Below are 119,531 nucleotides of genomic sequence, written 5' to 3' on the forward strand. Positions count from 1 at the left end.
CTGCCTTTTGGACTGTGCAGCTGCTGGTTCTTCCAGCTCTCCAGCTGCAGATGGCTCTTCGGACTATCCAGCTTCTGCTGGTGTAAGCCAATCTAATAAATCCCCTTTTTATAATCATACTTCCTATAGATTCTGTTCCTGGGGAGAACCCTGATTAATGCAAGTTTTTACATAGCATTATGGTCTTTGTCTTCTCAGGTTTTAGAAGTTCCTTATGCTATTGTTATGAACACTTTTCAGAGGTACAAATTGGAAATCTCATTTCTGATTTTTGTTATGTAAAATTTACATTGCAATTTTCTATAGTCAAATTTATCAGTCTTTCCCTTACTGCTTCTAGATCTTTAATCACAGTTTTTCCCATTTTCAAGTTATAAAGAAAACTTCCCTCCTTCCTTTCTGACTTCCTTCCATCTCTGCCTTCCTTCCTTTCTATTAATACTTCTTTCATTTTTTACATATGAATCTCTGTTACATGTGAAATTGATCCCTTGTTAGTCAGCTTTCTGTTGCTGTAATAAAATACCTGAGGTAATCACCTTTTAAAGAAGAAAGGTTTATTTTGATTTATGGTTTTGAGGTTTCAGTCCATGAACAAGTGGCCCTAAGTTTTGGGGTTTTGGGCAAGGCAGCACTTCATCTCAGGGAGCATGTGGCAGAGCAAAGCTGCTTACCTCTTGGTGGATGGGAAGCAATCAAGAGAGGAAGAGGAAGAGGCAAGTGTCCCACAATTCCCTTTAGGACATGCCCTAATGACCTAAAACCTCCTAAGAACCCAGGACCTCTCATTAGGCCTAACCTCTTAAAAGTTCTACCACCTCCCAGTAGTGCCACTCTGGGGAGTGAGCCTTTAACACATGGGCCTTGGGAATCATTTTAGATTCAAACTACAGCAAGCTGGGTGTGTGCTGTGTAGGGTAGATCTAATTTTCTTTCTTCCCCTGCCCCCATGGCCCTCCTATTGTTCCAAAACCACTCATTAAAGAGTTCATTCAGGGGGTTGGGGATGGAGCTCAGTTGGCAGAGTGCTTGCCTCACAAGCACAAGGCCCTGGGTTCAATCTTCAGCACCACAAAAAAGTCCATTCAGCTGGGCACAGTGATGCACCCCTGTAATTCCAGCGGCTCAGGAGGCTGAGGCAGGAGGATCACAAGTCTGAGGCTGACCTCAGCAACTAAGCAAGGTCCTAAGCAACTTAGTGAGACCCTGTCTCAAAATGAAAAACAAAAAGGGCTGGCATGTAGCCCCTGGGTTGAATCTCCAATACCCAAAATTACAGAAGTCATTCATAAGGATAATGTTTCGGATTTATCTGCATTAAATCTGTGCATGCTCTGGAATCTGTTTTTGAATCTTATTTTTCTCCACTGCTCTGTTTTCTTACCCATACCGTTTTTAGGTATTATCAAGACTTCAGGTATTCATTCCTGCCAGGAGTAGTCCCTTGGTGTTCCTCTGTTTTCAAGTCTTCCTATTCTGTTCCGAGAGAGGCCATTATCATCTCCAGTTATTAAAGCAGCTGCTTATGTCTCCTTGCATTCATTTTAGTTTCTTTTCCTGGTTGTTGCTGTGTCTCTAGGCGGGTGGATATGAATGCTAGATTCCTCTTTAAGTTGTGGCACTGAGCACTACAGCAGCTCATTGTCTGCGTCCCCTCCCTCCGCCCTGTGCCTGAGCATGCTGGGCCAGGGCTCTGCACCACTCAGCTCTTGACCGCGTGTCCAGGGCTTGCCTATGTAGTCGTGGGAGGACCTGGCTTTCTTTTATTTGCATATGCCTACTTTATCTTTAACCATCATTTCATTTTCACCACGTTAATCTTTTATCTTATTTAATGTGTATTTATTTTTGAGATGGAGTCTTCTCACTATGTTGCCCAGGCTGGTCTCTGACTCCTGGGCTCAAGTGATCCATCTTCCCGTCTCATCTCCCAAGTAGCTGGGACCGCAGGCGCACACCACCACACTCAGATTCATCTTTGGATTGTAGGGTTGGATTTTTACTTTTTATCCAATCTGAAAGTTCTCCTTTTATGGAGTTATGCCCATTTTCACGTATTTAGACCATAGAAGTGCTGTGGTTCAGAGTGTCGCCAATCCTACAGTCTTTCCCTCAGAGACTATTTGTTCTCTCTCTTCTCCGTCTCATTTATTTTGGTTTGAAGGAAGATGTGCATTTTCTTCTAATAACTTTACATAATACCATCCAGTCTCACTGTATTTTGATAGTGTCCATTGTCTTCCTCCTGTGAACAGTGTTGACAATAACTAGTAACCTCTTCCCCTTTCCCTGGACCCTGTCACCTAATTTATTCTCATTTTATTTTCAGCTTTTAAAATGCACGATTTTCTCTTGATGTATAGTGTCTCCTTTCTCCCCATTATGGATGTTTGTGTTATATCTACAAGATCGAAACCTGTGAGAATTAAATACAGTTTTCTCAAGCTTTCTCTCATTGTTTAGCCTCAGTTCTGTGGCAAAATGCTCATCACGACTTAAGCTGAATTTCTCCTGGAAAATTCTGAGTGCTCTGAACTCTGTCTAGTGGATTCCTCAAGAAGGCTCTGAGAACGATGTTTCCTGAGTCCTCATATATTCACAGCTATCTATGGCTTTGAAACCTACACTTCAAAAGCAGCTAAGCCAAATCTTGAGCTTATATTTTCTTTTTTGAGCATCTCAAATATGTCATTCGATCACATTCTACATTGCAATTATGGGTCGCATCTCTTCTTTTCTCATGACTGCCTGGGTTTGCTTTCATTGTTTTGCCAAAATACTCTGTTTTTCCCCTTATAATTTAAAGTTCAAAGTCTTACCAAAATACATTTTGATGGTAACTTTTCTGACTTAATTTTTATAGTTAAAGGACATGTGTTTTTGATATATATATGTATATCTATATCTTCAAGTTGCTAGACATTTTAGAAAATTTTTCTTGAATTACTTTTTTAAAATAAATTCTTAATTTCAGATAATTATACTTTGATGGAAAATAATTATAATTTGATGGAAAATTCTGAAAGATAGTACAGAGAGGAGTTCCCATATGCCCTTCGCTCAATTTCTCTTCTGTCTTATTATCATATATAACCAAGGTTACACTTGTCAAAACTAAGACACTGACATTGATATGTTATTATTAACTAAAATCCAGATTTCATTTGGAGTTATTTTTATTATCTTCTGTTCCAGTCCATTTTTCACTGCTATAATGAAATAGATGAGGCAGACTGCTTAGGAAGAAAGGAGGTTTCTTTAGCTCATGGTTTTGAAGGCTGAAAGTCAAAAATCGCATGGTTCAGACTCTAGTGAGGGCCCCCTGTTCTCATCTGTGTCATCTCATGGCAGATAGCAATGGAGGATCCTGTGCCTGAAGAAGTGGTCACACCTTGAACAGAAAGCCAGACAGACACCCAGGGGTCAGGCTGAGGCTTTTATAACAACTCTCTGAGGGGAAATTCTTCAGCAGGCCACTATTCCCTTCTGCAGCAGCATCCCAGTGACCTGGGGGCCTCCCCAGATCCCACCTCTTAAGATTTCCATCTGACTCCCACACTACCACATGAGGTCCAAGGTCCCCACGTGGATGGTGGGGGACAAACCACATCCAAGCTGAAATCTTTTATTCCTTAGCTCTTTTTCTTCAGGTGTGGTATGGTTTGGATGCTTGCTTCCTCCAAAACTCGTACTGAAATTGATTGTCAGTAATGGGATTAGAGCCGGGACCATTAAGAGCAGAGCAGGCCAGGAGAGATTTGCCCGCATTGACAGGACTAACGTTCTTATAAAAGGAGAGTTCGGCTCCCTTTCTTTCCTTTTTGTTTTTCTGCCTTCTTCCACATGAAGAGGAGGCATTCTTCCCCTCCAGAGGGCTCAGCCTTCAAGGTGCCATCTTGGCCTCTGCTGGGAGTGAGCTGGGCCATTCACACGGACCGGATATACTTGTCTTTCCACAGTTCAGGATTTATTGAGTAACCATAGGTTCACAAGCTCCATCAGTTCCATTGGCTTTAATTTACCAGGTATTCATGGTTCACTAGGGGTTGTGACCATGGCGATCACAAGTTCTTGTATTCCATTTCAGTCTGCGTTATCTGTGACACCTGAGTCACATCACACTTTACACAGTGATATGTACTGATTACAGAAAGGCTAAGAGAGGATTAAGATGACCACAGAATTTTAAAAGATGTATATCTGAAAGCAAAGGCAGAGAGCTGATAGAGACGATGTCCTGAACCACGCTGGAGAAATTGATGGATGCTTGGAACCGGGTCAAGGCGCAGAGCTGTTCAGAGCAAGGCAAGGTGCCACGGACCGCTGCTGCTTGCCGATGGGGCTGCTTCAAGCGGCTCGCCGGGGCTTCTCTTACGGGAAGCCATGGCTTCTTTGCCCGGCTTGCTCCAAGCGGTTCAGCTCGACTTCTTGCTCTTTTCGCTTACCAAAAACCACCGCTTACGAAAAGCCGCTTCTCGTGATTTCGGCCCAACCAGCGGGACAGAAGACACGTACTCTTTAGAAGTTCATGAAGCAGCTTCCCCTTTATTCAAATAACACCCTCAATATATAAGCAGTCTCATGCATAAGCAAGTGTAACCAGATATGTCCATCCAATCCTGTTAAAGGTCAAGCAGTCACTCGCTGGAGCATACGTGTAAAGTATATCTGTCCACGTGCTAGGCAGCTGAACTGATTATCATACAGCCAATTGTAAACGCGTTCTGCCTTTCTCCATGCATATTCAGAATGCCGTTTGCTCTCTGCCATCGCCATCTTTGGATGCACATGGCATAATCCTGGGCCCCGGGTTCTGCCCGCCACAGCAAGGGTCCAGTTTTGAAGTGAGCCACATCAAGCAGGGAGATCAGGCTGAGCTGAAATCACCCGGACAGAGCTGGAAGTTCATCATCTGTCAGTCTCGCAAGGCATTCGCCAGGAGGTGATAAGATGACAGGTCGGAGTGTGAGGTCCTACCACATCTTAGGTGCCCCTGATCTTCTGTGTTCCAGATGAGGGGGTCACATTATTGGGCAGTCTGATGTGCTTAATAAACTCTCTGTCCTGGATTCCCTGATGTGGATTTGATATGCCCCTGCATCCACAGGCCTCTGACTTGATTCAGTAAGCTCACAGGTGGCCATTTTTGTTAGCACAATCAATTGATCAATCAGTTTGGGCAGCTGGGGGTTCTTCTCCTCTGTAAGTTTTGTACCCTCAACAGCTGGGAGCTGCCTTGACAAGTTACCAAGACATTCTGCCTCAGTACTTATCCTTAGAATGGAGTAGTTCATGACAAACTGTTACTTTCTGTTAATGGAATAACTCCGAGCTAGTAACATGACTCAGAGCAGGGCCCAGCCTGTTCTCCAGAGGAGCAGGATTGCCAAACCCGCCCACACCATGATCTTGGGCTTCCCAGCCTCCACAACTGTACGTCAATTTCTCGTCACCGAAAATTACCCAGTCTGTGGTGTTGTTATAGCAGCACAAACAGACTAAGACAGAAATTGGTACCAGAAGAGTAGGATGTTGCTAGAACACATGCCTGAAAATATGGTAGCAGCTTTGGAATTGGGTAAGGGTTAGAGGCTGGAATAGTTTTGAAGTATAGACTGGAAAAAACTGGATTGCTGTAAGTGGAGCATTAAGAGTGAGTCTGGCCTGGTGTGGGGGCACAGGCCTGTAATCCCAGGGACTCGGGAGGCTAAGACAGGAGGATCACAAGTTCAAAGTCAGCCTCAGCAACTTAGTGAGGCCCTGAGCAACTTAGTGAGAATTGTCTCAGAATTAAAAAAAAAAAAAAAAAAAAGTGGGGCAGGGGGAGCTGGGAATGTGGCTTAGTGGTTAAGCACCCCTGGGTTCAATCCCTGATGTTAATAAAAAAAAGATTCTGGTGAGGAAAAGTTATAAAGCCTGATTTTTTTTTTTTTTAAAGAGGTCACTTAAGTGGTCAAGATCAGATGTTGGTGGCAATGTGGACAGTAAGGCCCACTCTGATGAGAAATGAGAACTGTCTTACTGGAAACCACAGAAAGAGTCATCCCCGTTCCAAAATGACAAAGAACTTGGCTGAGTCATGCCTGTACCAAGGGCTTTCTGGAAGGAAGAATGTAAGAGCAATGAACTAGATATCCAGCTGAAGGAATCTTTAAGCAAAATATTGTGAGGGCTTTGTGGCTTCTCTCCATTGAATATAGTGAAATGAGAGGAGACGGAAATTTTTAGCATCATCATCATCATCATTATTATTATTGTTATTATTAGTTTTGTACCATGTTGGGGTCTTAAGCCCCCTTGCTCTTCTCGACCAGTGGCAAGGGAAGGGGACACTCCCCAACAAGGTCAGACCTGGATAGGTAAGGCCGACTGACCGCCCGCTCCCAGCCCTCCAGGCGGAGGACAATCAGACGTCAGGGAGACCAGTCACAGCAGGAACTCGTTTATTGAGGAAATCACACAGCTTTTATGTAGGGTGGGGGCTAGGCGGGAACCAATCAGCTTAAAGGTCAGCAAGGCATGGGGTATTCACGCAGGCAAGAGTCCCATAAGACTATATGGCAAGCACGTGCTGATCACGTTCGCGGAACTATTGTTAACCAATCCCTGACGGAACTATTGTTAACCAATCCCTGACGGTGGTCCGATTCATCATGATTAACTATTGAAACCGCCTTTGAGGCCTTGATCTTGCTCACTTGCCAGGGAGTAAGGAGTCAGCCTGAGTTAGTTAACATGTCATTAGTCCCAACAGTACCAGGGATTGAACCCAGGGGTACCCTACCACTGAGCCACATCCCCAGCCCTTTTTAATTTTTATTTTGAGACGGTCTTACCAAATTATTGAGGTTGGCCTTGAACTTGTGATCCTCCTGCCTCAGCCTCCTCATTAGGTAGTAACTAGTAATGAGCAGTGGAATGCATAACAGGGTCACAGGTATATTTTAAGTTACTCGAACTTTTCTTTAAGTTCCCACCAAGACAAATGAGTTATTAACTTGCAGCTGATAACCCGTAGGAAAACACCAGTACACAGACCTTAAAAGTAAGCAAACAGAAACCAAAGGAGCTAATTGGGGAAATGCATCAAGAAAGAATAATTAATGGGACTACCTCCTGACAGGGTTGAGATCAGGGTAAAGCTAGGAGTCATGGCCACAGGTGTTTCCATGTATTTCAGAAGGGAGGTTTCTTCAGTAACACAGTCTCACTGAGGTAAATTCTGACGGGTTGCTGACCCCAGCACCCGCATTAACATAGCTATGACTTGTGGGTAAGCCCCCCTGAATAGGGTGGCCACCATGACACTTCCAGAAAAGATCAATTAGGGTCAAAAACTCCACTGCCTAACATAAAGGACAAGTTGAACACCTGATTGGCAAATAGTGCAGAAGATGGTCCCCAGATCTCAAGACAAACAAACAGTAATAACGTCTTTTTTTTTTTTTTTTTTTTTTTTGGTACCAGGGATTGAACCCAGGGGTGCTTAACCACTGAGCCACATCACCAGCCCTTTTTATTTTTTGTTTTGAGACAAGGTTCTGCTAAGTTGCTTAGGATAGCTTTGAACTTGCAAGTCTTGGAATCCCTGGGATTACAGATATGTGCCATGCACCCCCGGTTTAAGCAGTAAAGAATTTGGAGACAGCATTGTTTCCTTTGTGGTCTCTGCTCAGAGGTGGCTGGCTGGCTCTCTCTCTCCCTTGGGAGTGCTCTCTGCTTGAACTTGACTCTCACCCTATTCTCATTTCACTTCTGCTTTACTGTCACTTAAAATAAAATTCTCTTACATGACTTTCATTGTCTGACTTAAAAATTCTTTTTTCTTTTAGTGGAACAAAAGGACTGAGGTTTGGAGCTTCAGTTCCCAGTTCTCCAATTGAAATGGAAAAGAACCGAAGTAATGCCATTTTGTTCTGATCTGACTCCATTGTGTGCTTGCTTGTCATGTTTTCTTTTCAGCCCCCTGAAGCTGCATCCATGTTGACAGTACAGTGAGATCTTCCTGCATCCCTGACTATGGCCCTGATATATAACAAAAATGACTCTGAAATGTGTAACCAAAACTATTCTCTCATGTAATCAAAATATCTGTCTCAGCAAGGTCTTTTCTGACCTACATGTGCCTCAATTGTCCTTGTGGCTTTTGTAAATGTTGCCTTTATAAATCTATATTTCTAAAATTCTATATTTCTGGAAGTTCTTGGAGGCGTTAGCCTGCTGCCAGCCACTGCTTGCCTGGCATGCTCATTAAAAAACACTTTTTTCCCTTTCAATTTGGCTCAATATGCGTGGTGGCTTGTAATTTTCCTGCACTCCATAACACAATGACATCCTGAGTTGCTGGGATTACAGGCATGTGTCACTGCGCCCGACTATAACAAGAAATGACTTAAGTACAGAATTTATAAGACCGATGTGGTCCTGTAATATGTATAATCAAAAAAATGACAGGTTACACTGTATGTATGTATAAATATTTACCAAAATGTAGAAATGCATTCTACCATCATGTACAACTAACTAGAACAAATAAAATTTAAAAAAAAAAACTAAAAAACAATTAATAAAAGAGGGAAACTGAATATAAAGGTGTGGAAAACGTTCAGTCTGGTTGTATAAGGCATAAAAAAACAAGCCAAGAGCGTGGCCAACTGACCCCATGATAAGGAGATCAGTGTGGCTCCAAGGAGGCCAGGTGCAGTGCCTCAGGACTGACCGAAGGCATTTCAGAGATCCTGAGAGATCTGGGCTGGCTCCATCACAGGACCTTGGAAGGAGAACTGTTTCAGGGAAAAGAGGGAGAGGCCCGGGCATCCCCGGGACCTCTGTGCTCACTGCCTAGGGCTGCCTCAATGTCTGCTCTCTGCATTCCACAGTCCGATGCAGCAGCCCTCAGCCACCCCACATAAAGCTCAAGAGGGACCAGAGGGGCTCCGGTCACCCTTCTGGAAGGCGTAAGACATAAACCTTGGCGGTGCCCATGCAGTGCCAACTCTTCAGGCCACAGAGCAGGCTGGCTTCTCCACCATCTCAAAAGATGCTGCAGAGATCTGCAGGAGTGAGACCTCCACAGTGTCCCCACTGAGCAGCGACTGTGGGGTTGTGCGAGGGGGGCCACCTCCAACCCAGGAGAGCTGCTGCATGAACTGAGCCCGGCAAAACTGTAGGGTGTGTCCGCTGAGGCCTTAGGGTTCAGCCCCCATCCCAGCGGGTCCAGAGGGAATCACAGCCTATTCTCAAGCTTTAGATACATTGTTGTTTCTCCGACTGGGTTTTGGACTCACTTGGGGCCTGTCGTCCTTTCTTCTTGCCTGTTTCTTCCTTTTGGAATAGGAATGTCTGACCCATGCCTGTCCCAACAGAGTATTTTGGAAGCATGTAACTAGTTTTGATTGCACAGGCTGCCCATACAGCTGGAGGGAGTTTGCTTCAGGATGAGTCACACCTTGAGTCTTACCCACATCCAATTTAGATGAGATTCTGGACTTTCTGGTTGGTTCTGAGCCACGTTAAGACTTCCGGGGCTATTGGGATGGAATGAATCTATTTTATATGTGAAAAAGATCAGAGTTTTGAGAAGTAAGCAACAAAATGCAATGGTTTGTATGTCTGTCCCCTCCCAAGCTCATATTAAGATTTAGTTGCCATTTCAACAGTATTAAGGGACAGGTTTTTTGAGAGATAATTAGGCCATGAAGACTCTGCTCTCACAGGCAGGATCAAAGACCATCATTATCAAGGACAAGTTTGGCCCCCTTTCTTTCTTTCTTTTCTTATTTATTTATTTACTTATTTTAGCCTACTGCCTTCTGCCAAATGAAGGTAAAACATTCATCACCCCAGCGGACTCAGCGTTCAAGGTGCCATCTTGAAATCAGAATTACCAATCATAGGCTGGGGATGTAGCTCAGTGGTAGAGCCCTTGCCAAGCATGCATGAGGCCTTGGGTTCAATATCCAGTGCTGCAACAATACAAAAAGAATTGCCAAATTCCTCCTCCTTTTCTTCTTCTCCTTCTCCTTCTTCTTCCTTGGTGCTGAGGATTGAACCCAGGGCCTCACACAGACTGAGCACATGCTCCAACACGAAGCTAGTCATTTTTTTCCTATCTTTTGTTTCCTCATTTAATCTTTATCTATTTATTTTTTTGTGGTGGTGGGTATTTGCTCTTGTGTTCCTAGTTTAGTTTCAATTCTGAAATAATTCTTAACTTCCATTTATACAACTCAATGAATTTTAAAGAATTCTGTATTCTACCATCACAATCATCACATAGAATGATTTTGCTCACCGGAAGAGCTTCCTCGTGTCTGTTTGTAGTTAGTCCCCTCCCTCATCCCAGGCCTGACCACCACCAACTTGCTTTCTGCCATACATTTCCCTTTTCTAGAATTTCAAAAAGATAGAACCAGACAATATGTCACTTTTGGGCTCTGACTTCTCCACTTAGTGTAGTGCTTTGAAATTCATCCCAGGAGCATGTAGCAACGATGCTGGACGTGGGAACTTTTGACTCATTGACAATAGAAATGAAATCTAACAGGCAAGGCTGTCACTGGGACTTCAGCTGAAGGGAGATAACTGATCAAGGAATCCTGCTCCTCTCCAAACACAGGGAGAAGCAAGCTTTCATTGATTTTCTGAGGTGGGCTAACATCTGCTCATTTCCCACTGTCCACAGGCACAGTTCCATAAGATGTTTCTTCTTGCATGAGACTCAGATCTCCAGGTGGTCAAGGTCAAGTGTGTTATTCTTGTAGCTGGGGCCACTGTGCAAACATCCTGGGCTCATAACTCAGCCTGGGCCTTATGATGAGGCTGAAGGACTTGGGATACTTGGGCCGCTGCAGCTGCTGAAAAAGTTTAAGGTGGGGTAGAAGGAAACACACACCATCTCCACCCGCAATCAGCGTGGCTACCTGCAGGGCCAAGTAGAACTAACCCAAGTTAAGGCAGCAGAGCGGGCAGACCCAACAGGAAGACAGAGACCCCACTACAGTCACCCACCAGACACTGCAGGCCCGATGAAGTCAGCAGTCTTAATCAAAAGTGGCCTTCAAGCCCTGAAAATGTCATCATCACAACCCACTTGTCACGTGTTATCCACAGCAAAGCTAGTGTGAAACTAGAACTGTGTCGCCCAGCTGCGTGACCTCCAAATGAGTGATTTTTAAGTTGACTGAGAATAAGTGAAGCTACAGGGTTTATTTAGGCCGTTCCTCAGTAACAGTTTTGTCTTGTACAAACATTCTGCTTTTGTGGTTTCACCAGAGTCTTGTGATTTTTATCAGAGCAGAAGGGTAATGGTAATAGCACCTCGTGCTCTGGGGTTTATTTCATTGTCCCAGTCTTTTGTCCCACCATGGTGCTCCCCGGTTCTCATCAACAGTTTGATTATTATTATTTTTTACTATGTAGTTTTTCCATTATATTGAAACACCAAAATTTTTTTAGCTGCCCCCCCCCCCCCCCCCCCCCGCAAGCAATTGTCTTGTTTCCAATTTTGGCTACTACAAACATTCACATGCAAGATATTATGTGGAAATCTATTTCCATTCCCTTGAGTCATTTCAGTTATTTATTGCTATGGAATAAATCACCCCAGAGTTTATAAGGCTTCAAACAACAAACATTTATCTCAGTTTCTGTAGGTCATAGACCTGGTGTGCCCTGACCAGTGCCTGTAGCTCAAGGTCTCTGAAGGGGCTGGGTCGAGCCCTTGGCAGGAGCTGTGGTTTCATGGAAAGGCTCAACCAGGTGAGGCTCTGCTTCCAAGCTCTCTCATATGAGGAAGTGGCAGGATTCAGCTTCTCGTGGGCATTCATTCGTTTGAGTCTCAGTTTCCCCCCTGGGGTATAGGTCAGATTTCCATTGCTGTGACAAAACACCTGAGAAAATCACCTTAAAGGAGGAACAGCTTATTTTGGCTCAGGGTTTCAGAGGTTTCAGTCTATGGCCAGCTGTCTCCATTGTTTCTGGGATAGGACATGGTAGAACCACACTTACTCGCCTCTTAGCAGCTGGGAAGAAGAGACAGAAAGAGAAGGGGATCCAGGGATATACCGTATCCTTCAAAGAATGCTCCAGTGACTTCTTCCAACTGGGCCCTACTTCCTAAGAGCCCATTGGGCTGTGAATGTATCAATGGATTGATCCATGGGTGAGGTTAGTGCCCTGGAGATTCAATCACTTCCCCAAAGTGAAAGCCCACCTCTGAACGTTGCTGCTCTGGGGACTGATCCTCCAATACATGAGCCTTTGGAGACATTCCAGAGCCAAGCCAGAGCAATGGGTGTTGACTGGAGGTCATCTTCTGTTCCTTGCCATATGACAGTCTCCATAGGGTACCTTACAACATGTCTTCTGGTTCTGACATGAGTCTGAGAACAGAGTGTGAGAAAATGACTAAAACAGAAGTCGCAGTCCATTTGTGTCCTAATCTGAGAAGTGACATCCCATCGTATTCTATTCATTGGAAGCAATTCAAAATTCAAAAGACTCAGCCCACACTCGAGGGAAGGGGATGACACAGGGCTTAAACACCAATACCAAGGGGCTACCCTTGAGACGACAGTGTGGTGACTACCTAGGAATGGGATTGTGTCACAGGATAAGTATATGTTTACATGAAACAGGAAATGCTTTTCCCAAGTGGCTATAGCATTTTGTTTTCCCATCAGTAATATGTAAGAGTTCCAGTTCTTCCTCAGCCTTGACACTATTGATATTTTGACCCAGGTAATTCTTTGTTCCGGGGGCTGTTCTTTGCTGTGTGAAAAGTTTAGCAGCGACCCTGGCCTCTGTCGATTAGATGCCAGTAGTTTCCTTCCAGTTGCGATGACCAAAAATGTCTCCAGGCATTGTCAAGTGTCCTTTGGGGCAAAATCACTCACTGCTGAGAACCATGAATTGTTCCATGTTTTCATCGACTTGGTATACCAGTCTTTTTAGTTTCAGCTGTTCTAGCACATAGTCAGTGCTTTCCTGTAGTAGTTCTAAATTGCATTTTCATATGACAAGTGATGTTGACTGTCTATTTATTTGACATGCGCATGCCTTCTTTGATGAAGCACCTCTGGAAATCTTTTGCCCATTTTTAATTGAATTGTTTGACTTCATAATATCGAATCATTATAGTTTTAATGTGTTTTGGATACAAGTACTTCTGTGATATAGGTTTCAGAAATCTATTCTCCCAGCCTTGGCTTGCGTTTTCATTTCTAGTTGTGTCTTTCATGAACAAAATATTTTAATATTGCCAAAGTCAAACTTACCAATGTTTCTTTTATGGTTTCTGTCTTTCATGTCTTGGCTTAGTTTATTCAGGATGCTATAACAAATTACCATAGATGGAGTAGCTTAGCAACAACTGAAATTTATTTCTCACAGTTCTTGAGGCCAGGAAGACCCACATCAGGCTGCTAGAAAATTTTGCATCTGAATTATAAAAAATACAAGCAATTATAAGTGTGGGTGAGATGTGGGGGAAAAGGTACACTCATACATTGTTGGTGGGATTGCAGATTGGTGCAACCACTCTGGAAAGCAGTGTGGAGATTCCTAAGAACACTTGAAATAGAACTACCATTTGACTCAGCTATCCCACTCCTCAGTTCATACCCAAAGGACGTTAAGTCAGCATATTACAGTGACACAGCCACGTCAATGTTTATAGCAGCTCAATTCATGATAGCGAAATTATGGAACCAACCTAGATGCCCTTCAACAGATGAATGGATAAAGAAAATGTGGTACATATATACAATGGAATATAATTCAGCCTTAAAGAACAATGAAATTATGGCATTTGCAGGTAAATGGATGGAACTGGAGAAGATCATACTAAGTGAAATAAGCCAATCCCATATAACCAAAGACGGAATGTTTTCTCTGATAAGTGGCTGCTGATCTATAGTGGGGGGGTCGGAGGGTAGGAAAGAATGGAGGAACTTTGGATTGTATAGAAGGACTGAGGGGAGGGTTGGGGTGGGTAGGGATGGGAAGTATGGTATATTGAGACAGACATTATTACCCTATATACATGTATGAAAAAAAAATTTTTTTAAATATTTATCGATGTCAAAAAAAAGTCAATGAAAAAAATAAATAAAAGTTAAAAAAAGAAAGATTCTGTATTTGGTAAGGGCTTACTCTCTAGTTCCTATTTGGGTTCTTACATGGTAGAAGGGGCAAGGCAGATCTCTGCAGCCTCTTTTATAAGGACACTAATCCCACTTGTGAGTATTCTGACCTTGTGATCTAATCATCTCCCAAGGCCCAGCACTCCCCCGCCTCAGAACATCTTAATTTAGACAGGGTCTTGCTATGTTGCCCAATTGGACCACAACTCCTGGCTCAAGTGATCTTCCCAGTTCAGCCTCCCAAGCAGCTGAGACCATAGGCCCTCTGCCACCATGGCTGGCTGGGCCCCGATCCTTAATACTATCACCTCGGCAGTCAGAATTTCAGTACATGAATTCTGGAAAGACACAAAATTTCAGATAACAGCATGTCTTATCTATGAAAACTCTGCATAAATGAAAGGTACACATATTTTCTCTTTTTCCCCCACAAGAGTTTTACAGTTTTATCTTGTTTGCCTTTCTGATCCATTTAGAACTAACTTACAAGTGTGGTAAGAGGTAAGAATCAAGGTTATTTTGCATACGTATATCCAATTATCCTATTTGTTTTAAAAGAGGATTTTTTCCCAATTATACTATTTTGCTATCTATGCTGAAAATCAATTAACTATATATGTGTGGATCGATTTCTTACATTTCTGTAATATTCCACTGATCTAATTGTCTATCCTTACACCAACATCACATTGTTTTGCTGTTGTATTTTTATAGTATGTTCTGAAATCAGGTAGTGTAAGTCCTGTACCTTTGTTCTTCTCTTTTAAAAATGTTTTGGCTTGGCTGATCCCAGCAACTTGGGAGGCTGAGGCAGGAGGATTGCAAGTTTAAGGCCAGCTTCAGCAATTTAGAAAGGCCCTATGCAACTTATTGAGACCCTGTCTCAAAATTAAAAAGATCAAATAAATAGATAAAATTTTTTTGGCTTTTCTCAGTTCTTTTCTTTTGCATATGAAAAAAAAAAAAGTTTCACAGTGCTGAGGATCAAATCTAGGGCCATTCACATGCTAGGCAAATATTCTCCCACTAAGCTACAATCCCAAACCCATTTTCCTATAAATTTTAAGATCAGTTTGTCCTTTTCCATTTGGAATTATGTTGGCCTTGGGTTTAGCATATACAGTTTTTAAAATGTTGAGGGATGTTCCTACTATCCCAAGTTTTTCTAGTGTTTTGAACATGAAGGGGTGCTGTATTTTGTCAAATGCTTTTTCTGATTATTGAGATGATCATATGATTCTTGTTTTTAAGTCTATTGATATGATGAATTATGTTCATTGATTTCCATATGCTGAACCAGCCCTGCATCCCTGGGATGAATCCCACTTGATCATGGTGCACTATCTTCTTAATACGTCTTCATATGCGATTTGCCAGAGTTTTATTGAGAATTTTTGCATCTATGTTCATCAGGGATATTGGTCTGAAGTTCTCTTTCCTTGATGTGTCTTTGTCTGGTTTTGGTATCAGGGTGATGTTAGCCTCATTGAATGAGTTTGGAAAGGTTCCCTCCTTTTCTATTTCATGGGATAATTTGAGGAGTATTGGTGTTAATTCTTCTTTGAAGGTCTTCTAGAACTCGGCTGAGAATTTGTCTAGTCCTAGGCTTTTCTTGATTGGTAGGCTTTTGACGGTGTCTTTCCATTTCATTACTTGAAATTGATTCATTTAAATCATGTATGTCCCCCTGATTCAGTTTGGGTAGGTCATATGTCTCTAGAAAATTGTTGGTGTTTTCAATATTTTCTATTTTATTGGAGTATAAATTTTCAAAATAGTTTCTAATTATCTTCTGTATTTCAGTCATGCCTGTTGTAATATTTCCTTTTTCATTGCATGTTTTAATAATTTGAGTTTTCTCTCTTTTTCTCTTCATTAAGTGTGGTTAAGGGTTTATCAATTTTATTGATTTTTTTTCAAAGAACCAACTTTTTATTTTGTCAATTTTTTGAATTGTTTCTTTTGTTTCAATTTCATTGATTTCAATTCTGATTTTAATTATTTCCTGTCTTCTACTGTTTTTGGTGTTGATTTGTTCTTCTTTTTCTAGGACTTTGAGACATAATATTAGGTCATTTATTCATTGACTTTTTATTCTTTTAATAAAAGAGCTCAATGGAACGAACATTCCTCTTAGCACTGCCTTCATAGTGTCCCAGAGAAGTTGGTATGTTGTATCAATATTCTCATTTACATCTAAGTATTTTTTATTTCATCCTTGATTTCTTCTACTATCTAGTCATCATTTGATAGTGTATTATTTAGTCTCCATATATTAGAGTAACTTCTATTTTTTATTTTATCATTGATTCCTAATTTCATCCCATTATGATTTGATAGAATGCAGGGTATTAGCTCCAATTTTTTTGTATTTACTAGGAGTTGCTTTGTGGCATATGGTCTATTTTAGAAAAGGATCTGCATGCTGCCAAGAAGAAAGTGTATTCGCTTGTTGATGGATGAATATATTATGTCTGTTAAGTCTAAATCATTGATTGTATTATTTAGTTCTGTAGTTTCTTTGTTTAGCTTTTGTTCGGAAGAACTATACAGTGGTGAGAGAGACGTGTTAAAGTCACCCAGTATTATTGTGTTGTGGTCTATTTGATTCTTGAAATTGAGAAGGATTTGTTTGATGTACATAGATGCTCCATTGTTTGGGGCATAACTATTTACAATTGTTATGTCTCTTTGATGTATGATTCCCTTAAGCAGTATAAAATGTCCTTCTTTGTCTCTTCTGATTAACTTTGACTTGAAGTCCACTTTATCTGATATGAGGACAGAAACCCCTGCTTGTTTACGCAGTCCATGTGAGTGATATGTTTTTCCCCATCCTTTCAAGGTATGGATGTCCTTGCCTATGAGGTGAGTCTCTTGAAGGCAGCATATTTTTGGGTCTTGATTTTTAATCCAATCTGCCAGTCTATGTCTTTTGAGTGATGAGTTTAGGTTGTTACCATTCAAGGTTATTATTGAGATATGATTTGTATTCTGGGTCATTTTGGTTTATTTCTAGTTTTTAATTTGATTTAGTTCCTCCTTCGATTGACTATTCCTTTAGTGTAGTTTCTCCCTTTGTTGGTTTTCACTTTTTTTCCCACTTGATCCTCATGGAATATTTTGCTGAGTCTTTCTAGTTGTAAATTCTTTTAACTTTTATTTATCATGAAACATTTTTATTTCATCTTCAAATCTGAAATTTTTTATTTTTTTATTTTTTTATTTTTTTTTTTTTTTGCGGTGCTGGGGATCGAACCCAGGGCCCTGTGCTTGCAAGGCAAGCACTTTACCAACTGAGCTATCTCCCCAGCCGGTTGAAACTTAATCTTGCAGGATATAAAATTTTCAGTTGGCATGCATTTTCTTTCAGAGCTTGAAATATATTATTCCTAGATTTGAGGGTCTGGGTTGAGAAATCACTTGAGATCTGAATTGGTTTCTCCCTGTATGTAATTTGATATTTTTCTCTCACAGCCTTTAAGATTTTATCCTTATTCTGTATTTTAGTTGTTTTCATTATGATATGCCTTGGTGTGGGTCTGCTGTAATTTTGTACATTTGGGGTTCTGTAAACCTCTTATATTTGATTTTTCATTTCATTCTTTAGGCTTGGGAAATTTTCTGATATATGTCATTGAAAAGATTATGCATTCCATTGGTTTGTGTCTCTGTACCTTCATCTATCCCAATAACTCTTAAATTTGGTCTTTTCATGTTATCCCATAATTCTTGGAAGTTCTGTTCATGGTTTTCTGCATGATCAAGATTATTTTCAAGAATATGTGTTTTTTCTTCATTGTCTGAGGTTCTGTCTTCCAAGTGGTCTAGTCTGTTGATAATGCTTTCCATTGAATTTATAATCTGGTTTATTGATTCCATCATTTTGAGGATTTCTGCTTTTTTTTTTTTTTTCAGAATCTCTCTTTATTGAAGTGATCTTTCACTTTCTGTATTTTCTCTTTGATTTTACTCCTTATATCATCCTTTACTTGGCAGATCAGTTTAACTATGTGAATTCTAAACTCCTTCTTGGACATTTCTTCCACTGTGTCGTCAGTGGATTCTGTTATTGGACCATCTTGGTTTTGTTTGGGGCACTTTTTTCCTTTGTTTTTTCATGTTGTTTGTGTGTTTTCCCATCTAGCAGTATGGATCTAGGGCAGTACTGTAAACTTATATCATCCCAGTACCTTGAAGTTTCCCAGTACCTTGTCTTTATGGAGGAGACCAATATCAACAGCACCCAGTGTAAAAAATATATAACCTTAAACCTAACAGCTACCACTGAGGTGTCTACTTGCTTTCCTGCAATAAACAGAAATGATGTGTTTAATCGCTGTTTACAATATAAACAAAATTAGCTAAAAGTGTTTACAATTTCAAATGGTGGACAAAGAGACAACAGAAGTAGTATAGGACAAGATGTTCATGTGGGAGGAAGAGAGAAGCTAGCAGTAAAAATCCACAGGAAGAGTGAAAGAGGAACTGACAGAGATTGGCTGTTAGCTGGAGAAAATGTAGAAAGAGAATCCAGGAAAACAGACAAATGAAAGGAAAAATACATGCAAAGACAAAAATAAAATACATACAAAGAAAAAAATAAAAATATAATACACAACAAAGCTGCAAAACATCACTCATGAATCAACATCCTCAACAAACTGATGCATGAGAAATACCTTAATTCAAATAGGGTAGAGATGTTAGAGAAGAAAAAAATAAAATAAATTTCAATGGAAAATTGAATGACTGTCTCTGTGGGTGTTTAAAAGTTTCTCAGCATTGTTCATAATAGGCAAGCAGGGGGAGTGACTCCAGTGTCCATTGAGGGACGAATGGGCAAAGAAATGGCATATTACTTAACCTTCAAAAAGGAGGAATCCTGTCATATTCTACAACATGGAAAAACCTTCAGGACATTATTTTAAGTGAAATAAACCAGTCATGACACAACAAAACAAAACAAGTACTATATATATTCTGCTTATACAAAATAATCAAACTCATAGAAAGAGCAGAATGATGGTTCCCTGCGACGCTTTTTTTGGTGCTGGGGATAGAATCCAGGGCCTCCTGGATACTAAGCTGACGCTCTACCACCGAGTTACATGCCTTTACCCAGGGTTTCGGGGTGTTTTGTTTTGTCTTTACACTAGTAGAGATGGAACCAGGGTCGCTCTACCGCGGAGCTCGTTCTTTTCACTCTTTATTTTGAGACAGGGTCTTGCTAAGTTGCTGAGGCTGGGCGGGAACTTGAGATCCTCTTGGCTCGTCCTCCCGAGTTCCTATGATCACAAGGTGTGCACCCCCGCACCTGGGCACACTTGCGGTTTTGCAAGTTGAAATGTGCTGGTTGCACAGCAATACTGTCAACACTACTGAACGGTACACTTAGGATGCCCACGAGGATAAATTCGTTATGTGTTTCCCACAACTTAAAAAACAAATTTAAGAAGAAAATAATAAAGAGGAAGCAGCCTCAAGCTATGCTCTTCCTCTTTGAATTTGTTTAAAGAAACAGAGCCTCGCCAGCTCTAAGGACAACGACAGTACCTCAAGACCCAACCTTGCTTTCCCCAAAGTGGGAACCTCCTCCTTGCGCTAGGTGTCACTCTCGCCCGGCGGCCCTCGCCCCGCCCCGCCCCGCCCCCGCGCAATTTCCTCCAATCGCAAGCTTGGCCACGCCCCCTTGGCTGTCTCCTCTTTCCTGCATCCGGGTTCTTTCCTGCATGCCGGCTGGGAAAGCATGGAGGTCCGCGGCCAGCTTCGTGCCAGCCCCAGCTCAAGCTGTTCGTCGTCCACCCAGAGCTGCTCGGGGGTCGCAGTGTCCAGCGAGCTGCTGACAGTGGGGAGCGATGTCCGAGGAGGTGAGGGGCCGGTGGCGGCGGCGGACGCGCGGCCCCTCACCCTGGACGGGAGCCCCCGGGACCGTGCGAGGCCGCGGCGGGGCTGGGGCGGATCGCGGGCGGTTCTGTTCCGCCAGGTACTGGGCGGCGGGGCTGCTCCGGTGCGTCCAAGCTGGGTCGCAAAGCGGAGCGAGGGCGGTGGGGCCGGCTGTCTGGGTCCGAGCCCTCGCTGGTAGGGGAGGCTGCTGATTATTGAGCTTAGCACTGCGCTCCTCCCCCTGCGTGCACACATCACTCCAGAGTGCAGCTGTCTCGTGGAGGGAGACGTGCACGGAATTTCAGACGCTAACGTAGAATTAAAGGATGGCTTCGAATCCAGGCTCCACAGTGGGCCTTCTAGGAGACTCGTTAACCTTCTCCAAATCTCCGCTTTTACTTTTTTACCAATAGAATTTCTGTGAGTAAGAGGAGAATGCATAAAAGGGCCTGGGACTGTTCTAAGTAGGTTGAAGGAAAGATTTTATTCTAGCTTGAAGAAAAGGTGAGAATCCAGAGCTTGCGAAGAAGTTAAAATAACAATGATAGCCAAAGCTTGTATAGTGCTTACTACGCCTCAGGAATGAACGATTTTAATCCTCACGATCCTGTGCAAAAGGTTCACTTGTTATCTCCATTTTATAGGTGAGGAAGTTGAGGCCTGGTGTGCATACAAATAAAAAGCCAAACAGATATTAAAGAATGTATCTGAAAGTCTTGCGGCTGGAAAGTAGCAAAGCTGGTGAGGTGGTTCCAAGCAGCCTGGTTGCAGACTCTGCTCTTAACTCTGATCCAATCACTAGTCCTTAAGTTGTAAATATTCAGTGGATGTTTCTTTAGCTCTCTCTGCTTTGAAGAAGAACAGGATTTTTGTACCAGAGAGTGAATAGATTTTCCAGGTATTAGAAATGGTGTACAAATCCAGTAGCTGGGGAGGCTGAGGCAGGAGGATCACAAGTTCAAGGCCAGCCTCAGCAACTTAGCAAGATCCTGTCTTAAAATATAAATGTCTGGGGATGTAGCTCAATGGTAGAGCACCCCCCCCCAGGGGTTCAGTCCCCAGGACCACAATAAAAAGAAAAGAGAGAGAGAAAGAAATGGTGCGCAGAGTCTTGAATTTTAAAAGTCCTGTTCTGAGAGCTCTCATGGGCTAGAGAGTCGAGTTGACTGGAGAAAAAGTGAGTGAGAAAAGCTGAAAAGGTGGAATGGGAGACAAAATTTCCCCCAGAGCTGCTTTGCCTAGGTTGGGCATCTCTGAAGAAGTAACCAGAAGTAACAGATGAAGAAACAAATGCTCCAAATGCTAGAAACGATTTCTGGCTTCATTTGACCGTTATTATACTCGGTACTGCGTCCTCTGTCATTACAGACTCCCATTTGTCCACTGATGCATTTCTGATCTAGAAAGGTGCAGTGTAATGTGCATTTATTACTCATAGGTGATATAATAGAGGTGAAGGAGACAGGCTAAAGAAAGGGGAGGTGGATATACACACAGAGTCCTAATATGCTGGAATTTGGAGTATTTTTTTCTTTTTTAACAGTGCTAGCGATTGAACCGAGGGCCTTGCATGTGCTAGGCGAGCACTCTTTCACTGAGCTACACCCCTAGACCTCATCCCTTATCATTTTTATTATGCTATAATAAATAAGTTTCTATGTGTTTCCAGGTATATGGGACAGGTTACTCATTAACTCCAAGCCTAACTCCAGAAAGACTTCCACTCTTCAGACAGTTCGGATAGAGAGGAGTCCGTGTAAGTACCTCATTCCCTGTCTTGTGATCTCTAATGCTGAATTTTGTTTAATTAAGATGTTATTTGATGGTGTCCCATGGTCTGTCTTCATGGTCAGACATCATGCCACAGAGTCCAGTGGAATAAGTCCTATTGAAAAGTCAATACACAAGGATAGAATTTCTTATGTTACCCCTGCTTCTTTAGAGGATGACTTTTCCTGAAAAACTACTCAAGGTGTGCATTTTTGGAAGCCAAAAACAATTATTGTTAATAGCTGGTGTGGTGATCTGCTCCTACAATCCTAGTACTTGGAGGCTGGGGCTAGGGAATCACTGGAGTCCAGCAGTTTGAGACCAACGTGGGCAGCATAGTGAGACCCACTCTCAAAAAAGAAACCAACAAAAACTATTGCTGGCACCATGTCATGTGTCTCTAATTCCAGCTATCTGGGAGGCTGAGGCAGGAGGATTGCACGTTAGAGCCCAGCTTGGATATATTAGCAAAACCCTGTTTAAAATACAATAAAATAAAAGATAGTTATAGCTTAGTAGAGGGAGAAATTGCCAGTGCTGCAAAAAAAAAACAAGAAACAATTATTGTTAATCTCTGTGGGGTTTTTTTTAGTAAGCCCTAAACTTAATATACGTATATAGAAAAGCACCACTACATCCCTCTGAATTGGACGCAGGTACGTAAATGATAAATGTTGCTTACGGTATGCTTACGGACATAACAAGGCCGGTCCTCTTTATTAATTATTCTATAATATTGTTGTCCTGCACATTGGGTAAATTTCTTCAGCACTCACTGTTCAAACAACTCTCATATACTAGTCAATATTTCTGTAATTCAGACTTAATGTCAAAAATGTAATGAAAACAAGGTAAATGATGCAGGAGGTTATCACATCTTTAAACTAAGAAATCATGAGTTTTCTAAAAATCATTCTGTGCACTGAATCTATAGTAGCTAAAATGACTACCTGGTAGCTTTTCGTTCAGATTTTGTGTGGACATAGGTTTGCATCTTGGGGAGGTACATACTTAGAAGTGAAATTGCCCAATTGCTTTTTCAAGTTCATCTGTCGTTTTGCATTCCTGAGAGTAAGGTATGGGCTTTAGTTGCTGCATATCCTCACTAACATGGACTGTGGTCTATTCTGTTGAGTGTATGCAGTGGTATTAGTTTGTGTTTTTTGTTTTTTAGGTTTTTTTTTTTGGTACTAGGAATTGAGTTCCGGGCACTGCTTTATCACTGAGCTACATCCCCAGCCCTTTTTATTTTCATTTTGAGATAGGGTCTTGCTAAGTTACTGAGACTGGCTTTGAGCTTACTGCCTCAGCCTACTAAGTGTCTGGGATTACAGACGTGTGCCACTGTAACTAGCAAGCATCTTTTCTTTTTTCTTTTTTTAAATGTTGCTTGTTCTTTACTTTCTAAATCATACTCATTTACACATTGACTCCTGAAATATACATAAACATTATTTTATGACAAGACAGAATATCTACATTATCTCAACTACACAAAAAGAAAACAGGTCCAAAATAATATTAAGGGACTTCCTTAGTTAAAACTACAAAACTAAGGATATATATATGCAAATATATATTTAAATCCCTGCTTTCCCATTCCTTTTATTTTTTAAAGCTAAATTTTATACAAATAATATCTGCTCTTATAATTTCCACTCAGATTAAAGGTATTGTACCCTGTCACTCAAGCCAAACCTCCTTCTCCTTTACCAGCCCCCCACCTCTAATAATCAAGTGTTAACAAGACATCGTCCTAAATTTCTCTGGAACAGATCTCTTCATTAGTTTCCTTTTGCAAGTCCATTTCTTCATAAGTCTGTTGTGTGAGATTTTAATTGCTCTATCTCAGTTTTCTCCTCTTCAGTCAGTGGTGACAGCTCCAGGTCTGTTTGCTTTTGTAGTTCTTGTATCATGGTCATAGTCTTATTCAAAGTGGCATAAATGTGGCTCTTTGTGTCTTTCTGCTCAACAGCAACTGATTCAGAATGTGCATATAAAGTTCGATAGCGAGACTTTATCGCAGACAAATCCTGTAAGACTGTAACTGGATTTTTCACAACAGTACTGGAAAGACAATGACTAGGAAGAGTCCTTTAGTCAGTCAGATGGTGCCATTGGACCACAATGATTGGTTGTTCTGGCCTGCTGGATCAGGATGTTTTCTCTTAAGTTCATATTCCAGTCTATACTCAATGTAATCCAGATCAGAGTTGGCTTTCTGGAACATCAGTTCGAGCTTATCGACCTCCGCCTCCATGTTGAATAGTTCAAGTGCCTTTTCATGTGTTACTGTTTGTGTGTTTTTGGTGAACTATCAGTTAAATCTTTGGTCTGTTTAAAATATATTACCTTCTTGATAAACACCATTTTTTATAGTGCAGGGCTGCTGGTGATGATGTCACTAGCCTTTGTGTTTTTTTTTTTTTTTTTTTTGGTTTAACTTATTTATTTATTTTATTTTATTTACAGTATTGGGGATTGAACCTAGGTGTGCTCTATCACTGAGTCACATCCCCTAGCTCTTTTTATGTTTTATTTTGAGACAAGGTCTCCCTAGGTTGCTTCAGGTCTCCCTAAATTGCTGAGGTTGAAATTGCTTCAACTTGAAATCCTCCCCCAAGTTGCTGGGATTACAGTCATGTGCCACCATGACTGGCTTCTCTGGCTGCTTTTAAGATTTTTCTTATTGTTCGTTTTCATCAACTTGATGATGTGCCCCATAGTTTTTCTTGTGATTTTGGAGCATGGGGATTCACTGACCTTATTGGATCTATGGGTTTTTGTTTTTTTATCAAATTTTGGGAAATTTTCAGTCGATTTTTTTTCTTTGAATACTTTTCTCTGACTCTCTTCCTCTCTTACCTTACCTGGAGGGAATCTGTTACACATTCTGCCAGTTGAAGTTGCCCCACGGTTCCTTGATATCTGTTAGTATTTTTTCAGTCTTACTTTTTGTTTTATTTTCAATAATTTCTATTGCTCTTCATTCAAGTTCACTCATCTTCTCTATTGACTAATTTGTTAATCCTGAATCAGAAATTATAATTTCCTTCTCTGCATGTTTAATTTGAGACCTTTTATCTTTTGTTTCCTCATTGTGCTTTGTTGAGTAGATGTAGTATATTTGTGTAGCTATTGTAACATTCTTATTGCTGATTATATCATCTGTATCATTGCTCCTTATTTACATGTTTGGAAATTGTGTGTGTGTGTGTGTGTGTGTGGCCTCACACATGCTGGGCCCGTGCTCTGCCTCTGAGCTAGGTATGTCCCTAGCCCATTTCAAAATTTTATTATATTCGGTTGGTAGAGTGTTTGCCTCACAAGCACAAGGCCCTGGGTTCAAATCCCCAGCACCGCAAAAAAAAAAAAAAAGTGGCATAGAGTTTATTATATTTTTGTTTAAGTTTATCATATTTTATATGTTGGTTGGTTGGTTTGTTTGTGGGGTTTTTAAGTTCCAGGGATTAAACCCTGAGCCTCCCATGTGGTGGGCAAGCATTCTACTGCTGAGGTACCTCAGCCCCCACTCCTTTTTCTTTCTTTCTTTTTTTTTTTTTTATTTAAATTTTTATTTTTACAGACTGCATTTTGATTCATTGTACACAAATAGAGCAAAACTTCTCATTTGTATGGTTGTACATGATATAGATTCATACCAGTCATGTAATCATACATACACATGGGGTAATACTGTGTCTCATTCTACTATTGTTCCTTCTCCCACCCCGTCCCGCCCCATTTTCCTCTACACCATCCGAAGTTCCTTCATTCTTCACCCCCTCACCCCCCTCATTATGTATCATCATCCACTTATCAGAGAAAACATTCGGCTTTTTGCTTTTTGGGCTTGGCCTGTTTCACTTAGCATGATATTTTCCAGCTTCATCCATTTACCAGCAAATGCCATAATTTTATTCTTCTGGCTGGCTGAGTAATATTCCATTATATATATATATATATAATGGAATATATATATTCCATTATATATATATATATATATAATATATATATATATATATCCCAGTTTCTTTATCCGTTCATCAATTGAAGGGCAACTTGTTTGGTTCCACAATCTAGCTATTGTGAATTGAGCTGCTGTGAATTTTGATGTCGCTGTGTCACTGAAGTATGCTGATTTTAAGTCCTTCGGGTATAAACCGAGCAGTGGGAGAGCTGGGTCAGATGGTGGGTTCATTTTAAGTTTTTTGAGGAATCTCCACACTGCTTTCCAGAGTGGCTGCACCAATTTGCAACTCCACCAGCAATTTATGAGTATGCCTTTTTCCCCACAGCCACACCAACACTTATTATTGCTTGAGTTCTTGATAATGGCCGTTCTAATTGGAGTTAGATGAAATCTTAGGGTAGTTTTAATTGGCATTTCTCTAATTACTAGGGATGATGAGCACTTTTTCATATATTTGTTGATCACCTGTATATCTTCTTCTGTGAAGTGTCTGCCCATTTCCTTAGCCCATTTATTGATTGGGTTCTTTGTATTTTTGGTGTAAAGTTTTTTAAGTTCTTTATGAATTTTGGAGATTAGTGCTCTGAAGTGAGTGTGGAAAAGATTTCCTCCCACTCTGTAGGCTCTCTTTTCACATTTTTTATTGTTTCCTTTTCTAAGAAAAAGCTTTTTAGTTTGAATATATCTCATTTATTGAGTCTTGCTTTTATTTCTTGTGTTACGGGGGTCTTGTTAAGGAAGTCTGGTCCTAAGCCAATGTGATGGAGATTCGGGCCTACTTTTTCTTCTGTTTGATGAAGGGCCTCAGGCCTAATTCCTAGATCCTTGATCCATTTTGAGTTGAGTTTTGTGCAGAGTGAGAGATAGGGGTTTAATTTCATTTTACTGCATATGGATTTCCGGTTTTGCCAGCACCATTTGTTGAAGAGGCTATCTTTTCTCCATTGTATGTTTTTGACAACTTTGCCTAGTATGAGATAACTGTACTTATGTGAGTTTGTCTCTGTGTCTTCTATCCTGTACCATTGGTCTACCAGTCTGTTTTGGTGCCAGTACCATGCTGTTTTTGTTACTCTTGCTGTATAGTAGAGTTTAAGTTCTGGTTTTGTGATACCTCCTACATCATCCTTCCTGACCAGGATTGCTTTGGCTATTTTGGGTCTTTTTTTCTTCCAGATGAATTTCATGATTGCTTTCTCTATTTCTATGAGAAATGTCACTGAAATTTTAATTGGAATTGCATTAAGTCTGTATAGCACCTTTGGAAGTATGGCTATTTTGATAATATTAATTCTGCCTATCCAAGAACACAGGAAATCTTTCCATCTTCTAAGGTCTTCTTCAAGTTCTTTCTTTAATGTTCTGTGGTTTTCATTGTAGAGATCATTCACCTCTTTTGTTAGATTGATTCCCAAGTATTGTATTTTTTTTGAGGCAATTGTGAAAGGAGTTGTTTTCCTCATTTCCCTTTCAGATGGTTCATCGCTTATGAATAAAAATGCTTTAGATTTATGCATGTTGATTTTATATCCTGCGGCTGTGCTGAATTCATTTATGAGTTCTAGAAGTTTTCTGGTAGAGTTTTTTGGATCCTCCAAATATGGAATCATGTCATCAGCAAATAGTGACAGCTTGAGTTCTTCTTTTCCTATTTGTAGTCCTTTAATTTCTTTGGTCTGTCTAACTGCTCTGGCTCTTTTTTTTTTTTGGACAAGTTCTTACTGAGTTGCCCTCTCTTTCCTGGAACTTGCATCCCTGTGCCTCATTTTTCCCAGTAGGTAGAATGACAGGCATATACTTCCATACCCAGCTGCATGTTTGGCAATTTTTTTATCGAATGCTGGGATTTTTAATTTTATTTATTGTATTCTGGCCTTTGTTTAATGTAGAAAAATTACAACTGGCCCAGTTTCAGGGCTTGTCACATACTCTCCTAGAATATGGCAGAAATAATTGGCTTCTGAGAATGACGATTCAGGCTGAGTATGTTGGTACTTGTTTTGCTTCACCGGATTCATTAGTTAAAATCAGCAGCTGAGCAGGGCATGGTGGCACACACTTGTAATCCCATCAGTCCCAGCTACTTGGGAGGCTGAGGCAGGAGGATTGCAAGTTCAAGGCTGACCTTGACTACTTAACAAGGCCCAACCAATTTAGTGAGACCCTCTTTCAAAATAAAAAATAGAAAGGGCTGGTGTTGTAGCTCAGTGGTAAAGTACCCCTGGGTTCAGTCCCTGGTACCCCAAAGCAGAAAGAGATCCTGCCTGTGTAATAGATTTGAGTCGTCAGACGCAGGAACACCTTGATGTTGGTCTGTGTGTCTGGATGGGGAGCAGATCTAACAGTTACTCTGTGCCAGGCTGTGGGTGTGTGATGGTCCTGAGCAGTCCTTCCAGCAGCCTTATTTTCCAGTTAAAGATCGTTCATTTGTCCCTTACCATCGTTTTCTTTCTTCCTTCTGTCCTCTGGATATTTTAGTCATCTGTGTGTCGCCCTAGTAGTGGCTTAATAAATTTTGAGAGTCCATTCTGTGCATAGTTTTGTGTGAGGCCTCTTGAGATAAAAGGAAGTTAAATACCCCGTGTTTGTTGACTCCTCTGTGTTCAGCATGGTGCCTGGTAGTTATCACCCCTCTGTCATAGAGGAGCACCCCAGGTATCGAGTGGTAAAATCATATTTATTGGTTAGTACCCTTGGTTGCAGAGAGGTGAAACGCGGCTCAGATTGTCTAAAGAAAAGAAAGAAAGTATGTTGGCTCATTTTAGTGGGTAAAAGGCCCAGCAGCAATTTCCAGCGCATCTGGATCCAGGTGCTCGGTGCCCTGAGAGGTCTGCAGCTCTGGATCTAGATCAGGCCCTCCCCATCTGTGGCAAGCTGGCTGGTCTCTCAGAAGGCCCAGCCTCGGATTCACTCAGAGGAGTTGTTTCTTGAAGTGCAAACCCCACAGATTGGTCGGGTATTAGCCCAGGCAGAGCATTCGTCTCTGTGTGCCATCGAACATGTTACATGGCCGAGGTGTGGGAGTTTCAGGCGTGTGGGATGAGAGCTGAGTGACTGACAGTAACACAGGCTTAAACGGAAGATGAGAAAGTGGGGGAACAGAGGTTGGGCAGCGCTGACAATCATTCCGTAATTAACTTGCTCAAGGTCAGTTGTGAGGTGGAGCGGAGAGTAATGACCTTGTCAGTCTGTCAGCCTCGAGCCTGGCATACTCAACTCACGTCAGATTGTCTCCTTATTCGGGTACTTGTTTTTGAATGCCAGGCTTTCAGCAGTTTGTAGTTCTGGGGTTGTGTGGGAAATATGAATAAAACATCTGAGCCAGGCACAGTGGTGCACGCCTGTGATCCCAGCTTCTCAGGAGACTGAGGCAGGAGAGTTGCGAGGTTGAGGCCGCCCTGGGCAGTCAGCAAGACCACGTCTCAAAACAGTCACCTAAGGGCTGGGGTCGTAGCTCAGTGGTAGAGTGCTTGCCGAGCATGTGGAGGGGCCTGGCTTCAGTCCCAAGACTGCAAAAGCAATTTTTCTTTTTAAAGAAATAATTAGGTGCTGAATTGTATCGTCCTGCTGCTTTAAGAACTCCCTGCCTTGGCGTGGAGACACTCACGTGTGAAGAGGATCATGAGATCAGCGCGAGCCTGGGCAGCTAAGACTCTGTCTCAAGAAGAAATTCAAAACAAGGGCTGGGGATGTAGGCCTCAGTGGCAACGTGCTTGCCGAGCATGTGAGGCTCTGGGTTCGATTCTCGGCACTGGGGAGAATGCAGAAGTGGGTAGAGGTCCTTCACACGGGACCTTGAAAGATCCGCCATCACTGCTGTTCAGTCCAGATGCGTTCTACGCAGAATCCTGGGTCTCGGATGTACTGACATGAAAGTCGCTGTGCCTTTTCTCTCTCCATAGTGTTAGACCGGGTTCAGGCCTTTCTCCCACAGATGGCCCGGGCAAATGAGAACCTGAGGAAGGAAATGGCAGTTGCTCCGCCTGGTCGCTTCGACATTGAGAATACAGACGGGACTCTTGGAAGAGTGATACAGATGGTAACTATGCTCTGCTTTCATTTCCTATGGTGAGATCAGCAATGCACCTCCTACCTGAAAGTCAGAGTGAGAACTCTCCCACTTAATCTTTCGTTTTTAGGGCGTGGGGGGTACTGGGGGTTGAACTCTGAGCCACATCCCCAGCCCCATTTTGTATTTTATTTAGAGACAGGTCTCACTGAGTTGCTTAGCACCTCACTTTTGCCGAGGCTGGCTTTGAACTTGTGATCCTCCTGCCTCAGCCTCCTAGGTCGCTGGGACTGCAGGCATGTGCCATGGCACCCAGCCCCACTTGATCTTTAAGTGTTGATTTTCCTCGCAAGAGTCTCGTCCACCACTGCAGAGGCATCTAGACGTCTCATGGTGCCTTGGCCAGTCTGTGAGCTTCTGTGGGTGGAGTTTGGGATTTCGTCATGTGGGGTCACAGGTGGGCTTTTTCAAGCCAGATACCACATTCGTTAACTTGAAGCATTGATTTGTCCTAGCTGAATTTTTTTCCCAAAAGAGGTAGTTATAATCTGATTCGCTGAGTGTGTGAAAGCGAGTGACGTGCTGATGAGAAATGATGGCTCCCGCGAGCTTCCGGTGAAACTGCTGGTCTGTGCTCCTTCTGTTGCCCCTGGAACTCCCTCCGTGACACTGGTGTCGGAACAGGCTGGCGGCGTGGCCAGCAGCACCCGTTCATCGGAACCCGGTGCCGTCTGCCTTCAGAACAGATCCCCAGCCCAGTCCTCCGCGTCACCTCCTTTGCTGCCTCTCTGTCCAAGTCATGGTTTCTCCTTTGAGCTCCTGCGGTGGTTTCCTGACGGGCCTCCTGCCGCTGCCCTCTTCTCCCAGCGTGTGGCCCGCAGCTTCGTCCCTGAGGCCCTCCCGTCACCTTCACAGTGACTGGCTTCACCGGCTCTGTGACCCGCCTCCTGCTCGCTCTCTCTGACCTTCTTTTCCTCACAGCCCCTTGTCTGCTGCCCTGGGCTCCAGTGGCCCTGCTCCAGGTCTCCGGGGTGGTTTTCCCGCCTATAGTGCGTTTGTCTGCATTTCCGCATCTTGACTCATCTCTTCTCAGCTGTCACCTCATCAAGAGGGCTTCCCTGGATCTTACCCTATTTTATTTTTCTCTGTTTTCACCCCCCCTACACTGTGCTTTATATGTATTTATTTTCCTTTCTTTCCCCCATAGAACAGGGATCAGTAAACGTTTTCTGTAAGCAACGGGATGGGTAAATACTTTGGGCTCTCTGGGCCATTCTTAGTTCATAGGCTGAGCAAAAGTGGGTGGTGGGTAGCAGGTAGCAGGTAGGGTTTGGCCTGCAGATTGTCATTTGCTGGTCCCTGCTGAAAATGAAGGCATGGGTTTTGTTTTGATTTTGTGTTGTTGAATCTCTAGAATCTGGTGAGCTGCCTGGCTCGTTTTAATATTTGAATGAAGGAAGTGTGTTCGCGATATATGTCCTATGAGGCTATAGGACACCTTTTAGACTTTAATGTCAGTCATCACTGTAGTGGATCTTTGGCAACTGAAAGCATGATAGTGTCATATTCTATTAAAAACATTTCTTTTTTATTCTTTTTTTTAACTAAAATCTTTTTTATTTTTACAGACTGCATTTTGATTCATTGTACACAAATGGGGTACAACTTTTCATTTCTTTGGTTGCATACAATTTAGAGTCACACCATTCATGTAATCTTACATATACATAGGGTAATACTGTTTCATTCTATGATCTTTCTGTCTCACACCCCCTTCTATCCCATTTTCCTCGACACCTTCCAAAGTGCCTTCATTTTTCTCTTCCCCCCCATTACCTCCCCTCGTTATATATTGTCATATATATTGTCATGCACTTATCAGAGAAAACATTCGGCCTTTGGTTTTTTGGGCTTGGCCTGTTTCACTTAGCAGGATATTTTTCAATATCCATTTACCAGCAAATGCCATAATTTTATTCTTCTTTATGACTGAATAATATTCCATTGTGTATGTATACCACAGTTTCTTTATCCGTTTGTCAATTGAAGGACATCTAGGTTGGCTCCACAATCTAGCTATTGTGAATTGAGCTGCTATGAGCATTGATGTGAATCACTGTAGTATGCTGATTTTAAGTCCTTTGGGTATAAACCGAGGAGTGGGATAGCTGGGTCAAAAGGTGGGTCTATTCCAAGTTTTTTGAGGAATCTCCACACTGCTTTCCAGAATGACTGCACCAATTTGCAACTTCACCAGCAATGTATGAGTGTACCTTTTCCCCACATCCACGCTAACGCTTATTATTGCTTGTGTTCTTGATAATAGCTATTCTAATTGGAGTTAGATGAAATCTTAGGGTGGTTTTGATTTGCATTTCTCTTATTACTAGAGATGATGAGCACTTTTTCATATATTTGTTGATCACCTATTTATCTTCTGTGAAGTTTCTTACCCTTTGTGTGTCTTTATGCTGAATATCGAGTACTTCCAAAAATTACAAGTTTTAGGGAATCTTCATGAAGTAGGTTTCTCACCTGATATTTTTTGCAGGATGTGGCCTTATTTGAGATGGATCACTCAGATTCAAAAGAAATGGACAGTTCAGAGGAGAGTTCACAAGAGAGCTCGGAGGACAGTCCCGAATCTGAGGATGAAGGTGACGGCATCTCTGAAGTCACCATCGACAACATTAAGCTTCCTAACTCAGAAGGTGGAAAAGGCAAGATTGAAGTTCTGGACAGTCCGGCAAGTAAAAAAAAGAAGCAGTGAAGAAATCGGTCTGCAAAGGAACAGGTGCTGCATGTCTGCTGATGCTGTGGGAAAGAATGTGGTTCATGGGCTGTTTTACATTTCTGAAACTGATAGTGCTCTTATGTGTTGAAAGAAAAACTTTAGACAAAGTCATTGGTTTATTTGAGCAAAGAACAGTTCATAAACTGGGTGGCACTCAAAATGGAAAGGAGGAGGTTCAGAGAACCCCAGTGTATGATGGCCAGCATAGAAATAAAGAACAGAAATAGCTCCATTGGTTACAGTGAGGCATTTATCTTATCTGGACATATTTAGAAGGAAAACTTTTGCTGGGTGTGGTGGCGCACGCCTGTAATCCCAGTGACTCTGGAGGCTGAGGCAGGAGGATCGAACGTTTAGGGCCAGCCTCAGCAACTCAGTGAGGCCCTAAGAAACTTTGTGAGACCCTGTCTTGAAGTAAATAAAAAGGGCTGGGGATGTAGCTCGGGGTAAAGCCCCTGGGTTCAATCCCCCATATCCTCCCCAAATAAAATAAAAGGAAAACTTTCAAATAAGTTTAATGGTTTATTTGAGCAAAGAACAATTCATGAATTGGGCAGCACTCATAGTGGAAAGGGGTTCAAAGAGGGCAGACATGGAAATAAAGTGCAGAAATAACTTGATTGGTTATAATGAAGCTTTTGCCTTATTTGGACAAGTTCTGATCAGTTGACCTGCGATTGGCTGTAGCTCAGCTATTTGTGTTTGGCTGAAACTGTTACTGGTTGAAAAAGCCCTTCTAAATTTAGGTTTTAGTTTGTTTCTGTACTGAGACAAGTCGTAGTTCCTTAGGTAGAATCTCAGAGTACTGGAGACAACCTCAGGGTAATGGCCTCCCGCTTATTTAATTTAGCATCTAAGATATCCAGTATGTTTTGTTTCTCAGCGAAACCAAAGCTGGCTATTGAAGATTTGTAATATATAGCATTCTGCATCTTCCAAGGCTCCCCTGAGCTTTGATCTTGTACTGAAGAGATTCAGTGTTTGGTTTGGAAAGCTTGACTTTGTGTATGGTGATGTGTGGGGTGATGTGCAGATTCATTGAAAATTCAGCATGAATTTTCAGAAATACCAGATTTATTTTAAAGTGAAAATATATTGTCAGTTTGTTTCTATTTTAAATTACCTCATGAATGAAACAACCCAGTTTTTCTGTAGGTCACTGTGGTCTTATAGCTGATGCTGCCGTTAAGTGGCACCAGTCTCCCTGTCCCAACTCATACTGAGGTCGCATGACAAAAAAAGATGAGCCTCTTTTTCTTGAGTGTCTCAGGGTCAGTCTTCCAGTGTTGAAGCTACAACCGCTCGAGAGTCGGCAAGCTGACATTGAGTTTCCTACCCGTAGAAAGAAGGAAGGGAGAGAGTACAGTGTCTTCACATGAGCAGGTGTCTCCGTCTCTGAGTGTCCCTTGGCTTGGAGACTAAGCTGGGCCTCCCCGCAAGGTCTCCCAAGGTAGGTCCTGACCGGTGGCCACTGACTGTCGCCTCTGTGCCTTGCTCGGGAATCTGGGGCTATGCAGCACCCAGCCCCAGTCTTCAGACTCTTCATCATTTCCCTTAATTTTGTCCCAGAAGATCTCACTGCTCGGCTGGCAAAGGGAGGGAACTTGTGCTGAATCCTACTGTAATGTTAGGACTAGCCTGCATACTCTTCCTTATGATGCTTGCAACTCTTAAATGTTTGTGGTCCATTTTCAACAAGAGACTCACGAGGGTTCAGGTCAGTCAGGTCCTCCTAAAGGAATCCCTTGTCCAAATTAATAAAAATGGGGGAAAGGTTGGGAGAAATCCTAGTTCTTGGCTGGCAGCAGTTAATGTCTCAAGCGTGTAAACTTGTAGGGAGGAGCGTTGGACTTCTCCTACCTCGGAAAGTAAACAACTGCCCCAAGTTGACCTGGTGTTACCAAGGGAACATATAGGAGCCTGGTGGTCTGATCCCCCTGGCACATTGTGATTGGGCAAGAAACCTATAAAATGTATAGCTGTTCCCGCAATAAACGAGTTTGCAGGATGCTCGCCACAAGCCTGCTTCCACCCAACTCCTGGGGTCTGGGGGTCTTGACTGTGCGCCTGAGCTAGCCTGGCACCTCTACAAACTTGGTCTTTCCTTTGTCTCACACAGTGCCAGTCAGGTACTCCCTGACCCACGGAATAATGTCTCCAAGTGGGGCAGAGGTAAAAAGTGGGCGGCTGAGATCAGGGCTGTCACCCCTGGGCACCTGGTGTCCGAGTAGCCTGACCTCAAACGGAGGAGGCCTAGATCTGTTCTCACTACCAAGGTCCAGGCCCCCAGATAACAGCAGGACGCACAGAGCTCCTGTAGGAAGGGGTTCATTTTCCCGCAGCCTGGAACCCTCCCCTCATAGCAGAGGTAGCCCAGGGAGGACCAGGGCCAGCTCCTTTCTGCCTCTCCAGTGCCCTTTGAAATAACTTGCAGGCGACCCTCTCCCGCAGGTCAGTGGCATCCAGACGGGGTGAAGGCTGCCCTGACCCAGGGCTCTAAAGACCTGTGGCTTGGGCTCCGTGGCTTGCTTTAACCTGATTTTGCCCTCCTCCTCCTCCCGTTCTGAGGCAGTCTGGTCATTCTGCTTTAGGATAAACTCCTCGTTTCTAACTCTCTACCGAAGGTATCCCTTGACCACATCTCGCTCTTTCTGCTCGCCGATTGCTTCCTTTCACGCCCCTGTGAGGTGCTCTCTGGAGCTGAGGACCTGGTGCACCCACCGCGTTCCTGTTCGCGTTCCTTGGCCCGCCCCTGGTCAGGCTGGCGGCCTTCTTCCTGGACACTGTCCCTGCCCTGCTCTCTCCGCCTCTCCTCCAGGTTGAGCCTGCCGCTCTGAGGTGCGTGGGGCTCTGGGTGGATCCGATCCAGGACTCACCTTGCTCCCTCCGGGGCTCAGCAGCTGGGCCCTGCCCTCCCCTGCGCTCCCCTGGAGCCGGGCCTGGGGGGTCCCAGCTTGGCGGGAAGGCGACCGTTTCTCATCCCCACAGAGGAGGCCTTCCTGGAGGGCCTGCGTTGGCGAGCCCCGTCTGTCGTGCCTTCAGACGGCCACTCTTCCTGACCCTGCTCTGGGTGGTGCGGAGAGCAGTCTTCTCTGTAGTCAGTGCCAGGCAGGCACCGGGGTGCCCAATAAAAGCCTTAAGAAAAGCTCAGAGAATCACACTCACGCCTCCGTTTCTGTCCCTTTGCCCGCTCCTCTGTGCCACACCCGTTTCCTTTCCGCTTTGCCCGGGGCCTGTTTGTGTGGCCTCAGCACCAGCGTGACCCCTTCTTTTCTGTCTGGCACCATAAGGCAGGGAGGGCGGGGAGCCCGGGAGGGCTCTGAGACCACCGTGCCCGTCAGCAGTCACCGCACCCGGTGGGCAGGTGTAGCCGTGGCCATTGGTTTATAAGGGCCAGTGACTGTGGTGATAGCTGTTGCCCAGGGCAAGATCCAATAGAGACTGGGTGCGGCGGTGTAGGCCTATAAATCCCAGCAGCTCGGGACTGAGGCCGGAGGATTGGGAGTTCAAAGCTAGCCTCAGCAACTTAGGCCCTAAGCAACTCGGTGAGACCCTGTCTCTAAAACATAAAAAGTTAAAAAATAAAAAGGGCTGAGGATGTGGCTCAGGGGTTAAGTGCCCCTGGTACTGAAATAAAAGGAGAGCCAATGGGGCACTGCCCAGGGAATGTTCAGGAAGGACCACAAATTGCTATGTCTGGGGAGGGGAAGAACAGAGTGGTAGAGGGGCCTGAGACCCCTTGCTGTAGCTCAAAGCAGGCAGGGGTGGGATGGACTCGGGGTCCCTCCTCCGCTGCCGGGAGCCCCCTTATTTCTCTCCCGTTTCTGTGGTCTTCTTCATTTCCATGCTGACCCTGGAGCTGGCCTTGAACTTGCCATTCTCCTGCCTTAGCCTCCTAAGTTGCTGCGGTCACGGGCCCTGGGGTCCATTCAAGGACAGAACATTGGCAGAAGAGACGAGAGAGGGCAGGACCCCAAATGGAAGGGAAAGGAAGAGACTGGCAGGTGCGACAGGGGACAGGCCGAGAGGAGCTGGCGTGTCTCTAAGCCAGCCACCTGCCGTCCACCGCTGGGCGGCTGAGCCACAGCACGAGCAGTCCGGCTACTGCGTGGTCTGCGCAGTTGTCGGTTCTGGGAGGTGCTTCAGATGGGACAGCCGCAAGGTGTTAGGTGAACAAGAATTCTGAAGAGGTGAAGTACACTCCCAAGACGGGAGAGAGGCCCTCGGAGCAGGAGCAGCCCCCGTCTTGGGGTCAGTCTGTCTTTGTCCCAGTCTTACCTGAGTTTAGTTCCCCCCTCTCCCTGTGTCACATGATTGGCAGATGTGATCAGAAGGCAGTGTGGTATAACTCCAGGCAAAGGGCCTGTGTGCTGTCCCAGCATCTCCAAGAAAGCCCACAAAGGGGGTCAAAACCACAATGGTAATGACATTGCAGTGAGGTGGTAATTTGCCACACTTTGCCTTCAGATATTGCAGCTGAATGTACTTGCCCAGGGGTCACAGGTTTGACTGAACCTGTGTGCTAGCTGCGACTGAGCATAGGCCTCCTTTCACTGGGTCTTGGGACCCCTCCTATTGGTCCATCCCATTTTCCCCTCCCACTTTCCGTGGCCTTGTTAATGTCTGTACTAATACTGAGGCTGGCCTTAAACTTGCCATCCTCCTGCCTCAGCCTCCACAGTAGCTCCAGAGTAGCTGGGATTATGAATTCATTCCTGATGTTATTACACTTTTGGGGATCTCATCTGGGATAGACTTGGCTCTTCTCAGAAAAGAGATCTGAGAATTTAAGACTGGTCTCTGAGCCTGTAGAGATAATAGAACTTTTCCATTAGAGTTTGCAGACTCCCTTTGAATCCTGTTCTTTCCTATTTTTCTCACTGGCCCAATGCGTCTTATAAATACTCCGTATATAATCTTCAAGATCATTTCTCAGTCTTTCCTATTCAAATTTGGAACCAGCTGTGCCTCACTATGCCTCACTAAGTGTGTGAAGGTCTAGAAACAAAATTTCTCAGCTGGAAAGGTAATGCCGCACTTTGTAGTTCTGTAACTGAACACAGCGTGTTCACCCCGTGGTGAACGCAAAGCCAGAAACACAACCAAGAGATAAAAGAGTTTACTTGCATCAAGAAAGGAGAGCAGCAGGGATAGTCCCACAGCAGTGTCTCTGTGAACTTCATTGGCAAGGGATTTTTACTGGGGAGACATGCACTGGAAATATAGTCCTCACCTGTAGAGGCAGCACATTCCTAAGCATGCTGTTTGGATCATGCTTTTTTAACACATTACCGGTATGATCAAAGATGATGCCTGTATTAACATGGTAGGCACTGTTAACAAATGAGTTAACACTGTTAGCAGGCGAGTCAGTGGGTGGTGTGCAGGGCAGTTTTAGTTGGGGTAGACTATTCTAGATAGGGCAGCTTGAAGTTGTGACTTCATACTTCAGCCTGAAATGTCCAAAGAGAAGTAGACTGAGTGACTAGGGAAGCGACTAGTCAGTATAAAAGTCAACACTCACATGTAAAATTTTAACATTTCTCTCCTGCTCTGGCTGTCTCCTGTAATACAACTGTGCCTTCTGTGCAGCTGAGAGAGGCAACTAAATGCAGGTCCTGTAGACATGCTTATGGAATGCTGGAGAAAAAAGAAAAACACAAAAATTTAATATGTGATAAGGATGTTATTTCAGTAAATATAAAATGGATGAATTATTCATAAAGATTGTCAGGATAAGCTATTTTAAAAAAGGTTTTATTCTAGCCTCGTGTGCCAAGATAAATTATATATGGATTAAATATTTAAATGTAAAAAAAATAAGAGCTCCATACCACATTTTCATATTTAATAATATAGTTGGGAAGGTTTTTTTTGTTTGTAGAACATAACCTCAAAAGCCTAAAGTCACAAAGAAGAAGAACAAAAAATTCATACGAATAAATATTAAAAACTAGTGAGTTCCAAAGAAATTTCAAAGGCAAGGATAAACTGGGGAAAGTGCTTGTACATGTGACAAAGAGTGAGTGTTATAAATGTATAATGGACTATTACAGATTGAGGAGGAAACCTAATATTTCAGTGGTGAAAAGTCTATAGGACACGAACAAGTAATTCACAGAAAAAGAGTTCAAGTCTGTCAATCACAAGTTGTGCCCATAAAGTCGAGTTTCTTGTTTTGTTTGGTTTTGGTTTTTCTGTCTAGTTCTAGGGATTGAACCCAGGGCCTGGTGTGTGCTAGGAAAGAGCTCTACCATAGCTCCATCTCAGCCAGGCTGTATTCTCCCCGTCACACTGGCAGGCTGTGCAGTAGCTGGTATCACGAGCCCACTATGTACTGGCCACCACTGCTAGTGCCTTACGTTTTAGGAGTTACCACTACTCACACAGAAGTAAAAATTCCTTGAAGTGTGTGTTTCACGTTTGTTGACCTCATTCTACGGAAGTGACGTAAAAAGTTGTTTTCATGGGCCATTTCCTCATAGGCTGTGGAAAGCAGCTCTCTTGTGCTTCGATTTGTCCAACCCGCAGCTTGCTCTGACTGATGCTTAGATAGGAGACGATGGCAGCCATTCCAATGGTTCTGTGCAAAGGCTTGTAAAGTATCTTGTTCACACTTATGAAGTGCCTACCTCCTTTCAGTGGTCCCCTGACAACCATAAATCAGGAAATTAGGCTTAATGGTCTTTGATGTGATGTTTTCATTCTAAATGAATCTCCTAAATAATATTTTAATTGTGTTTAAAATATGGTACTTACTTAAAAAAGCAAAACAAACTATGTTGCCAAGTACTGTGTGTTATTGTGTCCACTAGTATGGTAAGAATTTATGTATTTCCCTCTGCCTAGCCTGTGCCTTTCACTTGTTTGGAATATACAGTAAATGTACATTAAATGCTTTTTTCCTTCTCTTTATTTAAATAAAGTAATTCAGCTTAAACATGTGTTCACAGTCCTGATTCATAATCTTAAAGAAAAAAGACAATATGGACATATGATTCTTTTCCTATAAGTTTAATGTTGTCATCTTTGGATTCTCCAGCATCTAGTCATGGAGCACTCTGACCAGTTACTGCTTTGGGATGAGGATGTGATGTGAATCTTCCTGGTGAGGAGTGAGGAAAGGCTGAGAGTTTTGGGCAGAAGGTATTTCTCATTCCTAAAAAGGAAGCACTTAGACAGTTTCTCTCAAAGTTGTATTATGGGGGCTGGGGTTGTGGCTCAGTGGTAGAGTGCTTGCCTAGCACATGTGAAGCACTGGGTTCAAGCCTCAGCACAGCATAAAAATAAAAAAAATAAAGATACTGTGTCCATCTACAACTAGAAAAAGGCTGGGGTTGTGGCTCAGTGGTAGAATGCTTGCCTGGCATGTGTGAGGCCCAGGGTTCGATCCCTAGCACCACATATAAGTAAATAAATAAAATAAAAGATCCATTGACAACTAAAAAAAAATATTTAAAAAAAAACACAAAAATAAAAAGTTCTACTGTGATGGATATGTTTCCTGGAGCTCTTGTATCGTGGCCATGCGTGGAACCAGCTCTTGAGGGTAGAACCAGCAGGGAGAGCAGAGAAGCAAAGGCTGTCACTGCGTCTTTGCATCCAGTAGCCCTGTGTACTACTCAGACTTTTTAAAAAAATATTTTAATTGTAGATGGGCATACCTTTATTTTATTTATTTTATTTTTGCAGTGCTGGGGATTGAACCTAGGGCCTCGTGCTTGAGAGGCAAGCACTCTACCAACTGAGCTATGTCCCCAGCCCTCCTTTATTTTATTTATTTATTCTTATGTGGTGCTGGGGATAGAACCCAGTGCCTCACACATGCTGGGCAAGTGGTCTACCACTGAGCCCCAGCCCCAGCCTTCTGCTCAGACTTCTTTTGTGCCAGAGTAAATTTCTCTATTAAAAAAGAAAACAGCTCTCTCCTTACGAAAGATGATGTTTCTGTCCACTTCACAGATGAGAAAACAGCCTAGAGACGCTAAGCACCTTGCTAAGACCTCGCAACGTCAGGTTAGTGAGGGAGACGGGCTTTAAATTTGGTCAGTGGCAACTGTCCATCTCGGGCGCTCTGGCCCTGGGCCACACACGCACTCTGAAGCTGTCTGAGTCAGGTCCCAGCCCACCACCTATTTCAACTCTTCATCTGTAAAGTAGAGATAATGGGATCTCTTCAGTATGATAATCGGAACATATTATTAAGGAGTTGATACACATTGATGCACAGAGCAGTGCTCAGTAAGTGTGAGGTGTTAGGATGCTGTAAGAATACTACACCATGGTGACAAAGATTTGGGGAAACAGATTTGTAGACCACTGTGTATCCTTTGACTCAGGAATTCCACTTCTAGGAATTTATCCTAATTAAATAAGTATGACTTTAGTCACAGGTTTTATGTAAGACTCAGTGTGACATTTAAAATAGCAAAAAGCAAATTGAAATGTCCAAGAATGGAATTACAGCCATTGAAATAGGCAGAAATGTGTTTATTGACATAGATGTCTGTGATACATTAATTTAACAAGCAGGTAACAATGTTATGTACAATATACTAAAACAATTAAACTGTTCATTGCAAAAGTCTGGGACAATCTCAGATATCACCTGTGGGTTAACTGCTGCGTGAAGAGATGGTTGGTTCTTCCTGTTTTATGTAGTTTTTACATGTTAACCAATTTAAAAAATCCACTTAGGCATTATTTATACAATAGTAGTAATAATTATCCACCCATCATGTCTGATGTCTGTCCACCATCTTCCATTGCTTCCTTCTAGCCCGGGTTTCCCTTGGCTTTGTTTTCTTGGAGAGCCGGTGAGGAAAACCAAATTTGTTTCCTTACCCTGGCTCCACCCAAGTCTAAAAAATCTTCTGCAGACAATAGCCATTGTACTTATTATTATTTAGTTTGAGAAATATTTAGTATGTACCTAATTCCCTACCCAGGTCCTAATTTAGGCATTTGGGAATAAAAATTAGCTTCATTAAGACCACCAACTTCATTGCTGGAATACCCAATAGCTGTATGATTTGCACAGGTCACTAAACTCCATTTGAAAGCAAATATTTATTGAACTTCTCTGCATATTAGGAGATACAGTATTGAGCAAAACACAAAGCTTATACTCTAATGGAGACTTATCAACGGTAAATACGTGCCAGATAGTGATAAGTGCTATGGAAATGATACAGCATTAGAATAAGGGAGCTCTGAGTGCAGGGTCCTGCGCTACTTTAGAAAGCACTCAGGGAACGTGTCTGGGATAGGGTGATATTTGAGGAGAGACCTGAAAGAAGTCAAGGGCTGTGATGCTGGATGGAGGGTTTGAGGAAGAGGTAATGGTGTGGGGTGTCTGCTCAGTTGATCTCCTGGATCTCTTCCTGACTCCATGTTCAGAGAAGTCAGGCTGGTAGCTTGAAATCTGCCCTGAAGAGAGTATTTCCAGATATCTGCAAAGGCTGCAAATCAGGGTTCCTGCCCCCTGCCCAGAAAGCCATTTGTTAGATGGGAGAAGGGGACAGGAGAAGAAAGGCTCGAGGACCATCAGGAGAGCCAGCATGGCTAGAACAGAATGAGGGAAACTGGTCAGAGGTGGCCAGAAGCAAGACCAGCAGGCCGTGATAAATACGCTGGACTTTATTCTAAGCAAAACCAGGGCAGAGGACTGACACCAACTGACTTAATCTTTGGGAAGAGCAGCGGGGAGACTTTGGCAATGGTCTGGGAGTGAGATGGTGATGGCTTGATAGCCGTGGAGGTCGTGGGAAGAGCACCTCGGTTTCTTCACTTTTTCAGAGAGTGTGATGATTAAATAAGAGAACACTTTAAAAGTGCTCGGCATAGCGCCTGGCACACGCCAGGCCCTTGGCAGATGATAGCTGCTGTGTTACAATGCCAATGCTTGGGATGCCTTGCTTCTAGTGGGCAGGCACATAACTCCAGTACCAGGTGATAAGTGCTGAGTGTAAGTGGGAGCCTAAACGGGCGGCGGGGAGGAAAGGCCTAGAAGGGAGTCTGAGCCAAGAGAACCTCTTTCACAAGGCCTGAGGATGGGGATCAGAGGAAGGTAGACGAGCTTCGTGTCCACATGCCACAGTTCAGGAGTGAATCAGATCACAGCTTTATCCTCTGGCTTAGCAAGATAACTGGTGATTCGAAGGAACAGTGATGATTTAATTACCCAAAGTATTAATTAAACCACCCAGCACGCTGTGGATCGTCATGTTTAATTCAAATTCATTTAGTAATTTTATTGGAGACTTTGACTATGATAAGCAATCAGATATAAAAACTTAGACGCATAAGAACTTATAGAACTTGTTAAAGAGAAAGAAGCTCTTAATCTGGGGTCCTTTGTGGCCTTTGGGAGGTCTGTGAATCCCCTGAAAATACATGGATGTGTGCGCACATGAGTTTGGGGATACAAGTGGTCAGAGCAAGTCACAGCTTTGTCAGATTCTCATTGGGATGAATAACACTGCCACTGAGATTAATGCTAATTAGAGAATAAAATCCGTTCAGAAGAATAGGCATATTTTTTGTCCACCATTCTATTGTTAAAATAATTTGACAAAATGATCTTCCAGGTCACATGAAATCGGTTAAAACACTTCATTTAAAAGTGGTTACTTGCCAGGCATGGTGGAATCCTGAGTACTCAGGAGGCAGAGGCAAGAGGATCTCCAGTTCAAGGCCAGTCTGTGAAACTTAGTGAGTCCCTATCGCAGCCAAGGAAACAAGCAAAGACAACAAAGGTGGTTGCTTATCATTAACACCTTTGTCATTTATTCAAATATGCACTGCCATTTTGGGCCCAATGTTTATTCCAACGGAATATCTGATGGCAAATGAACTATAATTTTAAAGACTTACAGGCCACAATTGCTCTGTTGAAACCTGGTATTCTTCCCTTTGAAAGTGTTTTCTGCCTCTGTTTTGTTGTTTACTGATGCCTTACATTTCCTCCGTCTAGCCTCCTAAGTGATAAGTAATGGCTTCCTCAAAGCCAAAGACATAGGAATGTTCACTGAAATTGTACTTCAGAAGGAGAATTAGTAGGAGTTAATTGCTGGGTCATTTTCTGGAGACTTCTGTGATGCGGGAAATCCCCTTTGTCACATAAGGTGGTGATTCGCCACCTAACTACTTCTGGCTGAAATGGGAGCTCGAATGAGTACCCTGCGGGTCACAGCCACTGTTCCTTGAGCACCGAGGTCGCAGTGACTTGCCCAGTGCGTTGCAGATGTGATTGAACCCGTGCGATACCCAGTGGGATGGGATCTATCCCTTGTTTAGATACCAGGCCTAGACTGGGGGACGCTGGTACTGACTTTCTCGGGGTCACACAGCCAGCGAGCAGTAAAACTAGTAAGTAGGTAGAAAACTGGAGGAAGGTGTCCTGGGAGGAAAGTGACCCGACCTGGTGGCACTGCCATCGTTCTTTGTGTGGCACTTTTCAGCATCCTGCTGTATGAGGCACTTATTAGGATAATAGATGAGAACGATAGTCAGAGAATTGATGAATACCGGAAAGGCTGTGGGGAACTAATGAACCTAGTTAATTAACCTCTCGAGGTCATCCTAAGGAGTGATGGAGGGAAACAGCCGATGTTGGCATGTACCCTGAGCAACGCGCAACACCAGGTGCTTTTCTTTTTTCTGGACAGTGCTGGGGATCGAACCCAGGGCCTCACACATACTAGACCAGTGTTCTCCCACTGGCCGCATTTTAGGATTTGTGTGTGTGTGTGTGTGTGTGTGTGTGTGTGTGTGTGTGTGTGTGTGTGTGTGTATATGTGTGGTGGTGCCAGGAATTGAACCCAGGGCCTTGTGCATGCAAAGCAAGCACTCTACCAACTGAGCTATTCCCCAGCCCCGCCACTGGCTGCATTTTGAGACAGGGTTTCACTCAGTTGCTGAGGCTGGCCTTGAACTTGCAATGCTTCTGCCTCAGCCTCCCGAGCAGCTGCGTCAACAGGTGTGTTCCACCGAGCCCGGCTGTGCTTTTCTTATATTATTGCACAAATCCTCATGACAAGGGCCCTGAGGAAGACTTTGCTATTCCTGTTTTACCCATAAGGAAACTGAGGTGCAGAGAAGTTGTGTTAATTTCCTAGAGTCCCCTAGATAGTGAGATGGTGCCATGTGAACCAAGATCAGCCTTCAAAGCCTGTTTACTTTCCACTCTATCTTACTATAAAATTCACTTTGTAGTCTGTTCAGTAAAATTGAAGCTACGTGGGTCAAAGATCATGTTATTAAATTTCGTATATGCCTCAGAACATAATATAGTAGTACCATGACCTACCTACTAGGTAGCTAGATCCTCAGGGAATGTTTGTGGGTTGATCACCCTCACAGTGGGTTCAAAAAGAGCATCAAAGACACAAAAATGGATCTTACTCCAAATACGAAAGGAAAAAAAATTACCTTCACATTTTTCACAGGCTATACTGTTCCTTAAAAACAAAATTATAGAAAATCCTTTTAATAACCCATAGGTATGCTATAGGAGTTAAAACCTGCACACATATAAGATTCTAATAAATTCACCTTATATCATATAGCTGCTTGATATTGATGTTTTCAAGATGGACCAGCCAGGGATAGGTTAATTTTTTTTCCAACATCGAAAAGATGTGATTTAAAGTTTTTAACACATCAGACAAGAAATGGTTACACAGTTACAAACAGGTATTCACCAAAAAACAATTACAGCAGAGTTTGTTATTATAGTTCTTTCAGCATCAGACTGACCTAATGGGAAGGAAAAAGTAAGGTAGGATATTCTATGATCATAATCCAATAAAGATATATAATAAATATAATAAAAAGGCATTAGATTAATCTTGACAGGGAAAATGACCGTGGTATTTTAAAAATATGCATGATACATAAACATAGTCAAAACCCAACAATTGCCAATCATTTTAAGGTATGAAAGGTGTGTTAGGAAATACTCAGGCACATGTGTAAATGCTCAGACATGACCTGACCCTCCTCATGGTCCTGGAGTGCAGGTTTTGGCTGCTGGCTGGTCCCGCCTTCTTCAGCTCGCCAGGTTCTTCCGGAAGTTGAGCAGTGGCTTGGCCTGTCCCCCGTGTCCCGATGCTGGCGCTGTCCTAATACTCCAGGGTCACAGTTTTGGTTTTGAGGTATTCGTTTAGAGCTTCCTCACCTAGGAAAGAGAAAAGCAGTCAGTGGACCAAGTTCAGAGTTGGATGTGGTAACACTGGACTTCCCGACACGGGCACGGGTCACGAAGTAAAGGGACGGTGACCCAGGCCAGCGCTTCTCAAACTTTCCGGTTCATGTGCATCAGCTGAGGACTTTCATCCACGGCAGGTTCTGATTCAGCTACTTTTGGAGAAGGCTCTGAGGTTCTGCATCCCTCACTATCCCCCTCGATGCTGATGCTGAATAGCCACCAGGCCTGCCAGCCATCGGTGAGTGTCGGCTGGCCAGCCTCTCTCCTGTATCCCCCTGCCTGCTGATGAGGTCCGTCTTTATAGCCTTTGTTCATTTGAGCTACTCAGCAGTGACCAGGATACTGTGTTCTAGATTACATTAAGTGAAGCTCAGTGAAACACAGGAAAGAGAATTGGGAATCATTTGGTTTAATCTGATTTTAAGGGTAAGGAAAATGCAATTTATATCATACCAGAAACACAAAGGAGCACGTTTAAGCAAAAAATAGCTCGGCCTTCCTTTCTTCACCTGTTTCTGTTTTTGAGTGACAGTGGCTAAGGGCAGTGGGTACCATGGTAAAACTAATGAGTAGGTGAACCACTGAGCTCAGGGTTTTAAAATGTGGAGAGGAAGAAACAGGCAAACTGGAGCGCTTTATAGTAAAGCTGTCCATTATTCTATCAAAAGACAAGTGAAAAGAGTTGCTTCACTTTACAATAAAAATTTCCCAAGTGCTCTACTGTTTTGGTTCCAGGGATGAAAGCCAGATAGATATGGGGGAAGAGCCTTTGCCTTCACCCACTTTGATTGCTACAGATAACGTTGCCAAAAATCGTCAGGAAAGAGAAAATGTAAAAAATACCCCAAATGAACCAAACTTATTTTAGACAGTAATTTCAGTAAATCATAAGTATTTCATATTCTGAAACAGGTCTGACTGGAGAGTGAGAGGTGGAATCCACAGCCAGACTACCTGACTTTGAATTCTCTGTGCCAGTGCCAGGCTGCGTGACTTTTGACAACTCACTTACCCTCTCTGAGCCCTGTTTCCCTAAACTGTACAATGAAATAATAATAGAACCTATCTCCTAGACCTGTTGTGACAATTGCTTATACTCAAAGAGATAAAGTACTTAGAATAGGGCCTGTCACAAATGAAGCACCCAATCTACTGCTTGAAAGGTGAATTACATTTTAGGCTTCTTACCAACTCTAAATCTGAGTTCTTGTGTTGGGGGCTGTGCCATGCGGACGGCACCAGAATGGCGCCTGATCACACGGGCAGCGAGGAGGGTAATTGACATAAGCGCACATCTCGCGTCTCGCTTAATCTTTGCATAAGAGGTGTGGCCCTGCTCTCCGCCTCCTGGAGGTGATGTAAGCATAGGCGGAGCGAGACAGCAGAGCAGCAGCTAGCAGAAAGAAGCGCAGAGAAGCCATTAGCAGAAAGGAAGAAGAAGCGGCAAGCAGATAGAAGCAGCGAGTAGGGGCAGCAGTGGAAGGCAGATCGCAGAGCGCAGAACTGAGAACACACCTTTAGGTTGCAGATCACAGACAGGCAGATCGCAGTACGCGGGGCACATCACTAAAGCACCTTAGGTAGACCACCAGTAAGAAGCAGCAGACCTTAAGTGAGGCGTAGCAAGTCTCTTCCTCTAAGCTCTAAGCAAAGCCTGTCCTTCTCTCAAAGTCTCTCTCTTAAGCAAAGTCTCTCCTTCTCTCCGATAAGCAAAGCCTCGCTCTCTCTCCTCTCAGAGCAAGTAAGCCTCATTTCCTCTATCCTCTATAAACAAGCAAGCAAGGAAGCAGCCCAGAGATAGACGTGGCTCGGTTTCCAGTCCACCACCCATAAGACCCGTGCAAATTGTTGCTGCAGGAGGTGACAGATCTCCGCGGATTTGGTACTGCAAAGAGCCAGCGACAGTCTTGGACTTCCAACAAACCCCGCCGGTTGCAGTGTTGACTCTGAAAGTCTGCCAACGAGCCCGGAGAAAGGCTTTATTTTTGGAGCTAGCTAAGCTATTATCACACTCCACCCATTTTCCTTTCTTGGTTCCAGTGAATCCCACAAAAGCTCAGTCAAGTTCATGGTGAATATCAGATTTTTAAAAACTAACATATTTTAACTAAAATACATTTATTTGGGGAAAAAAAATCACCTTCCCTCACAGTTTGTTTCTTTTTTTATCTGTATGTGTGTTGTGTTCATAAAAGATGCTGAACGTTAAAACAAAAATCAGTACCCTTATGAACCCAGATCTAAGTGCCACGAGGGCTGCCCTTCAGAACAACACTGGAGAGTTCCAGGAAACCCAGAGCAGATTTTTCTGTGATGTAGCAACACAGGAACGTGTCATAAAAAAGTAAAGTCATGGGGGCTGGGGCTGGGGCTGAGTGGCAGAGCGCTTGCCTAGCACGTGTGAGGCCCTTGGGTTCGATCCTCAGCCCCACATTAAAGTAAATAAATAAAATGAAGGTATTGTGTCCATCTACAACTAAAAAAAAAAAGATTAAAAACACACACACACACACAAGTAAAGCCATACAGACCTAAGTCTTTCCCGAAGCCAGATTGTTTCACACCACCAAACGGGGCTGCCACGTCTGTCTTGTTGTAGGTGTTAATAAACACGGTTCCTGCTTCGAGTTTTTCGCTCACGTACATGGCTTTGTTTATGTCCCTGGTGAAAACCCCGGAGGCCAAGCCGTACTCCGTGTTATTGGCTCGCTGCAGCACCCCATCGATGTCCCTGCGAGGCGTTTTCAGGAAGACAAGAAAGCTCCATCACATGTAAAGCAAAACACTCTCCTTGGACATCCTAGAAGTTTTCCTCTCTCTGCTAGAAATGGGAAAGCTTCGCTGCCGCCTGCTTCCACTCTTATAAAGGAAATATTCCAAGCTCACGTGGAAGGAGAGCTCAAGGAAATATTCCAACCTAGTAGGAACTGGGTTTCACATGCACATCTAAAGTCCGACCCGAGGTCATCTTTTCGGTCTCTTTCAGCGGTATCATTCCTGACCCCCTCGGCCTCCCCTCGGCCTCCCCTCTCCCCTGAGCCCCAGGCCTAGATTTCTCCAAGCATCCCCTCTTCCCTTCCATCTCTTCAGAATCTACACACACAGCTCAAGCCCCTGTCGTGCCTCCCTGAGGCCTTTCCAGATCCCACAGAGGTGGCAGGGGGGTGGCTCGGTGGGCAGACTGTGTGGACCCTGCCTCAAAATAAAAAATAAAAAGGGCTGGGGATGTGGCTCAGTAGTTAAGTGCCCCTGGGTTTAATCCCCACTGAATTGCTTAGCGCCTTGCTAAGTTGCTGAGGCTGGCTTTGAACCTGTGATCCTGGGGCAGTGTGGCCCAATGCTCCACCTCCCTGTGCCTCCATTTACTCTTGTGAAACGCAGAAATAACGATGGGAGCAGTTGTCAAAGTGTCTTGGGAGGAAATGAGCTAACGGTGCCCAGAACACAGTCAATGGTCAATAAAAGCAGCAGCGGTAACAGGGGCTCGTGATCCTCCCAACTCGGCTGGTAGAACAAACATGGTGCTGGTTTAACTCTTGTGTTGATTGTTCTCCCTTTGGAAACCAGGAGATAGCAACTGCCCCAGGGCAAGGATAACTATGCCTGGTATTTCTTTAGACTCTGAGGTCAGTCACATCATCACATGAGAGAGAACCCTGCCCGGCAAGGTGACGCACACCTGTAATCCCAGCAGCTCGGGAGGCCGAGGCAGGAGGATGGGGAGTTCAAAGCCAGCCTCAGCAACTTAGTGAGACCCTGTCTCAAAATAAAAAATAAAAAGGGCTGGGGATGTGGCTCATTGGTTAAGTGCCCCTGGCTTTGATCCCCAGTGCCAAAAGGAAAAAAAAGAAAAAAGAAAAAAAAAAAAAACCCACCTCCATTGCACATGCTTATTTAGTAAAAGGAAAGTAAAGCAATCCCTTAAGAGATCTGGTGGTCCGGTTATTTCCTTTTCTTTTGGCTCAGTATAACACTGGATTTTGGTTTTCTGACGGGAATTGGTTTCAGGACCACTGTAGATACCCAAACTCATAGAAGCTCAAGTTCTTTATACAAAATACTGTAGTATTTGCATCTAACCCATGCACATCATTCCGTTCATCCCATACACTACATAACAGTTTGTGGGGTCTTTTTTGTTTGTCTATTTGTTTCATGGTGCCAGGGATTGAACTCAGGGCCTCAGACAGGTGCTTTGCCACTGACCTGTACCCTGAACCCCCTCCCATATACTTTGAATCATCTCTAGATTACTTATAATACCTAATATAACATAAATGCTATGGAAATGTCTGCTATACTATATTCTTCGTGGAATAATGAGAAAAGACTGTTCACGCTTGTTCCGGACACAAAATTTTTCGCCCCGCCGTAGGGCTAGGGATTAAGCCCTGGACCTTATTCATCCTAGGCAAGTGCTCTCCCACTGAGTTACATCCCCAGCACTTTTTAAAAATTTTATTTTGAGACAGGGTCTGATTAAGTTGCCCAGGCTGGCCTTGAACTTGTGATTTTCTTGACTCAGCCTCCCAAGTAGCTGGAAGTATAGGTACACCATTGCCTCCTTGTATACCATGCTCGGCCAGAAGCAATTTAAAAAAAATAAATTTTCAGTCTGAGGTTGTCTGAATTGCAGCTGTAGATCCGTTGCACACGGAGGGCCAACTGTGTGCACACTCCTGCGTAGGAGGAGACACAAGCCTGCTCTTCTCTCAGAGCCGGGTTCCAGGGTGCCTGCCGTGGTGTACCTCACCTTATTGAGAGTGGTCCTAATGCTTAAATATGCATGCATTGTCTACAGCGTGGCCAGTAGATGAAGCCAAGTACTTCATCTGGCGCTCCAGCAAAGAAACAGGATTTGTTCCAGAACCACAGGGAAAATTAGTTGTTTGCTACATTTATTGAGAGATAGCATAGGTTTCAACATAGTGCCTGAAAGAGGGATTTTAAAATTGTCTTGACTCTCTCCAATTTCAAACTTGCGCTGGAAGGGAGCTGAAACTCTCCTACAACTCCTGTACTCTACTTTGGGGGACTTGATAGAGAAAAGGGGAACACGTATCCTGGGATCCACATGCAAACAACCCCTCGCTACAGCCTAGTGTGCTCCAAAACCTCTCACGATGTGCCTGCTGACAACTAAGAAGTCTTCCTAAACTCTATATTTCTTTCTCCAATTTCTCATTGGTTGAGTGCACCTAAAGCCATTCTAGAGAATTCTGTGAAGTATACCGGAGACTCCCATCATATTAGGTATGAGTTTATGAGCTCAGTTACCACCTAGTCCTCTTTGATATACAGAACTTCTTGGAAAGTTTCATGTAGTATGAGGACCGGCATGTCATTTGCAGTTGAATATATGGTGACTGTGGGCATTGATATAAAGAGTTGAATATTTGGCTTCTTTCCCTAGGAATGCTGCCTTCCCCAGGAATGTAAATGTGAAAACTAGTTGTGATTTTTCAGGTGTCAACCTATTCCACAGAGATCTTGCATGTCAACCGCACAAAAAACAAATTTAATCAGCTAAAATCCCATCATGTCCACCATTAAAGTAAACTGAGAAGCAAACATAGATTACCCTCCACAGTGGTCAGCAAAAGCACATCCTTCTAATTATTTAGTGAGGTTGACTCTTCTTAGGGTAGAGAACTGCACACTCAGTGACGTCATGCTCAGCAAACAGTATAACAGCAGAGGGGGAAAAAGTTACCAAATCAAAACCTAAGTTAAATGGTGCCCGAAGAACATACCCATTTTGGAATTTAGAAATGACCATTATAGGCCCAAAGGATTCTTCTTTGGCAAGGAACATGTGGTCTTCCACATCCGTGAACACAGTTGGTTCCATAAAAAAACCTTTTTGGAAAAAAAGAAGAGAAGAATGTCAATTCTAGGTGATACCATTTTCAATGAATAGTTATCTCACTTAATTATAATTTCCCCTCTCTGCCTCAGTAAAACCAAAAGGAGTTCATATCTCTACCTGGTGTTGGTATTCCTAGGTTCTTATGTTTCAATGTTTTTATTATGAAAATTTCAAATATATGTGAACATAGAGAATATAATACGATGAACAGTAAAATACATATTCCTTTTTTTTTTTCTGTTTAATTTTTCCTTGCCGAAACATCTATTAAAGCAAGGATGTGACTTTAATTCCCAAGTACTTCATTAAAAATCAGTAAAAGATAAGGACATTTTTTAATGTAACCACAGCACAGTATCACACCTAACAAAATTAGGGATCATTCTTTATATGTAGTTTATATTTCACTTTCTCTCATTGTTTGGAAAGTAACTTTTTTATAATTTATTTGTTTGATTAAGGATTCAAGTAAGTTCTACACATAGCATTTGGCTGTTAGATTTCACAATGGTCTCTATCTCTTTTTTTTTTTTTTTTTTTTTTTTGGTACCAGGGATTGAACTTAGGGGCACTTAACCCCTGAGTCACATCCTCAGTCCCTTTTTTGTATTTTATTTAGAGACAGGGTCTCACTGAATTGCTTAGCGCCTTGCTAAGTTGCTGAGGCTGGCTTTGAACCTGTGATCCTCCTGCCTCAGCCTCCTGAGCTGCTGGGATTACAGGCGTGCGCCACTGTGCCCAGCTATTTTATTTTCTTATTTTTATGAGGTGCTGAGAATCGAACTCAGTGCCCCCCGTGTACGAGGCAAGCGCTCCACCACTGAGCACAGCACTGGCCCTCCAATGGTCTTTTTATCTCAATATTTCCGATGCTTTTGCCCTCTCCTTATGTTTTCATGCAATCGGCTTGTTGGGGATACTGGGTCAGTTGTTCTGTAGAATAGCGCACATTTTAAATTTGTCCTTCCTTCCTTGGAGGGAAATTTGCTTCTCTATTCCATGTTTTTTAAAAATTGTGATAAAATACATATAGCACAAAATTTACCATCTTAACCATTTTTAAGCACACGGTTCAGTGTTATTAAATACATTCATAGTGCTATGTGACCTTCACCACCATCCACCTGAAACCATTAAACAATGACTCCCGACCCCGCTCCCCAGTCCTTACAAATTGAAAGTTGGACTAATGGCACCCCTGTGTGTGGGTTAAGTTTTTAGAGCACTTCAGAGGTGACCCTGTGCATTACACATTGTATCCCGTCAGAAGACACAAAATGCCCACTTGTCCCTCTTTCAGTGATGCTCAGGTTGACCAGGGCCTTCGGATGGTGACAACCGGGTCCCTCCACTGTACGGTTGTGCTTTTTTCCCCATCAACCTTTTTCCTAACAACCTCGGCCTCCCCTGACTCATTTCCTGAATCGTTATCATCTATTAGAGAAATGCAAACCTGAATCGTTATCATCTATTAGAGAAATACAAACTGGCGATTTTTTTCTATTCTAACATTTTTCCTACATGAATTAGCAGGAATTCCACCATTAAATAAAAAAAAAAGTGTCTCTTTTATCAGCTACTCCATTACCTAGAAATTCAGTTCATAGAGGAAACCCAGGATATGTATTCAGTTTTTTTCTTGTAATTGCCAATGCTCAGAGTAAGGCACGGGTGTACAATCCACCTGTGACAGTGGAAGAGGAGGTTTTGTTATTTGCAATTTTTTTTTTAACTGGAGATTGAATTCAGGGGAATTCTGAGCTATTTCCCCTCCCCTTTTTATTAATTTTGTTCTGAGACAGGGTCTTGCTAAATTGTCCACTCTGGCCTTGAACTTGTGATCCTCCTGCCTCAGCCTCCAGAGTTGCAGGATTACTGGCATGGGCCACAGTGTCTGGTGAAAAGTGAGTTTTTGTAGTTGTTTGTTGGTCCCATCTTTCAAGTGTCATAACAGTGAGCCAATCACATATTTCAGTACCAGGTCTGCTTTAGGCAGAGGAACACATCCCTCCCAGGCTACGCTGGCTAAGATCAAATCTCAGTGCCAAGAATCAAGACCACTGGTTTCTGATAGCAGTTACTCATTACACTCATTTATAACAAAGATCTTCTCACATCCATTTTGTAATTTTCATAGCTTCGTAAACCAGGATGTACACATTTCATCTCATTTTGCATTGGAGGAAAATGAGGCTCAGAAAAATTGTGTTGTTGAACTGGGTACAGGGGCACCTGCCTGAAATCCAGTGGCTCAGGAGGCTGAGGCAGGAGGATTGCAAGTTCAAGGTCAGCCTCAGCAATTTAGTGAGGCCCTAAGCAACTTAGCAAGACCATGTCTCAAAAAAATAAAAAGGGCTGGAGATGCGGTTCAGTGGTAAAGTGCCCATGGGTTCCATCTCCAGTACCAATAAAAAAAAAATTAAAAAGAAGAAGAAAGAAAGAAAAAAGAAATTTGTGTTGTTGATGGGGTCACAGCAATTGCCCAGGCAGAGTGTAGAAATGAACTCTTCTGATCACATTACACGTGCAAGTGTCTGCTTTCGCAGTAAGATGGTGCTGAGATGAAAATTGTCACTATCCACTCCAATTTAAGAAGTCAGGCACCCCATAAGCCCCCTATGGAGGGGACCTTACCTGGCCTTTGGACTTGTCTTCCCCCATACACCAAGGTGGCCCCCTCCTTCACTCCAGCTTCACAGTATTGCAGCAGCTTTTCCAGATGGGCTTTATGATTTTGGGGCCCATGATCAGTAGATCTGTCAAGTGGATCACCAATTTTCATCTTTTTAATTTCTTCCACCTGCATAGTACCCAGTCCATAAAAGACAATTCACTGTTAATCATGGATACCCTTAATAGATGAATGGATAAAGAAAATGTGGTACATATACACAATGGAATATTACTCAGTCATAAAGAAGAATGAAAGTATGGCATTTGCCAGTAAATGGATGGAACTGGAAACTATCATGCTAAGTGAAATCAGCCAATCCCCCAAATCCCAAGGCCAAATGTTCTTTCTATTACGTGGATTCTGACTCACAATAGGTGGAGGTTCACCAGACTGGATAGCAAACTGACGTTCTGGAATTTTCATTAATATGGCATACCCATACTCTTCATGGCAAAAGAATTTCTAAATGACCACATGGTCCTGCTCAAATGTGGCAGACTGCCCTTGTGAAATCCTCATGGAGTAGCCAGAGGAATTGCTGGAATGTTCTGAGGACAACCACCTTCAAGGCAGCATGCTCAGTATTGGCATGTCTTTGGAACTGCTTCTTGTGCTGCGCGCTTGTCTTTGTCTCCTCCTGGGTTCTCTGACGCTGAGTCTAATTCTAGTAAGAAGAAACCATGGGAGAGATCGTGACCACCCAGGGCCAGGAGTTTGAAAATAGGCGAGGCAATCATCTTTCAGGGCCTCGCCCAGGCTCCTGTGCTGCGGAAGATGTTCTGGGTGGGCGGGGAACACATCCACCTTATTCAGCTTTGTGTTCCCAGAACCCAGCACAGCGTGGGGCATTAAGCAGGTGCTCAAGAAACAGCTGTTGAGTGAATACAAAAAGCTCGCGTGCAAACCACATTTGCTGATGTTTCAGCCTTGAAGTTTCTGGTCTCAGCATTTGAAATTTCATCAAGTTGTTGCTGAGCCCGAAAGCCCATGACTATTAGTACCGCACACTGCATTTTCGTGAGGCATAAACTGAATTGCGAAATTTAGGAGGCAGCCACTGCCCGCTGCCTGCCCACCTGCCTCTCTGACTTCGTGGAATCTGCGCTCAGGCAGAGGGTCCTTCGCTTGTGGTGCAGGATGGGACGTCGGAAATTGGTTCTTGGGAACGATAAAAAAGCTAGGTGCTGGTTTTGCAGATATAAGCAAGTTCATAATTAATATTACCTTCATAATAATACAACGTAGTATAATTTAGAGTTTATTTTACCCACAGAGTTCACCCTATAGTCCTATTAATGACTTTTAGTCCCACATCTGTGGATTCATGATCAGCCTACGGCAGCTATTTATGGAGCTAGTTATGCTAGTGGAAGAAATGATATCCTGTCCTGTTAACTGCGAGTTGGAGATTCGTAATGATCAAGTGATGCATCTCTCATAGTCAATTCAGGGATTTAAAAATTCCAGTTCAGCTCTCTGAAGTGTCAGGGATCAAGTGCAGGGCAAGGTATAGGTTCTGACAGCTCTCAAGTTTATTAAGATTTTTCCACAGACCTGTAATTTGTGACTATGAGAAATCATAAACACATAGAAAAGCAGACAGATCATATAATGAATCCACAGGTACCCACCACACAGCAGCAGAAACTACCAGCTCTGGCCAATTCCTTCCCCCCCCGCCCACTTCCTTTTTTTCTGAATTATTTCAAAGGAAATTCTAGACCTCATATACTTTTTTCTGTAAACATGTCAGTATGTAGCTATAAAAATAAAGGACCATTGTTCACATTATTATTTTATGAAAAATAAAGGACTGCGGGCCTGGGGATATAGCTCATGGGTCTTGCCTAGCGTGTGCAAGGACCTGGGTTTCATACCCAACAAGGCAAAAAAAAAAAAAAAAAAAAAAAAAAACCCTACAAAATAAACAACAACAACAACAAAAATGATTGAATCCAGAACCTGCTGCATGGTAAGCACATGCTCTGTCACTGAGTCACACCCCCAGCCAGGGCTGATTTTTTTGGGGGGGGACGGGAGGAGGTACTAGGGATTGAACTCAGTAGCACTCAACCCCTGAGCCACATCCCCAGCCCTATTTTGTATTTTATTAAGAGACAGGGTCTCACTGAGTTGCTTAGTGCCTCGCTCTTGCTGAGGCTGGCTTTGAACTGGCGATCCTCCTGCCTCAGCCTCCTGAGCTGAAGGGATTACAGGCGTGTACCACTGTGCATTCATGAATAAACCCAGAAGTAAAAGCAATTTCTATTTTGTGTGGTACCAGCGACTGAACCCAGGGCTCCATGCATGCTAGGTAAAGGCTCTACCACTGAGCTACACCCCCAACCCCCTTTTAAAATTTTATTTTGAGACAGAGTCTCATTAAGTTGCCCGCCTGGCCTTGAACTTGGGATTCTCCTGTTGGCCTCTCCAGCCGTGTGCACCACCATACTCGTCTGAAACAAAAGCAATTTCTGTGCAACTCAGAGCAACCCAGAGGTGCCTTACCACTCTGGTCACAAATTCGTCGTGGATGGATTCTTCCACAAACAGTCGCCCAGCGGCAATGCAGTTCTCTCCCTTGTTGAAGAACACCGCACCCATGCCCTGCAGCACGGAAGGCAAGACAGTGTCGGCATCCAGAAAGTCAAGGCTGCCGCGAAATCGTGCAGAGGGAGACCCGGGTCCCTGGGAGACAGCAGACCATCTGCACAGGGGAGTCTGGGACGGTGTTTCCGGTCTTGGACCAGAACCACTGGGAGATGCTTAGTCTTGACTTAGCTGCTTTTGGTCCATGAGTACATTTCAAAAATGGTTATAACGATGTCTATACCTCTAAGAACAAACTGTACGTTGCAAGAAAAATCTCGATTATTCTATACATTTAAATATCATATTTGTATGCTAAGTTTTGCTTTTAAAATCTCTGTAGCGGTTCATATAAATCACAAGTTTTAGAAAGCCTTCCTTACCATGTCCCTCCCTGAAAAGGTAAATCCATTTTGCAAGAAGTTCACAAAATATCTGAAATGAAGGCACTCAAAAAACTAGTGCTTGAGAAGACTCGTAGGGTGCGTGTGTGTGTGTGTGTGTGTGTGTGTGTGTGTGTGTGTGTGTTGCTGGGGATCAAACCCAGGGCCTTGGGCATGCAGGGCAAGCACTCTACCCCTAAGCCCTGATTCATAGGGTTTTGTTGTATCTTTTCTAAATTCAGGAGTTAATTCACCTCTTGGAACTTCCCTAAACTGGGTTAAAAAAAAAAAAAAAAAATACAATGGAGGGTTTTTTTTTTTTTTACAACAGAGGTTTTGAAATAGCATTCGTATTTCCTGCACTCGCAGGTTCTTGGATGTGGGAAGCAGAGCTCTATAAAGGCACATAAAGGCACATACTCCTGTCCTGTAGGAGTGAGTGGTGGCCAATACCAAACTACTCGAATAGTCGATGTAAGGAAAAGAGGAAGAATGGTCCTCTCTAACCATCACAGTGTGATTTTCTCCACGTGCAGTTATTTCACCCTTAGCAATCTTTGTTTGTTCTGTTAATTCCCATTATATGAACAAGAACGTGAGAAATCGAGTGAATTGATACTTTTAAAAATGTCACAGTAGGGTAAGAAAAAAGTCCCTCCTCCCTATTTCTATCCCCCAGCCTTTTCTCTGGAAAACTCTAGAAAGGCTCTCAGAAGCCTCGTATCCGGGGGGGGTCCTGCCCCTGATGTTGGTCTGCATATCCCCAGCCATTGCCAGCCACTGAACCGTCCGGAAGGGCCACCTCCTATGGTGACAGGGTCTCCTTCACTCCCAGATCACTCCTTCTCTTTGGGGCCCTTGCAGGATGAGGTTCAGCTGTGAGTGTTCGCTAAGATCACAGTGAGAAGGATGTGAAAGACTGCTCCGCGAACAGGCTGGGCGACGGCACAGAACAGCAAGACCACGACTTCCCCCAGAACGCCCCGGGGGCTTGCCACAACGTGCCCGTGGTGGCTCACTGTTGGCCTGTATCGCAGAAGTGAAGAATGAGGACTAGCCCGATGCTTTTTAACCTTTAAGTTGTACTTAAAATTAGGTTTTATACTTTGATGCAGCTTAAGAGTCAGTGGCATTGCAAAAACAGGAGGCCTGCGCACCCCCACCCAGCCTCCTCCCCAGTAATACCTTACCAGACACATCGCTAAAACCAGGAGAGCCATGTTGCCAATTCCTTCCTTTCTTCCTTCTTCCCTCCTTCCTTCCCTCCCTCCTTCCTTCCTTCCTTTCTTTCAGGGTCTTGTTATGTTGCCCAGGCTGGCTGAACTCCTGGGCTCAAGCTATCCTCCTGCCTCAGACTCCAGAGGATCTGAGACTACAGACGTGCCACTGTGCCTGGCTGCCAATTATGTTTTAATAGGGAACCTTTTATTGTGTCTTGATTTGTAAAACAGATAAAAGCAGTGACCGTGGAAGGGTGAGATGTTAGGGGAAAGGAGGCAAAAGCTAGAAGCAACGCAGAACATCTTTTGAACTTTCTCCATGTGATCACTGTGACTTATGTCCCATTTTTAAAGCATTTTAATGGGAGAAAATATACGAGTACTACTTTCTAAAAAAATTTAAGGGCTGGGGATATAGCTCAGTTCATAGAATGCTTGACTCACAAGCACAAGGCCCTGGGTTCAATTCCATGTACCACAAAAAGTTTTAAGTGCTCTTAATATAAAAAGGATGGCACCTATTTAGGACTAGATATAAACCAAATCTCTTTGAAGACTCGCTCTTACCATTCGCACGGCCTTGTCAAGTTCACAGTCATTGAAGATTATAAGTGGGGACTTGCCACCGAGCTCAAGTGACACTTTCTTCAGGTTGCTCACAGCACAGCTAGAGGAAAATAGACGGGAAATTAGCACTTTGTTAGTGTTCCCCCCGCCTTGCTTTTTAAATCGTAAGTTACCACTTGGCATGAAAAACACAGCTGAACCTCAGAAATAGTAAGAAACTCACTCAAAGACAAAATGTGGGTACAGAGCTGCGGCCTGGGTGCCGAGCACTTGGGATTCACTGTTTTTCTCTGCGCTTTGCATATTATCAGGAATTTTTCATGATAAAAAGTTTAAAATTATTTTTGTGGGTCAAATGATCAGAGATTCTCGCAGGTAATTCCCCTTCTCTAGGAATTTGAGTTACATAAACACCTGGCGAGAAGACCGAATCTCTGACTAGACTACCAGAACACCGGAACAGGCAGTGTCGATTTTTAGAAGCGTGCTGTTTGGCTCCACGTCTTACGTAAGCGTGCTTATTTAAGACATGCAGACAGAAATGCAGGCAGATGGAAAAAGAGTCACAAAATTCCATTTCATGGCTCCATGACCTTTGTTTTTACCATTTCGAGGTACTTATTTCTGATCTAGGTCCTGCCACAGCTGTTACCTTTTTAAACATAGTTAGGATCACCCAATGGGGATACAAATCTTATCCCCTGTTTTTCTCCCCAATTGTCTTTTTTAGTGGTAGTGATTTTTGTGGGGCAAGGGATGGAACTCAGCGTCTCAGGCGAAGCAAGTGCTGTATCATGGAGCTATATCCTCAGTCCTTTTTATTTTTGATTTTGCGACAGGGTCTCACTGAGTTTCCCGGACTGGCCTTGAACTATTGATTCTCCTGCCTCAGCCTCCCCATTAACTGGGATGGCAGGCTGCACCACAGTGCCTGGCTCCTAATTATCATTTTAGTACTATTTTTAAAAAAATATTTTTAGTTGTAGATGGACACAGTACCTTTTTAGTTTATTCATTTATTTTTATGTGGTGCTGAAGTCGAACCCAGTGCCTCACATGTATTAGGCAAGCACTCTACCACCCAGCCACCACCCCAGCTCCAACAATAATTTTCAATGTTATTAAAATTCTCCATGACCATGACTTATGTATTCTATTATGCAAACACATTTTACTACCTTATTTTGGGCATTTACATTATTAGCAGTTTTTTTTTTTTTTTAACAATATTACTACATTTTGAGAATCCGATTTCTAAGTAATCCAGATTTGTCATAAGGGATATATAAATCACAAACATCTTTGCAGTTTCCCACGCTCCCCAAACAATCTGGACCATAGTGTTAGTGCAGAATTTTTTTTTTTGTGCCGGGTTGTGCAAGTTACCAATAGGGGACAGAATTTTGATATAGCTCTGGTTTTATTTGCTGTGGACTTTGAAGCTTTGGAAAGTCTTTTATTCAAATATTTCAATATCCAGCAGTGATAAGGAGATTTCCACATCTGATGTGGTTTTTCTCATTCTAAAAGTGCTCTGTTTAAACAAAAACAGAACCTGGTTTCATGGAGCGTTAGCATTGACACAGGGAAATCCATACCTCTTCATGATCTGCTTGCCAATAGAAGTGGAGCCAGTGAACCCGAGTTTGCGGATATCGGGGTGTTCAGAAAGGCGTTGTCCTGCCACACCCCCTGCAGAATTAGGAGATAAAACACTAATTAAAACATTAGTCGGGCCTTGTGGCGAGAGAGGTTTGAATTCGTTGAAGCCGAATTTCTAAGCTGTCATAATATCCTCTAGGCAATTGCCACCCACCCCCAGTCCTGGTGGGTAAGCCTTGGTGGTTATCCTCCAGGCAGTCACTGAAGCATCAAAGTGGACCACCTCAGGGTCGGTTTACGATGGCGCACACCGCCCCCGACCTCCCTCTGCTCACCCACCACATTTCCACTTTAAGGTCTGCAGCATGTGGGCAGGTTTATTTATACTTGGTAAACTGTATTTGGTTTCACTATAACTCTGGGTAAGACTCCAGCGGGAAAACAGCCACTCGCTACCCCCATACCACTCATCGGTCATAGCAAAGTGGGTCCCCTGAGGGACCCCTGAGGGCTTACCCGAGCCTGGGATGATATTGATGACCCCCCTGGGAAAGCCTGCCTTCACGGAGAGCTCTGCAAACTTCAAAGCAGTCAAGGGCGTGACCTGACGGATGCAGACAGCAGTTACCTTCTCCACACTCTCCTGTCCTCTGCACCCGTACCTGGGTTTCCCTTGATGGTTATGAGACAGCTCATTTTATTTTACATTGTTCTATTATTATTTACTTTGACATAATTTCAGACTTACAGCAAAATTACCAAAGTGGTAGTACAAAGAATTCCATATATATCTATATCTATATCTATATCTATATCTATATCTATATATGGAATTATACACACACACACATATATATAAACATATATATATCTCCTTCACGCTCATCCCTCAAATGTTAACCTGTTACTATATTTGCTTTACCCTCTTTATGTATACATATATTTTCCCATCACACTACTTAAGAGGTAAGGTGTATAGTATGCAATGTTTGCCTCTAAATATTTAAAAAAAATTTTTTTTAGTTATTGTTGGACATTTATTTTATTTATATGTAGTGCTGAGGATCAAACCCAGGAACTCACACATGCCAGGCAAATGCTCTACCCTGAGCCACAACCCCAGCCCCTGCCTCTAGATATTTCTATATACATTTGCTAAAAGCGAGAAATCTTTTACATACAATTTTCAAAATCGTGAGAGTAACAACTGATGGAATATCTAATTTACAGATCTTATTTAGATCTAGCCAGTTGTTCCAATAATGTCTTTTATTGCAAAAGAAAACCCAAGGGTGTGGGTTGTTTTCGTTTGTTTTGTTTTGCATTTAGTTAGGCACATAGTCTCAGTTCATCTGGGAGAGTTTGAGTTTTCTTTTACATTTGATTCAACTGATATTTTTGAAGAATACAGGCCGGTTATTTCACGCACTGTCCCTTGACCTGAATTTGTCTGCTGTTTCCCCGTTTCGCACTTTTGGCGACGACACGCTGGAGTGACACTGAACGGTTCTCCTGTGTGTGCTCCTCGTCCCTCTGCTATGAGCACTTTCCCTTCTCTCTGATTGACCTTCCTGGGGACTCCTGGGTTCTTACTTCATTCAGCCGGTTGTCACATTCTACTGCTGCTATTGATCTTCATTCTCAAATCCTCCCAGATTCAGCTAACGGGAGCCTCTTTAGCATGGCTCCTGTGTCTTTCCAACGCGTCCTCTTCATTCTTTGAGCGTTTCCTTGCTTTTTAGACCCGAGATCTTCCACGTCCGTCTTGTATTTTCCCTGCTCCAGCCATTTCTCCAAGGAGCCCAGTACAGCTTCTGGAAACCAAGATCTGGACGGCATTGAAATGTGGTCGCCAGACTCGCGCAGCACACAGAGCTGGGGAGTACAGGTGCGTATGTTCACACCCCCCCACCCGTATGCGCGTATTAGCGTGCGTGTGCGCACGCGCATCTTCCCATCCATCTACCTATCCCCACAGGTCCTATACCCATTTCTTTACCTAGCTACCCAAATCCATTCGACCCCGAACTTACTCTTACAACTGTCCAATATTTTGGGATTGGCTCTCTCCTTCCCCCTTTTATGTCTGTGACTCTCTTCTGTAAGTGAGAAGCATGGTCCCCATGATCCAGAATATATTTACTTATGCGCTAATCCTAAAACATGTAGGAAGTCCTTTGGGAATCATTAAGGCACGTCGCTGTGAGAAAGAATCCACTAACTGCAGTTCAATATATTTATAGCATTTTCTGCCTTAAACCTGAAGGCAGGGGTTGTCAATCATTTGAAATGCTGCTTCATTAGTTCATTTTTTTGGGGGGTTCATAGTTATAGACTTATTTATTTTGGGTTTTTTCCCCCCCATCTGTATTGATTTTATTTCTTTTCTGTGTGTGTTGCTCTTGAGTATGTGAAATGTACTTCCAAAGGTCAGGACTACACAAAAGATCCCTCTGTCCTTCCTGCCGTGTCCCCTGTGTCCTGCAGATCATCAGTCTCCAGTTTATTCTTCCTGTGTCTTTTTGCTCAAGTGCACAAATACATATTTTCTTATTTTTCCTTCTTTCTTACACAAAGAGCATTGTCGTACGGATTCTGAACATCTGTGATGGCAATATGAATCTCAGAAGCAAGAGGAAAGTGGCAGATTCATACTCTTAAGTGATACTGTCGCACTGTTGCCCATAAACATGTAAAATTATGATGTGTCCATTAAAAATGAAAATATATTTTAAAACCCAGTGCTGATTAATTCGTAATTTTAGCTTAGTCTCTGAATGTGGAATATGCAAGATCCACTGAGGTGTGAAAAAAAAAAAAGTGGAAATTTTTAACTGAGAGAAATGAATTACACATGACTAATGTTTAGCTTGCAGCTGAACCCCGTGCTTTCTCTTGGTCTGAATGAAGGTCCAGGGGTCACAGAGGTGTATGCAATTCCAAGCAAAGAACAGGAGCTCACGAGGGCAAGTGGGTGGCCAAGGGGCATTTGCTCTTTGCTTTCTGAATATTGCCATGTGTTGAAGCTTACAGGCCTGGTCATGTGGATTCACAGACTATAAACAACTTTCACAGAACAGACCAGTGGCTGAAGAGGAATCTGCACCATAAATCACAATAGAGTGTGGCAAACACAACCACACGAGAAAAAGTTGGGGCTACTACTTTTCCTCTTCAGTAACAGGCCCATGGCGGGTACATTGTGTGGTTTAAAGAAGGGTCCCCTACGTAGGCCTCATGAGAAACTGGCCCAAAACGTCTGAAATCATCAAGAAGTTCCTTGAATGGTGAATCTATGCCATTATGTCCTATAGTTAACGAAGGTTTACCCCAAAGTGAGTATTTCTGCGCCTTGGTCTGCAGGTTTCATGTTAAAAACTCTCCCAAATCAGGCTGTGGCTGTGGCTCAGTGGTAGAGCGCTTGCCTAGCACGTGTGAGGCACTGGGTTCGATCCTCAGCACCACATAAAAATAAATAAAATAAAGGTTCATCAACAACTAAAAAAAATGTTTTTTAAAAAACTTCTGAATTAATGATAATTTTAAGTGAGAATAAAAAGGTTTTGTATTATTAATAAATAATATGAAACAAACGAACGACTTCTTTATTGCTTCCCTCGTCATTTCTACTGGTTTTCTTCCATGTGGTGTCCAGTGTCTCAGCAGGATCCTAGATTTACATGGTACGTGGGAAAGCATTTAGCATTATCCTGGGCAAGAGCAGGTCACTGCTAAATATTAGGTTAATAATGTCAAAACCTGTCAGACTTGGACCAGTCGCCCCAGGCCACAGGAACCTTGCCTCACACGTGCTTTGTGATGCCAGGAGGGAACCTAGACTACATATGACAGGAGCAGATGCCAGGTTAAAGAAGGAGCGCCATCTAAACTCAGTCCTGGTGTTCCGAAAGGGCCCTAATGCCATAACCGATCCCATATCATCATTGCATGATATTACCCAGTGAAACTTCAAGACCCCTCCAACCTAACAAGGCAACCCTGGGTCTTTGATTTTTAGCATGATCATTTAGTAAGCTGCCAGTTTTAAATTCCAACCAGACCAATTTCTATACGGGCAGAACTTTTGTGTGTCTGTGTAGCAGATTCTGTGCCGGACAACTTGTCTGCGCTCAGTAAATGTTTATAATTTCTGGACTTGTCAGTCTTGAATGGCACCCTTGCTGGATGCTATTTAGTGGTTCTCCACCCTGGGTGGATTTAGAAACAAATGTGAAGCTTTTAAGTCTTCCCGGTGCCTGGGCTTCAACCTAGACCAAGCAGTAAGTCAGAATCAGAATTTATATGGCACTTGGGATACAACTTGGTCGGCAAGTGCTCTATCACTGAGCGACAGCCCCGGTCCTATCAGGACCTTTTTAGAGAACTCGACTCGGTTTTTCACCTCCTCTCTTTACTCTGCTAGCTTCCTACATTCAGTGAGTGGTGCTGTTTGGGGGCAACAGGACCCTCTACAATGCTGGTGGACTGTACAACTCCCACGGAGGGTTTTGTCTCTGTCTCACAGGTACATGAATCTTTTAACCAGACAATTCTGCAACTAGGGACATGTCTTAAAAGCATACCTACACCTGAGGGCAATGCCACATCTGTAAGGTTATTAACTGCAATATAGCTTATAATAACAGAAGAATGGAAAATCTAAATGCCCATTAATGAATTTGTTAATAAAATGGCTTATCGGTTCTATGGGATATTATTTGTCTATATATGGAATGCTGTTAAATACAAAGGAAACTGTTTAAAAATAATTTTTTATGTAAGTATGTATAAAACATTACTTTGTGTGTGTTTAAATTTCATCTTACTTTGGTAAGAACACAACATTAGATCTGTTCCCTTAAATTTGTGAATATTTAATACCATATGCTCACTATAGGAACATGACTCTGTGCCCTTGCAAAACTGAAACTTTGTGTCCATTGATGGGCAATTTCCCATTTCCCCTCCCTCTCTTTGTGCTTGCTTGCTTGCTTTCTTCTTTTTCTTTTTCTTTTCTTTTTTTTTTTTTTTTTTTTTTTTTTTTTTGGGGATTAAATCCAGGGCTTCACGTATGCTGGACAAAAGCTCTACCACGAGCTATATCTGCTGCCCTTTTAAAATTTTATTTTGAGACATGACCTTACTAAGTTGCCCAGGCTGGCCTTGATCTTGCAATCCTCCTGCCTCTGCCTCCCATGGAGCTGGGATTATAGGCATGGTCACTGTGCCTGGCCCCTCTTCATATTTTTTAATGGGTGCTCTGGTTTAATAATGTCCTCCAAAAGTTCATTGCAAAGAACTTGGTCCCCAGTGTGACAGTGATGAAATGGTAGAATCTTCAAGCGGTGGGGCCCAGGGGAGGGTGCTTAGGTCAGGGCGCTGCCCGGATGGTGGTTAATGCTGGTGTCTTGAGTGAGCTGGTTCTTATGAGAGTGGGTTTTTTTTTTTTTTCTGATACTGGGTATTGAATTCAGGGGTGATTCACTGCTAAGCCACACTCCAGCCCTTTTTAATTTAATAAAGACAGGGTCTTGCTAAGCTGCCAGGCTGGCCTTCTGCTTTAGTTTCCCGTGTATATGGGATTACAGGGATGTGCCACTGCACCTGGTTGAGGGTAGACTGTTACAAAGCAAATGTACCCCACGTGCTTGGTCTCTTATGCAGGTGGCCAGTTTTCTTTCCACTTCTCCACTAATTTATAATGCAGCCATTGGTGTGTGTGTGTGTGTGTGTGTGTGTGTGTGTGTGTGTGTGTGTCCCTCTCCAGGATGCTGGCATTATGCTCTTTGGACCCTTCATGAAACAAATAAATCTCTTTTCTTTACAAGTTACCCAGTCTCAGGTATTCTGTTATAGCAACACAAAAAGGACTAAACCAATATGTTAAAATATATATATTTACACACTTAAATATATATGTTTAAATACACAAATTTGTGTTTTTTATGTATAGAAACTATCTCTGGAATACCCAGGAAACAAACAGCCATTAATAACACTGATTGCCACTAAAGAGGGAAACTGGTTCACAGGGGGAGAGTGATAGGAGGGAGAATTTTCGCTATTCTGTAACTTAATAATTTTGAAAACTTTAGACACATACCTAATTATTTTGGTGAAGATTTTTTAAAAGAGTAAAACAAAATGATTGTAGTTGCATTGCCATGTAGCTATGCCAAATGAGACTGTATTTTTTAAGTTCTGAAAGAAGAAATTAGTTGATAAGTAACTAATGATAAACTCTTCCAGAACAGACACAAAGTTTTCTCCCTGGCTTTTGTACCTTGGTTAGTACTACCTGGCTAGTAGCACTATTTGTATGTACTGTACTTAGTAATGCTCACTATGCTCACTGTTAAATTGGCTACTACGTTTTTCTTGAAGAGCTACTGTATGTAGCAGTCATGGACATATTTAAGAACTACCTGATCTTTTTTTTATGTGTGTACCAGGGATTGAACCCAGGGGTACTGTACCACTGAGCCACCTCCCCAGCCATTTTTATTTTCAGTTTTGATACAGGGTCTTGCTACGTTGCCCAGGCTGGTCTCAAATTTGTGATCCTCCTGCCTCAGCCTCCTGAGTCGCTGGGATTACAGGAATATGCCTGGTTTACCTGGTCTATTTTTTAAGTATCTCCTTCCTATCCACATGTCTATATTCTTATAAAGCTGCCACGATTATAGATTTTGTACATGCTTTTCTCTCATCTTTCCCATCTTTACAATATTTTGGATAATCGTGTTTGCAGGCCTACGTATTTTTATTTCGATGTCTCATAATCACTTGACATGATTCTCTACCGCTGGGCGCCTGGCCCCTGGCAGGTTTTGAACTGGCTCCTAAAAGACAATGGACTTGGCTGAGCTACACCACGCCTGCTTCCATGGTCTTGGAAGTTCTAAATCACGGAATCTCCCTATGAGGATGAGGCGACGATTAAAAATGAGCATTTTTTCATGAAAAGTCATCCCTGACACATGAAAAGATGTCGTGATACCCGATCTCGTTGGCTATTCAGGACGGCGTCTCCGTGCCCTCTGCCCCCGGCCCCTGGCACCTCACCTGCGCGGGCTTCAGCACCAGGGTGTTGCCCGCAGCCAGGCACGCGGCGCTCTTCCAGGCCAGCATCATCAGCGGGTAGTTCCAGGGGATGATGATGGCGCAGACCCTGTGGCGGGAGAGACGCGCACCCTCAGCTTCTCCAGCCACCCGCTCGGGTCACTGGAAGCCCTCTCCCAGCCTTACCCCAGCGGCTCCTTCCTGGTGAAGGTCAGGTTGCGACTCGGACGGGCCTGGTTGATGGGGATCGTTGAGCCCTGAAGAATAAAACGGGTGGCTGCTTCCTTCACCTATTTAAATGGGTGGATTTCAGCTCAAAGAATCCACCCTCCACCCTCCTCTCTTACTTTGCTTAGGTGACGTGGAAAGGCACTGTTGAACGAAAAGGAAATAGATCTCCACTGGAGAGGGAAGGGAGGTTCATTTCTCAAAAGAACTACGAAGTATAAGAGAGTAAACGATCCTAATACATTCACCTCCACTTCACCTCCCAAGCACGGCAGAGAATGTTAATGGCCTGCCCAATATTCACTCTCCTCTCTTTTCTTAGCAGCAGGACCTCCATTAACAATGGAGGCAGCACTGTGCCCAAAGTACTGTGCCTCTTAGTCTGCGGGAAATATAAGCCCAAAGCATTGGAAGGGGAGTGCTCTTTAAAGCAGGCTGAGTCAGGACAAGGACTCTTTTACCCTCCCCTCTACTCCCCCTTCCTCCTCCTTCCTGCTCAGAATGTTGCTGAAATGGCTGGCACTGCAGTGGTTATCCTGAGACCATGAGACAGCCTTGAGGGCAGAAGGTCTGGCAGAGACGGAAGGAGCCTGCATCTCACGTTCTGACTGCCTCCCTGCCTTTGGACTCCTCGAAAGTGAGAGAAAAATAACCTTCTTACTTGGGTTTTCTGTTAAACACAGCCAAACTTAATCCCAAGTTTACAGCAGTAGTCTTTAAGCAAAGCTATTCACTTGCTTTGTCAGAGAAGATCATTGCTCTCCCCGATGCCAGGCACAGTCTCTTACCTGAACCCCGAGCAGCCAGGTCTACTTCGGAATTCAAAATTTGGGGACTCTACAAACACAACAGTGCACAGGTCCTCTCTACTACCCACCATAGGGTCTGGGAAGCCCTCCCTGATCAAACACATTCATATTTACTCAGTAAAGCATAGGAATATTGACTCGAAGTTATACCAATAAAGATTATAAATAGACTGATCCTCATTTGGGTCAGTGTTTGGCACCCAGTGAGTCTGAACCAATCCAATCAATTTTTAGATCCCAGAGCTATTTGGATTTTGTGTTTGGGGGTAAGAGTACCTGAAGCACCTGTAAGTGCATGACTTTGTGGAACCATAATAAACACTTTATGTGTAAGACTTCCAATGTTTCAGGCTTGTCTTGTCCTGTACTTAGAAACACTTATTTCCTATCCCCATAAAATAATTTGAGATGATGTATTACTCAACCATTTCACAGATGAGGAAAGTAAGGTGCTGAGAGGTAAAATAACTGCTTTTTTAAGAACTGGGATTGAACCAGGAGTGCTCACCACTGAGCCACACCCCCAGCCGTTTTCATTTTTTATTTTGAGACAGGGTCTCATTGATTTGCACAGGCTGGACTTGGCCTTGGGATCCTCCTGCCTCAGCCTCCTAGCTGGGATAACAGGTGTGCGCCGTTGTAGCTGGTACTAAAATAGCTTTCACACCTGTCAGTGGCAAGGCTGAGCCTGGCCCCAGGCCTCTCTGACTCTATATTAATGGTGGCAGCAATGTGCCCAGATACGATGTTCCCCAGTCTCCTTAGCAGATAGAGGTGGCCCATGGGTGACAGAGCAGGAGGCACTGGGGCGGGGCTGGGGATGCTTTTTAAAGCCCCTTTATGCTTCCCCTGCCCTCTTCCTCTTGCTGCTAGGAGTGTGGTCACGACAGACTCCTGCAGAGGTTCTGGAGAGTCGGGAAGGGCATGTGTGCTGCCCTTGGCTATGGGCGCTACTTCTTCTTCTGTATGTAACCCCCGTGCCGAAGCCAAGCGCAGTTGACATTTATCATCAAAAAGGCCTTATTTCTTATCATAGAATAAAAACAAAATGAAACATTTATTATACCCTTATTTTTACCAAAATTTTTCTTAAACTCAATCTGCTTGAACCATCTACATTAGCTCTTTGGCCTCTGTAGACATTAGAATTTGCGGAACCCCTACATGATCCCAGGGTTCTTGCTGTACATCTAGAACACTGTTCCATGCTCTCAGGATGCATTATGGTAAAGTGCAAAGAACAGTGGTAGACTTTGGATTCAGAAAACCTCGGGGTGGACCTCTACATTTGACTTGCTATGGACTACAGGAAAGGCATTCATTTCTTCGAACCTCTGTTTCTTTGTCTGTAATAAGGGGATAACAGTTGTCCATGTACCTCACACAGCTGTTATAATCATTGCTATGGTCTGGCTGTGTCCCCCAGAATTCCTGTATTAGCAACTTAATCCCCAGTGCAAGTGTTGGGAGGCGGGGTCTAATGTGAGGCGTTTATGTCATGAGGACCTGTCCTCACTCAAGGATTACTGCTGCCAGAAAAAGGGCCTATGGCAGGGGATTCTCTCTCTTCTGCTCTTCTGCCATGTAAGGACAGTGTTCCACCTCTCCAAAGGATGCAGCTACAAGGTGCCGTCTTGGAACCAGAGACCAAGCCTGCTGGCACCCTGAACTTAGACTTCTCGGTCCCTAAAGTTATGAGAGAATAAATCTCTGTGCTTTATAAATGACCCAGTCTCAGGTAATCTGGTATAGCAACACAAAACTGACTAAGACAATTATGCCACTTTCGTAGTTAAGAAAACCTATGGAAAAAATGGATCTGACAGTACGTGGTACCAACTCATGGATGTTAGTCCCTCTTCCTTTCAGAACAAAGACCATCTGTGCTTACCTGAATTTTGTCACACCAGCCAGCAAAGTATCTGAACGTTTGCACAGACATTCCAATGTGAGTCTTCAGAGCCAAGGTGTAGACAGCACCTGAGTCAAGGGCTTCGATGGTTGCCAGCTCTTCTTGGTTTTCTTCCAGTAGGTCTGCAAGTCTGCATGGCCAGTGAAAAAATTCACTCAAGGAATATTGATTGAGCCCTTATTGCAAATATGGACTCAACCAGGATTTCTTTCTTTCCCTCTCAGCACTATTGAGGTAAAATTGAAGTACAATAAAATGCACATATCTGAAGTATGCAATTTGATCAGTTTTGATACGTATGTAACCAGTATAATCCATATAAAAAGCATTTCCATTACTTTTTTAAAATTTGAAATCATGCAGACTGTGTTTCCTGCATGATGCATTACATTAGAAATCAATCACCTTAAGATAGGTAGAACCCCACCCCCACAAGTCAACTATTTCAAAATTAAATGGCACACTTATAAATATCTCAGAGGTCAAGGAACAAAACACAAGAAAAGTAAATAAAAAGTGCTTTGAACTAACTGATAATAAAAATCTTAAAAAAAAAATCAGGATCTCTGGGATGAAAGAGAACTCAGATAAACATTTAAAACAAAGTATTTGTATGAGAAAGAAGCTAAAATAACAATCAAATTATTTTCAAATTATATAGTAGGAAGGAAAAGTAAAAGTAGGAGCAGAAATCTATGAAGTAGAGAAGAAATAATACAGCTAAAACTTGATAAAAAATCAAACATGTTTGATCAAGAAAAAAGCAAGAACACAAAAATTAATATCAATGGAAAGGGGGCTATCAAAATAACCCTACAGATGCTAAAAATGTATTAAAGCAATCTTACAATCTGAAGACTGAGATTTCTGAAGTGAACACAAGTGGACCAGGTCTCTGCCCGTAGGGAGATGGTGGTCCAGTAGGGAAGGCAGACATTAAGCGATTTCATCAGTGATTTGCTCCAAGAGTTACAAGCAGAGGTGGAGGGTGTTGGAAGTAAGCACACCTTGCCTGAGTGACTGAGCGCTGTAGCCCAAGGAGGAAGCTGGATGACAGGGTGGAGGCTCAAGGATGCAGAGGGAGAGGCCAGAGGGCAGCCCACCCGCCTTGAGACCCCACACTGCACCGCTCTGGCTGCTACAGACACATTTTCAGAACTAAATGAAGAAACACGGGGTGGACTACAAACGCCACGACGGAGTTCTGTCTGGTGTTTGGGTTCCTTGGGAAGGTAGGTGCAGGGTTCTCGCTCCCAGAGATCACTCAATCAAGGTCAAGTGTTTGGCTTAAGTGAGCAGAAAATGGAGTTAACGATAACACCCGATCACTCCTGGCCTGCTTAGTTCCTGATTTATAATATTCTCTCCAGACTAGTATTTTCTCCTTGCTCCTATTATCAAGTAGATTGAAATTTTATCCTTAAAAACAAGAGTGCTGGGTATTCTCCATCTGCTGCTGTCTGTCCATTCTGCTGCATGACCTCGGGGGATGACCTTTGTAGACTCCAGCACCTGGCTCCAGGGAGACACTTGCAGGAGGCTGGTGCACTGGAGGATGACCTGATTCAGCAGCTGCTTTGTTCCCCCCACCCCCCACCTAAGATCCCTGCATGTGGCCTCCCACAGAGACAGATCTTTCCAGAGCCTAGAAACAGCTCCCTCCTCTGTCTCTTCTGACCTTGGAAAAGTAGCAGCTTCCCCTGCTGCTACGGCTGCCTGGATGTGCCATTATTCTCTGTGGAATTCCCCTGAGCTGGCCCACATCTTTGTAAAAAGTCCTTCCTTTCCCGCTGGGACCCTGGCGGACACAAGCAATAATGCAAACGTCAGGAGCTCCCATATCCAGGTCTGACAGGATTCGAGGAACCGAAGACATAGTGTATAATAGGTGCCTACCAGATGGGTTGCCAGAATTTTTAATACCTGGGCATTGTTAGCCAATATCCAAAGGTGACAGACTCGCTTTTCTAAAGCACGCACCTGTACATCAGCCTTCCTCTCTCTCGGGCATTCATTCTTCCCCATTCACCATTTTCAAAGGCATCCTTCGCTGCCGCTACAGCTTTATCAACGTCCACCAAGGAGGCATAGGATACTTTGCATATTGTCTGTTTCCAGGAATAAAGATCAATATATCTATGTAAATATATATGTACGAGTTAATATTGTTACTAGAAAAAAACAGAGAATCACTTATAAAATTCAAATTGATGGAAAATTAATACCTCTCCTAATATGCTAAAGAAAAAGGAATAATTTGGACACGAGAACTGAGTCTGAAATGTGACACTTCTTGGGTGGCACCTCAGCATGGAGGAACACATTGAGAAATACTATATATTTCTTCTCGTGCCTTAGGGAAGCTGAATTTCTTGCCACGAGATTTCAAAGTCTGAAAAAAATCTCCCATATATAGCTGTATGCAGAGAGGTGCCTCCGATGTGCTATCTGTCTAAATTCATAACAAACATCCACCCTATTGAAAAGGTTACTGTCGTTAACAGCAGCCAGTACCAGAGCTGAAGAGGTGAAAGAAACGCATGAAGATTATGAAGGGCTTGGTAGGATAAAGTGACCTCTCAGGACTGTCTGTTCTGCAGCTCTGTGTGGACTAGATCCAGGGCTGCTGGTCCCTGCGCACACCGCGTGACTACTCACAGATCCATCTGTTGGGTTGATGGTGTCATAAGTCTTTCCATCATCTGCATCTGTGAACTGTCCATTTATGAAACACTGATACGGCATTTTTACTGTCATTTCATTGACCTCCTTTGTGACCTAAGAGAGAATGATATTAATAGAGTCAATGGATTTTGGTGCCTATTTTGATATTGAATGTCAATAAAGAAGGTAATTCACTAATGCAGAGGGAGAAGCTGTCAATGGGATTCCAGCCTCTACTGTCCAGAAGAGACAAAAATAGGTAAGATTTGGGCCTCAAGATGCTTGGAGTGGCCTGTGACTAGGGCTCTAGCAGGTTTATTTATAAAGAGCTCAAATGGTCCTGTACCGAGGGAAGGACGCAGGAGTGGACCCGCCTGCAGCAACACCGCCATCTAGTGGAGCATCCGTGGCGTGCAGCCAGTGCTTTCACCACCTCGCTGAAAACGCCTTTGTCTCAAGGTTTCGGTTTCCGCTGGTGCCACTGTAAATTCTATTTCCTAAGTTCCTCCCTGTACTCCCTAAACTGTACTCCCTGCCACGGCTGACAAGCGGATTGCGGTTACTCAGTTTTTTCAAGCATAAAATGGAGATAATGATAGCTGCTTTACATGGCAAAACTCTTTCAAAACTCAGGAGGCCGAGGCAGGAGGATCAAGAGTTCAAAGTCAGCCTCAGCAAAAGCGAGGTGTTAAGCAACTTAGTGAGACTCTGGCTCTAAATAAAATACCAAATAGGGCTGGGGATGTGGCTCAGTGGTCGAGTGCCCCTGAGTTCAATCCTGGTAGAAGAAGGAGAAGGAAAAGGGGGGGGGGGGAGGGGGGGAGAAATTACAATGTTTCCAAATGAAAAACAGAAAATTGCTGTCCCAAGGAGTCCTCCAGGCCAAAATGAAAAAACCCTGGATAGAAACTTGGATCCACATGAAGAAACAAAGATCACTGGTAAAGGTAACTACATGGGTAAATATAAACATCAGCATAAATTAATTATTATTTTTAAATCTTTTCTTATATCTGATTTAAAAGACACATAGGGCTGGGGTTGTGGCTCAGTGGTGGAGTGCTTGCCTAGCATGTGCGAGACCCTAGGTTCAATTCTCAGCACCACATATAAATAAATGAATAAAAGAAATCCATCAACAACTAAAAACAATTTTTTAAAAGACTGTTGTATAAAGCTATAATTATAAAACTGTGTTGGTGATCTTATAATGCATGAAGATGGAATCTGTATGCAAATAGCATCGGAGTGTAGAGGTGGGGAACAGCTGTACTGTGGCTGAGTTTTTCTATACTATTGGTATTACATTGGTACGAATCTGAACTGGATTGCTTTTAGCAAAAATGCTAAGTGTAATAATCTCAGAACAACCACTAAGAAAATAACTGAAAGATATAGTCAGAGAGACAATAGGGATTAAAATGGCATACAAGGCAAAATCTGTTTAGCACAAAAGAAGGCAGAAAAATAAGGAATAAGGGAATAAAAAAGGCATCAGAGGTGGCAAAAGAACATAGATAAATTAGATTTCATCAACATGGAAACCTGTGTGCATCAAAAGAGGCTGTCAAAGTAAAAAAGAAAATCCACAGAACGAGAAAAATATTTGCAAATCCATATCTGATGAGGATCTAGGATCAAAAATACACAGAGCACTCTTACAACCTAATAAAAAGATAATCCAATTTTAAAATGGACAAAGGATTCAAATACACGTATCCAATAAAATACACAAATGCCCAATAAGTACATGAAAAGATGCTCAAATTGTCAGCCATCCGGGAAGGCAAATCCAAATCGCAATGAGATGCCACTTCGCCCTCACTAGGACAGCTCCAGGAGAAGACAGGTAACAGCAAATGTGAGGATACCGAGAAGCTGGGATTCTTGTCTTTTGCTAGTGAGGTCATGAAGGGATGTAGTTGCTCAGGAAAACAGTTTGGCGGTTCCTCAAACAGTTAAATGTAGGATTATCACATTAGCACACTGATTCTACCAGAAGATTTGAAAACATGTTCACACAAAAACTTATACATTAATTTTTACAGCAGCATTATTCATAATAGCGAAAAGGGGAAGCAACACAAATGTACTCCAACTGGTAAACTGATAAACTGTGGTCTATTCAGGCAGTGGAATATTATTTGGTCAGCAAAAGGATGGAAGTAATGATACTTGCTACAGTGTGGATGGACTTTTAATACATTATGCTAAGTGAGAGAAGCCAGACACAAAGGCCACAAATGGTATGATTCTATTTGTATGAAATATTTTAAATAGGCAAATCCATAGAGACAGGAGATTAGTGGTTTCCTGGGCTAGAGGTAGGAAGTGAGGGGAGGGGGGTAGAATGATTGCCAATGGGTACAGTCTTTCTTTTTGGGGTGATGAAAATATTCCAAAATTAGATGTTGGTGAGGGTTGCACAATTCTGTGAATGTTCTTGAGAACACTGAAATGTATATTTCAAAAGGACAAATGTTATGGTATCTGCATTATATCTCAATAAAACTATTTTAAAGGTTATAAATAAAAAGCAAGTGGATGAAAGGCACAGCATCCTTTTGTAGTATGTGGATCTTAATGAGCCAGAGCGGAAACATGGAGGAAAAGCTTACATAATCTACTATCAGCTCCTCCTCTTGGTCTTCTCCTCTCAACTTCCTCACGACCTTTTGGATGAAGTCTTCAAACCTGGTGGCCATGTAGACATCTTCATTCTGTAACTGAAGGCCACCACATTTCTGTCTGATCTCTTCAACCAGCCTGCAAGTGAAGAACCAGCTCCTGTTAGTCACATTTCTACAAGGGTTTTGGGAAATATATTCCTCATATCTGGCAAGTTGTTTTTAATCTTTTTTTTTTTTTTTGGTGCTGGAGATTGAACCCGAGGGTATTTAACCACTGAGTCACATTCCCAGACCTTCTTATATTGTATTTTTTGAGACAGGGTCTTGCTGAGTTGCTCAGGGCCTCACTAAGTTGCTGAGCTGTCTTTGAACTTATGATCCTCCTGCCTCAAAGTTGTTGGCATTACAGGCCTGTCTCACCACACCTAGCCTGTCAAGTTGTTTTTAAGTGACACTTCTGTCACATGCCTACTTCTGTCTTCTGAGATCTTTTGTGATATAATCACAGAGGTTGATAAGACTAGGGGCAAGAAAATTAAAAATCTGTCTTGAGGGTTAGGGTTGTGGCTCAGTGGTAGAGCGCTAGCCTAGCACGTGTGAGGCACTGGGTTCGATCTTCAGCACCATGTGAAAATAAGTAAATAAAATAAAGGTCTACAAAATTTTTTTTTTTAAATCTGTCTTGAAGGACAGTGATAATTTTTTAAACTTTATCCATGACTGAAAATAAATGAAGGCAAAATATTTTGATTACTTAAAGGCAAGATAGTAAGGAGCACATAAAGTCAGTTCTTTTCCTTTCAAATGAATTCAAATAAGAAGAAAGGCAATTCCCCAACTACAATGATTATGAGAAATGAAAGCCATATTATAGAATATTTTCTCTAGAATATGCACAAGAGTAAAACAGACATTTGTTTATATGACATGTTTAACATAGGTACTAGCTTATAGTCACACGGTAGGTCAATATAATTTTGTTGAAGCCCTTTTCAATTCTTTGATTTCCTGCTCATTTGTTTGATTACAGCTGTCATTTAACATGTCTTGGAAGGGAATGGGGTACTGGGTTAAGTGTAGAAAGCCCAGCACAGCTTCTTCAATCATTGATTCTTTAAGAGATGAGTTTTCCTTGGTTACCAATATAATGATATCAAATGCATTATCAAGATAATAATATCAGATCATTCTGGCAAGTCAGGCTCTCAAACAGGAAATGAATAATTCCTGCAGGCATCTAGATAGCAAAAAATATAGTATTTAAAATATTGAAATCTTTATTAAGCTAGTTAGAAGTTTCTGGAAACTTATGAATCATAGCTGAGAAATCTATAATTTGAGGAACTCAAATTTGACTCTTGACTTTTGATAATGCTTTGTGCTCTTGAAATGATTGTTTTTGGTTGCAGGAATCAACACTCTATGAATGAAGGGACTGGGTCAAGTTCGTACTCATATTCCCAACTGTCTTGAAACATAGTTAAGTATTCGATCAATTTTGTTAAATTAATAAGGGAATAAATTAATAAATAGAATATTCAAGAATAATACGTTGGAGCTGGGTGCAGTGGGGCACACACCTGTAATCCTAGTGACTCGGGAGGCTGAGGCAGGAGGATTGCAAGTTCAAAGCCAGCCTCAGCAACTTAGGGAGACCCTGTCACAACAACAAAAAAGGGCAGGGCGGGGGGACTGGGGACATGCTCAGTGGTTAAGAGCCCTGGATTCAACCCCTGGTGCCAGAGCGGGGCAGGAAGGGGAGAATAATGCTTTGTTGGTATGAAGGACCCTCTCATGAGCAGGAACAATTCTTTACCTTGTTTAGTTAGTGAATGACCACAGTGTGGCCTCGGATCAAAATACCCTTAGCTTCTGTTCTCTGCTCCCACCATCAAGGACTGCACGGCCCCTGGTTAGTTCCCAGCTGTCTCATTATCCCAGTTACTCAAAAAAAAAAAAAAAAAAAAAAAAGAAGCCTCTGCACCATTAGGAGGCTGGCAGGCTGGCACTGTCGTGGCCATGCAGGAGGCTGTGCCTCTAGCCCTCACGCTGGTGCAGACCTCTGTGGAGACATTCTGACTAACGGGGGCTTACCCTCTTGTGAGAGCCTGATATCCCGCACTCTAGATCTCACTGAGTGATTGGGGGGAGGTGAGAAATACAATGTGGGGCCAGTGTAATCAGGGGGTCAGGTGTCCTTCTGGATCAGGCTGCATGGAAAAGTCCCATTTAGCTTTCTTACAGAGCTCAATTCCAATGTCATACTGGAGGAAAAACAGCTAAGAAATTCAGAGACAACTTTTCAGAAGTGGCAAACAATTAGAAGGATTGGTTGTCTAGGTACAAAAGAGGTTTGAAAATAACTCTGGCTAGCAACCAAGAGAAGGAAAGAGATAGATGCACGGGTCTGTCCGTGGAAACCACAAGAAAGATGGAGACACAGCAGGCAGATGGGAAAGAGCGAGACATCCAGAGCAAAGGGAAAAGTCAGAATCCCGAGCGAGACCTGTGTGTGGACCGCGTGGCTTTACCTCACGACATCCATTGATCTCGCTCCAGATTTAAAGAAATCCGTGGAGTTTTCAATGACAGGGATGTTGCTTAAAATTCCAGCCCAGATGACCTGCACAGAAAGGGAGTCCTTTACCAGGCGGCACCTGTAGGACCACGCGGCAGAGACAGGCCAGCTCTTCATCTTTGTTACCGCTGGACGACATTTCTCAGCATCCCTTCAGGGGGACGCAGCGAGGAGTGTGAGTGGAAGAGACCCGCACCCCCACCCGGGTCTTGGCCACGGAAAACCTCCTCCTGCAGGACTGTGTGCTTTATCCCCCTTCTGACTGCAGGAAATAGAAATGACCTTGGCTTCCTGGACTCCACTCCACCCCGTGCCCACCCCCACCCTCCAAGCCAACCTAAAACTGCCTTGGTTTACTTAGGTGAGAAATAAATCTGTATAGACTACGTTTGAGCATATTAATTATGGATTTGATTTCCTATTGCAACTTATATAAAAATAGGAAATATAGTTCCAACCCCACTACTTGGAGGACAGTGACACCGGTTATGAATATGCTTCATCTTTCCAAGCAGGAAAGAGGAAGGACAGCACGTGTGCACCTTGATGGTCTCCGCCACCTTCATCTCTTCAGCTGTAAGTTCCACCACTGACGCCTCACCCCTTGCAAAGTACTGCGAGGCAGGAATCATCTTTCCATCTTCAAACTGCAGGCTTGTCACCATCAGCTACAAAATAGCAACAAAATAGGCATAGAAATGGAGGCTCCAGATGGCCCTAAGTGAGCCTGGAGGAGGAGCCCAATATGTTATATGGTTGTAAAGACCAGCCTAGGGCTGGGGTTGGGGCTCAGTGGTAGAGCACTTGCCTAGCATGTGTGAGACACTGAGTTCGATTCTTAGCACCACATACAAATAAATTAATTAAAGGTCCACCGACAACTAGAAAAAGCATTAAAAAAAAAAAAAAAGACCAACCTATTTGGAAAAATACAAAATTACAGATAACAAGTACTTTCTACAATAGCCAGGCGCTGTGGTGCACGCCTGTAATCCCAGTGGTTTGAGAGGCTGAGGCAGGAGGATCGAGAATTCAAAGCCAGCCTCAGGCACTAAGCAACTCAGTGAGACCCTGTCTCTAAATAAAATACAACATAGGGCTGGAGATGTGGCTCAGTGGTAGAGTATCCCTGAGTTCAATCCCTGGTACTCTGCCCTTCCAAACACATACTCTCTACTGTGCAAAAGAATTGATAAGGCACTTTAATGGTTGTATGAAAAAGGATAAAGTCAAGTCTAGGGAAGCTACATCTCAAAATGGATAGGAAGACCAGGAAAAAATGGACATTTAACTGTAGGTATTGGACTGAAATGTACTATAGTGACAAGAGACACTGCCACTAACTACAAGTCTGTGCTCCCCTCATCTGAACCCTCGCTGTCTCATGCACGGTAGGTATGAGCTGAAATGTCTACTTAATCTCAGAAGTCCTGGTGGAGGCAGATGCCATTATTATGCCCATTTGCCTGGTGCAGAAATGGAGGCTCAATATGGTTATTTCATCTGCCCAGTGCCACCCAGGTAGCAAGTAACAGAGCTGAGACAGGACCTGGGACTAGCTGGAGGCCAAAGTCTACCACCTTGATGAGCGAGTTGTCCTCAGCCACTGGGGAACGTCTTTAAGCTACAAACCCCTTTCGCTGGGAAGCTGCCAAGAGTGCAGTGAGGCCCAGAGCCACACTTCTGAGCGCAGGCAGGTGGGTGGTGCCCGGCTAGGAGAGGGCCATGTACATCCTGATGGGCAGTGGCAGGCAGACAGGCGGTTCTCCTCTCTGCTTTGTAGAAGGAGAAGCTGAGTGGCAGAGGGGAGAACCATCTTGCCCAAGACCAGTGAGGGGTAGAACAAGAGCTCACATCCTGTCTCCTAAGTTCCAAGGACTTTCTACGGATGGCACAACAGACTGCTGGGTTCTGGGGCAGGTTCATCCTGAAGAGTCTGTCTTCACAGGGCCACAGAGAGGCAGCTCATCATCTAGGGAACGGTGCAGATATCCTGAGCCTCCCACACCCCAGCGCAAAGCCAGATGAGCCCATGGAAGCTGCTCCATTTATAGTTGGGGTTAAAGAAGGAAATGGATATTTCATAGGTGATCATGTTGAACACTCACGGCTTTTCCATCGTTACCAAAAAGAACAAGTCCATTTTTGGTAACAAGGCCAGGCTTCTTGGCACCTTTAATTTCCAGTGGTTCTCCAGCAGGCACGGAGCTACTCAGTAATGACGAGCCATAGAAAGTGACCATCTAAGAAAGAGATCCGAACCAGACTGTAAAATCAGGACGTAAAAGGCATTCACAGGGGTGCATACAAGCATTGCTCTTTGCAGAAATGCTGGCGTTCGAATGATCAGAAGTGAGACACAAGTTGATTATACATTTTGTATCTGTAATAAAATGTGAAAGACTATATAACTGGCACCAAGCAAGAAACAGTCTGCATAAATTAGGCTGTGGGGGCACACGCCTGTAATCCCAGAGACTTGGGAGGCAGAGGCAGGAGGATCATGAGTTCAAGGCCAGCCTCAGCAACTTAGAGAGGCCCTGTCTCAAAATAAAATAAAAAGGGCTGGGGATGTAGTCCAGTGGTAAAGCACACCTGCGTTGCATCCAGGTAACTAACACACGTGCGCGCGCACACACAGAGTCTGACAATGTGCAGTTGAACAGTTTAATAAATGGCCCATGTCCAGGCGACACAAGTATACATTCACCACATATTGAAACTGATACAAAGGTGAGCCTTTGTAGCCTGAAGGTAGGGGTTATGGGTGGGAGAGCTGGGGAGGGTGTCGTCGAGGGGACAGGCAGACTACCACAATGCAGGGCAAGAAGCCACGGGAAGTGCAGGGTGCTTTGTGGGTCAGTTCAGGGAAACGACTAGATCCAGATAGATCCAGACCGTAGCCAAGAGCACCTGACTCTAACCGATTCGTTATTATGAGTCTATGACTACTGGCTGGCATTTCCTGAGTTAAAACGACATCGGTTTAGTACTCTATACCAGGGACCAGTGCTCACACGAACCAGTGTGTACTGACTCTTTTGATCCTCACATTAACCCTGACCTATAAGGGAGGCAGTGTTATTCATCCCGTTTTACAGATCTTGCTGTTCACGGAGGCGGACTCCTCCACCTCTGGGACTTCACCTCCTTGCCTTGCTGTCTACCTGATGAACTCTGCTGGAAGCTAGCAAAGCAGTCAGCCTTTCTAGGAAGTGCCTCCCAGCACACTGGAGTCTGAGTCTCAACCACAGCATTTACCTGAGCATTGTCGGTGTGCCCACAATAAATGCCAACTAACGCTGAATAAAGAGGAGAAGGGAGATCCCGGACCGGCTCATGCCCAAGGGAAGAACCAGGGAAGCCTGGACTTCTTTGTCCCCAGAACATACCTGTCCATTTATCTCTGACCAGGCTCCAGGGACTTTATCATGACCTCGAATCCAGTTATGTAAAACTTCCGCGGACTGGTCCCAGGAAATCTAAGAGAGCACAAACACAGCCCCTGAGTCTCAGGGGCAGCGGAAACATTCCTTCCCATCAGTGGGGAGAATCGGGATGGGCTGGCTTCGAGATCTGCCTTTTTGCCAGGAAAGAGTACCCTGGGAACTTCTGAAGGGCGGGGGCCGTGGACTTTGGGACGCATTACGGAGTTGATCTAAATACCTCAGCGTTTTCCTTTTTCTGGATACCTTCGTAGGTTGCTCCCTCCTCTGGCTGAGGAACTCGAGGGGCTTTTCCATCTGCTATGAGTTGGACAGCTTCTACCTACAGCCAGAAACATCACCTGTGTTACAGTCCAGTGATCCACAATGGCATGGTCTGTTTCACTGACGTTTGTGCACAACAGAATCACTACATCTACATCTGTTCAGAGAGCCAGACTGCCAAGATAACTGCGGTTTCTTCAGGTCCATCCATGTACCAAGCACAGAAAGTGTGGTCGCTGCTTCATGTAAATTATCCCTTGCAAACATCACACACATTCCACAAAATGGATATTGTTTTTCCTGTTTTATGGATGAGAAAATTGTTGTCTAAGGCAGAGTTAAGTAACTACCTTAAGATCACAGAGATGGCGTACAGGTGTCAGGAGTGGGATTTGCATTCAGGTATGTCCATTGCCAATTATCAAGCCTCACTCAAAAATGACCCGTCTGGGGCTGCAGGTGTAACCAGTGGTACATCATGAGCTAGCACGTGGAAAGTCCTGGGTTCAATCCCCAGTTCTGCATGTGCACATGCACACACACACACACACACACACACACACACACACACACACACACGAAGATTCTCTCATTTGAACAAACTTGAACCCACTCCTTGGCTATTCAATGGTGATTTCAGGAACGTAATTATAGGATAAGTCACTGAGGGTTATTGTACTTGTCATGATGATTCTAAAAAAATGATACCTAATTGTAATTAACGAATTCAACCTGCTTTCTAGCTTACTACACCTGGAATTTAAAACATTAAAATCTATCCATGAGTTGAATTGCCTTTAGAATGTGTCTTGCATTCTTCCCTTGGAATGTTTATGTTTGCCTTGAGTCGAGAGCTCTCCCCTTCACTTGGATACCTATATATGCCCATGTTCTTATATCTCTCTCTAAGGACTCACAGCTGCTATCCAACATGCCCAAGAATGCATGGAGGAAGTCATCTGGGAACACAGCCAAGTTTACAGCTCATTCCATGCACCTCAGATATAGCATCTGGGCTTGTGCGGATGTCACCTGGACACACATAATACTATTTGATTGTAATTATCACTTCTCTATACCTGCTATGTGCCAGATACTTCACACAGTTAATGTTACTTAATTTTCACATCGATCCTATGAGTCAGGCAGTGTTATCCACATTTTATAAATGAGGGAACCAAGGCTAAAGAGGTTAAGTGACTTGCTTATTGTCACACAACAGTGTCATTCTACAAGTGTTAGAATAATGAATTTGAAAACAGGTCTTTCTGACACCAAAGCCCTACTCTCTAAATCATTAGGCGATACAAACAAAACATCGCTACACTTCCTCCTAAATCAGTGGCTACTACTTTATATAATCTTGCTACTTCTACTACCAAATTCTGGAAAAATTAAATGACACAGAAATTATTTGCTCCTTCTTTCAATGTTTTTGCAAGCTAATATTTTTTTTTTACATGAAATACAGGTATTGGGTTTTTACTCAGAGAACATCTAAACAAATAAAGCAACACTAAGTTTCACTAACTCAAAACACATTTAAAGGAGGTTGTTACATTTTGCATCCTAAAGGTCTCCCAAAGGCTCATGTGTTGAAAGCTCAGTCCCCAGCAGATGACACTATTGAGAGGTGATGGACATTTTTGGAGGCAGGTTTTAGTGGGAGGAAATAGGTAATTGGGGGTGTGTCCCTGTAGGATATATTGGGACACCATCCCTTCCTCTTTCTGCTTCCTGGCTGCCACGAGGTGAGCAGCTTTCTTCCACCAAGCTCCCCACCATGATGTTCTGCCAAACCACCATGAATTGAAACCTCTGAAACTGTGATTGAAAATAAATCTTTTTTTTCTTTTAAGTTGATTATCTCAGGTATTTTGTCACAGAAATGGAAAGCTGATGCAGAAATCCAAATTATATAGCACAAGTTTTAAGATTCTGTATACTTCTTTACAATTAGTCATTATAATCAGGATTGGAAATTCAAGTATTTGGCAAAATCAGTGGAGCAATTCACATGGCAAATTCTTAATATAAGAAAAAACATTCCCAAAAGTTTAAAGGTTTATTAAATTCTTCTTGATGGCACAGACATACTGACCATTGCCTTGATCCCTTCAGGAAAGAGGAATCGGTTGTAAAGTGCATCCACTGTGTCGTTGGGTTTGACATCACATGATCTCTGCAGAAGGATGGGTCCTGTATCTAATCCATCATCAGCCCAGAAAACAGAAAATCCAGCTTTCTTATCTCCCATAATTAGAGTCCTGTGAAAAGAAGAGTTTCAGCTTAAAATGCTGCTTAATTGTGACATTAAAGATTTAGTGATATAAAGGACAAGGTAGTTACAATGGAAAAGCAGATGGTGAATGAGTGACCTTAAGATATTAACAGTAGAGCTTGGAGATGTCAGAGCTTATAAAAAGTGATACTAATTGTACTGCTATTTTATGCATCCTTGCATCTGTGGTCTTTCTTGTCAACATATAGTAATGACTTAGAGTGAACTCAAAAGGCTTTTGAATTCATCATTACTACCACTCGTTGACTCCCAAATGTCAGCTTTCTACTTTAGGACTAAGTAACTTGTCCAATTCCAACATTGTACTTGACCTTGTACTAGAACAGGAATGGAAGGGAAAATAAAAGGATACTCAGTACAATGTGAAGAGGAATGCTAATTATTAATTTGGGTTCTATAATGGAGGTATAAACTTCACTTAGGATTAGAATTAGCTCTCTATTATCTACAGAAATTATAGTAAAGGTCAGTTTATTAGTCCTACTATTTGTATTTTGTGCTCTATAAAACTTACACTAAAAAGTAAAGTTTAGCTTGGCCCTAGAGGAGCTTATAATATTAAAAATAAGCTGGATATGTGGTCAAATACCTATAAATACATATCAGAGAATAGGACAACAGAGTATGAAGTAGTAGGTAAGCAATGCCTAGGATCTAAATCATTTTTACTTCTCTGATCTACTGGTCAAGCAAAACTTACACCTATAAATCATTCTTTTCAGAAATATTGAGGAATTAATTGGTATTGTTATCAAGATACTCATATGCCTTGACTCAATGATTCTGCATGTAGAAACACTGTGAAATGAAAAAATGCAAGCTTAAGTGCAAAGATATACATGACAGTATTATCTATAAGAGTAAAAAAGAAATCAATTCATACAATTAAACTTTAAATACAATGAAATTTTTTCATCACATTTAAACCAAGTGTAGATTTTCTATGTATTCAATAATTTGATACTCAGAGATATCAAGAAGATGTTCAGGCAAAGGAAAGAAGGTAATAAAAAGGCGGGAAAGGCCCATCAACTCACAGCACCATGGACCTGTGGTATTAGGTACTTAGAGTGTATCAGGCACTGTTCTTAAAATAGCCATAAAAATGTTAGACAAAGTCCTTCCTTCAAGAAGCTTAGAATCACACAGGCGAAGATGAATGTTATGTTTTGGATGTAAATTGTCCCCCAAAAGTTCATGTGTGAGACAGTGCAAGAAGGTTCAGAGGAGAAATGATTGGGCTGTGAGAGTCTTAACCCAATCAGTGAATTAATCCCCTGTTGGGATTAACTGAATGGAGGCAGGTAGGGTGTGGCTGGAGGAGGTGGGAATTGGGGCTTGGCTTTAGGGTATGTATTTGTACCTGGAGAGTGGAGACCCCTCTCTCTCCTCTCTCTCTCTCTCTCTCTCTCTCTCTCTCCCCTTCCTCATCATCATATGAGCTGGTTTCTGCCACACTCTTCTACCATGATGTTCTGCCTCACCTTGAGCCCCAGGGAATGGCGCCTGCTGTCTATGGATTGAGACCTCTGAAACCACGAGCCCCCAAATAAACTTTTCTTCCTCTACAGTAGTTCTGGTCCGATCTTTTAGTCACAGCAGTGAAATAGCTGACTAAAACAACGGGCAATGAAGAAGGTAATCTTAGGTAAGTCAGTATTTTCTGAAATGTGTTTGAGATTCTTCATCCAAAAAAACTCTGTGGTCAAATAAGTTTGGGAACACTGTACTCAGATTGCCTCTTGCAGATTATAATGCTCACATTGAAGTTCACAGTTGAAAACTCAAGGAAATCCTCTGTTAAAGAATTATAGCCTAAGGTTCAGAGATGTAGCTCAGTGGTAAAGCACTTGCCTAATGCGTGAGGACGTGGGTTCAATTCCCAGTACCACAAATGAAGAAGAAACAAAAAGAAACAGTCCAGCATAAACCAATCTGATCTGACCATAGAACTTCTGCATGCCTAGTTACCGTCACTGGAATACTTCCCATAGACTATTCTTGGGATCTGCTGTCCTGGTTCATCAGTATGTCATGATTTCATGGGGTTCATGTACGAGAAGCAACTGCTCAGGACCTCACAATTGTTCAAGCTTACCTGGTTTCTTGATCTCTCAGGTTAAAAAAATAAATAAAATAAAATAGTCCTTAGGCGATGGAAATATGCCCAGCATCTTTGTTTTATATAAAAATAAACTCACCAGTTGATAGCAGAAGCTCCTCTGTGTCTGGGTAGGATGGATGGGTGGTAAATGATGGAACCGTGCCTGGGGCCATCAATGACATCCATGGGGATGAACTGTGTGCAAAAGGGAAGCACGTTCAGCTCAGCACCCACGGATCTGTAGGCCTCTGCCACCTCCTTGATGGTCTTGCCCTTGACCCTCCATCTAGGAAACTTGAACACAGGGGTCCCATCTTTCTCTGCAGCCAAAGCTAAGCATGACAAAGAAGATATTTTCATTTTTTAAAAGTTAATCACATTTTATATTGCTCTCAACTCATACATTGCAATTTTACATTTCTTGAAGCATTTACAAATAGACCACGGTGAACAACCACGTAGATTTTGACCAGACTTTGACATACTCTCATTGCATCATCAATTTTTCTAGTGTGACATTTATCTGTCTATTGAAAGCATAATATGTTTGAACTTAAAAGCTTGTGGCTAGATATTATTTTGAGATTTTAATGGAAATTTGTTTTCTTTTTTGGACCAAAAGTTGTACACGATTAAGTGGCAGAAGTCTGCATTAATCCCCTGACTCCAGAACACATCTCATAGCATTAGATTTGGGACCATGTGCCAGTACTTCACCCCCAAATTAAACACACTCAGATTCTGGAACACTGGAAAACCTTGAGTCTCCCCCTCCCCCATAGAAGGCAAACTGTAGAGCCCAACACATTCTCCCAGATGAACAGGCCGACTCCAAAAGATGAAGGCTTAAAGCCAGGGAGCTGGCTAGTCTAGTTCCTTTTCCCGGGTTCACCAAACGGAAGAGTGAGTGGAGGAGAGAGGCTAAAAATGGAGAGGAGCCACTCAGCGCTCTGTAAGGATTTAGCCAGTCTGAAGAGATCAAGGTCTCCATCTAAGCACTGTCCATTCCCTGACAAACGACTCCACCCTAACTCCCTGTGGAATGGATTTGCCTTCCAAAGGACAGACAGTGCAAGCCTGTTTTTCCACAATAAAATGTTATTTTAACCATGTGTCATGTATCTTAAGGGTATATATTGCTTTAAGTATATATATTCATCTAAATATCTCAAATATTTTATATTAATACTATGATATACTAATAAATACATATTTATAAATATTTAACCTATGATGTACTAATATATTAATGTATTAATATATTATGGTATATTAATACACAACTACATATTTTTACACATACACATATTTGATGTATATTAACAGATAATATATATATTATGTATACTATTACATAGTCTATAATGGAGTGTGTATATATACATATATATATATATATATATATATATATATAGTGGTTCTAGATCTTTCCAGAAACCTAACTATATCTTTTTGCCTGAATTTTTGTGTGCCCTTTCCTTTTTTCCTCATCCAATCATTATAATTCATCGACTGGGGTAGATTGATGGGAGAAGAAGGTGACTCCAGCACAAAACCCAGTTCTAAAGCCTACGTATGTCCCGAGGGACTCTGGCCACTGCCCTGAGCCCCTGATCCATCCATCTGGGAGAGTCTGAGAGACCAGTACAATAGATTTGCAAACTGTGAACGTCCATAGAATGTTCAAGAAACATAATTCACATGTCAGATGACAGGAAAATGGAGAGACGGTGGTTACAAGTGTGATAATGGAAGAAAACTGTGGAAGATTATACAGAAAGAGAAATGGGGTAGAGGAGAGATGGTCTCTGTAGGTCTTCATGGTAAGTAACGTGCTTCAGAGATCAGCTTGAGGCACCGAAGTACTGGTCTCCTGGTTTGGTTTCTGGCTGTCCCAGATCTGGTTTTGGCTTCCCTAGTCAGCTATCCTGATGAGAATAGTTAGCTACTGCCATTATTGATTGCTCATTAGGGTCCTGATGTAGTGCTGAGCGTTTGATGTACATTACAACCCCTCAGCAGCCACCTGAGGTAGGTACCATTGAACTGAAGGTCAGGAAGACTCGCAACTTGCCCGAGGTCACACAGTAAGTGGTAGAGTTCTGACCCCAGAACACACGCTGTTAAAACACGGGCCGTACCATCTCCCAGGGTACCCTATAAAAGTCAGGTTGCTGTTTTTTCTTCTTCTGAATTGTGTGCTGAGTTCAAATGGTCATGGCCAATAGAAAAGGGCTAGTGACCCTGGGTCCAGTCACAGAGGAGAGTTCATTTCACAGGACTCATTCTAAAATGAGGTGTGAAAGTCACGTGCTTGCAGTTCTGAAACCCATGCACATGGCAGAGAGTGCTAGTTGTCCCCCATTCGTCGTTTATTTATTTATTTATTTAGGTACCAGGGATTGAACTCAGGGGCACTCAACCACTGAGTCACATCCCCAGGCTTATTTTGTATTTTATTTAGAGACAGGGTCTCACTGAGTTGCTTAGTGCCTCACTTTTGCTGAGGCTGGCTTCGAACTCCCCATCCTCCTGCCTCAGCCTCCAGAGCGGCAAAATTACTGGCATGCGCCACCGAGCCTGGCTCCTATTCATCTTTTAGCAATGGATTCCCTTAGCTGAGTTGAACAAATATCCACCCCTCAAGTAAAATCTGTTTCCCAGTCTCATCTGCAAATAGATTTAGGGCGTGAATAAGTCCTGGCCAATGGGACATGAGCGGAAGCAACGAGCCCATAATCAAGGTTTAGCCTCGACTTCCCCTCCGACCTCCCCTCTTCCCCTTCTCGCTGGCTGGAATGCAGACTTACTTGGGGCTGAGGCAGCTGAACCATGAGGTGGGGAGATGGAAGCCCTGCCATGGTCATGGCAAAATCATAAATAGAGGGCGTGTGCGCCAAGTGGAGAGGCTGTGCCCGCGCTGATAACGGGCCGGGATGGGAGAGGAGTCCTTGTCCCAAGCACCCCAAGAGCACTCACCCAGTGGATCCGCTTTGCCATCCTTGTCTGGAACTGTGAACACCCCCACTACTCGGTGGCCCTCTTTGCGGAGGTGGCTGTAGACTTCCTGTCCAAAAAGGCTCTGGCCGATAAGTGCCAACTTCAGCTTGTTTTTGAAAAAAACCTGTGAAGCAGATTCAGTGATGGTGCATGTAAACGTGGCTAGGAGACATTGAGTATTTGCAGTCTTACAAGATGACCTGGGAACTAGGAAAGGCCCCAGGGTCTGTGAAGAAAAATTGCTGTGGACGTAACACGTGCGCGAAAGTAAACCTACTTTCACGCCTAAGTCCTGCCCATTTTCCCTTGTTCTAATTCCCACGGTCATTCATTTTAACTATGGGATTGCATGTATTCTTTTTTTTTAAACATTTTTTTCCTTTATTTTATTTACTTATTTATATGTGGTGCGGAGAATCGAACCCAGGGCCTCACACATGCCAGGCAAGTGCTCTACCACTGAGCCACGATCCCAGCCTATGCATGTATTCTTAAAAGCAACCTCAGCTTCTCAGTGAAATGAACCCAGGTGTAAACAAATAAGTTTGTCATAGTTCAAAGGAGTTTAACTCTGGGGAAAACGTCCCTGAAATGTAGGAATAAGAACTGGACTCACCTCTGACCTCTCAAAGAGGTCAAGATCTAGTAGAACAGAGGGGTCAAAAGCATAGGCCCGAGAGCTAGGCTACTTGAGGTCAAAACTCGGTGCCACCCCTCAGTTGTGTGACCTTGTGCACATAACTACCTTTCTCCCCTTGTGTAATACTATCAACTTCATACAATCTTGATTGAAAGTAAATGACTTAATATGAAATAAACCTATTGCACTGTGTGATTCAGATTGCATAATGTTTAAGTTGGAAATTTCTAACTTTTTAAAGCCCTTGTTCTATTCCAGACTGTGTTCTATATTTTTTCTTATAGTTCAGAATTCAAAATTCCTTAGTAAGTGATACAAACTCATTTGGCCCTACAACCTGCTTTGATCTAATGCAATTCTCTTCATAGTCCTTACAGTTTTCTTCCAAGTTTCGCATAAACTCATTTGACTTCAAATCTGACCTGGATTGACATATGCCACTTATGGTCATTTATAACATTTATAAAGACTATAGGAATAGTCATATGTTTGCTGTGGGAAAAAAATTGATGTGTTTGGTTGCAGGTAACACCCCAGAGCCTGCTGGGAATTTTATGTAAGGTATGATCAATATATTAATTTTCCAAATATGAATAAACCTGAACTCTAAACACAGTTGGTCCCAAAGTTTTCAGATCAGGGACAGAGGCCTGTACATCATTTCATTTCATTTAATCTTCACATCTATGCTGTTTCATTATTCCTCATTTTGTACCACTTTATGGATGAAGAAACTGAAGCTTAGAAATGTTAGCGCAGGCTGGGCGTGGTAGCACACGCCTGTAATCCCAGTGACTGGGGGAGCTGAGGCAGGAGGATCACAAGTTCAAAGCCAGCCTCAGCAACTTAGCAAGACCCTAACAACTCAGGGAGACCCTGTCTCTAAATAAAATATAAAAAAAGGTTGGGGATGTGGTTCCATGGTTAAGTGCCCCTGGGTTCAATCTGCGGTACAAAAAGAAAAAGAAAAACAAATGTCAAGTACATGCCCATAGTCACACTGTTAGAGAGCAGGGAGACCACAGATTTGAATTAAGGTCTATCTGACTCCAAAGCACTTAAAAATAGAACTATTACAACGAACTATTGCTACCCCTCTCTTCCATGTTCTTTGTGACGAACACTGACACACACACAAATACAGTTGTTATCAAGAAGGATGCGGGCTGGGGATATAGCTCAGCTGGTAGAGTGCTTGCCTTGCTAGCACAAGTCCCTGGGTTCGATCCCCAGCACCGCCAAAAAAAAAAGAAGGATGCTCACCACATAGACAAGAGTGGCAAAGGAGGGTGGATTTGGAGGAATGCCTGTGAGCAATTATACCTTCTGAGATGTCACCCAAAGTGGGGCCTCTTCACTATGCTGAAGGTCACAGGTTGACCTGAGGACAGTCAAGGATCCAACGAGCAACCTCGGGTAGGTGCGGGGTCCTGGGTGTGGATCTAGTGATCAAGGTACCCTGACCTTCCGAGCGCTTCCCTTCTTGGCGCAGAACCTCCAGGACTCCACCTTACCTTCTTCCTTTTTGGAATATGAACATGGTCCCACACCAATCCTATTTGGATTCAGAATGTATTTTTTTGCCCTTTACATATAAACGGGGGCTGGGGTTATGGCTGAGTGGTAGAATGCATGCCTGGCATGTGTGAGGCCGTGGGTTTGATCCTCAGCACCACATAAAAAGAAATAAATAAAATAAAGCTATTGGAGCTGAAGAAATAGCTCCTCTTGGAGAGCACTCACCTAGCATGTGCAAGGACCATGGTTTAAATCCCTGGCCCCTCAGGCAGGGAAAAATAAAATAAAGGTATTGTGTCTGTCTCTAACTTAAAAAAAAAAAAAAAAATTAAAAAAAATCTAAATGGGTTTCTCTAATGATCTGGAAAGTCATCCTAAATTGATAATTCCTCACCGTGATAATCCAATTATGAAGAAACTTAATTGTCCCTTATTTCCCACTTTATTAAGGGCATGGATAACGACTCTTTTTAGGTGTGAACTTAAAATGATGCCAGATCATAACTTCTTTGTAACTGAACTGATAATTAAAAAATTATGGTTTTAGTTAAAAAAAAAATTCTTTTCCAGGGTCAACCAAAGTTTCCATCCCAAGTGAGTCTAATTAAGCTTCAGGGTCTAATAAATATTTGTAGACCAACAGATTAACTGTGTAGCAAAATCAAATTCGCCTACAGATAAAGCATGACTGAGCACTGAATTTTCTCTCTTCAAAAAATAAAAATGGGCCCCACAGTGGTGCATGTCTGTAATCCCAGCAACACAGGAGGCTGAGGCCAGAGGATCACAAGTTCGAGGCCAGCCTCAGCAATTTAGCAAGACCCTGTCTCAAAATAAGAAAACAAAAAGGGCCGGGAGTATAGCTGAGTGGGAAAGTGCCTCTGAGTTCAATCCCCAGTCTCCCGCCACCCAATCAAAATGTTCTATAATTATCTTACTTTCATATCCTATAATAAATGCTGATACTTGAAATATGATCTACGTGTTGGCCACCTTAACAAAATGTTTGGCTTTACTTCACACCATTACCATTGCCAGATATGTAAGACATGGAAAATACAACTTGCAAAACACACAGGAATCAAGAGACCGAGTGGAGATCCTAGGTTCCCTCCCCAGTACCCCCACACCCCACCCCAGAAGAAAAAGAAACTCACTTGGCTATTTGAAGTTCAGTTCCAAATTTGATTCTCTCTGAGAGAGTTTAAAGAAATCATGTCGGGATCTTTGAAAATGCTACATTCATTTAACTACTTTCTGAACTTAAAGCTGAAACTATAAAAGTGAGTTTCTTTTTCTTTTGGGGGGGGTGTGGGGCACTGGGGAGGGAACCTAGGATCTCACACGCATTAGGCAAGCACTCTACCACTGAGCTACATCCCCAGTTCAATAAAACCTTTCTGAATTAACGAAAAGGGCTCAGTACCTGCCTGGCTCATAGCACATTCCCAGGGCCTTGTACATGAAGCATGCATTCCACCACTGACTTATGTGCCTAGCCCCAGGTGGGTTTGTAACATGGGAAAATTTTCAGATTTTATGACTGTTAATTGTGTTTATAAGAAACTTGCAGGATGCTGAAAATCAGACTGGAACATTTCTTAGTCTTATTTCTCCAAGTATGATCTGAGCTTTGACTATCCACCTTGGTAGAATCAAGGGAGAAGATGTGTTTAAAATGTGAACCCTAGGCTCCCACCCCAGAGCTACAGGCCAGGGAAGCTGCATTTCAGAGAGCTCTCCAGTGACCCATGGGCACACTAGTCTGGCACCCTCTGCTCCAGTGTTTATCAAACAACAAAGATTCCACGCTGGAGGATGTGGAGCAGGAAGAAGCGAGGAAATAATGGCAAGCACTCTAATGAGACCCTAGTATGTGCCAGGTATTTAACACGTATCACTGCATGGGATTGCCCAGGGACTGCGGGAGATGGGCATCGTTCACTCACTTTTACAGATGAAGAAATTGAAGCGCAGAGGTGTTAAGACATAGCCAGAGTCAAGCAGCTACCAAGTGATAGGCCTGAGGGCCTCACTCTAGTTACGTCCAGTGTTCATTGGTTTCCCCCAACTCCTGCTGTGCACTCTCCAGTGGGGCCTCATTTTTCCTCGTTAATTAAAATCATAATAATAATAGTACCTATCTCTTCAGTGGGATAAAGTCTGCCATGTATTAGTGCAGCGTGTGGCACTAGTAGAGACTCAACAAGCATTACTATTGTTTTTGTCATAACGTCACAAATAACACCTAGGTAAAGAAGAATGATGAGATTTTATGACATTTTTCAGCAAATGGATGGATCTGGAGACTTTCATGCTAAGTGAAATATGCCCATCCCCCAAAGCCAAAGGTTGACCGTTTTCACTGCTAAACCACAATAAAGGGGGTGAGGGGAGAAGAGAAGCTCAGTAGATTAGACAAAGGGGAATCAAGGGAAGGGAGGGGGATAGGAATAGGAAAGACAGTGGAATGAATCTAACATAGTTTTCCTATGTACACATATGAAAAGACCTAAGTGAACCCCACCATCGTGCCCCCCCACAAGAATGGGGTCCTAATTAGAATAAGATAAATTCCTTGCTTGTATAATGTTATCAAAATGGCTTCTACTGTCATGTATAACTAAAAAGAACCAATAAAATAAAATTTAAAAAGATAAGGGAAGTTCAGTGGAGTGGGGGACAGAGGGAGGAGGAGGAGGGATGGGAAAGGGGAGGAAAAGTGGAAAGAATTTGACAAAATTATGCCGTGTATGTATAAATACACCACAATGAATTCCACCTTTATGTATATAAAGCACCAAGTAAAAATAAATGCATGTGTGGAAGGCAGATCAGTTCTTTAAAAAAAGGAAGAGGAAGGATTATAGTGGATAGCTCCACTGGGAATGTTCTATGAGCCAGGCACTGTATTGAACCTTTTTTGTTAATTCAGAAATATTTTATTGGGCTGAGGGTGTAGCTCAGTGGTAGAGTGCTCGCCTAGTGTGTGCAAGATCCTAGGTTCAATCCCCAGCACCATCAGCACCAAAAAAAAAAAAAAAAAAAAAAAAAAAAATCAACTGCTAATTATATGTCTTTAATGCTCAGAGTGACCCTTTTTACAAATGAAAAAGCATAGGACCTGGAGGAGTTTGGTAAACTGCTTCCGAACAGAGCTAATCATGAACAAGACAGAGTTTAAACTCAGACCTATTGTGCTTCAGTGAATGTGCTTCTGGGGCCTTCCCCTGTTGAGAGCTCACGCATCTTTTTCAAGAGACAGGTCCTGTCCGTGTTGCCCAGGCTGGCCTCCCACTCCTGAGCTCAAGTGGTCCTCCTGCCTCCTGTAGTAGTTGTGACTACAGGAACATGCCACCATGTCCAACCTGCCCTGTGTTTGCAAAAGGAAAACATGGCACAAGTTTGATAGGTCAGTTGTGGGAAACAGTTCTTCAGCCCTTCTAAGAGGGTACTGTGGTGGCCCTGACGTGGGACGTGGCACTATTCTTTAAGGGACTCTCGTGGTAGGTGCCTGCTGTATTAGTGAGAAAGAAGAAGGGGCATGAAATGACACACAGCATTTCTGCATCTAGGTGACAAGTCCTCGCGTCTTGGGGTTCTCTAGAGATGACATACGGCATTAGGATCCTGAGTCTTTTGCAGGGAATGGAAGTTCGACTTTAGAAACTATCAAATGTCGCCTTCCCAATCTCCTCTCTGGTGGAATAGCTCAGAAACAGGTGAATGTGGGCTCTGGCCAAAGATTAAAATGCCCGCCAATACCTAGTCTTCCGTTCAAAACTTAAGTGCGAAGAGTCTGCCCTGAAGAAGCCCTTTTGTGAAGCTGACGTCACTGTGCCAGAACCACTTGAGCAGAGTGCAAAATAAGGCTGGATCGATCCACATTAGGAATTGTGAGAACTGGTAGTTTTACCTGAAAGACCTTTACACAAAAGAATACAGCAAAGTGTGTTTTTCTGAGACAGCGAGATGCCTAACACTTAATGGAGCATTTAGTGTTCAGTGCCCCAAACTGGGACTGACTACGCATGGTTAGTCCAACAAACGTGTTTTGAGGATTTGCCATGCTCGGGCATGGGGCATGGTGGACACTGAACTTCAGGGGCTGGGGTGGGTGGAGGGAGGAGTGTTCTCTTTGCCTGCAAAGCACTTTTGAAGAACCCTAGGGTTTTAGGAGGTCTCACACCAGCAGGCTGAATTGGAGTTCTCTTGAAAAAGCAGGTTTGTTAACACTGGTTCCCATTCTCACAAAGCAACAGGAAGGTAGAGATGAGCGGTGATGGTCTCCTGGACCCTGGGCCTGGTCTTCCCCTACACCCAAAAGACCCTTTTGTCTTACCTGCTTGGCATCTGTGGGTATTTCTTTTTGGGACCCCTACACTAAGGGCACAAGGGAAGAGTGGCCTTTGTCCTCAGGAATTCTTCAGTTAGCAGGGAAGATGTCCAAGTAAAGGTATATTGATATCACGGGACTAGGATGGAGACCAGTGTGGTTAGAAGACATTTCCCAAGAAAGGCATTCCTTAGCAGAATCTCAGAGGATTCATCTTGGAGTTGGCTAAGAAAAGAGCAGGGATCACAGTGGGCAGAGGCAGGAGATCAAAAGTTCAAAGCCAGGCTCAGCAACCTAGAGGCCCTAAACAACTTAGTGAGGCCCTAAGCAACTTAGCGAGACTCTCTCAAAAGTGAAAGATTTTAAAAGCAGGGACTGGGGACATGGCTCAGTGGTTAAGTGCCCCTGGGTTCAATCCCTGGTACAAACTGAGAGAGAGAGAGAAAGAGAGAGAGAGAGAGAGAGAGAGAGAGAGAGAGAGAGAGAGAGAGAGAGAGAGAGAGAGAGGGAGGGAGAGGGAATATAACAGGACACCCTTGGGAAGTTCGAGGCAGGGGGAGCAGTCTTTACATAAGGGAATGAGGGGGTACAGCACGTCCAGTCCTGGGAGTCAGGGACGGCCACAGATGATACGCTGCAGAAAGGCCATATGGAGAGCTTCATCTATGTCAGATAAATTGGATCTTACTGTGAAGACCACGGGAGTCACTGAATGAGGAGAGCAACACTGTCTCACTGCCAGGTTAGCAGACCACTCAGGCAACCTATGAGGGCCTGAGCCAGCTTAGGGCAGGCAGCCTCTTGGGTTTGGGAAGTGAGCAGAGAGTGTGTAAATAAATGCTTAATAACCTTCAATATTCACAGGACAGAGTTGGAGTGGTGTAAAAGTCCATGCTACCTAGTGTAACAAACTCTCATACTAATAATCAGAAGCAACAGATTACACTTCACGTGGAACTAAATCTGTGCAAGATTCAACCCAGGCTCAGGATGCCACCATAAATGACAAACTCATGCAACTTGATTTTCCTATTGCATCATTACAGAAAGAAGGTTATCAATGACAACTGTCTTGGATATCTGGCCAACTTTTTTTCTTTTCTTTTTTGCTGTGCTAGGGATGAAACCTGAGGTTCTGTGCATGTTAGGCATACCCTCTACCACTGAGCTACACCCAAGCCCCAACATTTTTTTTTAATCATAAAATGATAAAAGATTTTATAATAGAGGGATGTTAATACAAGGGCCTATGATTAGCAGGTGAGGCCTGAAGGGGGCTGCTTGGCACCTGGAGACTAGAGAGAACTCCCAGGTGAGGCTGGTGACCAGGGAACATTTTAAAGACTTTGAAGAAGATGGGAGACAGTCCAAAGAGCTGGAGTCCAGAGATAGACTCCAGTCCCCACCAGAGAGGCAGGACATCAGTGCATAACATAATATAATATAATATATAATATAATATTTTAATGGCATAGCAATTTTTAAAATTAATTTTAATTATACATATAACATATACACATAATCTCCTTTTTTTAAAAAGAAGAGAAAAGATCACAGACTGGGCCCCCTTTGACCACCACTCCCAACTTGGGAAATTACTACTGTACACTTTGTTGAGCATTCTATTGACGTCTCTATGCAATAATGTACAAGGGGATACACATGTGAAGTAGTATATGTTGTGCTTTACAAATAACATAAATGAAATAATATTATGTGTAACATTCTATAGGTTTCTATCAGTACACATACTCATTCTTTAAGATTGCTGTACAATATTCCATAGCATAGCTATGTCTCAACTTATTTGTTCATTTTCTTATAGAAGGATATTTTGGCATTTAATATGTCATTGGCACAAATGTCATGGCAAAAAAATACACTGCACATCCTTCCTAGCCCATGTGGTAGCATTCTTTTCAAACACCTGGATCATTTTTAAACTTAAATATTAATGGAGAGTATCAAATTTGCTTCTAGAGTATTTGAGGAACTATTTTCTCACTGCTGTTAACACACAAAATTATCATGCTCTTTTTGCCAATCTGATGAATGAAAATTGATATCTTGCTTGTATTTCATGGTTGCTAGATCGGCTGAGTGTCTTTTCATATTTTTATTGTCCATTTACCTTTCCTAGTTGGTGTATTGGCTTATTTAGCATATTATGTAATATTATCCACTGCCAAAAAACACTAATCTATGAATTCTTTGAAAGCAGGAATTATTTCCTGTTCATTGTTTTATCCTTTTGTTGACTGTGAGACTGAAAAAGTTACTTAACCTCTCTGGGTCTCAGTTTCCTGATACATAAAATGGGTGTAATGATCATAAATACTTCAATGAAATGAGATAAAGGAGTATCTATCTAAAGTATTTAGAAGACTGCTTGGCAATACTAAGTGCAATACCAGTTCTGTCTATTAGTATCATATTTTCAGGATTTAGACAAACTGTTCAGTACATACCCAACAATTAAATATGGTTTGCAGTTGAATTTGGATGTTCTGAGAACAGACTAGACACCAGAAAGGTCAGGCAATGAGGAAACAAGTAAGGACACAGCAGCTGAAACTTCAAGATACAGCAGAGTTCAGGCCCCACCGCAAGATTTCCTTATGCTCACTGATAGTCACGTCGTCCCCCTGCCCTTAGCTCCTGAGAACCACTGATCCTATTTCTGTCCCTATAGTTTTACCCTTTCCAAAATGTCAGATAAATGAAATCATAAAATGCATAGCCTCCTGAGTCTGGCTTCTTAGACTTACTATACATATTTGAGTTTCATTCACATTATATCAGTAATGCGTCCCCCCTTTTAACGCACTGAGAATAATTCCATTCTATGTATGCATATACCAAGTTAGTTGATCCTGTCTCCGGTTGAGGACAATTAAAGTTCTTTCCAGTTTTGGGTGATTATGAATAAAGCTCCTATAAACATTTGTAATAGGTTTTGTGTGAATGTTAATTTTCATTCTCTTGGGTAAACCCATAAGAGTGTGATTGCTATGTAAGAAACCATAAAACGGTTTTCCAAAGTGTCTGTGTGATCTTATATTCACAGCCATGTATGTGTGTGATTTTAATTCTCACATCCAAATCACTGTCTACAGAATAAAATGTTTCCAATTTTTTTCTTATTAGATGTCCTTCTTTTGGCTATTGAGAAATCTGTCTTCTTGGCAGCCATATCTGTCACTGGTTTTCCTGGAGTACTACTGAGAAGAGTAGAACCCCGGGGAAGCCTGTGCTGCCCCACTTCCAGGTTCTTGCTTATGTCGTTTGCCACCGTGGATGTTCACCTTTTATTACTGAAAACTTAAACAGACTCCACTGTGGGAAACCTTTTCATTCTTCAAGACTCCCTCCTGCTCTCCAAAAAAAAAAAAAAAGGTCATTGAAAGGTGTTGACAAAAGAGGCCAATGACCCTGCGCTGGCACAAGCCCCTTGCTCTCTGCCATCCAGCCTGAACCCCCATATGCCACGTGGAGGAAGCAGCTAAGGAGTTGTCCAAAGCTCTGCTTAGGAGAATGGGCAAAAGCCCTACTGAGCAGGTCTTTTCCTTCCTGTTTTATAACATGCCGATATTCCCCAAAGTAACTAGAACTCATTTAGGAGTAAAATGAATTGCCATTATCAGGCTTATGGGAGGAGGACAGAAGTTTTACCATTTATGCGAATTTGGGACAGTTCTTAGTGCTACTCATCACTCTCTGCTCCAATGTTCTTACATCTGGATAAATATACATATGTACATATGGCTTTGGTAGCGAGACCAAGGAAAACCCCACATCTTTCATAACACAGCGTGCGTATATTTCTTATAAAAGAGAGAATATGCAGGGGATGGAGTTCTTTTTCTTCCCTGAACAGTCTAGAGTTTGTTTAAACTCGGGGAGACATCTCTCCCGAGTCCCCCGCCCAAGTGCTGAAGGCAGAGCCACATGCAACGTGTCGGCTCTCATTCCATTTCTGGAGGAGCTGATGCAATTCCAACCGCGGGGCTGGGCCAGGGCTCATTTCTTGAGTTACAATTTAATAATGTTCCAGCGTGGCTGTCTCTGCAGCGCCGGGTAATCCTCGAAATCTTGCCGCCTGCAGCCGGGTTCTGCAGTACTGAGCATGCAGCAATCAGTTCAAAGTGGCATTATCCGCTTGGGCCCCGCATGCAGCCCGGGGCGCTTACACTCAGGCGGCCCAAACTCACCCAACTGACTGGATACTACGGTCTCACTCGTATACCGCTCCATCTCTCGACCAGGAAAACTCACGATTGAAATGAAAAAAGGGAAGGAAACAGATTCTGTTTCCCTAACCAAGTGACTGTCCCCACCTTGTCATCTCAGCCAGATCTGACATGTTCGAAAACTGCATCTGCAGCTCCTTCCACGTCGAAGACAATAGCTCGTTTGACCATTCCCATCCAGGACCCTTCCGCGACCTTTCTCTGAAGTCTCCCGGTTTTAAAACGCTGCCTTACCTTTTAGCAAAGTCTAAGCATCGCCCACCCGCAGCCCCACCGCCCGGGCCCTTCCACCCTGGGGTCTGCCAAGCAGGACGAGGTGAGGGCGGGCCGCTCGCCGGTGCAGGACTCACCCGGCCGGTGGAGAAGCGTCGGAGCGTCTGGCTGCCCCGCCGCAGCATGCTGGACAGGAGCGCGCGGGGGCGCGGAAGGCAGGCGAGGGGCTCCGCGTGGGCGCGGCCTGCAGCCTGGGTGCACTGGACCTCCCAACTGCTGCGTGGACCTCCGCGGGTCGGGAACCAGACTCGCTGTCTCCGCTCACGGACCCGCCCCCTTGACAGGCCCCACCCCTCAGATGGCAGGGCCACGCCCCGAAGGGCTCTGACAGCCAATCCCGAGCAACCGGGCGGAGCGCCCGTTGGGTCTCCGGGACCTTGGGGCTTCGGGTTTGGAGCCGCGCGGGGCGGCTGCCCGGACCCTCCCTCTGTTCCAGCCGTGGCGGGAACGTGGAATCCAGAATACGGATGGCCGTGGAATCACCTACCAGTTACTAAGACCCTCTGAGGTACATAGCGCTCTGCCTTAGTGATGGCCAATCCGACACCCCAACTCACGTCCACAAGTCCTGAGAAGGCCTGTATGCGCCGAGCTATGAAACATAAGGGGTAGGTGCACCCTCGCTACTAGGGATCCTGATATCGCTCTCGTAGGATGATGGAAGGATCACTGAGAGACTGTCCAATGGGCCTGGTGCAGAGGTGCTACCCAATGGAAACTAGATACATGCCCTTCTCCCCCACCTCTCTGGAAGAAATGCTGAGAAAGGCTTTAGCCAAGTACTTGTCTGGAAGGAAGCTTAGCCTTGCATTCAAGGCCATCCGCAGTTTGCCTTTTCCTCTGAATTTTCGTTGCTCTTTTGCACGTGTAACAAGAAGCCTGACAGCAGCACTTGACATTCCTTCCTGGACAAGAATTCCTTCCTGGCACTTGTTACCATCTTGGCATGACCAAATTCCTTCTTTTCTTAAAGGTACAGCTCAAAGATTGCCTCCTGAAGACTTTTTTTTTTTTTTTTAACCTGATTCTTCCCTCTCTTAACCTCCTTATTCCCCACAAATATTTCATCCTCTAAGTTGAGAAGAATTTTCGTCTATGCATGTCTACGGACTTCTCAATCCGCCATTGATATTTGAGCCACCTGTTATCTTCTCTGTCTGAAGCTCCTTGCAGGCTGAGTCCATGTCAGCTTTATCTGGATTTATGGAATCTAGCACGAAGCAGAGCTTAACTACAAAACAAACAAACAAAAAACAACTTTGTAAAAAAGAAAAGGCTTATGAACGAATGATGGTGGCCCACACCTGTAATTCTAGCAGCTTGGGAGGTTGAGGCCAGTTTGAAGCCAGCTTCAACAAAAGCAAGGGGCTAATAAGCAAGTCAGTGAGACCCTGTCTCTAAAAAAAATACAAAATAGGGCTGGGGATGTGGCTCAGTGGTCAAGTGCTCCTGAATTCAATCCCTGGTACCCACCTGCCAAAGGAGAGACATTTGACATATTGTGTACAATGTGTCAGAATGCATTCAACTGTCAAGTATAACTAATTAGAACTAATTAAAAAAAAAGAAGTATGGAGAAAGAACCACTTTTAAAACTTAGACAATTGCAGCAAACATTCAGGGTTTAGTTTTGGGAACTAAACCTTGCCATTTCAACCCAATTTTCTGATTACATTTTGTGACTTCTTGCTTCTTTCAAACTTCCAAATATTGATGTTCATTTTGTTTGGATCTGTGTATCCTAAGAAAGGGATGAGCAAGGAATGTGGTCTTTCTCTGATTGAAGCACCACAGTTATATACTCTCTCTCCCAAATTCAGGTAATGTAGAGTTTATGTTTATGCAAATATAATGTAATACTCATGATGTCTAAGATTTTTTTTTCTGGAAAAACCCAAAATGTAGTTCCCTTGATAACTGGAGGTCAGCAATTAGAGAGTTTGACAAACAACACTTCTTCGATAATGAAGATGAAATAAGTTGCTTCAGAAAACAAAAGCTTAAGAGAATTTGTCATCATCAGGCACACAATAATGGAAATATTATAGAGCATCCTCCCAGCAGGAGAAAAATTATCCACATGGAAGTCTGGAAATGTAAGAAGACAAAAAAAAAAAAAAAAAAAATTAAAGATGTGAGCTAATTTCAGGGAATGCTCATTGTGTGAAAAATGGTAACAATAAGCTGGGCCTAGTGGCCATGCCTGTAATCTCAGTGGCTCAAGAGGCAGAAGCAGGAGAATCACAAGTTCAAAGTCAGCCTCAGCAACTTAGCAAGGCCCTAAGCAACTTAGCCAGACCCTGTCTCAAAATAAGAAACATAAAAGGCTGGGGGTGTGGTTCAGTGGTTGAACGCCCTGGGGTTCAATCCCTGTTTCAAAAAAAAAAGGACAGTAACAAAAAAATATTGTGGATTTATATGCACATATGTGAAATATACAAATAAGTATACAAACAAATATAGACATGGTTGGATAAATTTGCAGAGCTTGGAGAAATGGAATGTCCATTAGGTAGAAAGAAAATAATCCCACATAAAAGCTCAGAAATGAAGGAAATTAAGAGCAATGGCAGGTATAAATATGAGGGTAATTTAAATCAATATTAATTGTATAAACCAATAATTATAATGTTTTATGTAGTTCAAAATATATAGACTTAAAATACTTGACAACAATGGCATATGGTTTTCATAGAGAAAGAAAATGGAGTTAAAGTATTCCAAGGTTGCAGTATTGCCTTGGAAATAATATAAGTGTTAATTTACGGTGAGTTAAGGATGTATTTTATATAATAATTTCTAGTACAACTAGTAGAAGAACATTAATAGATTGCATACCACCAACTTAGTGGAATGCATAACTATCAAGATCATAGAATCATTTAAAAACTCAGTCCAAAAGAAAGAAAGGGGAGAAAAAGGAACACGGAACAGGTGGGAAGAGAAGGAGGAAAACAGCAAGATGTAGACTGAAGTTCAAATATACCAGTAATTTCATTACATAAAAATGGAATTGATCTTTCAAAGACAAAGATTGTCAGATTGTTTAAAAATAAAACTACTAAAGATTAAATTTTTAAATATTTATTAAAATAACCTCAGATTTTATAAAGTAAAACTGTATAACTTTAAAGAAGGATAGACAAACTTGAAATCATAAAGATTTTAACAGACTTTTTTCATTAAGGGATTGAAGCAGAAAATCAGCAATGATACAGAATATTTAAATAAGGCAATTAATGTATTAACTTAATTAGAAAATGTAGAAGTATCCAACTACCAAATAAATACATATATTTTAAAATTTATTTTTACTTTTTTATTTTTTTCCAGTCTGGGGATTGTACCTAGGGCCTCACTCACGCTAGGAAATCGCTTTACCACTGAGTCACACCCTGCCTCACATTCTCTTTAAATATATACAACATATTTTAAAGATTCACCAAATGCAAGGCAAAATTAAAATTGCAGGGTATGGTTTCTGACTACAATGGAATTAAACTAGAAATCCATACCACAAAGATAATTGGTGTAATTCTCACTTCTTTGGCAATGATGAGTTCTACTCCCCCACTTCCCCAGTACTTAGCTACATCCCCATCCTTTTTTGGGGGACAGGAGTACTGGGGATTCAACTCAGGGGCACTCACCACTCAGCCACATCCCCAGCACTATTTCTATTTTTTTTTTTTTTTTTTTTAATTTAGAGACAGGGTCTCACTGGGTTGCTTAGCACCTCACTTTTGTTGAGGCTGGCTTTGAACTCGAGATCCTCCTGCCTCAGCCTCCTGAAGCCAGTGGGATTATAGGCAGGTGCCACTGCACCTAGCCCCAACTCCTTTTAATTTTTATTTTGAGAAAAAAGTCTCACTAAATTAGTAAGGCTGGCCTCCAGCTTTTGTCCTCCTGCCTCAGCCTCCCCATTTTCTGGGATTACAGGCAAGCAACACCTTGCCAGGCAATGACAAACACTTCTAAATAAGGATAGAGGAAGTTCTGGAAAAGATAGCAAGGTTTTTGCTTTTTCTCAGCATTTAGTGTAGGAGGGAGGTTTGTGTCTGCACACATTCCCAAGACTTTGTTGCTGAGAAGGAAGAAATGAGAGAAAAAATAACTAGTTTAGAGAAACTTGCAGAAGCAAAATGGAAAACAAGTGACTCTTATCGGGATGAACTTTGGGGACTCAGATTTCTTGAGAAAATACTTGTTACAGGGCATTTGACACATTCTGGGCACTACAACACTGTGAGAGAGAAAGTGAAGATCAAGTAACCTCCCGCTGCTGCCTTGGAAGAGACAAAGGCGACCAGTGACCACATTCCCACTCAAATGGAGACCATCCCTGAGGCTAGCAAACTGGCAGGCTGAGTGAAAGAGCTGAACTGTGAACCTTCTCGTTTTTACCACTCCTTCTTAGAAGAAATTTTATTATTATCTCGGCTCTTTGTTTCCCTCCACACACTAAGTCACTGAGACTGGCAGCTTCGCAGGTGGCCAAGGTACGCGCTACTCTTCACTCTGATACATATACTTTTTCATTAAATAATGCATCAATGAAAAAGATGCCTTAGAGCAATACAAAGGGATTTACTAAAAATAAATGTATATATTTCCTATGTTCCAATGTAGTCCTAATTCTAGAAAGGATTAAGTTCTGATTTCAATATTTTTACTTTCTTCACTTAATTATAAGCATTTCTTATTTTTCATTTTATGTAATCTCTATTGTGTCACTTTTTTGTCTTTTCCGTTTTGGATTTTTAAAAAACAAGTTTAAGGTCACATACTGGTAGATTAAATAGTTCAGATAGATTAGTGGGGTTCTGAAAGATTTTTATCTCTATGGTTGAACTTGATTCACCTTAGACATGTTTCAATTTTTTATTTGGGATACACATGACAGTAGAGTGTATTTTGACATATTTTACACACATGGAGTGTAACTTATTCCACTTAAGATCCTATTCTGTGGTTGTTTGTGATGTGGAATTTCACTGGTCGTGTGTTCTGGGGCTACTTGTTCAGTGTAGCATGACTTGGTGGGACTCTAATACTTTCTTAAGAGCTGCTCATTGTTAGAATAGCTTTCGTTGTCTGTGTTGAAGATGTAAATGAAGTGTGCATGCACATAGACTGTTCAATTCACTTTGGTGCCATTTCTTTCTTTCTTTCTTTTTTTTTTTTTGCGGTGCTGGGGATCGAACCCAGGGCCTTGTGCTTGCAAGGCAGGCACTCTATCGATTGAGCTATCTCCCCAGCCCTGGTGCCATTTCTGTACATAAAATTATCTGTACAGTCTTTTGCAAAAGTCTTAATTAATTTCACACATGTAGATGATATGCCAAGTTGAAACCCAAGAATTCCCACCCAAAATTCTACAAGAAAGAGCTTTGTAAGAGTAGTTTTTTAGCTTGGGGTTTACAAAAACCGACTAGGGCCAGGTTCAGTGACGCATGCCTGTAATCCGAGAGGCTGAGGCAAGAGGATGGAAAGTACAAGGCCAACCTGGGCAATGTAGCCAGGCCTTATCTCAAAAAAAAAAAAAGTCTTAAAATACCAAGTAGGAATCTTTATTCAGTTTGGTATAGACACTTGCTTTACAATAGTATCAGTGCCATTCAGTGGCTTTGTGCAAATCTGATAAGTTGTTCAAGGATCTATTTTGTCCTAGACATACTCTTCAGAATTTCATGAAACTACAAGGCACACAATATATATGCTTTTTTTAAAATTTATTTTTATTGTAAACAAATGGGATACATGTTTCTGTTTGTACATGGAGTAACAGCATACCATTTGCGTAATCATACATTTACATAGGGTAATGATGTTTGATTCATTCTGTTATTTTTTCCTTCCCCCCCCACCCCTCCCACCCCTCTTTTCCCTCCTTCCTCCATTCTTGCTCCCCTCCCATCCCCCATTATGTGTCATCATCCGCTTATCAGCGAGATCATTCGTCTTTTGGATTTTTGATATTGGCTTATCTCACTTAGCATGATATTCTCCAATTTCATCCACTTGCCTGCAAATGCCATAATTTTATTATTCTTTATAGCTGAGTAATATTCCATTGTATATATATATACACCACAGTTTCTTTATCCATTCATCAATTGAAGGACATCTAGGTTGGTTCCACAGTCTGGCTATTGTGAATTAAGCAGCTATGAACATTGATGTGGCTGTATCTCTGTAGTATGCTGATTTTAAGTCCTTTGAGTATAGGCTGAGGAGTGGGATAGCTGGGTCAATGGTGGTTCCATTCCAAGTTTTCTAAGGAATCTCCACACTGCTTTCCAGAGTGGCTGCACTTATTTGCAGCCCCACCAGCAATGTATGAGTGTACGTTTTTCCCCACATCCTCTCCAACACCTATTGTTGCTTGTATTCTTGATAATCGCCATTCTAATTGGGGTGAGATGGAATCTTAGTGTAGTTTTGATTTGCATTTCTCTTATTACTAAAGATGGTGAACATTTTTTCATATGTTTGTTGATTGCTTGTAGATCTTCTTCTGTGAAGCGTCTGTTCGTATCCTTAGCCCATTTGTTGATTGGGTTATCTGTATTCTTTGTGTAGAGTTTTTTGAGTTCTTTATATATTCTGGAAATTAGTGCTCTATCTGAAGTATGAGTGGCAAAGATTTTCTCTCACTCTGTAGGCTCTCTCTTCGCATTGCTGATAGTTTCCTTTGCTGAGGGAAAGCTATTTAGTTTGAATCTATCCCAGTTATTGATTCTTGCTTTTATTTCTTGTGCTATGGGAGTCCTGTTAAGGAAGTCTGATCCTAAGCCAACAAGTTGAAGATTTGGACCTACTTTTTCTTCTATAAGATGCAGGATCTCTGGTCTGATTTCAAGGTCCTTGATCCATTGTAAGTTGAGTTTTGTGCAGGGTGAGAGATAGGGGTTTAGTTTCATTCTGTTGCATATGGATTTCCAGTTTTCCCAGCACAATTTGTTGAACAGGCTGTCTTTTCTCCATTGCATATTTTTGGTACCTTTGTCTAGTATGAGAAAATTGTATTTATTTGGGTTTGTGTCCGTGTCCTCTATTCTGTACCATTGATCTACCTGTCTATTTTGGTGCCAATACCATGCTGTTTTTGTTACTATTGCTTTGTAGTATAGTTGAAGTTCTGGTACTGCGATACCCCCTGTTTCATTCTTCCTGCTAAGGATTGCTTTAGCTATTCTGGGTTTCTTATTCTTCCAGATGGAATTTCATGATTGCTTGCTCTATTTCTGTAAGGTACATCATTGGGATTTTAATTGGAATTGCATTGAATTTGCACAGCACTTTTGGTAGTATGGCCATTTTGACAATATTAGTTCTGCCTATCCAAGAACATGGGAGATCTTTCCATCTTCTAAGGTCTTCCTCAATTTCTTTCTTCAATGTTTTGTAGTTTTCATTGTAGAGATCTTTTACCTCTTTGGTTAGATTGATTACCAAGTATTTTTTTTTTTTTTTTTTTGAGGCTATTGCAAATGGAGTTGTTTTCCTCATTTCCCTTTCAGCTGTTTTGTTGCTTGTGCATAAAAATGCTTTAGATTTATGCTTGTTGATTTATAGCCTGCTACTTTGCTGAATTCATTGATGAGGTCTAGAAGTTTTCTGGAGAGTTTTTTGGATCCTCTAAATATAGAATCATGTCATCTGCAAATAGTGACAGCTTAAGTTCCTCTTTTCCTATTCGTATCTCTTTAATTTCTTTGGACTGCCTAATTGCTCTGGCTAGAGTTTCGAGGACAATGTTGAATAGAAGTGGTGAAAGAGGACATGCCTGTCTTGTTCCCGTTTTCAAAGGGAATGGTTTCAGTTTTTCTACATTAAGAATGATGTTAACCATGGGCTTAGCATAAATAGCCTTTACAATGTTCAGGTATGTTCCTACTATCCCTATTTTTTCTAGTGTTTTGAGCATGAAGGCGTGTTGTATTTTGTCAAACGCTTTTTCTGCGTCAATTGAAATAGCCATATGATTCTTATCCTTAAGTCTATTGATATGATGAATTACGTTTATTGATTTATGGATGTTAAACCATCCTTGCATTCCAGGGATGAACCCCACTTGATTGTGGTGCACGATTTTCTTAAAATGTTTTTGGATACGGTTTGCCAATATTTTGTTAAGGATCTTTATATCTATATTCATCAAGGATATTGGTCTAAAATTTTCTTTCCTTGATGTGTCTTTTCCTGGTTTGGGTATGAGGGTGATATTAGCTTCATAGAATGAGTTCTGTAGGATACCCTCCTTTTCTATTTCCTGGAATACTATATATGCTTTGTTAAATATAGAAAATATTTACTTGTACAGTAACTTTTGGGAGTTTTAGAACAACATTCTGTGGGGTTCCTTTTTTGATTGCTTATTTAACTCAAATTGATGTGTGGTCATTTTGACTATCTGGAAACATTGCTATCTATTTTTAAAATTGGTTCTGCTGCAGACTCCATTCTATAGCATGTAAGAATGATGTTATATTTGTAAATCTCATTTTTATTAGCCACTCACTCTCAAAACTGTATTATTAGTGCCTAATTATTGTTCAAACAAAAATAATTTTAGGATAAAAACAAACACTTGAGAGCACCAGCTCAGGAAACCTATAAAACAGGGAGAACCAAATCCTGCTAAATAATTCTAATGATGAGATAAGAAAATTATGCTTTATACATTAGATTAACTAACACATATACCATGCGGAATTTGTCACTGATAAACAATTAGGTCTTCTATTTCTATAAATGTTATCTTGCCATAGGTTGGATGTGGTGGATCACCTCCCCCAAGTTCATGCGTGGAAGCCTAGCGCCCCCCAAAAGGGGCGGTGGAATCTTTAAAAGGAGGGTCCTAGTGGAAAACGACTAGATCATGGGGTGTCACCACCAGAAGGGATGGATGCCAACTCTGAGGAGTGGATCAGGTCTCCTGCGAATGGATTAGTTCTGCAGAGAACAGGGTAAGTCCAGCCCACCTTTCATGCTCAGTCTCTTCTGCATGCGGTTGGTTTCCTTTCTGTTTCTCTACCATGTTGTGATAGTTCAGACGAAGGGCTGATACCATGGTGTTCGGACTTTCTAACAACCAGAATTGTGAGCTAAAATGAACCTCTTTTCTTTATACATTACTCAGAGTCAAGTATTCTGTTAGAGCAACACAAAAGTAAGACACACCTTGAGGTTATGAGTCATTTCAGTTTTTCTTGTGATTGATCTCATTAAGCATAGAAATTTTAATAAAGTTTTCTTGGGATAAATTTATAATGATGAATCATAACAAAGTCTATTTGAAGCCTCAAATAGACTTTTTCCAGTTTTCACTCTTTACCTTTACTTACAGAGGAGCAAGTGAAAGCTGAGAGGCCTTTGGATCTTGTTTCCACTGGTATGCCAGTTATCCTGTGACCAAATTATAGAAGATTATAGGCTGGAGATATAACTCAGGGGTAGAGTGTTTGCCTATTGTTATGGTTTGGATGTGAGGTGTCCCCCAAAAGCTCACGTGTGAGACAGTGCAAGAAGGTTCAGAAAAGAAATGTTCTTAACCTAAACAAGGATTAATCCCCTGATAGGGATTAACTGAGTGGGAACTGAAGTGGCAGGTGTGGCTGGAGGAGGTGGGAACTGGGATGTGGCTTTGGTAAATATTTGCATCTGGTGAGTGGAATCTCTCTCTGCTTCTTGAACACCATGTGAGCTGGTTCCCTCTGGCACACGCTTCCAACATGATGTCTGGCCTCACCTCAAGTCCCAAGGAATGGAGCCAGACTTCTATGGACTGAGACCTCTGAAACCATGAGCCACTGAATACATTTTCCTCTCCTAAAATTGTTCTGGTCAGATCCTTGTAGTCACAGCAGCAAAAAAGTTGACTAAAACACCTAGGATGTGAGTTTCTGGGCTCTATTCCCAGAACTGACACACACACACACACACACACACACACACACACACACACACACAGAGCAGAAGATGATGACCTCGAACTTGCCTGCCGACAGATCTTCATTCACCACAGGATCAAATCAAGGACCTTACACATGAGTCCTATGGTGACAGGGATCAAATCAAGGATCTTATGCATGCAAGGCAAGTACTCTACCACAGAGTAACATCCCCAGCCCCTAAAAGGAATTTTTAAATGATTTTTTAAAAAAATCATCCTATTCTGATAAATTTTTGTTTCAATATCTGGCAAATAATAACTGATCTGCTTGACTGCAAATGACCAAGTGACTGGGTGGTGTAATCACCATGTATTGCTTTTACCACTCACCATCTGAACCATTCACACTTCGGTGACAATAGTCCCCTTGTTTTCATCTAAGGATCTGCTTCTCCTTCACTCTCAGGTCAAGTGGTTCCTATGAAGTTACCTCTCCCTTCGACCACTCCATCCAGGGGGAAGCACATGACCTAAACTAAGCCAATAGGCACATTCCTTCCATCTTTTCAATTGCAAGGATTAGTTGCAAAGTGTGCACACGTCCCCTGAAAGGCTAATCAATACTGGCAAGACTTAATTCTGGGACTTATCAGTTAAGTGTGCCTTTTTCTCTGTTAGGCTAGATTTAGTTATTGTGATGACATGTGCCTGGAGCTGCCAAAGGACTACCATATGGAGTCTAAAGAATGTAGCCAAAAATGTGGAAGATACAGAAAAGAGACAGTGAAAATCCCAAACAGTGAGCGTCATTTGAATCCTAAAGCCAGATGCACAGGAAGACCGACTGAGTTAGCTTTCCATCATAATAAACACCTAAGATAATCAACTTTAAATAGATAAGGTTTACTTTGACTCACAATTTGGGAGGTTTTGGTTCATAGTTGGATGGCCTGTTGCTTTTGGGCCTGTGGCAGGGCAGTACATTATGGCAGGAGCACACGGTACAGCAAAGCCCTTCACCCCATGACTGGGATGCAAAAGAGACTAGAAAAGGGGGGATAGGGTTCCACAATACCCTTCAAGGGCATACCCCAGTGACCTTAAACTCCCTACCAGGTCCCACCTCTTAAAGGTTCTACCACCTCCCAACTGTGCCACACTATAGCATCAGCCCTATGCTAGATGTTTTGAAATTGACATAGTCAAATCAACTTTACTTTTGGTATACAGTTCTGAGTAGAAACATATGTACAGATTTGTATAAGGAACACCATAATCAGAATATAGAACAGATCCGTTTTCTTCTCTCTGAAAAAGTTCCTTGCCCTATCTCTCTGTAGCCACTTACAAGAACCACCCCTTAATCCTGAAAATCATTCATCTTTTGTCACTATAACTTATGTTTTGGGGAATATCAAGTCAATGGAATCACATACTATATAAATTTTTAAGACTATCTTTTTGAGAATGTCAAATTAATGAAACTGTATAGTGTATAAATTTTTGAGATTTTTTTTTTTTCATTCAGTATGACGCCCTTGAGATTTGTGTATGTACTTCAGGTTTTCCATGGATTTGAGGATGCTTTTCTTATTGATTTCTAACATAATTCTATATAATAATAAGATAAAATTGGCTAGAGAATATTACTATAATATTTTTATCTACTGAAATTTCTAATTTGCTTTATGACCTACCAAATGACTCATCTTGCTGAATAAGTTCTTGTACATCAAAGAAATGTTTATTTTGCTGTTCTTGGGGTGAGCATTTTACAAATCTCAAGACAAGATGATCTAGAGTAGTCTTCAATTCTTTGATATTCTTAATTTTATTTGTATAAGTAGTGAAAGAGGAGTGTTAAAATCTCCAACTATAATTGTAAATATATCCATTTCTTTCTATTTTGTCATATTTTATATATTTTAGATTTCTATTATTGGGAAGTATACATATTTAGGATTGTCATGTATTTTTGATGAATTAATCCCTTTGTGTGACAAGCCTCTCTATCTGAGGTAATATTGTTTGGGACTCTTCTTTGTATATTACTGTAGCCACTACAATTTTCTTATAATTAGAGTCAGCATTGCACATGGTTTGCTATATTTTTGTTTTTAATGTCTTTATATTTAAAACATTGCTGAATTTCCTCTTCTATTTTATGGGGTACCAGGGATTGAACTCAGGGCACTCAATGACTGAGTCACATCCCCAGCCCTATTTTGTATTTTATTTAGACATGGGGTCTCATCGAGTTGCTTAAAATCTTGCTTTTGCTGAGGCTGGCTTTGAACTCACAATCCTCTGCCTCAGACTCCCAAACTGCTGGGATTACAGGCATGAGCCACCATGCCTGACTTCCTTCTTCTTTTTAAAACTAGTCTGTCTTTGCTTTCTAGTTAAAGTGTTTAGAAAATTTTGCATTCAATGTAATTATTAGTATGGCTTGGTTTTAAATCTTAACTACTGAGCCATATCCCCAGCCCCACCCACTACCTTTTTTTCTGGTATCAGGGGATTGAACCCAGGGATGCTTAACTACTGAGCCACATCCCCAGCCCCCTTTTTAACTATTTTATTTAGAGACAAGATCTCGCTAAATTGCTTAGGGCCTCGCTAAGGTACTGAGGCTGGCTTTGAAATCATGATCCTCCTGCCTCAGCCTCCTGAGCCACAGGGATTACAGGTGTGAGCCACTATGCTGGGCTCACCTTCACTTTTAAAGTACATTTGAGCTGGATACAAAATGACAGGAGTGTTTGTCTCCCTGTCCCCCAACACTGGGGGCTCAGAGGACCTCTCACCTGCTAGGCAAGTGCTCCACCACTGAGTTACTTTTCGTTTGCCCAGCTCTTTTCATTTCTCACTAAGATGGCCAAAATGGCCTTGAACTTTCCATCCTGTGCATCAGCCCCACCCCCACCTCCACCTCCAGTAGCTGAATTATAGGCATGTGCCACCTCACGTCTCCTTTTCATTTTCTTTGAGCACTTTAAGATTTTAGGTCAGTCATCTACCTTGCACAGTTCCTGATGGAAAGCCTGTAAATCCATCCCTGTCCCCACTAGGTATTGCACCCAGGGGCACTTTAACCACTGAGCCACAGCGCAGTCACTTGCATTTTTTGAGACAGGGTCTCCCTTAGTTATCCAGGCTGGTTTCAAACTTGTGTCCTTTGGCTTCAGCCTTCCCAGTCGCCGGAATTACAGGCATGTGTCACTCCACCCAGGAGTCTGTAATTCTTATTTCTGCTCTTCTGTACAAATTGTGTCTCCCTTTTTCTTGCTTTATTGTTTTTCTAACTGGTTTTCATTGTATCATGTGCTTTTTTGTGCCCCTGTGTGACTGTGTTTATCTTATTTGGGGTTCATTGCCATACTTAGCATGTGAATTTGTTAGCTTCATATTTATTTGCAAACATTTTAGTCATTGTTTCTTCAGATATTTTCCTGTACTCCCTCTTCTGAGTTCTCAATAACACGTACAGCATAGCACTTGATACTGTCCTGCAGATCACTGATTTTTTGGCACACCTTCCCCACCACAAATTTACTGGGGTTTTCTTTTGGGTCTCATCTGCTGCAAATCTCATTCAGTGAATCTTTCATTTTCATTTCTAAAAGTTCTACATTTATGTTTTAAGAATTGAAACATAATTATGATCACACTTTTAACATCTTTGTCTGCAAATTGTCATCCCTCTAATTTGTCTGTATTACCTAATTTTCTTCCGAGTTATAGGTCACTGCTTCTTAGTATGTCTCCTAACTTTTAATTGGGTATTACATATTTGAACCTTACACTGTTGAGTGCCTGGATTTGGTTTCTTATAAAGATTCTTGGGTTTTGTTTTGGCAGGCAATTAAGTTACTCGTAGGTCAGCCTCATTTCTAGAGTTCAATGTTTAGAGCTTTACCAGGACAAATCTAGAGTAGTTTTCATTCCAGGGACAGGTCAGTCCTATTACTAAGGGGTGACCCCCTGGGGAGGTTCCAAAGGTTGCCCTGATGATCATGGAGAACTCTCCCTCCATCTGGTCCTTTCCTGTTCTTCACGAGTTTTGAGACTTGTACATTTCCAAGTCTCTGCTGCTGTTTTCTGATCTCTGTGGAGTCTCATGCTATACACTGGTAACCTGGTAGTCTGCAAAGACTTTAGTCTACACAGATTTCTAAATTTAGTTTCTGTGAACTTCCCAGCAATTCCAGTTCAGTCTGACTTAACTCAGCAAGGTTTTGCACTCTTTGGATTCCTATTATGCTCTTGGTCCCCAAATTGCTTTCAGGTAGAAATCTGGGGATATTTTAGAGATCACCTCATTTGTTACATTTCTTAGAGAACAGAGAGTGCTGCCTGTTTCCAAATTTCTGAAATAGCATGTCCAGTTATAGTTTTCATATGCACTGTGTATTTTCCAACCTTCTAGTTGTTTAGGCAGATTAAGTTCAATACTTGTTACTTGATCATGGCTGGAAGCAGAAATCCAAACTTTCCTTTTTTTTTTTTTTTGGTACTGGGGATTGACCCCAGGGAGCACTTAACCACTGAGCCACATCCTTAAGCCTTTTGAGGCACTGGGTTGGATTCTCAGCACTGCATAAAAATAAACAAATAAAATAAAGGTATTGTGTCCATCTACAACTAAAAATATTTTTTTAAAAAGAGGGAAACATTTAAAAAAAGAACAAATGATGGAAAACCAAGAGAAAAAGAAAACAAAACACCACCAGACAACAGAAAAGAGACCCACAGGAACTCCAGATATTGGAATTGCCAGAAAAGACTTCAGAGTTCTTGATTTCTTATATTTATAGTTATTTTAAAATGGGGGTTTCTTGAGTCAATAGGGTAGTCAATTTTGAAAAATATCTATTTTTATTTATTTGTGGAGTTGGGGATCGAAACCAGGGCCTGCTGCTCTACCACAGCTACACCCCCAGCCTTGAAAAATACATTTTTAAAATAAACTCAGAAATTTTAAGAAGTTCTTACATCTAGAATGGTTGATAAGTATAGTTTTTAATATCTCAGACATTTTGAGTGTCTATACCAGGGACTGTACAATGAGGGAATAAATTATGGTCCCTGATGTCAAAGAATTTATGGCCTGTGTGAGGCTAAATAACAGACCCCCAGAGAGGTTCATATCCTGAGCTCCAGAACCTCAGAATGTGTTTGGAGGGACTTTGTAGAAATGATAATTTTTGATATGGAGATTAAACTGGATTATCTGGGCAAGCTCAATGTAATCACAAAGGTCTTCATAAAAGGCAGGCAGGAATCAATCAATAGCAGGAGATGTGGTGCAGAAGGAAAAGGTTTGAGTCACACATGGCAGTTAGAAGGGCAAAGATACAGACTGTCCCAGCAGAATATCCAGGAAGACACTTTGCTTTAACCTGGTGAGATTGATTTTGCATTTCTAACCTCCAGAACTCAAATACAATAAATGTGTTTTAAGCCACTAAGTTTGTGACAATTTAAGCAGCAAAAGGAAACTAATGCACACCCTATTAGGGTAGACAGCTGCATCGACAGATAATTTCCAAGTGGCAGATACTGTGGAAGGACAGGACAGGAACTCCTAGTCCAATCTGGAATTCAGAGAATCATATATAATGGTAATCTACAACATTCCACAATCAATGGTGATGCAACCAGTACAGGGATCCTCAGGTCCCTAAGTCAAAGGGCAGACTGGAAGAAACCTTGTATTGCATTCTATGAAGTGTAAACTCCATGCAGAGGCAACGGGAATCCAGGGAAAAAGCTGGAAGTGGGGTATGACTGGATTGAACCCCAGGGCATTTGACCACTGAGCCACACCCCCAGCCCTTTTAATATTTTTATTTAGAGACAGGTTCTCAGTAAGTTGCTTAGGGCCTAAGTTGCTGAAGCTGGCTTTGAACTTGCAATCCTTCTGCCTTAGCCTCCTGTGCTGCTAGGATCAAAGGCATGTGCCACTGTGCCCAGCTGAACTGGATAGGTTTTGAGAATGTGAATACCCAAAGGATGTGGGTAATGGAGGGAGAAGGTCTGTCACAGCTTATGTCCCTGTCTAGGTGAGAGATTATTTGCTAAAAAAAAAAAAAAATGAACATTTTAGGAATCTTTTTGACAGGTATACACAGGACTTTGACAAATCACTAGGTGAGATGTCTTCAGGAGTTATTACCACAGATTTTACGTGGTTGGAAGAATAAAGTACATTAAAAACAAGTTGAATAAAACCTTATTTATATAATATATTAAAAAATTGGTATGGAATGAGCTAGCATTTAATGAGTGGGTCTAAGTACCTGTAGGTTAAAGGCAGGATTACTGGGAGCTGGCAGCAGGCGCTCCTGTGGGCAGCCATTCTAAAACTCTTAGAAGCTCTCAAAATAGCACAATACTGTCCACGAAAAATGTTTCTCCTTCTATCTCCAAACCTGCCTTGCAGAAAATACTATGTGAGTTAAGAGTAGTATAAAGAAAGATATTTAATTTCTCAAAATGATTTTTTTTTTTACTTCTGTAGACTAGGTCTAAGAAATAGTTAAAATAACTTTCAGATAGCATTTTTCAGTTAGTGAATGCACTTTTATATTTAGTATATAAACTTGCAATTTTTGAACGTATTTGAAATTCTAGGCTTGGGAATTTGGTTTAAAGATATTTAAATTCAAAGCAAGCAATCCCTAAGATTTTTGAAAAAAGGCCATATTGTTTCATAATAGCAAATTCTCTACAGTGTGTGGTTGGTATTTGTTATGGTTTGGATGTGAGGTGTTCCCCAAAAGCTCACGTGTGAGATAATGCAAGAAGGTTCATAGGAGAAATGACTGGGTTGTAAGAGCCTTAACCCAATCAGTGAGTTTCTCCCCTAATTGGGATTACTGAGTGGTAACTGAAGTGGTAGGGTGTGGCTGGAGGAGGTGGGAATTGGCAGCATGGCTTTGGGATATATATTTGTATCTGGCCAGTGGAGACCTCTCTTTCTGCTTCCTGATCATCATGTGAGCTGCTTCCCTCTGCCATACTCTTCTTTCATGATGTTCTGCCTTATCTTGCACCCCAAGGAACAGAGCTGGCCTTCTATGGATTGAGACCTCTGAAACCGTGAACCCCTGAATAAACTATTCCTCCCCTAAAATTGTTCTGATCAGATCTCATAGTCACAGCAGCAAAATAGCTAAAACAGTATTGTTCTAAGTACCCCAATATTAATTTAGTGCTTACAATAATCCTAGGAAGCATTTTCTATTTTTATTCTCATTTTAAAGATCAAGAAATTGAGACAGAGGTTAAGTTGCTGGTCTAATATCTCATGGCTACTAAAAGGCAATGCTTAGATTTGGACTTAAGCAATTTGGGTGTAAAAAACTGTGCTTTTAAATATTGTCCTGAGCAAGCTATGCCATTAACATAGACTGGACACAAGTGTGTCTTTCCACAATGTCAGGATTTATTGAATAATAATAAATTTACAGGCTACATCAACTTCATTGGCTTCAATTTCCTGAAAATACTCATGGTTCACTTGGTGTCATGACTAAGGCGATCACAATTTCTTCCATTTCAGTCTTAATTACTAATGTTTATAACACTCAAGTCACACATCATACTTTACACAATTTACAGAAAGGCTAAGGAAGAGTTAAGCATGGCCTCAGTGTTTCAAGACACCCCATGGAAAGCAAAGGCAGGAGCAGATATAACTACAGAAGACTCACTGCAAGGTCAGATTAGAAACCAGCTGAAGCACTTGCTCAGGGTTCAGGACTATCAGGGTGTTGAACTTACTCTAGGCCAAGGTCCAGAGGGCAGGCAGTTGTGAAGTGGGTTGCTCAAGGGGGAGGACAAGGACCTGCTGAACTGAAGTCCTAAGAATAGAGTTGGGAGTTTGTCACCTGTTGACCTCCTGAGTAGTTCACTGGCTGGTCTGCCCACCACCCATCACCTTTTTGGGTGCTCTTCCTTTTATGTGTTTCAGCTGAGGGGATTACTTCTGGCGAGACTGATAAATTCAGGGTCCTGTTTCTCTGATACGGGTTTGAGATGCCTGTGCATCCATGTGTTTCTGATTTAATTTGGTAAGTTCACAAGTGGTCATTATTTATTAGCACAATTTCAGTTTGTGCCTTATGATCATGCTGCAATTGTTGGAGGTCATTCTTCTTGAGGAATTCTACATGTCCACCATCTGGTGGTTGTCTAGTTTGCTCAGACAAATTACCAAGTCATTCTGCTTTAGCAGTTTCATTCAAAATGGAGTAGCTTGGGTCAAACGCTTTATACAGTGGAGTAATTCAGGACTAGGCACCACTGTTCCATACAACAAGGAGTGACTCAGAGCAGGGCTTAGCCTTCTCTCTTCCACAATTATTACTTGATACTACCTCCCAATGCTAACTTATTAATAGATTAGTGTATCTGCCGATTCAAATTGCTCTTACTTGTAACTTCAGTTTATCACAATAAACTATTGGGAGATTAATTATGGTGATTAATGTAATGTGAAAAATCCAGCAAAGCAGATTTCAGGATCACTCAAAAGTAATCGGAAAAAAGTTTGTCAGAAGTTAGGCATGGTGATGTATGCCTATAATCCCAGCTACTGAGGGGGCTGAGGTGGGAGATCAGTTGAGTCCACTAGTTCAAGACCAGCCTAGGCAACATAGAGAATGGGATCCCGGTATCAAAAAAAAAAAAAAAAAAAAAAAAAAAAAAAAAGTATAAATCAAAAATAAATAAAATGGCCACTAAGCACTAATACCACAAGTATCAAAGGAGCATGAATCAATCTTTATTGTCTGTTTTATAGTTTATGTTTAAGTACAGTGAGCACTCAATAAATATTTGATTCACTGCAAATTTGTGGTCTCTGTATTTGTTTTTCATTACTGCAACAAAATACCTGAGGCTGGATTTTTTAAATAAAG

At 42.5% G+C, this 119,531-nt stretch overlaps 3 protein-coding genes across 3 annotated transcripts; 1 reads left to right on the plus strand and 2 right to left on the minus strand.

Moving 5' to 3' along the window:
* Window positions 1-19,852: 19,852 nt before the first annotated feature.
* Window positions 19,853-32,600, plus strand: NOPCHAP1 (NOP protein chaperone 1). The gene is made up of 4 exons (XM_079141411.1): window positions 19,853-20,014; window positions 21,700-21,786; window positions 29,676-29,812; window positions 32,334-32,600. Exons 1-4 carry the CDS (start codon window positions 19,894-19,896, stop codon window positions 32,550-32,552), a joined length of 564 nt encoding a protein of 187 aa, XP_078997537.1. The 5' UTR covers window positions 19,853-19,893; the 3' UTR covers window positions 32,553-32,600.
* On the minus strand, window positions 23,182-24,235 carry LOC306661489 (SKA complex subunit 2-like). The gene is made up of 2 exons (XM_079140487.1): window positions 23,927-24,235; window positions 23,182-23,867 (listed from the first exon to the last, which is right to left on the minus strand). Exons 1-2 carry the CDS (start codon window positions 24,058-24,060, stop codon window positions 23,612-23,614), a joined length of 390 nt encoding a protein of 129 aa, XP_078996613.1. The 5' UTR covers window positions 24,061-24,235; the 3' UTR covers window positions 23,182-23,611.
* An 11,777-nt stretch (window positions 32,601-44,377) lies between the features above and the next one.
* Window positions 44,378-100,953, minus strand: ALDH1L2 (aldehyde dehydrogenase 1 family member L2). The gene is made up of 23 exons (XM_079142894.1): window positions 100,784-100,953; window positions 89,669-89,813; window positions 86,787-87,021; window positions 84,385-84,550; window positions 82,240-82,341; window positions 81,966-82,055; window positions 80,682-80,816; window positions 79,116-79,241; window positions 78,527-78,618; window positions 75,984-76,131; window positions 73,360-73,479; window positions 72,682-72,809; window positions 70,681-70,831; window positions 67,939-68,009; window positions 67,756-67,861; window positions 61,207-61,294; window positions 60,687-60,780; window positions 59,089-59,188; window positions 56,838-56,936; window positions 54,290-54,455; window positions 51,540-51,645; window positions 48,318-48,517; window positions 44,378-45,756 (listed from the first exon to the last, which is right to left on the minus strand). Exons 1-23 carry the CDS (start codon window positions 100,829-100,831, stop codon window positions 45,701-45,703), a joined length of 2,772 nt encoding a protein of 923 aa, XP_078999020.1. The 5' UTR covers window positions 100,832-100,953; the 3' UTR covers window positions 44,378-45,700.
* Window positions 100,954-119,531: the final 18,578 nt, after the last annotated feature.

This window comes from Sciurus vulgaris (assembly GCF_902686455.1).
Source record: "Sciurus vulgaris genome assembly, chromosome: 5".
Taxonomy (NCBI): domain Eukaryota; kingdom Metazoa; phylum Chordata; class Mammalia; order Rodentia; family Sciuridae; genus Sciurus; species Sciurus vulgaris.

What these genes read in the sequence shown, in the direction of transcription:
- NOPCHAP1 (XM_079141411.1), top strand. Translation starts at nt 19,894, where the DNA reads ATGGAGGTCCGCGGCCAGCTTCGTGCCAGCCCCAGCTCAAGCTGTTCG. An exon ending in TCGGATAGAGAGGAGTCCGT is followed by an intron (nt 21,787 to 29,675) that starts GTAAGTACCTCA and finishes CTCTCTCCATAG; the next exon opens with TGTTAGACCGGGTTCAGGCC. An exon ending in TTGGAAGAGTGATACAGATG is followed by an intron (nt 29,813 to 32,333) that starts GTAACTATGCTC and finishes TATTTTTTGCAG; the next exon opens with GATGTGGCCTTATTTGAGAT.
- LOC306661489 (XM_079140487.1), bottom strand. Translation starts at nt 24,060, where the DNA reads ATGGAGGCGGAGGTCGATAAGCTCGAACTGATGTTCCAGAAAGCCAAC. An exon ending in GGCCAGAACAACCAATCATT is followed by an intron (nt 23,868 to 23,926) that starts GTGGTCCAATGG and finishes TTGTCTTTCCAG; the next exon opens with TACTGTTGTGAAAAATCCAG.
- ALDH1L2 (XM_079142894.1), bottom strand. Translation starts at nt 100,831, where the DNA reads ATGCTGCGGCGGGGCAGCCAGACGCTCCGACGCTTCTCCACCGGCCGG. An exon ending in AGAGGAAGGCTGATGTACAG is followed by an intron (nt 70,832 to 72,681) that starts GTGCGTGCTTTA and finishes CTGGCCATGCAG; the next exon opens with ACTTGCAGACCTACTGGAAG. An exon ending in GCTGGTGTGACAAAATTCAG is followed by an intron (nt 68,010 to 70,680) that starts GTAAGCACAGAT and finishes TTTATTCTTCAG; the next exon opens with GGCTCAACGATCCCCATCAA.